At 36.0% G+C, this 144,179-nt stretch overlaps 6 protein-coding genes across 6 annotated transcripts; 1 reads left to right on the top strand and 5 right to left on the bottom strand.

Moving 5' to 3' along the window:
* The first annotated feature begins 47,564 nt into the window (after nucleotides 1-47,564).
* LOC133525904 (histidine-rich glycoprotein-like) lies at nucleotides 47,565-49,092 on the top strand. The gene is made up of 2 exons (XM_061862318.1): nucleotides 47,565-47,632; nucleotides 48,039-49,092. Exons 1-2 carry the CDS (start codon nucleotides 47,621-47,623, stop codon nucleotides 48,600-48,602), a joined length of 576 nt encoding a protein of 191 aa, XP_061718302.1. The 5' UTR covers nucleotides 47,565-47,620; the 3' UTR covers nucleotides 48,603-49,092.
* A 2,185-nt stretch (nucleotides 49,093-51,277) lies between these two features.
* LOC133525872 (alpha-protein kinase 1-like) lies at nucleotides 51,278-52,309 on the bottom strand (the record flags this gene model as incomplete). The annotated part of the gene is made up of 1 exon (XM_061862280.1): nucleotides 51,278-52,309. A coding segment is annotated over one exon (984 nt), but the record flags the coding sequence as incomplete, so codon positions are not given.
* A 6,036-nt stretch (nucleotides 52,310-58,345) lies between these two features.
* On the bottom strand, nucleotides 58,346-59,524 carry LOC133525903 (uncharacterized). Its single transcript, XM_061862317.1, has 2 exons — nucleotides 59,419-59,524; nucleotides 58,346-59,258 (listed from the first exon to the last, which is right to left on the bottom strand). Exons 1-2 carry the CDS (start codon nucleotides 59,428-59,430, stop codon nucleotides 58,458-58,460), a joined length of 813 nt encoding a protein of 270 aa, XP_061718301.1. The 5' UTR covers nucleotides 59,431-59,524; the 3' UTR covers nucleotides 58,346-58,457.
* Nucleotides 59,525-68,394: 8,870 nt separating this feature from the next.
* Nucleotides 68,395-70,292, bottom strand: LOC133525902 (ankyrin repeat and KH domain-containing protein mask-like). Its single transcript, XM_061862316.1, has 2 exons — nucleotides 70,045-70,292; nucleotides 68,395-69,953 (listed from the first exon to the last, which is right to left on the bottom strand). The coding sequence occupies exons 1-2, from the start codon at nucleotides 70,054-70,056 to the stop codon at nucleotides 68,634-68,636; spliced, it is 1,332 nt and encodes a 443-aa protein (XP_061718300.1). The 5' UTR covers nucleotides 70,057-70,292; the 3' UTR covers nucleotides 68,395-68,633.
* A 2,614-nt stretch (nucleotides 70,293-72,906) lies between these two features.
* On the bottom strand, nucleotides 72,907-92,014 carry LOC133525901 (myb-like protein P). The gene is made up of 2 exons (XM_061862315.1): nucleotides 91,255-92,014; nucleotides 72,907-76,587 (listed from the first exon to the last, which is right to left on the bottom strand). The coding sequence occupies exons 1-2, from the start codon at nucleotides 91,273-91,275 to the stop codon at nucleotides 73,276-73,278; spliced, it is 3,333 nt and encodes a 1,110-aa protein (XP_061718299.1). The 5' UTR covers nucleotides 91,276-92,014; the 3' UTR covers nucleotides 72,907-73,275.
* An 11,266-nt stretch (nucleotides 92,015-103,280) lies between these two features.
* On the bottom strand, nucleotides 103,281-116,304 carry LOC133525900 (uncharacterized). The gene is made up of 3 exons (XM_061862314.1): nucleotides 116,058-116,304; nucleotides 115,828-115,868; nucleotides 103,281-106,024 (listed from the first exon to the last, which is right to left on the bottom strand). Exons 2-3 carry the CDS (start codon nucleotides 115,843-115,845, stop codon nucleotides 103,748-103,750), a joined length of 2,295 nt encoding a protein of 764 aa, XP_061718298.1. The 5' UTR covers nucleotides 115,846-115,868; nucleotides 116,058-116,304; the 3' UTR covers nucleotides 103,281-103,747.
* Between the last annotated feature and the right edge of the window lie 27,875 nt (nucleotides 116,305-144,179).

Below are 144,179 nucleotides of genomic sequence, written 5' to 3'. Positions count from 1 at the left end.
CAGTATCACTCCACAATTGATCTTCTTTTCTTAAAAAACAGTCCACATCAGCTACAATGACCATATTTCACTGTGCTACTTGTCTCTAGAAATAAAATACTAAAATCTGTAAAAAGGTTTTTTCAGAAACTCTAACGAACCCTAAAATATGTCCGACAAAATATGTATAATGGCGCTTTGACCGCTAAACTTGCTATATAAGATGCGATTATATAGCTTATAACTGGATAAATGCCGTATAACCGCGGCGTTCAAGAAAATCATCAATATTAATTAAATTTATATTTAATTAACTAAGAATTATAGTGGGGCATTAAATATTTACTATTAAACATAGTTTACTTCATCAATAAACTTACCTTCGCAATACATTTCTACCATACGCCGACGTTATGAGCATTCTTAATAAAAACATGTAACATCATGGCTGACTAATAAAGAAAATACTTACCGTCAACACTCAACTCGCGCGTGTAGTATCGAGTTATATTCTATTGTTTAGTAGCCTAGGATGCGATTACTCCACAAATATGTCATATAAATGGAAGTTACAGATCAGTTCAGTCATATTTAAGTCATGTAATTTGCTAGTATACAGCTAAATTGTCATAAGATAGTCACGTCGGTGGTTATTATAAGATCTATAAGTGGCGGTGGTTGCAGTTAAACAACTTTTATATGACTGAAATGCTGAATAAAATGGGCCCAAATCGCGTCATATAAACGTAATGATTTCGTAATGATGACTAATAGTAAGAGCTAAAAGGATACCGCAGAAACGTTGCCGCAACCATTATATGACGAAATTTTGCTAGTTGGGATGTTTCTCGAGGAGCAGGTAAAAAACAGGGCCGGATTTTCACACAAATATATTTGGGTGGTTTTACGTTCTTTAATTTAAAGAGATAAAACATAACACTATTTAAATAGTAGGTACACATCTTATATTAGATTCTTATATTAGATCTTATAGAGAATTAAATATATTAGACAGTTCACAAGCATTTGCCACGGCTTTGATTGAGGCTGCTAATGAAATAGTGTAGGAAATAAAGGTAGTGGACCCCGCAGTAACTCCTCTGCCAGAAAAAACTTTACAGTATGATAAAGTATCAATAAATAAAAAGTATTGTCTTAATTTCCAAAGAATAATAATAATAGGATTTAAGTAAATACCTAAAGTATTAAATCGTTAATATCTTTTTACGGAAAAATGCTCCGTTCAAACTTTCTTCACTAGACATATTCATGTAACGAATTACAACAATATATGAAATATCCAAAAAAAATATCCCAGCAGAAATACCAATATTAATAAAATATAATTTTTGGACGTGTCTTGGACCGGAAAATTACTCCGTCTAATTTTTTCACTGGAATGCCATTTTATTGCCGTTTTATAGCTACAAAATGAAAATCTAAAAAAAAATCCATGTAACTATACTATTTTCAGAAATTGCCTTTTTACTCGCTATGAAAAATTTCTCTATCCATTTTATTTATTGAATTAAGATCACAGTTTTATTTCCATCCAACTATAAAAACATCCAAAAAAATAACGAGCGTATTAAAAACTTAACATATCGGGAGCAGTGTGTAGGGAGCGGGGTGTACAAGCGGGGTGCGGGAGCGGTACCGGCCGCCGCCAGCGCGCGCGCCGCGCCTACCCGGCGGTGGCAGCTTGCTTCTTCTCTATTCATTCGCGTATCGCCTAGGTGCATAGGTTACTGTTTTAAAAAATATTTCTACTTGTTTCTTTTTTGACCTGCCGTATGCCTGCCTGTCTGTGTAGTACCTACCGTAAGTATAGTCTCTATCGTACCTACAAATGAAGTAGGTAGGTTATGCGATGTGTCTAATTTAAATATTTATATTCTTAAATTCAATTTATTCAATTCGAGTCGTACGTATTAGGCCACCAAACGAACGAAAAAACGGGGAAATAATTCGTGTATAAGCGAATTTTGGCATAGTTGTAGATAAAGGTACCTTACATAACATACTGAAAGTACTGATAGATGGGGGTGGCGCTATTGTGTACGGGGGAGGGAGGGTTTAAATGTCCCTTTTTTAGTTTATCTTAAATAACTCGTGAACGGTGGCCCATATCAAAAAATGATCTATCACGCAAATCATCTATATAACATTTCCTACAAGAAAAATTCAGTACACTTTTTACTAGGATCAATATTTAAAAAGATATTAAAGCGGGAAAATTAATTAAAATCAATTTTCTGGTCCATTTCTCTATATTTTCGTAAACGGTGGCAATTAGCAAAAAACGCTGTAAAATGTAAACAATCTACACAAACCTTCTACAAAAAAGATTCAGTACACTTTGTGAAAGGATCAATATTTAAAAAGATATTAAAAAGGGAAAGTTAATAAAACCAATTCTAAGGTTCCTTTTCTTTAGTTTTCGTAAATAATTTGTAAAGTATGACCCATAGCAAAAAAAGTCTCATACATAAATAAGTAACATAAAATTTTCTATAAGAAATATCTAGCACACTTTTCGCTAGGGTGAATATTTAAAAAGATACTAAAGCGGGAATGTTAATAATAATCAATTTTAAAAACCCTTTTTAGTTTTCGTAAGTAACTCGTAAACGGTAGCCTGTAGCAAAACACGTTCTTACACATAAAGAATGCACATAATATTTCCTACAAAAAATAATTAGATCACTTTTCTCTAGGATCAATATTTAAGAAGATATTATAGGGGGTAAATCAGTTCATAGGTACTTTTTTTAGTTGTTCGTAAATAACTCTTAAACGGTGCTCCAGTGCAATAAGAATGTTAAACATAAATACTTAACCTAAAAATTTTCTGGAAAAAAGATTTTTTAAACTTTTTCTTTAGGATCAATATTATTGAGATATTAAACGGCGAAAGTTAATTTTAATCAATTCTGCACATTATTTGTGTTTCTCGCTTTAAAAGCTTAATAAATATTGATCTTAGGGAAAAGTGTTCCGCATATCTTTTGTAAAAAAAAATATTATAATTGTTTATATACACATATATATTTTTTGCTATAGGTCATACTTTACAAATTATTTACGAAAAACTAAAAAAAGAGACCTGAGGATTCATTGTAAGTAACTTTGCTCCTCTTTGACTAAAAAACCGGACAAGTGCGAGTCGGACTCGCCCACCGAGGGTTCCGTACTTTTTAGTATTTCTTGTTATAGCGGCAACAGAAATACATATAAATATTTCTGTCATAGCATGCCAAACTATAATTCTAAACGTAACCAGCGACAATGATATCGCTTGGAGCGCACGTGAGACAATTGCATCGACGCGGCTGCTAGCTTTAAATGGCCCTTTTTTAGTTTATCTTAAATAACTCGTAAACGGTGGCCCATATCAAAAAATGTTCTGTCACGCAAATCATCTAAATAAAATTTCGTACAAGAAAAATTCAGTCCACTTTTTCACTAGGATCAATATTTAAAAATATATTAAAGCGGGAAAGTTAATTAAAATCAATTTTATGGTCCATTTTTCTATATTTTCGTAAACGGTGGCAATTAGCAAAAAACTCTGTAAAATATAAATGATCTACACAAAACTTTCTACAAAAAAGATTCAGTACCCTTTGTGAAAGGATCAATATTTAAAAAGATATTAAAGAGGGAAAGTTAATAAAACCAATTCTAAGGTTCCTTTTCTTTAGTTTTCGTAAATAATTTCTAAAGTATGACCCATAGCAAAAAAATGTCTCATACATAAATAAGTAACATAAAATTTTCTATAAGAAATATGTAGCACACTTTTCGCTAGGATGAATATTTAAAAAGATACTAAAGCGGGAATGTTAAGTAAGTAAGTAAGTAAGTAAGTGTTTTATTTTTGTAAATATAGGTAGAGTTACATTGGTGGTCAGTTTATATATGTAAAGTTTCACTATATTTTGCCAAACGGCGTACAAAAACATTAAACTTAATACTAGAAACAAAACTATCATGCTCACTTACAGCTATGACAATTCAATAATGAGTATCAGGTACATATGTAGTTTATAAGAATTGAAATTGTCAAAATATAAATTTGTAAATTTGTATCATTACATATAATTCATAAATATTATGTCCATTAGATGTCTATTTAAAAAAAAAAACAAACTGTTGTATACATATCATTCTAAGTCATCATTTAAATAATCAGCAATGGAATAATAACATTTATGAATTAATAGTGTCATTAGCTTATTTTTTAATTCTAATATATTTAGTGACTTAAAGGTAATCGGCAATTTATTATATATTTTACTGGCCAAGTAATACACACTTTTTCGCAACAATGATGTTTTTGCAGGAATTGTGCAAAGATTGTGTATATGCTTAGGTCGCAGATTTCTGTGAGAAATATCGAGATGCTTTTTGAACAAGCTTGTATTGTTTATTACAAATATTATCACTTCAAAAATGAAAAGCGAGGGCACCGTCAAAATTCTTAAGTCTTTGAAATATGGTACGCAACTGTCGAGTGTTTTGAGGCCACACATTGCTCTAATGCACCTCTTTTGTGCCTTAAAAATTAATTCTCTATTTGTGGAATTTCCCCAAAAGATAATACCATACCGCAACTTTGAAGCTACAAGACCATGATATGCTACTAAAACTGCGTGAGAACTTGCTTTTTTGGATAGTATATGTAGGGCGTAGGCATACTGACTAAGTGTTTTGCACATTTCTTCCGTATGGGCTTTCCAAGATAAGTTTTCATCAATTTGTACCCCTAAAAACTTTGTGTCGGTAACAGACTCTATACATTGACCTTCATATTTGCAGCAAATTGGAGGAGGTATTTTTCGTTGGTAGAAATGGATAATTTTAGTCTTATCTAGATTTATCAATAAGTTATTTATATTAAGCCATTTAATTATGTCAACAATTGTATTATTAATTTCGGATTCATAGTGATCAATATCTTTACATTCTATTATAACGGTGCTGTCATCAGCGAACAGGACCATAGGGTATTTGATGTTTCGTGGAAGGTCATTGATATAAAGTAGAAACAGCAAAGGGCCAAGAACGCTTCCTTGGGGCACACCATACTTTATTTTACGTTTATCTGATTGAAAAGACTTCTGCTGCTTAGTCCTCAAACAAATTTGAGTGAGCTCAGTATATTGATCTCTGTTACTTAAGTATGACCTGAATAAGTCCAACACATTCCCACGTATTCCATACGCATTGAGTTTTTTTAAGAGAATCGTATGGTCTACGTAGTCAAAGGCTTTGGTCATGTCCATGAAAACTGCACAAATATAATTACGCCTATCCATAGCATCTATGACGGGCTGTACAAGATCAAATATGGCCATATTTACCGTTTTTTGTTTTCTGAAACCTTTTTGTTCTGTAGCAAAAAGTTTATATTTCTCTAAGTAACTATACAGTGCCTCATATATAACTTTTTCAAAGATTTTTGAGAAAATTGTTGCCAGTGCAATTGGTCTGTAATTTTTTATATTTGTTTTTTCACCTTTCTTATGCAATGGCTTTACAATAACAGACTTTAAGTTATCGGGATACACTCCAGCTGCAATACTTAAATTAATAATATAACTAAGAGGGACAGCAATTATGTGTGCCACTTCCTTTACCACTTTAGTGCATATGTTGTCATGTCCGACGCTGTTAGTGTTTTTCAAAGACTTAATTATTGTGAAGATGTCATGAGGAATAGTTGGTTTCATGTACATAGACTGAATGCAGTTTACATTTATGCCATATTCTATTCGAGCTGTGCCTTCTGATGGTATATGATCAGTAAAAAAGTTATTGAACTCATTTGCTATGTCTGTTGGATCTGTAATAATAGTAGCATCATCTCTAACAATTTTTTTAATCGGTTCCTTAGGGAACTGTTGCTTGGTTTTATTTATTACTTGCCAAGTTGCCTTGGATTTATTACTCGCTGATTTAATGAAGTGATCATTTTGTGAGCGTTGCGTAAGAGTCAAAATTTTCTTAAATCTAGCATTATATAATTTAAACCTATCTCTATTCTGGGCAGTGGGACATAAACGGTACTCCCATAACAATGACCTTCTCTTTTTACTACATATCTTGATGCCATGAGATATCCACTTCGATTTTCGAGTAGATTTAAGTTTTATACTCATCATTGGGAAACAGAGGTTATAAAAACAAGAAAACGTATCCAGAAACGAGTCAAAGGCCATGTTTACATCACTTAATTCCGCTACTTCAGAAAAAGACAGACTGCCAAGACATTTTTTAAACAGTTCTATATTTTCTGAATTTAAATCACGTTTAGGTATACGCCATGTGCTAATGGAGCAAGTTTTCCTTACTGGGCATTTTAGTAATTGAGCAGTATGATCTGACAAACCAAGGTCTATAACTTCTGCCTTACATCCTTTAATATTGCCTGCGAAATTATCAATACATGTGTTACTACATATTCTAGTCGGCTCCCTTATTTTTAATTGAAGATTATAACTAGATAGAAGATTTTCAAGTTCCAGGGAGTTTTTTTTACGACATAAAATATTAATATTTAAATCTCCGCATAATACTACTCTTTTACTTGTACTGTTGCATATTTTCTTAAGTAATTTGTCAAGGTGTTCAAAGAAAAGAGTAACGTTTGACTGCGGAGGTCTATACATACATATTATAATAATTTTATGACGTACCAATTCAATTGCACAACATTCCATTAAACCTGTTACGGATAGTTTTTTTACATCGTTTAATTCATTATACTCGTGTTGCAATCTAACCAGTATACAAGCGCCGCCCCTGCGCTGGTCGCGATAAAAAGATGACGCTAGTTTAAAGTTCGGTATAGTTAGCAGATCCCCTAACTCCTCCATCATAAAGTGTTCAGAAATGCATATTACATCAATAGGTCTTTGTTTCCCTTCAAATTCATCTAAATGAACTGACAACGCATCTGCCTTGTTTATTAAACCCGCTATGTTCTGATGTAATACGTAGATGGAGGTGTAGAAAAAAAATCCTCATTTGTTTTTAATTTCAGGGGGGTTTTGTTAATAATAATCAATTTTAAAAACCCTTTTTAGTTTTCGTAAGTAACTCGTAAACGGTAGCCCGTAGCAAAACACGTTCAAACATTATTTATGTTTGTTGTAGAAATTAGGAAATTAGGTATTTGTAAAAAATAGAGTTAAAAGAGATGTTTATGACATGAGTGTTTTATTCGAAGTAGAGGTAACTAAGCAAATCAAAAATATATCAAAAAATAGAACTAGAAAACTAAATATTTGTCAGCACAAAAGAGGTTACAAACTACAACAGCCGCCCTTAATCGAAGTTGTGCCTGACAAACACAAAAAAAACAAAGAAAAAACTTAAGTTTCTAATCCTAAGTTAAGTATACACCGTTTATGTACTATAGGTCCTAGTGGCTTCGTAAGTACATCGGCAGGCATATCACTACTTTTGATATACTCTAATTTAACAACGTTATTTGACACCTTTTCCCTAATAAAGTGAAACCTGATATCTATATGCTTCGTCCTGTTGTGGTGTACAGGATTTCGAACGAGGTTGATGGCACTCTGACTGTCAGAAGCTAAGTTAACTATATGCAATTTACCTGTTATCTCATAGATAAACCGACGTAAGTAGCATGCTTCCTTCGTGGCAGACGCTAGTGCCATGTATTCCGATTCGGCTGATGATAAGGCCACTGTAGGCTGCTTCTTGGACTCCCAGGATACTGGACCTCCACTTAACTTGAAGGTGTATCCGGTGTACGACCTTCTGTCAATCGGACAATTTGCCCAGTCCGCATCACAAAAGCCTTTTAAAGGTTCTCCACTCTTCCTGTAAACCAAGGAATAGTCTAAAGTACCCTTCAGGTACTGCAGAACCCTTTTGGCAGCATTCCAGTGTTCCTTAGTAAAACACGTATTAAACTGACTTAAATAGCTTGTAGAGTAAGCGATGTCGGGTCGTGAGTTTACCGTCAGATACATGAGACACCCTAATAAGTTCTGATACGGATAAGACTCACCTACTTGACCATCAGTTCTTCTTTCCATATTCTTTTTAACTAAAGGAGTATCCACAGTCTTACAATCCTTCATGTTAAACTTTTCCAATATTGAAAGAATATAATTTCGCTGGTTTACTTTAATACACTCGGAATTACATTCGATTTGCAATCCTAAATAACATTTTAATATTCCGAGATCTTTTAGTGAAAAATATTTCAACAAATCGTTTTTGACAGTGCCAAACGTTGAATCTGATTGAAAAAATACTATAATGTCATCGACAAAGATACCCAATATCACGAGTTCCTTACCAAAAAGTTTCGTATATACGCAAGGCTCGGAAGGAGTTCCTATAAAACCTATTTTTAAAAGCGTTTCGTTTAACTTTTTGTTCCATGCTCGCGGTGCCTGTTTAAGGCCGTAAAGGGATTTCTTCAGCAAACAAACCTTGTTTTCTTTGCCTTTTTCGATGAAACCCAGAGGTTGCTCCATAAAAACTTCTTCTTCTAAATCTCCGTTTAGGAACGCGGTATCAACGTCTAAGTGCTTCATTCTTAATCCCACCTCTGCAGCTATGGCAAATAAAGTGCGGAGGGAAGAATGGCGAATCACTGGTGCAAACGTCTCATCGTAGTCTACTCCCTCGACTTGATGAAAACCTTTTACGACGAGTCTCGCTTTATAGTTTATACTTCGTTATATTACCGTACGCGTCCTTTTTAATCTTGTAAACCCATTTACATGGTATGACCTTTTTATTAGGCTTATCGACTAGGTCCCATGTGTGGAGTTTTTTCAGTGAATTATACTCATCAGCCATAGCATGTTTCCACTTATCTGCATCATCGGCATGAGTAGCTTCATAATATGTCGTAGGTTCGCTAGAATCAACCGTCGACACATTGTAAGTTAGGAAATCTGGTGGTTTCCTATCTCTTGAGGGGTATCTCGGCTCAGGGAGAGATTCCTCTTCCATAGTTGCTGTCTCTTCATCCGCACTAGGTAGCCTTGGTTCACTGAAGGGCTCTCGCTCTTCTGTAGATACTAAATCTTCGGCACTTTCTAGATTTATCGGCGAAGGTGATGGCGCCGCGTCGTTACTTTCATCACAGTCATAAAATTGACAATCTTGACAGTTGTCAGACTCGGTCTCTCTTTTATCTTCAAAAGATAAAATTGAGTCTGACTGTACCTCAGGTTCTGGTGACCTCTGTTTTAGCTCTGTAAAACAATTCTCAAAAAAGGTTGCATCTCTGGACATCAACATTTTTCGTGGGTTAGCAGGATGCCTAAATACGTAAGTACCTGGATTTTTTGAATAGCCGACGAAAATCACTTCCTGTGCCTTGACATCTAATTTCCTTCTGTGAGATGAGGGTATATGGACAAGTGCTCTACATCCGAACACCTTCAGGTGACTAAGATCACTTCTACGACCATACCACCTGTCATAAGGAATTTGTCCACCTAAGGCTCGATGAGGAGACCTATTCTTCAGGTACACTGCAACTTGGAATGCGTCTTCCCAGAATGCTTTCGACAGTGAGCTTTCAGCAAGCAACGTCCGCGCCTTCTCTGTAACTGAACGATGTGTGCGTTCCGCGACTCCAACCTGTTGAGGACTGTAAGGCGTTGTCGTTTGATGGTCAATACCTTTTGAAGCAAGGTGATCAACAAACTCCTTATTAACGAACTCCTTACCTCCGTCAGTCCTAACCGATTTTATTTTCCTATCTAGTTGATTTTCAACAAAAGTTTGAAATAAACCAAATTTATTTTTGACCTCTGTTTTGGAAGAAATAAAATAAGCAAACACCTTTCGCGTATAATCGTCTACTATCGTAAGCATATACCTATTGCCTTGAAAAGAGGTCATAGACACTGGTCCCATGAGATCCATATGGATCAGCTCTAAGGGGGAAGTAGCCCTATTAAACGCTACCTTCTTGAAAGGTTTCCTCGCTTGTTTACCTTCCACACAAGCGATGCAACTATTTTTATCTACTACTGAATATTTTACGCCTACCTCGTGATTCTTCAGTTGGTTCATGCCTATGCGACACAAATGTCCTAGCCTCTTATGCCAAAGTTGATAATTATCCTGACAGTCAGAGTGCACATCCTTTGTCATATAATTATCTGCCACATTCTCGGGAACATTGACAGTACCGTCTAAAACGTACAGTCCACCACAGGGCGAGGCATGAGCAACAGATTCACCTGTAAAACGAAAATTATCAGATTTATAAAAGTTACATCCATTAATATCAAAAACACATACAAAACCCTTCTCAACCGTTTTATGTACAGACAACAAATTAGCTTTTAAATCTGGTACAAAATCAACATCATTAATCTTGTTGACCACGTTCTCGGGTGTGTTTATTGAAATATTTCCAATTCCGCAGCACTTAATTTGTTCGCCATTTGCGACAGTAACGGTACCTTGATTCTGTATCGTAAAATTCTGAAACCAATCTCGTCTAGAAGTCATGTGTCTAGTACAGCCCGAGTCTACATAAAAAATGTCCTTGCTTGAGCTGCCAGAAGTATTAAGTGCTGTAAGTGTCATATTATTAATAGTTACCGCACTGGTCTTTTCCTTCTTGCTTCTTATTGGACAGTCTGGTCGTTTATGTCCAGGCATCTTGCACTCGTAACAAATAATATTCTTCTTCTTTAACTTCGGCTTCTTTTTCGCATGAAAAACGGATTCTGATGGCATAGCCGCATCTTTAGACATTTCATTTAGCAGTTTTGTCTTAACTAAGTCTGTAGTCACGTCGACATTACAGTTTTCTAAACCCATAATGAGAGGTTCGTATTTTGGAGTGAGACCTCCCAAAAGTATTGCAGCAATAGACTTATCCTCTAAGACTACATCTATATCCGCCAGATCCTGTGCGGTTGACATAACTGCGTTAATGTACAGTTCCATATTCGAAAAGTCCGACAGACTCAACCTGTACATTTTTCGCTCTAAAGCTAGCCTTCGTCCCATTCCCTTATCCTCAAAAGCTTTCTGCAAAGATGTCCATGCTTCGGCTGCGGTTTTTGCACATCTAACATGAGTAATTGCCGCACCATCTACTGTCAAACATATTTTTGCTAGTGCTTTCGAATCTTTTCGTACCTTTGTAGGGGCAGGGGTCGTGTCTCCTTCTGGGTAGCCACCGATTGTCTCCCACAGATCCTCGTGCAATAGGTAATTGCGCATCTTGAATTTCCATGCAGGATATCCATCTTTGCTCCGTAAGCAAAAAGATGGAATAGATGCGCTCGAAGGGGAATTTCTAACACTCGCAGTATCTCCCGTTTCATGTGACATTTTTACTTTTTGTATTTTTTTCTTTAAATCACACTAACACTACAACTCAATATTTTACGTAATACACTTTAAACTCAACTTTCCATTATTAATTATAGCATTCGTGCTGATAACGTGTTGTAGAAATTAGGAAATTAGGTATTTGTAAAAAATAGAGTTAAAAGAGATGTTTATGACATGAGTGTTTTATTCGAAGTAGAGGTAACTAAGCAAATCAAAAATATATCAAAAAATAGAACTAGAAAACTAAATATTTGTCAGCACAAAAGAGGTTACAAACTACAACAATGTTTTACATAAAATTTTCTAGAAAAAAGATTTCTATTCTTTTTTCTTTAGGATCAATATTATTGAGATATTAAACCGCGAAAGTTAATTTTAATCAATTCTGCACATTATTTGTGTTTCTCGCTTTAAAACCTTAATAAATATTGATCTTAGGGAAAAATGTTCCGCATGTCTTTTGTAGAAAAACTGAAAAAGAGACCTGAGGATTCATTGTAAGTAACTTTGCCCCTCTGACTAAAAAAACCCAACAAGTGCGAGTCGGACTCGCCCACCGAGGGTTCCGTACTTTTTAGTATTTGTTGTTATAGCGGCAACAGAAATACATCATCTGTGAAAATTTCAACTGTATACCACGGTTCATGAGATACAGCCTGGTGACAGACGGACGGACGGACAGCGGAGTTTTACCCTTTGGGTACGGAACCCTAAAAAGGACCTGGAAACTGATTATAATGAATTTTAATATCTCATTAAATATTGATCCTAGCGAAAAAATTTACGGAACTTTTGTTGTACAAAATTACATTTCTATTATTACTGTATAAAGAACTTTTTGCATTGGGCCACTGTTTACGAGTTATTTACGAAAAACAAAAAAATTAGGGACTTGTAAATTGTTTGTCATTTACTTTCCCCCTTTAATATTGTTTTAAATATTGATCCTGGAGAAAAGTGTTTTGTATGTTTTTTGTAGGAAATATTATGTTAATTATTTATGTATAAGAACCTGTTTTGTTATGAGCTGCCATTTAAGAGTTATTTACGAAAAACTAAGAAGTGACTTTAAAATTGATTAGTATTAATATTCCCGCTTTAGTATCTTTTTAAATGTTGATCCTAGCGAAAAGTTTCATATATCTTTCTTGTAAAAAAAATTATGGTTAATATTTATGTATGAGAGATTTTTTGCTATGGATCATACTTTACAAATTATTTACGAAAAACGAAAGAAAAGGAACCTTAGAATTGATTTTAATTGACTTTCCCCCTTTAATATCTTTTTAAATATTGATACTTTCAAAAAGTTTACTGAATCTTTTTTGTAAAAAAAATGTGTAAATTATTTACGTTTAACAAGGTTTTTGCTATTTACGGGTTATTCACGAAAATATAGTAAAATGGACCATAAAATTGATTTTAATTAACTTTCCCGCTTTAATATTTTTTAAATGTTGATCCTAGCGAAAAAGTGCACTGAATCTTTCGATTAGGCAATTTTATATATATTATTTACGTTAAAGAACATTTTTTGCTATGGGCCACCGTTTACGAGATATTTAAGAAAAACTGAAAAAGGGGACCTTTAAAGTTTTAAGATATCGCAATTTATTAACGATAAGCATACAATAAATAGGTAATCTTTATTACGTGGCAAAAATTCTAGAACCTAGTTGTTTTTGACGTCGGTTGTTATTAACGTCTTTAGCGTGATATTATTCGGTACAAAGAAAACGCAAAAATCACTAAATGTAGTCTAAAGACTCACACATCAGTGACAACGACAACTCCCTTCTTAAGTGTGGACTGCGGGTCACGCGGTCGGGTCGTACTAGTAGCACAAGGACACTAATCTGCACTTAACTGCTAAAGGAAGACGGTACATTATTGCGTAACCGCGGGATGGATTTATCTTCGCTTCAAAAATTTCGGTGTTCTGGATGATATTTCTTTTGGATATTTTCAATTTAAGTGTATACGTGACTACTTAGTATATATTTAAAAAGAATACAGACTGAGAAATTTTCCACTCTCAGTTTTTAATAGTTGTAAAATACATAAATTTGGGTATGTATTTTTTTTGGATATTCTTACCCACTACGCCAAATTATATTCTAAGATCATATAAGAAGAAAAAAATGACAGAGCAATTTTCCGATGAAAATGAGCGTCAAAAAAAGGAATTATCATTAAAAAAAAATCACATGTTTGACAAAATTTTTAGATTTTTTTCTAATATTACATACTGATACAAATAACTTAATTGGTAAAATAATTTTGGACAGAGGAATTACTCGGTTAAAAATAAAAACAGATTTATATTTTTACGTATAAATACCTAACTTAGAAGTGTTTTTTTTTTTGGATATTTTTATGTTAGTTTCGACTCATACTATACAATAACCAAGCAAAATTTCATCGACTGAAAAATTAATGCATGGGTCTCCATACAACAACTTGCTTCATTTCCAACACTAAAACCTTTCCATTAAAAAGCAGCGGTCCAGAATCAATACCATCCCCACCTTGGTGGGATTTAGATTGCACTCTTGCAATTAAGCTAAGAAAGGAGGCAAAAAGGAAGTATTGTCAAGAAATGACTGATAATAACTTTGATAATTACTTAGAAGTTGCTAAATCCACTAAAGAGTTACTTAGAACCAAAAAGTTTGAAGGATGGCATAGGTTTTGCAAATCATTAAGTCCTAGTGTTTCACAATAGTTTGGCAAAACATTAGAAGGTTTAGATCGGCATTTAAAGTCACAGTGAGTAAAATATCTCCACTTTTAGCAGAACAAGTCATGGATCGTTTGGGTCCTCCTTATGTCCCAGAACACCCTATGATTCTAAGGCCACTTTTGCTATGTAATAATAATGCTGAAGATGTTTTAAATTCCCCCTTTTCACTTTTTGAACTGAAAGGAGTACTTTCATCAACTAAAGATTCTGCACCCGGTGAAAACGGGATTCCTTACTCTTTCTTGTCAAAACTTGATGATAACAGTCTTTGCTACTTTCTTTGATTAATAATGTTATGATAACAGGTTCTGTTCCTAAAGAGTGGAGGACTCAAACATTGATTTTAATACAGAAGCCAAATAAACCCAATTCAGATCCCACATCATATAGGCCCATAGCTTTATCAACTGTACTAGCCAAAGTTGCCGAACACTTAGTAAAAATTCGATTGGAATGGTTTATAGAACATAATAAACTTTTATCATTTAATCAATTTGGTTTCAGGAAAGGTAAATGTACTCTTGACAGTTTAAGCATTTTTACCACAGATATCAGAATAAGTTTCTCTAAAAATGACTAGTTGCTGCTTTTCTAGATATAAATTCTGCGTACGACAACGTCAATATTTCAGTTTTAAATAATAAATTAATTCAACTAGATGTTCCTAACTTTTTGATTAATTTTATAATAAATATGTTACATGAAAGGTATATAAAGTATCCATTAGACCAGTCTGGAAATAAAGTCATTAAAAGAACAGTTTGGAAGGGTCTGCCACAAGGATCTGTCTTGAGTCCTTTACTATACAACATTTATACTTATGATTTGGAACTTTCTGTTGAAGGGCAGGTTAATGTTCTTCAATACGCCGATGATTTGCTCTTATATGTTTCTGGGCGATCTTTCGAAAACATTAGTAATGTATTATCAACATCTTTGAGTGCCTTAAATACTTGGTTGAATAATAATGGATTAGATCTTTCGCCGTCTAAAAGTTCTGTTGTAGTTTTTTCACGAATGAAAAATATTCCACCTATTAACGTGCATTATAATGGTATTCCATTGGTAATTAAAGATAGTGTAAAATTTTTGGGAGTTATATTAGACCGTAAACATAACTGGACTTCCTCATTTTAAAAAATATTACAATATTTTTTTAAGATGTGAACGGAATCTGAACATTTTAAGATGTCTGACAGGAGTTTGGTGGGGGCTCATCCTTTTACTATGAGATTGCTGTATAACGCTTTGATTAGAAGTGTTTTAGAATATGGCACTTTCCTTCTACACCCTGGAAATGTTAAAGCAATCAAATAAAATTGATTCTATTCAGTCTAAGGCTTTAAGATTGGTCACAGGTGCAATGAAATCAAGTCCAATAAGTTGCTTACAAGTAGAATGCTGTGATCCACCCCTTGCGTTTAGAAGACAGTTCCTCTGTGATAAATTCTTTTTTCGTACTCTGCAATTAAATTCTCATCCACTACTTTCAAAAGTAAAACAATTAGCAGAACCTGTAATTATTGGGCCCATAAGGATTCTCCTTGTCTTGTTAAGAGCTATAAAAAATATCAAAGTTTAGAAGCACCCACTTACAGAAGCGCGACACTTCCTTTATATCAACACGATTACAACAGTCTCATTACAGATCCAGATATTAGATTTAACATAGGCTTATCTAAAAACGATATTAATCCAAAAATAGAATTTATTAACCTTCTTAACATTGAATGGGCTAATTGGCACTGTTTATACACAGATGCCTCCAAACATGGCGATAGGAGTTGTGTTGGTGTTGGAATTTTCCATTCACAATACAAAGGATTACAACTTATCAAACTGAAAACCTGAAACTTCCGTCTACACTGGTGAATGTTATGGTTTACTTAAAGCTATAGAATATATACTTATGCTGAAGATACCTAAAACCTTAATTTTTTCAGACTCTCGCAGTGCTTTAGAAGCCATAACGATGTTCCCATTTAAGACTCATAAAGAACCTCCAGTTGTCTTTAATATTAGGAATCTTTTATATAAACGTTCACAGAAGAGTTGTGCTGTCGTGCTGGCTTGGATACCAAGCCATGTGGGCATTCCTGGGAATGAAAGAGCAGATCAATTGGCAAATGAGGCTATTCACGTGGGAGACATTGTGACATACCATAATTATTGTCATGACTTAATAAATTTGTCAAAAGTGTATTTGTATGTGGATTGGAATGAGATTTGGAATAAGGAAACCGCAAAAGGTGAACATTATAGGCATATTCAGCTGTCAATTCCACGGAAACCATGGTTTAGCAACATATTTTTTTCGAAAACTGTAACTTCTATTCTGTGCAGAATGCGTCTGGGGCATGTTTGTTCTCCGGCGCATTTACACATAATAAATAAAAAGCCGGATCCTCTTTGTTCTTGTGGTGACTATGGGGCCATGAACCATATTTTTTTGCATGCTCTCTTCATGATCGGTCTGATTTTCTTTCCAGCCTTGAATCATTACGCATCCCATTTCCTACATCCATAATTTGCTTGTTATTTAGTAACTCGTATGATATTTATTATAAAATCTTATCTGTATTTTTAGAAAAGAATGATATTAAAATATAGTATATCTTCTTCTTCCTCGCGTTGTCCCGGCTTTTTGCCACGGCTCATGGGAGCCTGGGGTCCGCTTGACAACTAATCCCAAGATTTGGCGTAGGCACTAATTTTTACGAAAGCGACTGCCATCTGCCCTTCCAACCCAGAGGGTAAACTAGGCCTTGTTGGGATTAGTCCGGTTTCCTCACGATGTTTTCCTTCACCAAAAAGCGGCTGGTAAATATCAAATGATATTTCGTACATAAGTTCCGAAAAACTCATTGGTACGAGCCGGGGTTTGAACCCGCGACCTCCGGATTGCAAGTCGCACGCTCTTACCGCTAGGCCACCAGCGCTTCTTATAATATAGTAGATTAAAATCTTAAAATATAGTATATAATAATTATAATTATATATATTACAGTAAATCCAATCCTTCCCTTTCCAAATTTTCTTCATATCCGTACTTCCTAATTCCTAGTTTCCCTAACTTTTAATCCCATTACAACTTGACATTGGCTAATGTAACAAAAGCCAGAACAAAAAAAAAACAAATTTTCGGTGGAAGTTTGCATGGTAATGCATATGATCGGTCCGGACACCATATCTAGTTTAGTTTATTTGTTATTTTTTTGAGACATTTCATTTCTATATCGTAAAATGGAACACATTAATTAGCGACAGTAGGTAGGGTACTTTTCGAATATTTTTTGACGTTTATAAAAGCCAGTGGAAGGTAGATAGATTTCGATGGCTGCTCGTGGCCGTATACGCAAGCTCGTGCGTCGTGAAAAATAAGAAACACCTAAAACTGTCGATTTGTGTGCTCGAAACCCTCACTGGAGCCACTACAGCATCAGCTCGCAAATGAGGGGTGTCGGTACCGACAAAGCGATTCGTCGTGCAGAGACCGGGTGAGTTGGCTTTCGAGCTATTTGCTTTCACTGGCATAGATTGTTAAATTTATCATTGTCTAAAACAATTTCCCTATTCGAGGGCGATAGTACAGCATATCATATATTTTTTTTAGATTTTTATAATAATATAATAAGTAATAGAACACTTTTAGGCAAAGTGCCGTATTTTTTATCCTGAGCAAAGATTATTTTATACTTAACATGTATTGTGTTTAAATTGAAGGAGTATTCCAACTTGAATGCTTTAAGGATTTGACAAGTGCATTAGACACGTGAGTGGTAGATTTGCTGGGACGTGTCAAATAAGATCTGGAGACCGAGTCTAACATCATTGGAGAAACGAAAGCCGTCAGTTTCCGATGTCTTGGGCACGTCTGCAGTCTAGATGGGTGACGATCTGACGATCGTGCAGTCTGCAGGGCTAAAGAGGATTGCAGGGCGTACTCTGAAGTACCAAATGGCCGAAGACCGTCTGGAAGTCCTAGGTACCGCTGGAGAGACGATACCTATATGTACTATAAGTATGTAGCGATGTTTATCTTCGCCTTCTCGAAAAACAGGCAGCCTCAGAGCAATGTCAGCGATACCACTACGGTACCAGGCTGCGATAGCCGGCAGGGACGCGGGCCTCTGAAATGAGTACCTACCTGGGATGGCGTATTCATTGTTTTCGAATCATGGTTATAAATATTTTTAAGTTAGTTTAAACAAGCTTAGCTTAGCTTTTGTGCATACATTGTTACAAATTGTACTTATTATTATATTATGTTCGTTATTTTGTTTTTATTTTATTTTCGTGATTTTTCTATCGAGCGTAAGTCAAGAAATTAAGGTTTGAATCGATGAAGTTGCTATTCATGTTTTTTGGAAACCGGATTATGATCTAAAAAAGTGACACGATTTTTAGGGTTCCGAACCCAAAGGGTGAAAGGGGACCCTATTATTAAGACTCCGCTGTCCGTCCGTCCATCCGTCTCTCACTAGGCTGTATCTCATGTACCGTGATAGTTGGACAGTTGAAAATTTCACAGATGATGTATTTCTGTTGCCGCTATAACAACAAATACTAAAAAACAGAATAAAATAAATATTTAAGGGGGCTCCCATACAAGAAACGTATTTTTTTGCCGTTTTTATAGATAGTGGTACGAAACCCTTAGTGCGCGACTCCGACTTGCATTTAGCCGGTTTTTTTTAAACTGCTCTCCACACCTTATGTCTTCTAGTGAACGGCTACATCGCATTCCCTCAAAGTCTATTGTTACAGCACGGCTTACGTGGGCGATGACTCGCGATTGCGACGCGACGCGGCGTGGCGCGGAACGGCGTGGCGGCCCAACGGCATTCGGTGATCGCCCACGTAGGACACTTCCATAGGTATCAAAGGATTGAATTCACTCGCGCCGCGCCGCTTCGCGTTCGCGAGTTATTCGCTCAGGTAAGACACTGCCTTAGAGTGCTAGACATTATGACTTATAAATTCATCGGCATGTTCAACACCTAACAGTAACAGTAGCAAGGATATTACACAAACAAAAGCGCGCGACGGCAATTAACAATTAACCAAACTTCCTTAGGAGATGGAAATTGCAAACATTCGCTTCCACTGATGACATCTTTAGGACGTAACCACTTACTGCCAATGTTTGAAGCCAGTAGCAGAAGGCAAGAAATTTTATTACCTACTAAAGATTCTGCTTGTACTGGAAAATAATAAATACATTGGCGATAACCAATCAAGCTCTGTCTTAAAGAAATAACCGTGGAATACTACAATCAAGTCTTCAACCGGCCAGGCAGACCGTACCTCGCTTTAACCTAATCTCCCGTCACGATTAAGCATTTCACTGCTGTTGCGATGAAAGCTACTTGCAAGAAGTTGCAATCTATTTTGCGCCACTTCAATATCTGTTTAGCGTCCGCGTAGGCGAAATTTTATCGCCAAGTACAACGTTGAGTATATCGCACTACAGTCGCCATCAGATAAAACGGAGCGGCCAAAGTGCTCACAAATATCTGAACACGCCTCTATTGTCAAGGCGCTTGAGTGCGGGTTCAGATATTTTTGTGCACCTCGGCCGCTCCGATATATCTGATGGCGAGTGTAGATTGTCACTACTAAATTGATGCAAACGTGTGTAGGCTCTACTTAATCATCCCATCACACATTACCTCGTGTGTTCATAAGTTTTGAGACGCATTTCAAACCTTAAATTTTAAACAAAAAGGTACTGGTAGCTTGCCGTGGCTGTTTCAGAATTTGAAATTGGAACGTTTTAATTAAGAAAAAAAATTTTTTTTTTCTTTTTGTTGTCATTGTTTGTCAAAATGGCGGCGAAGAAACAATTGTGCTGTACATTGATGTACGTAATAGGGGTAGATGAGGTACCAGGCGCTCGATCGTGAGCCACAAAATATAGGTTCCGGGACCTATATTGAATTAGTCGTACGGGTGACGCTGAAGTGTCAACATTGTCATCAAATTCGTTAAAATATTGCCAAAGAATGCCGTGTTGCGCCTTTTTCCAGTGCTTCAATAGCTCCAAGCACATAAACAAAGCTCACGGTATCACTTTTCATTCGATAACATTTGAAAACATATTTTTTTCTAAATAAAATTAAAAATTTCCTTGTTATTGAGTGAGCGCGACAGCTAAATAATGCATTACCCATGTGAGTAACACGTTTATCCGAGTGTCAAATAGGCCTGCCCACTTCATGCATTGTAGAGTCAGCAATTTTATTTATAAATAATGCAACTTTTTAAATCATGTGCTCCTATTCCTTGAAACTATAGAATGTAACCGGTTTTTATTTTAATATACGAATAACCGGTTGTTAACCAAAAATTCAGTTTTTCTGATAGTATTGTTAAAACAATATCTTGCATTAACTTGAAATCCAAATATCGGGAATAGTCCATCAAAAATTACTAAATAGTACTTGTACAACAATAGGAAAACTATGGACAACATTTTTAACGAGAGCTCGATTTACAATTTTAATATGCGAGTTATAGTGTAGTTTTAAGATGTATTTATGTATGTTGAAAACTGTGTAAAAATATTTAGAACAGATATTAGATCAATCAAATTTAACCTTTTATCATAAACAAAAGAAATAAATAATAATCATCTCTATTTGTCAAGTAAAATGTATGATGACTGGTCTGGCCTAGTGGGCAGTGACCCTGCCTATAAAGCCGATGATCCCGTCCCGGGTTCAAAGTTCTAATGATGGAATCCATGAAGAATTGAGGGAACACTTAAAGTCTTATAGGTACACATATAGTGATTTTTGTGGTTTTTGTTTACAAATTAAGCATTTTCATCCAAAAACTGGCAATTAGTGTAGTGGAACTGCTTATTATAAACAGAACGAAACTCCCTAACTACGTATTTACCGTTTGAGTATTTGTTTTAATTTGTCCTCTTTGTAGAGCAACTAAGGTGATGAAAATGAAAACGATGAAAATCAGAACGAATACTTTAAATTGAACATTCTAATGTAAGGGCACGCTGCCGTCTCAAATCGAGAAAAGTGGGACATTGCTAATTTCGCCTTCGATGAGGAATGATTAAAAAAAATATAACTTCAAAATCAGTATTAACGTTAAAAAAATGAAAACTATAATGTTTAGAGAAAAAACTTTCACTTATTTCTATTTTAAAACGAGCTGCAGCTGTGGAAATGCATAGCGATTGAATTGTGAAAATTAAAAATGATGCTCGGTTTCGTTTTTGATACAATTTTTTTTTCTCCATACGTTATAATTTTCCTTTTTATACCGCCCTCTCCGCATATTTTTTTTAATTGTATAGATAAACTATCGGTTTTACATATAAAATACATACAGTTTTACATATTTTATTTGTGTTAGCGAAAAAAAAATGTTAACCATAAAATAAAATAAAGTGCCTATTTATTTTAATTTCGTATATATTTTATAAATATTTGTTTCCTGACGCTACCTAATAAAGACCGCCGTTGAAGGCGCTTATTCCCATGACTTACAACTTGTCCAATATAAGTGAATCCGTATACGTATCGTAACTATGAATAAACAAGGTTCACACTTTTATATTGGTTCTCTTGAGTCGTGCGCTCGGTGAACGATTGGAATATATAAATACCAGGAGTAACTACGAATTACCAGTGATTACAATAATATTGTCTCTTGTCAAGCGTACTTGTCTTTTCCGAAAAACCATCAGAAGTGAAACCTCGAGATCCCTATCAACTGAGATCATATCGTTATACTGGTTTTCTCGAGGCGACACGTTAGTTGAACATAGTGAATAGTCGACCAGGGTTTCAGAAGTAAAAAACGAGGGTCAATTTCATGCTTTAAAAATATGATAGTCAATCATTTGATATTAATCTCAGTGTAACTCGCTCGTTCAGATATTTGCTTGAAGTGAGAGACGGTCTAAGATTAGGTAATATCAAATCATTGTATTTTTTAAAAATCGAAATGACTTAATATCACTTTAAGACGACAATGTAAGAAGTATGTACGTCTCGCCTACACATTTGTATAATGTTATTAGTTTTTCTCTGTTGCACCTCGAGGAATACGCAAAATATAGGAGTCTCGCTTGCGCAGCACTGTTAACTATATTTGGTTATCCCTGTTGCTCGTTGTGCATATGTACATTATAATGGTGTGTAGTATTAGCAAATGAGTGGGTGCTGGACCAGATTTTAGTTTTGTCAACTATTAACGTCACATATCTACCCCTTTTTCTTACATCAATGGTGCTGTACTGTAATTTCATTGTATAAGGCAGGGAAAAAACCAATGGAAATTTTTAACGAATTAAAGAGTATTGGAGCTAGTCGCAATTTTGTATATTATACTATAAAGAGGTACAAGGAGACACAAAAGATTGACGACCGTCCAAGAACTGGCCGTCCGCGATCTGTAAGGACTCCTGCTAACATAAAGATGATCAAAGAACGAATTCGTCGAAATCCATGCCGCACGCAGAAGAAGATGGCTCTTCAGACTGGCATTTCGCGTATATCGGTAAATAGAATACTTAAATATGATCTTAAATTAAAGGCGTATAGTAAGAGAAAAGTGCATTATCTAAATGATCGTCTACGGAAATTGCGGCTCCAACGATGTCGGATGCTGCTTAAGAAGCACGATCCTAGAAAAATTTTGTTCACGGATGAGAAGATATTTGCCGTCGAGGAAAAATTTAACAGGCAGAATGATAAAATCTATGCCAAAAGCTCAAAGGACATTCCGTCTAACGTGCGAAATATCCAACGCACACATCATCCGGCTAGCGTTATGGTATGGTGGGGGGTTTCATATGAAGGCGTTACGCCACTCCACTTTTGTCACTAAGGTGTCAAAGTCAAAGCTCAAAATTATCAGAGTGACATTCTAGAGAACGTTGTAAAACCCCTATCTACCACTCTATTCGCTGGCAAGGATTGGATTTTCCAGCAAGATTCTGCACCATCACATAAAGCGAAATTTACACAAAAGTGGCTAAAAGAAAATTTGCCCAGATTTATTAGTACTGAGGAATGGCCTTCTTCAAGCCCAGACTTAAATCCTTTGGATTACTCTTTGTGGACGGAATTGGAGCTAAGGGCATGTCGAAATTCCCATCCAAACCTTCAGGCCCTGAAACGGGCATTAGTGAGAGAAGCGAAGCGTATCCCTATTGAAAAAGTACGTGAAGCAATTGAAGAGTGGAAACCACGCTTAAGAGCCTGTATTAAAAAAAAAAGGTGGACATTTCGAGTGAATTCAATTTTATATTTTACTAAGACAATGTTGTTTTATTAACCCTATGACTGTATCATAAAAATAAATTCTTTTCATTTATATAATTCGAGTATTCATTTTGTCTCAAAACTTATGAACACACGAGGTAGTTATCAATAGTTACTTACCATGGCCTCTCATGCAGCCGGAGTGCTGGAAGGATACCTCGGCACGCCAGCATCAATGACGTCATCCGTAGGGCTTTTGCCAGTGCCAAGGTGCCGGCGGTCCTCGACCCCAACGGCCTGGTCAGGGATGATGGCAAGAGGCCCGACGGAATGACGTTGGTGCCTTGGAGTATGGGACGACCCCTTATCCGGGAAGCTACTTGCGTAGACACCCTGGCACCGTCCCATATTCCAGGCACCAAAGTTGATGCTGGTGCGGCCGCATCTTCGGCCGAAAGCCTCAAGCGTCGCAAGTATGTCAACCTCGGTAGTTACATATTTGCGGCGTTTGGGGTTGAAACCCTAGGGCCGTGGGGGCCTAGCGCGCGCCGCCTCTATAAGGAATTAGCAAAGCACCTTATAGAGGCTTCGGGTGACCAGAGGGCTGGCCTGCATTTTGCCCAGCGGATAAGTATTGCTATTCAGAGGGGCAATGCATCCAGCCTACTGGGCACCCTACCAAGGGTCTCGACTTGGGTATTTTTATTTATTTATAAGTTTTTAATTTAAGTGTTTCATTGTGTTTCCACCCATTTGTGTTGAAATAAATGTTATATATTCTGTTATCAATTATATGCTTTTAGTAAAAGTTTTTGTTTCCAATATTTTATATGAAGCTTGTCGATTTTTCTTATAAACTAAATAAAGGTGGCCACGTAACTCAGTGTTTACCGTCGTTGCGATGAAAGTCACGTGATGTATGTCGCAATCAGATGCAGGCCATTTCGCTCCACTTCAATACCTACATACTTTCATTAGTAGCCGCATACAATGGTAACTATATCGTGAATCTAAGTTGAAAGAAACATGGTCTTTACAGTCCGAGAGTTAAATTGTCCGTAGCAAAAATGATTTAGTTGATATCTCCGGCTAAAAAAGGATTAAATTACATAAAAATGTCACTTGTGACCGACACTTTCTTCTTTTGGCTTATAATTTTTAGGCATCTTTGTGCACTAGCAGTTTCCATATTTCAAATGCAAAATGATAGAACAAAGCGCTATAAAGTTTTCTTGGATAGAGGCTAAAACGATAAGAAGTGCATGGTCCGTCTGCGTCTGAATGAATTCCATACCATATGGATTATTGCGAGTGTAACGAATTGCCGATTTTTTAATTTTTTTTTTTTTTTTTTTTTTTTTTTTATAAATAAATATTATAGGACATTATTACACAAATTGACTAAGTCCCACAGTAAGCTCAATAAGGCTTGTGTTGAGGGTACTTAGACAACGATATATATAATATATAAATATTTATAAATACTTAAATACATAGAAAACACCCATGACTCAGGAACAAATATCCATGCTCATCACACGAATAAATGCCCTTACCAGGATTTGAACCCGGGACCATCAGCTTCGTAGGCAGGGTCACTACCCACTAGGCCAAACCGGTCGTCATAATAACCCGATAACCCGATAAATAAATTAATAACCCGAAGATAACCCATTTGGCAAGAGCTGCACGGGCAGATTTTCCACGGAATCCATTTTCCTCTGTAAATGTTCTATGCGTTATGAATGAAGTGGGAGAACCAATTCGATAGCCCTATACAGGCTATACAGAGGACCTACACCGCGAGAACCGAAATTCGCTAAGTGCGGGGATCTTTCTCTTTTATTCCAATGAAGGTGTGATTAGAGTGACAGAGAAAGATGACAATTTACCTACTTCTATTTTCACGGTTATAGCTCAGATTAATTAAGTCAGGTTTAAGGGTTTAGGTACAATCGAAATAAGGGAATCTTACACAAATAATTAAACTTAAAATCAAAATTGGAACGTGAAGCATAAACAAGCTGACAATACTCGTAAGTCCAACATAGGCCTACGACCCAATTCGAAAAATGCTTGTAAGATGTCACACCGATCAGATACTGACTTGTCAGTGTCAAAAGTGATATTTCTTCAATCAAAAACTTGACTTTTGACACTCACAGATCACACACTCGGTATCTAATCAGTGTGACATCTTATAAGCATTTTTCGAATTGAGCCGTTAGAGACTTAAAAATTACTCGTCGTTGCCCAATCATGTACGCACTAAACACTTCATTAATTACGTATGTGACCGCCAATTACTAACATTAATTGAGCTTCATCCAACCGAGTCAACCTGTATTACCCCTTTATTGCAGAAGGACGTAAGTCTCAACGGTCTGTTTAACACTTACGCCGTTTCGGGTGCTCGAAAAGTAACATAGTAACATTCTTCGCGGGCTAACCAGTGCCTGAACTTATTAGTATGTACAACTCCAGAATCACGTAACGGATTACGCTTTAATCTGATATATTGAGGGTACTGTGATTGGTGGAAAGGAAAGAATATGAGAATATAGAGGCGTACCTATTACTTTGTATCTTTAGGCATTTCAATAAAAGTAAACCAACAATTTGTACATTTTCGGGTAGTTATATAACATTTATTGGTTAACCAATCGAATCAAGGCAAATACAAAATCGCCTGAATCTGTCAGCGAATGACCTGACTTTAACCTACATTATTTGATCATGTAATGTTTTCATCTACCCTCAATGAGGGTAGATTTTGTTAACTTTTATTTAAATACCTAAAGATACAGAGTATAGTGTAAGAAGTTACTGGGTAATCGTAAAGATTCGATTTTTAAGTGTGGGTATTAGATTGATTTTCAATGTTAGAAACAGTAACTTGACGATAACGGGTGTGTATTAATTAAGATGACTGCGTTATAGTATATAGTTCTTATAGCCCTATACGAAAATCGTGAGTTGATCCTTCCCCCTTATGATATAAATGATCAGAACGACATACTTTGTACAGATATTTTTGCACACCACGCTGTGAAATGAAATTTCATGTTGTTTTCTTGATTTCTATCAAATTTAAGTTAGTGTGTGAATAAATAATGGTCGTTCCCATACCCATACGAATGAAATCCAAACCAACAACCAAGTACTATAAAATAGTACCTATGTGGAAACATTTCGGCATAAATTGTTTAACGACATCAATGCAATGTCGCTTCTATTTCTCATTTATTGGGTACAATACTACAATAAACGTTCAGACCATGTCCGTATTGTCATCGCTTAAGCTAATCAAGTCCACATTTTCCACCAATATACGATGATCTAGAGACTCGTAATAATTACAAGTAATTGGCAAGCGCTCTTATATTGGACACTAAGATATACTTGCCTCCGATTGGCTATTGCAACAACGCCCCAGGTATTATGTCATCTGCTTATCGTCAAGTAAACTGAACCAGATTGGTTAATCATTCAAGCCGCATGCTGGCGGAGAAAGGTGGAAGGACTACATGATATGATTAGAATATAGCTGATTAGTGGTGGTAGTCTTAGGACATTGCAGTTGCGTTTATCACTGGATTGACAAGATAATAAAAGTGAGAACGTTTATTCTAATAGAGATATTAGAATGTCACTTGTCTGTAGAAATGAAATGTCGCATGATAGATGAGATAACACGGTTGTGTTCGTACAGGAACCTAGAGAATGCCTTATGGCATGAAGTTTGCTTTTGTACAGTGCGTTTTACTGTGTGCAATAAAGATTAAATAAGTAACATAAGTTTGTATAGGTAATTTAGCGCCACTAATTAAAAAGTCGATTTTTATGTACATCCAGCAGCAAAAATGCATACCTACCCACTTTATAAATGATTTCGATGGAATTTGTTCGTAAAGTGCGAGTTAAATAGCATACAGTTTATAAAGTGTCAGCGAACTGCAAAAGTGCATGCTCGCTGTACGTAGTATAAAGATAGAGATAGCAGCCACTAAATATTTAAATATAAGTACGTATTTTGTTTTAAGTAAGTTTACATTGTGTTGTAATTACATTATAAAAAAAGTACTCTATTTTTCCTATGGCAAAAATCCCGCCCTTCTTTCCTTATTATTTCATGACAATCAGATAACAATATTCCAAAAAAATATTACTTAAATCGTTTAAAATTATCAACACCCAAATCTCGAACGCACCTTGCAAAAGACATCAACGCGCACCAACCGCAATATGTGAGTTACCAACCTAACGCGTAAAACCAACATAAAACTAATGAATCAAAAGCAAGGTCCATCGTGCAACCGGTTCAAATTCAAGATCAGTACATCAATCATGTGCATTTCTCACAATAATAATCTAATTTGCAACCAGTTGAGACTTTGCCGCAGCAAGCGAATGAGTCGCGACATGTTTTTTGTTACGGATTTCTTCGTTTTCTTTCTGTGACAAGGTCCCATAACGGTTTGAGATACAAAATGGTTTACAGTACGTTTTATTACCATACGTTAGGTTACATAACTGTTGCGTGCAATTGCCGTTGAACGTTTTGTCGTAGTTTTTGTTTTTGGTTTTAGGAATGATTTTACTTTACGATATTAATTATAATTATGGAACTTACAGCCAGAGTTAAGCAATAAGATAGTTTTGATAGGGAAGTGTCATATCGATCGTAATAACTTATTTTTTACTTCTAATCCTTTATTTATTCCAATGTAAAATTAATGGTACATACAATTATATAAAATAGCTACTTATATTAAAATTAAAAACTAGTCTAAATTAAAATATATCTAAATAAGGCCCCCGCGGCATTGTGCCAAAGATGCTGGTAGCATTTCCTGGCTGAATGGCAATACTTATGCGCTGCGAGAGAAAGCTGCCAGCTTTCTGGTCACCGGTAGAATCTATGAGCCTTTTACTTATTTCCTTGCATAGTACCTTGGTGCTTGGACCCCACGGCGCTAGTGTCTTGAGTCCAAATGCCAAAAAGTGGTATTGGGGCCCGAGACCTCGATATTTGTTTTTTTTTTTTGGTTTCAGCCGCCTCGGCAGCTGCCCCAGCCCTGGTCGAAGTTCTTGGTAGATGGGACGGTGTATCGACGCGTGTGCCAGTGTGGCGTCCCAGACTAGCACTCGATCCATCTTCCATGGGACCAGGGTGATACCGTCTCTTGCCATCGTCCCTCGAAATGCGTTTGGTTCAAGGATAGCCGGCGACTCGGGGTTTCGGTATGTACGCCACATATATGCTCTTGTGGCACGGACGTGGACCTGGACATGGATTATCTTGTCAAAAAAGTACAGGTCGTTTTTCAAGACATGCGTCGCTTAATGACATAATCCGTCGATCTCTTGCCACCATCAATGTGCCTGCTCTTCTTGAGCCGATTGGCATTATCAGGGATAATGGCAAGAGACCTGATGGGGTGTCCTTGGTTCCTTGGAGCTTGGGACGGATGTTAGTGTGGGGTGCTACCTGCGTAGATACACTGGCACCGTCCCACCTCCAACGGACTAAGGTAAAAGCGGGCGCAGCGGCGGAAAGCGCCGAAATTTTGAAACGTAATAAATATAAGAGCCTCGGGAAGAGTACCATTTTGTACCATTTGGCGTTGAAACTCTAGGTCCATGGGGTCCCAGCGCGCACAAGTTTTCTGGAGATATCGCGAAACGTCTGGTTGACGTAACTGGTGACCGAAGAGCTGGCGGCTTCCTCGCACAACGTATCAGTATTGCGATACAACGAGGAAATGCCGCCAGCATCCTTGGTACAATGCCTCAAGGGTCTATTTTAGATATATGCTAGTTATAGTAATCATCTGTATATATCCATTATGTATATTGTTATTGTAAATAAATACTTTTAGTTTTAATAAAGATGATATTTTCAGGAGTACCTCACACTGTTCATTGATCAGGCAGGTGCGGAGGGCATGGACAGCGGCTTCGCACCCACCTTTAGTACCGAAACCAAGTTGTACCGGTTGGAATTGTTAGTAATAACTAGGTATTTATTTCATGAAAGTTTATTTCAATTGGAAGTATAAATGGCGAACCTAGTAACTAAAGTAATTCTGTACCAGTCAATCAGGTCAAACATAATGTAGTTAGGTGCAGGCAATAAACAAAAAAATATAGAATAGGTACATAGGTATTGTGTCGTAATGATGACGTATCGTTCTTTGGCATATCATATTCAATGCATTTGGCATATTCATTATTATTCAACGAAATTATTAAATTAAATAGCAATATTTTTTATAATGTTAATATTTAGAGAGGAAAATGGAGACTGCGTTTGTACGGAGAAGCGGTCGCGTGTCCGTAGTACGTCAGACACGTGGTCATAACATATGTACCTTTCTTTGAAATAATACACTCAAGTGCGTGGGTCAGTTTGCATAAAAATGACAATACGAAATAATCCGTTACAATGACTAAGTTTGTATGTACCTATACCTACTCACACGCAGGCACTTAATGTCAATAATTTTCTAAACCGCCATTACCGAATTTCGAAATACATGCTTCTATCAAAAGTGTTCTAAATCAATAACGTAATCATTTTGTATATTTATTCATGGATATAAGGTACAAAAACATGTCAGAAACAATAAATAAAAACTTAAAATTACAATTAATCTAAATACAGACTATACAAAAATAAAACTACACTAAACTAAACTAAATCTAAAAAAGGTCCCTGCGGCAAGGTCCCGATGATGCTGGCTGCGTTACCCCGCTGAACTGCCAGACTGATGCGTTGAGCGAGGTAACTGCCAGCTCTCCGGTCCCCAGTTGCGTCCCTGAGTCTCTTTGAAAGGTCTCTAAGGAGACTCAGAGCGCCAGGACCCCACGGACCCAGGGTCTCGACGCCGAACGGAACAAAACTGTATTCGGCACCGAGACCGCGGTATTTCCCCACCTTTGCGTTTTCAGCCGCCTCGTAATTAAAAAAAAAATAACACCACTTAAGCCTGCAAATTTCAAAACGGCTAAAGTCGTTATGGAATTCATACTGACTTGGGTGTTATTTAATTAACGCTTTCAATTGTTTGATTGATTTGGACGGTGACTCAGCCAGATTACTTAATGTAGTAATCGACCGCTTACTTTAAGTTATTAAGTTCAATATTGTATGATGTCTATAGTAGCCAATCATATATTAAATACAATATCTAGTTCGCCGATTTCATCGCAATAGCCTGTAAAAAACTACGCGCTGGTAATTTCTTCGACTGCGTGATATAATGAATTGCATTAAAAAAATACGGCCAGCCTTCTGGGCACCTTGCCCATTGACGGCGATTTGGGCCAAATTTTTTAACTTTAGTATAAGTACTTAGTAAAGTTCATTATGGTTGTTTATTTTTCTGTTATTGAAATAATAAATGGTCGGTATTATGTAAAATATCACTTGTTCACTATTTAGAGCTGCTGTGGTAAGGTTTTAATTGCTATAATTATTGCCAAAGTGCATTAGCAAACAGCATTCAAAAAAGAAGGATATATCAGAGGGCTAACTGCGAAATGGTATTGCTTAGTTATCTGGTTCTCTATCAGCTATCACTTAAATGTTCGAGCAATAGCAAGGCAGATCATGATTTTCGCGGTTGACGCTCTGTCGCCTTAATGCATAGCATACCTACTACCTACTTTCAATTAAATGATTTTTTTGCAACTTTAGTCGAAATTAGACTCTCTTTGCTTCTAACTGTATGCTAATGGTAATGCTCGAATAGTTAGACAGGAAAGTGTGGTAAACCAACCAACACGTATGTATTTGCATTGATGTAAGGCGTTGAAAGATTCCAATATATGACTGTTTAGCATACTTCTGTATCTACTAAATGTTATAAATATGCGTGCAGCTATGAACCATGAAATGTAAATGAAGCCTTATACTTCAGCACGTTTTCACACATTGCAGTGTCGAGGCGACCATTAACTCGATTCCCACAGGGTATAGTTAGTTTTTCTAGCAAATTACATGTGTCTCATAAAAGTAGGCTACATTAGCTCTGGCTTTGTCACGAAAACGTTGACGCCCCGCCACAGATACTTTGGTAGCTCAAATTATTCCATGCAATCTAAATTCTTGAGTGAAAATAATAATTCAAAATAAAATTATCTGTAGAATATTCATTAAAAACTTTCTGACACCCCTCAAGATAGATATATGTTTTCTCTCCCAGGCATCACGTGAGAAATGCAATCATAATACGCTCTGGACACGATCATATAGCTACTTTATCGCAATGTCATCGGGCAGAATTTTTGATCCGTATTCGATTTACTCTCTCGTTGTGACTTGTGACACTCGGTACCTATTAGCCTATTTCAAAATTTCCAGTTAAAGTTTAACATAAGTCTTATAGAAGTTCTGTGTTCGTAACAACTATATATAACACAACGACATAACTTACGACAGGTTACATGGTGTGTAATTATTATGCAAAAACAATACCGAAACGTTGTAATTTGAGCCAGTATCTGCCGATCTGAACAGCGCAATGGATCCGAATGCATTGCTAAATGCATCTATACGAGGGATTGATGGTGATTTTATCTTTATTTTAAACGATATTTCAACAGGTTTACATTCCGAGTGACATTGGTTGTTACATTGTTTTGATATAAATCATATTAGTATCAGATATGTCGTAGCGAACGTTGCGTTCAGAAATATCTAAACACAAATCTATTGCCAGGGGCTTTAAAGTGCATGTTTACATCATTTAGAGCACTGAATAGTCCACATATTTTCGATGGCTAAGTACAGAGTATACTAGCAGGCGGTATTGTAGTATATTTCTGTAAAAATAAGAATTCTGGACAAGTAACGTACACTTTAAAAGAGGCATATTCAGACTTCAACATTAAGATAAGAACATGATAATGTATCTCGCCTATCTGGCACTATTTAATAAATTGATTTGAGAAACTTTACCGTACAAGCGGCTAAAATATAATTTTAGTATCATAATATCTAAAAATTAACACGTCTCTTAATATTTAGTTTTACCTGTTCCGATGTCCGTGTATCTGTAGGTATGTATAGGTAATCAAATCTCGCAAGTTAAATTTGACCCATTTCCCGGTTTCCGATGAAGCTGGAAATTTGCATACATATGTAATTCGGATGACAATTCAATGTTATGGTACGTACTATTGAGCTGACCTGATGATTGAGACAAGAGGTGGCCATGGTTAGTTAGTGCTTCTGGATATTTTCTGCAAGTCAACAACAATTGTGTCTATTTGGAGGAGGTGGCCACAGGCACTATGTAATAAAACAACGCAACCTAATTGTATTTGGGGTTTTTAGATTTGTCTTGATGAGTATTAGTTACCTGTGGAAAGAAAAGTACAGTCAGCGATAAAAGCATATACTTACCAAAAACATTTTTTTTGCTAAAAACTTATTGAGCCCTTTACAGCCGTTCAAATAATGTTATTTCATTAACCTTTTAACCGTCGTAGTCTGATATATAAGACATACAACATCCAGCTCATTTCGCCGCAGTATCATAAATAAGGCAAAATTTCGTGTACCTCCGTACCGTACAGGCGGCGGCAATACTAGCACGCTCGATGAAAAATTCTAAGCGGTTAAAACGTAGTCACATTGTAGCCAATATTTAATACAATGATTTAAAAAAAAAATACCTTCATAATATAGTACCTACAACGTATTTGGAATTATAAAATTTAAAGTGAAAACTTTTCAGTTCAGTTCAGTTCAAATTACTTACTAAATACTCTATTCTATGAATTAAAATTAAAATTTATTCTATGAATTTATTAATGTAGGCCTAGCAACAAGCACTTATGAATAGTAAGACAGTATTACATAAACAGTATTATCTTAAGCTAATTACCACAGCAAATTATTGATGTAAATACTATTCCATAATACAGGACATTTTTTCACGAAAACATCTAAACTGATCGAAAACATCTTAAGATGCTTCCTAAAAATTCTAAATAGGTACATCCCCAAATTACAGATTACCTTTTTAATTATCTAATTCTGATATCAGTATTTTCTGAAAATACCTGCATTCTCTGCATGAAGATGTTTTAATCTTAGTTACGCCGTTTTTTTTAAATTATTCTTTATGCATGTATTGAAATCGTGTAGACATCGTGATTCCTTTGTGATTAAATGATAGGGCCGCAATACAATATTAAATTGCATGACTTCTTAACCCCGTTTAAAAACACACGGATACGCCGCGCGCTCTCTTCACGCGTATTGATAATTAAATTTGATCGTATCGGTCTGCTTTATTGTCCGCTGTAACAAAAAACGATCTCCCAATCCTAACTTGATTTGGGATTTGAATATTGTTTTGAAATCTGATTGAAATGCTACATTTCATCGTGCATTGAATAAAGGTCGATAGCTCACTTTTTTTTCAATATCAGTAATATATGAGTTATATGACATAAGATATTCCAGCCATGATGACCAGCGCTGACATCTATGTAGTTAGGGATGGAGAGCTTTCAAGATCACAATTTTTCGACTATTATTATTTAAAAAACCAGCTGGCCCTTTTTTAATGCAAGGCACTACCCCTTATCTGGAACGATTTTAATTGACTAAAAGGCAAATCTGATCCTCAGTTGCATGATACTTATTAAAAAAAAAAAAACACGGGAAATTATTTTAAATATTTAAAAGGCCAGATTCCGGTTCTGTACTGGGCCCTTATTCGACATGCTAAAAGTGACGTTTCGTGTTGATTTCCATTTGATGTGAGAAATATTGTGACTTGTCGAATTGCTATTATCACCACCTGTCAGTGAACAATATCCACACTAGAGGCGGGGCGTTGTACCGGAATAGTTTTTGGAACAGGTTATTTGTAATAGACTACTTTTAGCTTGTCGAGTATTTAAAAGTACGGACTTTGATTTCTGAAATAAAACAAATATGAAACTTTTATCACCTCGTACCTCCATTCTTACCGTTACTTTAGGTAAAATAAAATTTTGTTAACAGATGGTTGTCTGGGTGTCTGTTGTATCTAAAAATAATGTAATAATATATAACAAAAATATGACAATAGATTCATAGCCTTCACTCAAAACGTCACCATATTTCCGACCCTTACCGAAATAATAAGTCGATATTTGTATAAATAATCCTTATTTGTAAGACGCCTAAGCACGGCAAATACGTAAACTGCCTATTGGGGGTCATACTCGTAAAACTGGTATTTTAGACGTACTTTTGGTACGAGTAACGGAGACGTACTTTTGGTACGCAGTCCCAGCTCTAGTCAGGATTCTAGTTGTCAAATATAAGCGTGTCGAATACGTATTAGTTAACTGTCAAATGAAATTAGATCAACGGTAGACTTTTTTGTCGATGGGTATGGCTGCCATGTTTGGATTTATGACATTTAAAAGGGGATCCTAAGGCAGAGAGTAGTTTTACCTGTACGATTTTGATTCTTCTACTGGACGCAAGATGGAGTTAGCTGCCAAATTCCGATCAGGCTGACGCAACTAGGAAGAAAAAAGTTTTGTATGGAATTTGTTTCGCAAATCATTGCCAACGAAGAAAAAGAAAACGTCAGTGCTATTTATTCTGTCAAGTTTACATCAAGTCTACTGTCAGCCTAATTGCTTTGTTTGTTTTGAAGGCTTCAATGTTTTGTTCGGGTATTTCGTGTAATTTCTTTATTGTTTAGTGCAAAAATCGAAAATAGTCAACCGTGATCAGAGTAAAGAGCGAGTTTGTTACAATGCCAGCGAGAAAACGGTTTACTAAGTGTGAAATATGTGGCAAGCGAGCCACTCGAGAAAATCACGAAAAAAGGGATTTTATGGCGAAATTTCCCTTGGATGAAGACTGGTAAATTAGATATTTTACATTATTTTTCGTTGTGAACTAGGGATGTACTATAACTATCGATAACTGTAGTTGTATTTGTATATCAGTGTAAATAATTAAATTAAATATGTGAAATTTCCTTAGAACTAGCATGCAATATGACCATAATTAATTCGTCGAAGCTTAATAATGCATAAATTATCTATCACTTATGCATTAATGGTCATTAGTTAACATATTTTTTTTATCTAGTGATTATTAATCACATTTAAAAAATTTTTTTTTTTTATGGTCTAATTTTTAGTCCTGTCTTTGTTTGTAATATGAGTTTTTCTTTAGTAGTGCACAATAAAGAATTTTATTATTATTATTATTTAATATATTAACCTAAAATGTAAGAAAATTAATCTCTGTTTTTATGATAAATAAAGAAATATTATAGGACATTATTACACAAACTGACTTAGTACTAAAGTTTGAATGGCATGTGTTGTGGGTACTTAGACAACGATATATATATATACCCACAACACATGCCATTCATACTTTAGTACTAAGTCAGTTTGTGCAATAATGTATATATATATGTACATAGACCTAATTTAAAAGTATTTATAAATACATAGAAAATACCCATGTCTCAGGAACAAATATTCATGCTCATCACACTAATAAATGCCCGTTCCAGGATTTGAACCTGGGACCATCGGCTTCATAGGCAGGGTCGCTGCCAACAAGGCCAGACCCGTTCTCATGATTAACAGACATATAAATACATAAAAAGTTAAAGCATTGATAAAGGGTTGTTGATAACTGGATGCCGAAAAACATGATTTATAGATGCATATTAGCGCGAAATAATCAGTTGATCATCTCATTAGCAAACACATGGAATATAAACTGTAGATAAAGTCATGTTTTTCCAAGGCTGTATGTTTTCAGATGCAGGCAGTGGGCCAAATTTGTTGGAAACGAAGACCTGATACATCTTCCCATAGAAAAGTTACATTTATTCAAACATGTATGTGCACATCATTATGAAAATCAAGCATTTAATAAAATAAAAAAACACGACTTAAAAACTGTATTAAAATAATTCGGGTCCACATTAAGCCCGACCAGATAGTAGTCCAATTAAGAACTATCCACTTTATAACATGCAACTTAAATGTGGATTCGATGCTAACCTGATTTCGAGTACAAAATTTGTAGACAGGAGCCTATGTTGTTGTTATGTTAGGAGCTTATGTTGTTTATTTTATCGATATCGATAAGAATCGTAAGCGTGTAGCGTACTACACTATTTAAATCGCTTATGTTGCTACTATGGTTCTTTGACAGTTCTTTGTCGTACATTTTGGTAATGATTTGCGAAACAAACTGATTCCACTCGCTAGTATGGAAGTCCCGTCTCTTAAAACGTAGTGATTATATGCTCTTTGACAATGACATGCAGTTGCGTCGATGTAGATCTATCATAAAAACGTACATGTGACGCATGTGACAATTGTCCAGGATGAAAGAAATATCTTGACAATTAACATAAAGCAATACAATACCACAAAATGTCAACAAGAAAACAGATTTATTATAAAAATACAAATTATATACAAAGCTTCATTTTAAAACCAATGGTCGTGGGTTCTAACCCCGGCTCTTAACAATGTGCATCTTGTATCATGTACCGATTGCTTTTCAGTAAAGTAAAATATATTATCATGAGGAAGATGGAGTAGCCCCAATAAGGTATATTTTCCCCTCTGGGTTAGAAGGTCAGATAGTAGTGAGACAGGGAGATATAGTGAAGAATGCGGATAAACAAGCATTTATTGTGTTGTTAGGCTAGTTCTTTTTTTCAAAATTTGAAAACGAACACAACAGCATGCTCAAAACCCCCTGTGAGCATTGATATAAGTAAAAGGGGTAGATATGTGACGTTAATCGTTGACAAAACTAAAATCTGGTCCAGCACCCATACATTTGCAAATACTACACACCATTATAATGTACATGTGCACAACGAGCAACAAGGATAACCAAATATAGTTAACAGTGCTGCGCAAGCGAGACCCCTATATTTTGCGTATTCCTCGAGGTGCAACAGAGAAAAACTAATAACATTATACAAATGTGTAGGCGAGACGTACATACTTCTTACATTGTCGTCTTAAAGTGATATTAAGTCATTTCGATTTTTAAAAAATATCAATGATTTGATATTACCTAATCTTAGACCGTCTCTCTCAAGCAAATATCTGAGCGAGCGAGTTACACTGAGATTAATATCAAATTATTGACTATCATATTTTTAAAGCATGAAATTGACCCTCGTTTTTAGGGTTCCGTAGCCAAATGGCAAAAAACGGAACCCTTATAGATTCGTCATGTCCGTCTGTCTGTCCGATTCTGTCACAGCCACTTTTTTCCGAAACTATAAAAGCTATACTGTTCAAACTTGGTAAGTAGATGTATTCTATGAACCGCATTATGATGTTCACACAAAAATAGAAAAAAAACAATAAATTTTGGGGGTTCCCCATACTTAGAACTGAAACTCAAAAAATCTTTTTTCATCAAACTCATACGTGTGGGGTATCTATGGATAGGTCTTTAAAAATGATATTGAGGTTTCTAATATCATTTTTTTCTAAACTGAAAAGTTTGCGCGAGAGACACTTCCAAAGTGGTAAAAAGTGTGTCCCCCCCCCCGTAACTTCTAAAATAACAGAATGAAAAATCTAAAAAAAATATATGATATACATTGCCATGCAAACTTCCACCGAAAATTGGTTCGAACGAGATCTAGTAAGTAGTTTTTTTTTAATACGTCATAAAAATTAAAAAAAAAAAATTTTTTCATCAAACCCATACGTGTGGGGTATCTATGGATAGGTCTTCAAAAATGATATTTAGGTTTCTAATATCATTTTTTTCTAAACTGAATAGTTTGCGCGAGAGACACTTCCAAAGTGAAAAAATGTGTGTCCCCCCCCCCTGTAACTTCTAAAATAACAGAATGAAAAATCTAAACAAAATATATGATATACATTGCCATGCAAACTTCCACCGACAATTGGTTCGAACGAGATCTAGTAAGTAGTTTTTTTTTAATACGTCATAAAAATTTAAAAAAAAAATTTTTTTCATCAAACCCATACGTGTGGGGTATCTATGGATAGGTCTTCAAAAATGATATTTAGGTTTCTAATATCATTTTTTTCTAAACTGAATAGTTTGCGCGAGAGACACTTCCAAAGTGAAAAAATGTGTGTCCCCCCCCCTGTAACTTCTAAAATAACAGAATGAAAAATCTAAAAAAAATATATGATATACATTACCATGCAAACTTCCACCGAAAATTGGTTTGAACGAGATCTAGTGAATAGTTTTTTTTTAATACGTCAATAAATTAAAAAAAAAATTTTTTCATCAAACCCATACGTGTGGGGTATCTATGGATAGGTCTTCAAAAATGATATTTAGGTTCCTAACATCATTTTTTTTCTAAACTGAATAGTTTGCGCGAGAGACAGTTCCAAAGTGGTAAAATGTTGAACAAGATCTAGCAAGTAGATTTTTTTTAATACGTCTTAAATGGTACGGAACCCTTCATGCGCGAGTCCGACTCGCACTTGGCCGCTTTTTTACTTCTGAAACCCTGGTCGACTATTCACTATGTTCAACTAACGTGTCGCCTCGAGAAAACCAGTATAACGATATGATCTCAGTTGATAGGGATCTCGAGGTTTCAGGGTTTCACTTCTGATGGTTTTTCGGAAAAGACAGGTACGCTTGACAAGAGCCAATATTGTAATCACTGGTAATTCGTAGTTACTCCTGGTATTTATATATTCCAATCGTTCACCGAGCGCACGACTCAAGAGAACCAATATAAAAGTGTGAACCTTGTTTATTCATAGCTACGATACGTATACGGATTCACTTATATTGGACAAGTTGTAAGTCATGGGAATAAGCGCCTTCAACGTCGGTCTTTATTAGGTAGCGTCAGGAAACAAATATTTATAGAATATATACGAAATTAAAATAAATAGGCACTTTATTTATTTTATGGAAAACAATTATTTTTTCGCTAACACACTAAATAAAATATGTAAAACCGTATGTATTTTATATGTAAAACCGATAGTTTATCTATACAATTAAAAAAAAATATGCGTAGAGGGCGGTATAAAAAGGAAAATTATAATGTATGGAGGGAAAAAAATTGTATCAAAAACGAAACCGAACATCATTTTTAATTTTCACAATTCAACGCTAGGCATTTCCACTGCTGCAGCTCGTTTTAAAATAGAAACAAGTTAAAGTTTTTTCTCTAAACATAATAGTTTTAATTTTTTTAACGTTCATACTCATTTTTAGTTTAAAATGAAAATGAAAATGAAAATATTTAATTCAGACACCAAGTATCCATATTTTTGTCTACAAGACTGTGTTAGTAAAATAACAAGAAAAATCTTAAAAATAAAGTTAACATTAATGTTAGTGGAACACATAATGCTCATTGGACCTAACATGCATTGTCATCCAGTGAGTTATAAGAGGGCTATCCACCCTTTCCGCAATCACCCTCAGGAGAGTGTTGGTGCTGCCCCGCACGCGGTCCCACAGGGACGCCACCCTCTTACGCAGCACTGCGTGGAAACCGTCTGTGCTCCACTCAGCGAACATTGCTGACGCGCTGCAGCGCCAGGGCAGCCCCAATAAACCCCTGAAAGCGTTGTTGTACTGGACACGCAGAGCACTAAAGGTTTTTTGGGTGTAGTTGCTCCACAGGTTGCACGTGTACAGGTTTTGGCAGTAGGTTTTAAATAATGTAATTTTTACCTCACGGGAACAGCGAGCAAACCTGCGTGACAACATGTTACCCCTAACCGATAGCGCTCTGCGTTCCCTCTCCAGGTCTTCATTATCTTTTAGAGTGTCATTTAAAAAATTGCAAAAAGTTATATTTTTTTAAATCATTCCCTATCGAAGGCGAAATTAGCAATGTCCCACTTTTCTCGATTTGAGACGGCAGCGTGCCCTTACATTAGAATGTTCAATTTAAAGTATTCGTTCTGATTTTCATCGTTTTCATTTTCATCACCTTAGTTGCTGTACAAAGAGGACAAATTAAAACAAATAGTCAAACGGTAAATACGTAGTTAGGGAGTTTCGTTCTGTTCATCATCAGCAGTTCCACTACACTAATTGCCAGTTTTTGGATGAAAATGCTTAATTTGTAGACAAAAACTACAAAAATCACTATATGTGTATAGTTTCTATTTTTCTCCTTGAGCTTCTGGCTTCTACGGATTCTATCTTTGTTTCGGATCGCAGTGTCACAAGTTAAGCTGGTTTGAGCGTTTAGTCGCCTACCTTAGATGCACCAATAGAGATCAGACAGCTATTCTGTTAGAATTCTGTATTAGTTCATAATGAATCTTATTCCGTGCTCAATAGAGTAGTAATTCAATAAACGCTACCTATGCGGCCTGACCATTTTTTCATAGTCGCACGCGCCTTTGCGATTTTTAAACAATAGATAAGACGATAATCCGTAGAAGCTCACGGAGAAAAATAGAAACTATACCTATAAGATTTTAGGTGTTCCCTCAATTCTTCATGGATTCCATCATCAGAACTTTGAACCCGGGACGGGACCATCGGCTTCATAGGCAGGGTCACTGCCCACTAGGCCAGACCAGTCGTCAAACATTTTACTTGACAAATAGAGATGATTATTATTTATTTCTTTTGTTTATGATAAAAGTAAGTTAAATTTGATTGATTTAATATTTGTTCTAAATATTTTTTACACAGTTTTCAACATACATAAATACATACATACTTAAAACTACACTATAACTCGCATATTAAAATTGTAAATCCAAGCTCTGGTTAAAAATGTTGTCCATAGTTTTCCTATTGTTGTTTGTACAATAGTCCATCAAAAATTACTAAATAGTACTTGTGTACTATTTAGTAATTTTTGATGGACTATTCCCGATGTTCGGGTTTCAAGTTAATGCAAGATATTGTTTTAAAAATACTATCAGAAAAACTGGATTTTTGGTTAACAACCGGTTATTCGTATATTAAAATAAAAACCGGTTACATTCTATAGTTTCAAGGAATAGGAGCACATGATTTAAAAAGTTGCATATTTATAAAAAAATTGCTGACTCTACAATGCATGAAGTGGGAATGCCTACTTGACACTCGGATAAACGTGTTTCTCACATGGGTAATGCATTATTTAGCTGTCGCGCTCACTCATTAACAAGGAAATTTTAAATATTATTTAGTAAAAATTATGTTTTCAAATGTTATAACAGTACTTACGAATGAAAAGTGATACCGTGAGCTTTGTTTTTGTGGTTGGAGCTATTGAAGCACTGGAAAAAGGCGCAACACGGCATTCTTTGGCAATATTTTATCGAATTTGATGACAATGTTGACACTTCAGCGTCACCCGTACGACTAATTCAATATAGGTCCCGGAACCTATATTTTGTGGCTCACGATCGAGCGCCTGGTACCTCATCTACCCCTATTACGTACATCAATGCCTGTGAGTCAGAATCTGTTAAATTCAGGCTTAAGACGAAACAGGAGCTGAGCCCGTACACAAATTTGAGATTTTTAGGTAAAAGGTAAAAAATATCGCCGTCGCGCTGACGAGTGTGGCCCCCGTACCTAGCTAGAGACTATCCCTTGTGTGTGTACCAACAAACCAAATTTTAGACAAATATGATACGTCTTCTTCTTCTTTGTCGTTGTACTCTTTGCAGAGCGTCGTGGTCAACTGCTGATATCAGGCGCAGATGTTGCTTGCCGTACGATTTCTCGCCATTTTTCGCGGTTGGGGGCCATTCTGGCAAATGCGTTCAGGGGACCCTTCATGGCAGATTTGATTTGGTCAGTCCATCGCATAGGTGGCCTTTTGCGCGGTCTTTTTCCGTTTGCTCTACCCTGCACCACTAGACACTCTATGGAGTCGTTGTTCCTCCCCGAGACGTGACCGAAAAAACTGAGTATGCGGGTCTTTACGAGAGTCGAAAGGCGCTGCTTGATACGGAGTTCTTTAAGGATGGAGACATTAGTCCGAAACTCGGTCCAGGATATCCCCAGCATTTTCCTCCAGCACCATATTTCTAGGGCGTCTATCGTCTTCTCCTCTGTCTTTCGTATAGTCCAGGTCTCCGCAGCGTATAAGAATATAGGAAAAACGAGGGCCCGTACAAGCCGAACCTTCGTGGTGTTTGTGACGTTTCGGTGATACGTAGCCTATACGTAAAAACTAGCCAAGACAAATCCTTTATAATTTCAGGATTTTCTACACAGCACAGAACATGGCACCCATATAGATCTCAATTCCGTTGTCGGCGAGTCAACAACGACATATTCTTAATATTGAACTTAATTGGCTCTCATTTCACATTTATGTTTTAAATTAATTATAGGCATAGACATACCATATCCTATTGTAAGTACAAAGTTTCAGAGCAATCTAGCAAGTCATTTTAAAATGAGAGCGTAACTACATTTGTATGGAGAACCGAATTTGCTGCGGACGCACAATGTAGCATAATCGGATTAGGACCAACCTCGAAATCTCTGTAACAGTCATGAAATTTATTATGTATATAAAGTAAAGGCCCCGTTTTCATGCCCAAATCATTTAACATTTGGGGACCTCGAGGAATCCGAACCATCTTGGAAAATGTGTACCATCAACACAACAGTCAACATTAAAACTTATTAAATTCTACACAAAAAAGTCCTCGATATCTTTGCAGAACAATACATCTTGTTATAGAGAATACTTGCTGAATCTAAGTTTAACGCTTATACACTTCCAGGGGACATTCTCTTAAAAGGAAACTCGGAGGAATATGAATTCTATTTTTAACTATACGTTTGTACGTGGTCTACCCCAATATTAACATTTTACTCTACTGTGACTAAACCAGAAAGAAGGGTCGTAAGGGTTATGATGATTCAGTACACCCAGTATCCAGGATACTGGACGGATTTTTTTAAATGACGTATCGTTAGATTCCTCTTGCCATTCACAACCTACTTTTACTTGTTCTATTAAAGAAAAATCAATACAGCCGCCTTGAGAGGACTCCGAATATTAAATCATATTTTTTCTTCTAGCGCCTAAACTATTGAGCGGAGTACAGTAAAACAGACATCAGTAGATCCACAGTTAGTATACAAGTGCTATGCAATACAAAGTTACTAAAATTAACGGAAGAAAAAGGTTTAGGGCTAAATAATACGTCATTTAAAAAATCCGTCCAGTATCCTAAGCTACACGGTGTCCTGAATCCTCAGTACTTATACCCATAACCCTACTTTCTGGTTAAGTTGCAGTCAAGTAAAATATTGATATTGGGGTAGATTATGTACAAATGTATAGTTAAAAGTGGAATTTTCCTATTAAGAGAATGTCCCATGAAAGGGTATAAGGGCTAAATCTGGGTTTAGCAAGTATTTTTTAAAGCAAGATCATTTTTTTTCGCAAATCATCACTATCATCATCATGTCTAAAACTATTTTATGTAGAATTTTATAAGCTTGAATGTTGCCTTACACGATTATTGAATAAAGAACGTAGATTTAAAGTAAAACGCGAATTTCTCCTGGATGGTCCACATTTTCCAAGATGGCTGCGGTTCCTCGAGGTCCCCAAATGTCAAATGGTGTGGGCATGAAAAAGAGGCCTTTAAGGGGCGTATATACATACCAAATTTCATGACTGTTCAGACATTTCGAGTTTGGTCCTAATCCGACTGTGCTAATGCCACTATGTACGTAAACTGTAACTGTACTGCGGACTCAACCTTCACGTTATAATTTTTTAAGTATTAACGTTGACATAGTAACGAAAATAATAAACAAGTCAATTGAAGTAAACAATATTATTATATGCAAGAAAATTTTGCAAAATAGGTACATTAATGATTAATATGTAAAACACCATTAATTATTGAATTATAATTATGATTTTGTGTTAAAAAATATGGGACCAATTATACAGTATACAGCCCGATTACACGGGCTACATATTAAAAATGATTATCATGGACACAGGTGAACAAAGTTATAGTAAAATAGGTGCATAATTTCAGAGCTTGCCTGGCCCACCTGTACCACCTACCATGACCACGGCCGTCTCCTACTATTATTTTTTTCTAATACCTATGGCCTTACTAGCGAATAGTATTCCATGTTCTTGATCCAGAATTTAAACCCTTAACTACATATTTGTGGCACTTGGGGTTGAATTTGAAACTCTAGGGCACTAGCGTGGCTCTATGAGAGCGCCTTATATAGGCTTCTGGTGTCCAGAGGATCAGCATTGTTAACCAGCGCGGAAATGCACCCAGCCTTCTGGGCACCCTACCGAGCGACCAGAATATAGGGCAAATATTTTATGTATACGTTTTTGACTTACTTAAGTGTTTTTATCATGTTTTATATTTAAACTTACAGATGTCGAACTACCAGCAAAGTTTTTGAAGAGGTGTAGTTTTTATATTTCCTGGTACCAAACTGATACAGGAAATTGGAACATCAGTAAATAATCTACACCGAAGACAATGAAATATAGTCACATAATACTTTAATGTTTTATTTTATTAAAGAAATCGGTAAAAAAATGTGTTTACTGAAAAAGATAAATTTTATTTTATTTGTAGTTGAATAACAAAATATGTATTTAATCTCCTTTTAACATAGGAATTCTCTTTGTGTAGGTACATATAAATAATAGGTACTTAGGTCTTGGTAAGTAATATAGACAGTACAGTAGGTCTTATCTTAATAATTTGAGATCTCATACATGCGTTCCGATATATCTGATGGCGACTGTACATACAATGGGGTCACGTATACGAGTACAAAGAGCATTAAAATAGTTGTTGATAGACCAAGTGAGCGAGCTACTATGGTACCTATCTTTATATCAATTTTATGCATTATGTAATAGCGCAATACAGAATTTTTTTTGGACAAATGTAGTATTATTTTTATAGTAATAAAGGTTATTCATGAACCATCTCGTAATTTAAAAAAAACGGACTTTATCTCTAAATCATATGCCTTATATTTACAGATGTGTTAGGTTACAACTTGGTTCGTGAATGTGGTTTAGATTTAGAAGCAACTTGAGACTGGGTGCGGAGTAAATTGCATCAATTTTTTTTACAATTTTGAGCGTTTATAGGAGAATATGTGGAGCGAGCATTATTCGACGTGTAGGTGTGGGTTCAACAAAAAGATCGCATGTCAATAGTTCTTTATTGTCGTTAAAATTCAATTAATAATCGCCTTTATCGACCATCAACTGTGTGGTCACTTTTTAATTGATTGACGTTGTCAGGTACAGTTTCACTACTCGCCGCCGCATTGTTCATAGCGCATTACTTATCTTATCGAATACAAGATGTCGCTGATTCCTGTAAACTTATGTTTTAAAAAAAAGACGCTTTACTCTATGCCATATATTGTAGGAAAGGAAGGGTATTCCCTGTCGTACGTCAAAAAATCCAAGATGGTGCCCAAGCCCATGGACAATAAAGTCTAGCAATAAAATCAACACTTGTCAAAATTTGACATTAGCAATCCACAGTCAGGTGACAATCAAATCAAACCGAACCACTTCGAGTTCAGAGCCATTTCAAACTATATAGTAGTAATAAACAAAGTTGATTTTTGTTTGATTATTTTTTCTATGAATGAGTTTTGATTGTTCCAAATGATAATATCCACAGTTGATAGAATCAACACTTGATACAATCAACATGCGATAGAATCAAGTGTTGATTTGATGTGGACGTGAAATTTGACAGTTGTGCATCTCGAATAAGGCCCCTGTTTGAGAAAGCTAAGAAAAAGTTGCGGTAGTCTGGTGCGGCAGAAAACAATCCTGCAAAATAGGTACTAGCAGTTCTCACATGTTTTTCCACGTGGTTTACTATGTGTCATATCTTCCATATGTTCCCTACTCTCAAGGATAGGATTTAAATTCAGGAAACCTAAATATGATAATATCAGATAGGTAAATCTATTAATCTATAGCTTAAAGTTTTGCGTGCCGAAATTTACAATAATCGGTTTAATAATGAATTCGTGAAAAGGTTAAAAAAGCGGTCAAGTGCGAGTCGGACTCGCCCATGAAGGGTTCTAACCAATTTTCGGTGGAAGTTTGCATGGTAATTAATGTACAGCATATATTTTTTTAGTTTTATCATTCTGTTATTTTAGAAGTTACAGGGGGGGGGGGGGGGGGGACACATTTTACTACTTCGGAAGCGTCTTTCGCGCAAACTATTCAGTTTAGAAAAAAAAAAAATTAGAAACCTCAATATCATTTTTGAAGACCTATCCATAGATACACCACACGTATGGGTTTGATTGGCAATGGCATGGCAAAAAAAAATTTGGGTTTCAGTTCTGAGTATAGGAAACCCCCAAAGTTTATTGCTTTTATTTTTTCAATTTTTGTGTGAAAATCTTAATGCGATTCACAGAATACATCTACTTACCAAGTTACCAATTTTTGTAAATGTGATTCAGTGACGCCAGTAACACACATTTGAAAAAGCTCATAAATGACGTGTCAAAAACACGTCATTTATTAGCTTTCACGATGGTTAATTAATCATAATTCAATAATTGTTAGCAAATCATTGCGCCACTAGTTTCGATTTGAACTCGGCATACAGAGTGAATTTATTAAATAGGGCAGTGACGGAAGCTACCAGAAAGAAAAAGGTCCTTAACTTTTTAATTAATGTACTTATTTAAAGTACAGTCAGCGACAAAATTGTAATTTCTGACGAAAAAGAATTGATCCATTTTAAAAATAGACTCAGTATATAGGTATTAATTGGCCTATGAATACATATGTAGCACCATATATGGTAGCACATAGGAACAAATCGTAGTAATAGCTCATTTGAAATATTTGCAGAAGAATACATATTCTATGAATTTATTTTTTCCACTTTCTAGGATTCTATTGTCTTAGTAGTCATTAGATACCAAACTAACAAAAACTACAAACAAAACAATGCTACAAAGACGCGCAATTATCAAAGTATATTCTAAGTAAATCAATTTGAATAATCGCCATTATGTATGCTAATCAGGTTCTTTCGATTCTATTACGGAACAATTACACTACAAGTGAGACGTTACATGATAATGGAAGCAAACTCCTCCTAAAGTCTTTAATCGACTAGTTTTTCCATAAATCTCTCAACATTTTCTATCTATTGTTTCGCGACGCTTGACAATTCGAGCATACGTAACGATCACTCACACACTGCCGCAGGGAAACCAGGTATATAAGCGATGCAAATTACAAGTGCTGGCATTACCCACCACCCTCTCACACAGTAAGGTCCTCCAACCAGCATGCAGTACCACGTGCGTAACTCAGTGTATTCATTAAAGTGCCAGTGACGGTCGTGTAATCTAAATCGGTTCAACCGTGTTGTGAAACAGCCGAAAAAATCTCGATCACGAGCCTACATCCATACCAATTTGACATAAATTATAGTTAGCATTAGTGACTTTGTATCGAAATTCATTTATGTATGTGTGGATTCCAAGTGGTTAGAATACGATCTTCCTGATCGGCACACATTCGAGTTTATAGGAAGCCTTTCCTTTCTCGTTATGTAACGCTTAGGGTTCCTTGCACTGCACTTCTTAGTGGTGCAAAACTGGTTTCGGTATTATAGCCGCGCTCTGTTTTTAGATGCATCGATTGTAGAGAGAATTCTTGGAATTTACTGATGTCTTTTAATAAATAGTAATTCATTATTTCCAGATTTTCTTGGGATTCCTGGCTGTGGTGGCCGCTTACCCCGGTGTGATCCACGAGGAAGCACCTCAGATCGAGGAGAAGTACGACCACCACGCGCTCATAGGCGAGTCAGAGCACCACCACCATGTGCAGCACGAGCACGCTAAGTCACACCAGTCAATCAAGTTCGAGCATTTCCACCCTGTCCCCGTGTACGTCAAGAAAGAGCACAGTCATCTGCTGAAGCACCCACTCGAAAAGGGCAAGCATGAGTCCACCCTGAAGCAGATCCATCCCGAGACTGAGCACAGCCATGGCCACGGTCTCGTGCTTGAAGACCACAGGTTCGACACTGAGCATCTTGCCGCTGCTCTTGAGCACGGCGGTCTTGAGCATCATGGAGGTTTCGAGCACCACGCCGCTCTTGAAGGTCATGCTGGCCTTGAAGGTGGCTTAGAGCACCATGGCTTTGAGGCCGCCGAAGGTCTGAAGGCCTACGCCGAGGCGCCCGCTTCCCACGAGGGCTACTTCGCCGAACATGCGCACGCCCTTTCTGAAGACAGCGGTCACGGCTACGGCGGATACTAAACTTTAAACCATAGGTGATTCCTTAAGGGCATGTCAAAGTGGAGCATTCCACCGACTGATATATTTAATTCTATCTTGCCTGTTCATTAATAAACTAAGATCGTAGCATTTAGTTGCATCGATTCGGCTTAAGCTTTGATAGTACGGCTTCGAACTCTGAGTGACAAATGTACCTGATGTAGATTTAGTAGTAAAATTATTAAGCGTTCCGTGAATTCTTGAAATGTGATAAACATGACCAGTTGTTTGTAAAGATACTAAAATATTTGCTAGTTGATTTAAAGTGTAAAGGAAAGAATAACTTGTTGACCTGTAAGTTACAATAGACTTTAGAAAGTCCCCGAAACCAGGCTTGATCGTATCGACTGATTGATGTGTCACTGTACTTGTTTCTGCGCTTAATAAATACTCGTTAGTACTTAATTGTATAACTGGATGTGAGCTTTGAGTCTCAGTGAAATTGTGATATTAATAAAATGTTGGTTTTTAATTGCTCTTTTATTTGTCATGAAAATGTTTTAAGACTACTTCTATAACTGAAAAATTAAGTGACGAAATGTAATTTTAGTTTATATCCAATAGTCTCGTAAAACTTACATGGGTTTTTATACAAAACTATACTTTCATACATTTGGGAAATTTTAGATGATTAGGGGCTACATAAAATAAGGGGCTTTTTCGGTCCCCGTTTATTCTATTGGATTAATCTAAAAATTATAGTTCGAGTTTGAATGAATAAGTGAGCTATTAATAAATAACACCACAATCAGGAATACATATAATAAACACCCTAAAACAGCCCATTAAGACCATAATTACTGATTAACAATGTTTACGGTCGGCCAGTCTGCTTAGTATGGACATGACTCGTACGGGAACTCAATCATGTAATACCAGTTCGTTATGTAAATATAAACAAACAATTGAGAGATATACAATATTTATAATGTAAATTGCGTAATTAATGTAATTATCTAGAACTAGATATGTTTACAAATAAAATGACATAACGAGCCCCAGTTTACAATAAGCTTAATGTTTATGAAACTAAAACACTTTAAACGCTCAACATACCTATGATCAAAAGTTACCATGAATAATAAAACAAGTGAATTACATAAGCTAATGAAATGTAATGTTTGTGGAAGAAATAGCCCAATTTGCTTTTTAAACTGTCTCGTTTTGACTGGTAGCATGGAGAGCTTTATTTTGCGCTACTAATGTTACAAGTTCCAAGAAATTTTTACCTTATAATAGAGAAACAGCTACACATAGATTATTACCACGTCTCACTAAATTAAATATTGGAACATAATTTTTTGTTAGTTGAGTGGACCACTCATGACTCAACTCAGGAAAAACTTGGGAATGTATATGTATGATAATTGGTAATAAATATCAAATAGGTAATAGGTATTTATCATACATCGTTCATAGGTCGACCCCTCTAACTCCTCGACACATATAATGACGTGTTATCCAACGCAACAATAATTTGGTACTTATTCTGCCAAGTTTATGACAGGTAGACATTTAGTTACACAATTAAGTTGGTGAGTTAAATCGTTATCGAACATGAAGTGCTTTGTTTCTCCAAATGCAACATCATAGAACACAATGACTATAGTCAGTTGGGTCATCTCGGCCTTCATGCCATCGTCGGATGAGCGCACGAATTGATCCACATATCCAACAGGCAATTATTGTAAAACGCATTTTGCAAAACACATTGTTTACATTACAACAGCTAAGATTTAGTGTCTTAAATGGGTCTTTGAATTCTCTTTCGAAACTTTTTTTTATGTGCATTTGAATATCAATGTGCGATTTCAAAGTTAAACTAGAAGCTCAGTAAGTACTTAAAGTACCTAAATGTGAAAGCGCAATTTTTTATTTGGTTTTTAATATTTTGTCTAGACGCAGCGACACAAAGTAAAATGAACCATTAAATTTATAGAAATATTAATTCAATTTAAAGAAATTGTATCACACTTAAGAAATCAATACAAAATTGCAAGACGCAAGCGAAAATTATAGCACCCGTAATCTGGGTCATTTCATATGCCTCGGACTATTTGCGCAATATACGACTAAATACACGTCTTATATGTTTGTTTTGAGAGACATCACGGCTTCCTTTAAACTACTCGTACTTGTAACGATTTCGTATGCTGCTAGCAATTCGAACCAAATTCGAACTTTCTACACAATAGACTACTAAACGGAATGTATTTAGCCTGCTTAGCAATTCAATCAAACGGAAGGAGGATGAATTGAACTGGCTGTTATTTTGTTGACAATTGATTGATAGGTACGCTATGTGACTGTGAGTTACGAGTATTATGTTATGATGTTGATAAATTAAATATTGTAATATTTACAATGATTTTACCTAGGTATTCAGTATGTAATTTAAATCTATTAGTGATCATAGTAAATGGTGGTTATGTTCAGAAAATAAAATATTGATTGTCACGTGCTAGTGTGGATTGTGACTTTGGCCTGTGTATTTGAATTGTCCATGGAATACCTATCTAAGGTGTTAAGCACAGATCATTAAGTGCCTACAGAAATGAATCGGCACAAGCTGCATGAACAAGGAGTTGGCTAGTTTTTGCGTAGGCGTCAGAAGCTTGGTAAGGCAAACTGCATGAATAATTTTAAGTTTTTTATTAAATCAGCCTCAACAAAACAGTCAACTTAAATACTAGCTTATCTATAAATTAATGTTTCCAGACATGTCGTATAACTGTAAGCTTCTCCGGTTTATGGACGGGGATCGCAACGGGAATCTCTTTTCTAACTTCAACAGGAACAATGCGTTCTACGGTGTAAGGTTTTTCGACAGGGACGAAGACTTTTTTCTCGACTATTTCTGGTACATGTTTCTCCACTTCATATGGCACGGGTTTTTCCACTTCCACTGCTTGAGTCTTCACTATTGGCACAGGAACGTGTCTGACAATTTCTACCGGTACCGCGTAAGGTTGGGGTACCTTGACTTCTACGTGCTTTTGGACGGGCACGAAAAACGGCGCTGGGTATGGAATATTCACGTGCTTGATTACATGAACAGGGCGCCGTTTAATTATGCTAATGTCTTTATGGATAACAATAGGCGGTGACTTGGCAATATTTTCTGCATGGATTTTTGCTGCTTCTCTTTCTAATTGAATTTCCTGAATTATCTTCTCAAGATCAATGTTCTTAGTGGGACTAGTGAATTGTGGAGCATATTGCTGTTGATATTCCTTTTGGGGGTTAATGATGGGGCGCCAAGGTTCTTCGGCAGGAACAAACAGCTGTTGTTGGATTTGCTTTTGGCCCTGCTTGATAAGGTCATCTCGTACTTTCTGCTGAACATTTTGTTCCGCGATATATTCATATGGGATAAGTTTAAATTTCTGACGCAGCAAAGGATCTTGCTGAATTTCTATGTTATTTTCTTTTTGCAGACTTAACTCTTCATCCAGATTCACAGAATGAGGTTCAGGGTGGAATATCTGAATTTTTTGTAGATTATCTGGCTTTTGATTTGAGAAAAAACGAATATAAGCATAGCTTTTTGCATTCTGCTCCTGTTGTTTTTTGGCATATTCTATTAATTTATTTTGTTCTTGTTGCTGCTGCTGCAGCTGTTGTTGTTGTAGCTGTTGTTGTTGCTGTTGTTGATGTTGTTGTTGCTGAAGTTGCTGTTGTTGTTGTTGATGTTGTTGTTGTTGATGTTGTTGTTGTTGCTTCTGCAGAAGCTCAATTTTAATTTGTTCTTCGTTTTCAGCATTTGGCTCTACGATAGGTCGGATATCAGAATCATGATCTTCTTCAGCTCTTGTTTCAAGGTAAGGATTATTTTGTTGCGCAAGATGAAACTGCATTTTATAGGCTTCTAAAATATCAAGGGTGCTTTGTATTATTTGTTCTTCTTCGTTATTAATAGGTGTTCCTGTTGCTGGTTTCTGTTGTCTATAAATAAACATAGGAGCTGGTTGTGCGGTTTGTTCTTGTTCGTATTGGGCCCTTAGAAGTTCTTGTTGTTCATAATTTATTTGTGGAAGGCCATGTCCTGCCTCATAATTCCTAATTTGGGTAGGAGTTAGGTACATTATCACTTCTTTGTACCTCTGGGCATATTGCGGCTGCGATGCCTCAAATGTTTGAGGCCGCTTATCTTGAATACTGGCTTGAGCTGCCCTGAGGCATAATATCGACAGGATCAACTCGATCTGAAAAGTGTCATATAAATATTTTGTGTTTTAGATAGTGTTGCATTAAGAATTGCGACAAAGAATAAATGGTGTGATTACAACCTACGGAGCGACGTTGATTTATTTCCAATATTACAAAACCAAATAGTAGATTATTCACCAAGGGATGAAAGGCATTCATTTCTGTCGAGGTACTTTGGCGCTCGAACATGGTGAAAACGCTAATAGTCCGAGACTTAAATGGTGTATTTCACCCCAGTTAAACATTCTACTTTTCATTTCTAATACGAGGAAAGTAAAATACATGTATATTCATGAAAACTTGCCTAAGTATAATGTTTTATAGTATTTCTTGAGGCTACTTTCAAACCTAATTTTAATCACTTTCGTAAAAAAAGGGAAAAAAGAACCTACTTGGATAGCAAAACGCCCTAAAGCAGAAACGTATAAATTTCTGCACACTTCATGGATAAACAATTACTTACTAACTTTCAGAGCATTAGAAATGAAAACTATTTTCCTGACCTTCATGAAGTACGCCATAAGTATACACTAATTGTCGCCAAGCCAACAATATCAGATTATAGAATTGGAAAATACTTGTAAAATATAATTTTTTATACGGGTTCACACATAATCGTGCAAACTACCCTATCCATTGTACGTTGTATTTGTATACATTATTTGTATTCAACTTATTCAAAAGTAACTGAGTCCCTAACTTTCATGCCTTGATTTAAAAGAGATCTAAGGCATCAAAACATCAAAAAATTGCATAAACTCTTTAACTGATTATCCGGCATAGACTACTTGCTTAAAAAACTACGACTTCTTTCCTAGACTCTGTTTTTTTAATTAAAATTTTTTTTGCAAGGATACTCACGGAGATGTTCATGACTGCAGCGCGGATGATCCTGATGGTCGGGGCGCGGCCGAGCGTCTGTCGGAAGTAAGCCAAAACAACAAATTTTATACACCGCTTGGTATTCGGAAACAGTATAAGACTCGTAACTAGCTCTCCATTTGAGTTATAGTGCCGTGATCGTGTCGATAAAATGACTGAGTGGAATTAAATCGACTGTTTATGGTAATATTTTAACATCAAATATATAAATTAGATTGGCTACAAATACAATATTAGACGTACCTATAATAAAGATTGATGTATAGGTACGGAATTTACACACCTATTCATATCGGCTCTACACCTAAAGTACCTTGAACTTTAAAGTTTAAGTGACCTGAAAGTATCCAAGTAAAATGATATACTAAGTAATCTAAGTATAATGGTATATTTTTATATATTAATTTTACATATACCTAATAGAAAAAAAAAAGATGTGTAAAATTCCTTCCCTATAAGATGAACTACTACTATTGCCTACTTAATTCCACCATTAGTTTTGCCTTTCCTAAATTTTTCAAAATGTCAAATTGCAATTTTGCGGACAATATTCTAAGCTAAACAAAGAGAACTGCAACATCTTAAATGTGCAGTCAAGTGTAAAAATAGGAGTCCACGCAACTTACTCAAAAATAAGTTCCATAGATCTTAATTCGCCGACATAAGAGCTATGGAATATATTTTTGAGCAATTTGCGTGCACCAATATTTTTACACTTAACTGTACCTAATGGATCATATTTTTCATTCTAAGTACATTCGATAAGATATTTGGTTATCGAAAACTATCGATATTTTCCCAGCATATTACTTCATAGATTTTACATAATATACGTAATAAATACATTTATGACGCAATTTTCATTAGTTGACATCATTTCCCACTTCACAAAAATCTAGTTAATATTGATGAGGGTTAACTAAATGAATAATTAAATTGAGGTTATATTTATGGCTAAAGAATCTAGTACAGTATATAATTAAGTTCACTATGTTAGCATAAACTTGTGCCCAAACTCTTCAATTTACAAAAAAAATCGTTAAGTACCTATAGACTGTTGTACCCTGTTTTTTTAGTCTATACCATGGTAGTTGTCATGGTCCTGGGGTGCCCAATCAAAGTTTTGAATAGCGTGTTTCGAGACTAAAATAACGCACAAAGTTGAAAACAACATTTGATTACATTATAGTTATTTTGATTGCAACTCTTAGTGTATAGCTTATAAATACGGACTAAATCTGAGATTAACAAACACAAGTGTTCGAAAATGTTAAGTTTTTCTTAGGCTAACTAGTTCTTATATTCAAATGAAAAATTAATCGAATTACAGAAAAATATCTACTTAAACGTAATATATTATGATATGATCAAAATAGCAATTTGTTTATTTTCAATTAATTAAATATTTGATGATACACCATGCGGCGTCAACTGTTGCAGCCATTTGGTGTGGGCCGTTTTAAATAGGCAGTAGAAAACTACTCTCATTTCTGGGTTATGTACCTATTGATTTGATGCAGTTGTTTCTAACCTAATCCCAAATAGACATTTATGTTCATAAATAAGTTTTGGAAAATATTTCATTTTTGGTACAAGCTTTTATCGTTTACTGCACTTTCTTCCCACAGGTAACATTCTAACAATCCGAAACACAATTAGTTTGCATTGTTTTATCACAAAGTTCCCATGGCTACCCCCTATCTCCATCGTCAGATTAGCTCCATGTCATGATAACATTGCATTGTCATCCGATTTTCATCGTATGAAAAATTTCAGCTCAATCGGAAATCGGGAAATGGGTCATATTTAGCTTCCTAGGTTTGACCTACACTATCGTACATACATACAAACAGGGCAAGTTAAATAAAAGCTTGTAAAAAGAGGATAGATTGATAGGTAACATGAAAAGTGTAGTCAAGATGTGTATTGGTCCGTTAAAGGGTCAGTTGCACCAACCACATTTAGCGAATTCACGTCACTCTCGGCTGTGAACTTAGAATAGGTACAATAAAATTTTGTAAACGCATAAATTTAATGATGACAGTTTGGTGCAACCGATTCGTGCAAAAAAAAAGTAAATAAAATAGGAGACAACTTCTATACAACACCTGTGTTGTATTGTTGCATTTGAGCGTTGTTTTTTTTTATTTTATTTTTATTTATTTTTTATTTATTTTTTTAATACCACGACGGTGGCAAACAAGCATACGGCCCGTGTGGGTGTACCTATGAAAACTGTCACCTTATAACTTCTAACCAGCACCTTCACCTTCTAAACGTAAAATGGGGCTCTCCTAATCGCTGGAAGACACAAAAATACAATGAAAGCATTAAGAAAAAACATTTCGAAATATATTTTTTAGCGCCATCCAGTGAGACTTCTGAGACGTTAAAATTGTTTACAGTAGATGGCTAAGTATATGATAAAGTAAGAAGCCGATATTTGACATGGTAAAGTTTGCCAACTTAGCTTTAAGTTCACAGAAAACAAATATTTTCAGTGTTTAAATTTAACGGTATATAATACAGATATCTGCAGGTTATTAAGGTAGCTGCCATACCTACGTGTTGCATCTCCGACAAAGTAGACCTTTTTGTGGGATATGTATGTGTATTATATGTAATATATGTATAAATATATTATATTTTAGCGCTGTCTAAGTACCCAAAACATAAGTGTTTATGTAATTAATAGACTGTTTGTATAATATAATATTCTTTATTTATTTCACAATATATTTAAAGTTAAATAATAAAATACGTCTAAACATACAAGAAGAGCAACAATAATATAAAGAATCTAACCTAGGTCGCCGCGTAGCAGCGGTAAAGGGTCAAGTTGCCGGTAGTCAGGGCTGTAGAGAGAGGTACCAACGGACTGTTTGCGCCATACCATGCAATTCTGCATCATGATCCAGAGACCAGTAAGTCTCAAATGTTATTTTTATTATATTAGCAAAAACCTAACCTAATAATCCTACCTAGGACGCAACTCGAAAATCGTTTTAGTGACTTATATGCGTACGATATATCTATACAGTGGAATGAGCTCCCTTCCGAGGTTTTCCCGAGGGTACAGGTTTTTAAAGGGTCGGCAACGCGCATGTAACACCTCTGGAGTTGCAGGCGTCCATAGGCTGCGGTGACTGCTTACCATCAGGCGGGCTGTATGCTTGTTTGCCGCCGTCGTGGTATAAAAAAAAAACACGCATCAGAGTATTTTACGTTTACGCTTTTCCCTTTGTAAGAATTAGATATGTTTTCTGAAAGAGCTACTTATTTGTATGATTTGATATGACTTTTTTTTATCAAATTCTATAATGAAAAGTAGCTACTGTGTGTAATTGCATGATTTCTATAGTAATCTAAATTGTATTTTTTCTTATTTGATGCATGTTAACTATAAGATGTAATGTTTTGATAATATATATAATTCGCAACTCGTGTCGATTTAAAACACTCCCTTCGGTCGTGTTTTAATTTATCGCCACTCGTTTCGAATTTCCTATTTTTCGCACTTGTATCGTAATCTACTATTATCTTATCTTTATGTAAATTCTTTAGGGCAGTCAGTTAAAAATATTTTGGCATAATTACATAGCATCGTATTCGTGGTACTCACAAGAAAAAGTTGTAATGTATAGTCATACTATATTACTATAGCTTATCACTCTTATCAGCCTGTAAATGTGTATGCAGGGGTGCGAAGCCAATCGTTTTACTGACTGCATGTCGACTGAAATCTACAAGCAATACATCGGCATTTTGAAATGTCTGTTATCACTTATCACATAATAATAATTGAATTCAGATTTTGTCAATGTGAAGTGAATCTGCCTCCGCGGGTGATGCTGGTGTGGGATGTAGGTAATTTAATTTGGGGCGAGGTGGTTTCCGGTCATTCTGTAAAAATGACAAAAGACATTTCTGGTAGTCATATACTTAGTTAATTCATACCTACCTTTTTTCGTTCTTTGATGATCTGTCTGGCCTAATGGGACCCTGCCTATAAAGCCGATAGTTCCGGGTTTAAATCCTGGTAAGGGCATTTATTCGTGTATTGAGCACGGATATTTGTTCCTGAGTCATGACATCAGAAGTTATTTTCACAACATTTGTGTTAACCCTTCAAGACGATTCTGTCGAGCTAAATTTTAGTTTATCTTTAATTGTAGATAAGACTTGTATTATAATAGACAGCCTGGAGTTATCTGCAGATACATTACGGACAACATAATTCCAACTATAATAACTTTTTGTTCTAAATTAGACTATGTTGACTGAAAAACTCATGTAATTAATTTATGCATTGACATATCATTCACACATATAAATTTCTTTATAAATTCTCATGTGGCGACGGAAAGTTTCCAAAAATGCAAAATTTCCACATGGAATAAATGCAAAAAATTCTCGTAAATGTTTAATATAAAAAAAACGTTATTTTACGGATTTTAATACTTTGTCGAGTGATAAATCTCCTGTTAGAGAATTTTATTACTTCGGCCATGGAAAAATGTACATAGCTGAATATTTTATTTTCGCCCTCCATGTGCTAATTTTTTATAATTATTTGGTACGTTTATCTACATATTTTAAATGACTGAAACTAGATACAAAGAAAAACTATGAGACAATGGAAAAAGGTATCTTTTATTACGTATATGTACATCTTAAAACTATTTATTTACAGGCCTATTGACTATTTGGTATGATCACGACTGTAATATTCTATGGTTGTAGTTTTTACCAACCGCAGCATTTCTTCTTTTGGTAGTGGGTGACGTGTTTGATGATGTGGATGGGGTAGGGCTTCCAGACAGCCACTGGGACATGGACGTGTTTTTCGATCGGTACATGGACCTTCCTGATCACTTCATAAGGCCTATCGACCGGCACTGGCACTTTCCTGATCACTTCAACGGGCACTTGTCTTACAACCTCGTAAGGCACGTGCCTCTCTACCTCGATGTTTTGCGTTTGGTACACATTGTACGGCACTTGTCTGGGGACCTCAACCTGGACTGGGTAGGGCTGGGGCACTGGCACTTTGACTTCCTGACGAACGGGCACGGGCACGGGTTGCGGGACCGCAACTTGGACGTGACGCACTACTTCGACCGGAACGCGACGGATGACGTTTTGCACTACAGACTGGAGCTCGTATCTCGTTGCTGAGGCGACGGGTCTGCCCACTTGCACTGTTGTTCCGATAACGCGGGGCTGACCCAGATTGAGAGATCCACTCGACACTGGTGTTGCCGGGGCCGTCGGAGGACGAGTCTCGTCGAGGATGAGGCTGCCTTCCTGGTCAGACGGCGGGCCGTAAACGGGTAGTGGCGCTGGTGGCAGGTTTTGTCCTAAATTCAAACTGCCTGAAGAAATTGGAGTACCATATGACGTCGAAGGAGGGCCATATGATGTGGATGGTGAACCATAGGAAGCTGACGGGGCGGACAGGGCAGATGCCGTGTAAGAGTCATGTCCTAATAGCCCTGCTTCGCCTCCACTTACATAGACTAATGCTGTGTAGAAGAGAATTCTAACCTGGAATAGAAAAAAAATATAATAAGGTAACATACCTTAAATATGTGATGGGGATCAAAAAATAGAATGATATTTTATCTCTCCGTGACTCGACTTAAAATATCACATTATAAAGATATCATTTTTAAAGTAGTGTCATATATTATTATCATCAACTTACTATAAACGCCATGGCTTTTAGCTAAACGCTTTAAAAGCCAGCCTAAAAAATAAGTTGTTGTCTCTTCTAAGTTTCGGTGGTTTGTGATGCGATAACGTGACCTGTCCTCATATTTATACAACAAGAAGTTCTTGGCGGTGATGCGACATCCATGAATAAATTAATTGGTCGGATATCGTTGCGTCCGATACGCCTTATCCAAAGAGAATTGATTTTAATAGAGAGGTAAAGTCTAAAAAAAACGTTCTCCGTATTTTGACATTCAAAACCGCAAATTATGTTTTGCCGTCACTGAATTGTCAAACTTCAACTTTAGACAATCACAGTTTACTCAAAATGTATGGAGCTGTACAGCGCCATCTCGTTTACCTGTCAAATGTGAAGCACGAAATTGTCTTAGATTTTACGCATCTTACTCATGTATCTTTGGTAATATCAATGTATCTTTGGTAATATCTGATGGCGGGCAAATTATGTCCGGCCGATGCCAAACAGGTGTTCACACTTTTGCACCTTACGCTGTCATAATAAGGCGAAATTTGTATACATATTTCTGGCATCGATTGTTCATAAGTAGGTAAATCTATTCTTAATGGGGTAACCGTTTTCCTAAGGTTATGCAAGTGACTCGATTTAAATATATATCAGACTGCAGATCGGTCGACGTTGCCATCTGCATTTTAGGGAGTGGAAGTTTTTCGGAATATTTAATCTGATTTAAATTACTATTATAGTTTTTCGTAATAAAAGTAAATGTCGTAGAGATCTGCTGACATTTATATAAACCGAATTCTATCAGAAAAATATAAATAGTTTCAAATCTACATTATTCCTCATTGGCATAAAGAGCTTCCACATTTAGCTAATTGGGTTACTAGAAGGTAACTCTTGAGTAAGGATTACAAAGAACAATATCGTATACTTTTTTTGTAACACGACGGTGCAAAAGAAGCAAGCGGACTGCCTGATGATTAGCGCTCCGTATGGGCCCTATGGGGGCGCTAGCAATAGCAACTCTAATAAGGTAATTTGGGGAAAAAGAAACATAGTTTATTTTAATCGGGGCAAGAAAAACAGTACGTGGCTTTTCTACAACTGATAACCATACCTAAATAATTAGACGCTTATGTTATTGGTAATATGACACTTTCCAACGAAAGCTCGAATCGAACCAAGATACCTTAGGTATTTGTTCGGATTAATATGATTATCTATTGTCACGTCTCCAGGTACCGTGGAAGTCCGTGTATATATTTTTGATGTCAGATAAGTAACATATAAGGGGATGTTTTCTAAATATTTGTGATATTGTTCATAATTTGTTTAAATTTATCCCGCTCTATTGTAGGCAAAATGGTAATTGACTGTACATTTTTAGCTTGATCATGATCAGACATACGAGTATATACAGGTCGCGTCGAATAATGAAGACGGAACTTTTAATTGAGTTTGGATTCGTTGAAATCGTTGTACAGTCAGCATCAAAAGTAGCGGATCTAATAACGTTTCATAAGTATCTACTATTCTGTAACAGCTTAAAAAACAGTGATGTATTAAATATAGAGCAACAAAGACTGTAAAAGATATACTTTTGAGCGCGAATTTTAGAAATTTATCTATATTTGGAAAATATATCCGGAATATCAGATACTTTTGGCGCGTTGTTGCATCCGCTACTTTTGATGCTGACTGTACTGTCGCCATCAGATGTATCGGAGGGAGGATGTGTCAAGGCGTTAGAGTGCGTGTTCAGATATTTGTGAACAACTTGGTCGCTGTACACACAGACGCCGTGTCTGTCGTGCCTTGCCTGTACACACAGAAGTCAGTCGGATGTCATCAATTCAGTTCAGAGCAGCAGTCAGTTGTCAACTTGTCCTCGAGTTAATTTGATAACAGGTTTTGAAGTTGCCTATAGAACTCCAGAGGGTTGAGACTCATTAAAAAGCATCTCTAAATAGTTGCCCTAGGAGAGATATTTACACTATGAACTAAAAGAAGTGACCATGTTCACCGGTGGCCGAGGCCGGAATCGAATCGGAATATTTGTTTTGTTCCCTAGTTGGATATTAACACGTTTCACAGGAAACACTGTAATTTGATTGTCACCGCTTTCATTTTGTTTTGGATGAAAGCTCCTTAGTTGAGAAACATACATACATATCAATGTTACTTACGCAAGTGCCGAGTTGCAGAGCGAACATAACAACGCCAAAGACCACTATCTCATCGAGGGACCCTCAGCTGGATAGGATCATGAAATCACTACACCTTATAAAAAAAAGTCCACCGCCGCGTCTGTCTGTGTGTATGTATGTTCGAGATAACTACTGAACGGATTTTAAAGCGGTTTTCACCTATCTATAGACTGATTATTTAGGAAGGTTTAGATGTATAATTTGTTAGGGTTTTGTACAATCCGTCGGAGCTGGGGCGGGTCGCTAGTTTATTGCAAAATTGAGGATATTCGCAAAATGAACAAATTAGGCTTTGTCTGTTCGCATATAAAAGACATCAACGTAATCAATTGCAGCCGTTGAACCAAACTCAACTTCGACTTTTTACCGTATAGTAAACATGGAACAGGCACCAGTAATGGGGTGGTATAGACAAATCCTGTAAAATAAGTATTTACCATCAGGTTTTAAACACTTGTAAATTTTACCATAAACACGAGCCAAAGAGCTGCCTAAGTTTAATTTTTCATTGATAATTGTTAGTTTGAAAATTAACGGCGCCATTGATAGGTACATCCCATGACTGGAGAAAAAAAAACATAGTTTTAAATGGTTAGTAATATTGAAACCAATTGCAGTAGCTTTCATTAAATACAGAGAAAACATAAAGGACGAATTGGACATTCAACTTTTAAAGCATTAAGCGGTAGAAATTTTACAGATATCGGTGAAATCTCAAAAATACTCCAAATTTTCTCTTCAATGTCCCATGATTGGTGCCGTTAACATATTTGCTTCGAACAAGTCTCATGAAGTAGTATGACAGGACATGGGACATGTTGGACGTTTTTTTAGCTAAACTCGTTTACAATTCTGTTGCTTACGAACTCATCATACGTTTCATTATAATCATAAATCTATTATGCGCCTACAAACATTTTTCAACATATGAATATTTGCCTATAGAGCGCATAGAAATGTCTCATAATTAGATTGCGTTTAAAAGGTTTCGAGTCAGTAATGTATACTTATACGCGAAAACTTAAAACAATATAAGGTAGAAGTACTAGTGCTCGACGCTGCACTAGTACTCTACATGGGCACTTTATGTCAAAGTGACAAGGATTATTTTCGATTACAGAAAAAATTTCGTTGTTCAAATTTAACCTATATTTCCATGAAATAAAGTGCCCATGTCGATGACTAGTGCAGCGTTGAGCACTAGTACTTCTACCTTAGTTTTACGAAATCGCAGTAATAGTAAAGCGGAACAATATCATGTACGTACAGATTATTTTGAGCACTTCAGGCGCTTACTTAATTCTGGTGCTCACTAATTACAAGACAATTATCATTGCATCAGTATATATTGTAATAAATTACATTTAATTATTTTCAATTATATGTTTTTGTTAAAATAGTTTATAATATATGTTAATGATGATATCGACGAGTTTACAAACTTGAGAAGTACACACCTAGTAGACCCAGAAATAAATTATATTGAAAAAAAATAAATTGGAAATTGACCCTAACACTCGTCTCAAAATGTCAGGATATGAATGGGACACCCAACATATTATTGACGTCGACTGTACAATACGATCTCCATTTGACCCGAGTAAAATACTACTTTTGATATACAGCGTGAGAAATCGTTGCATCACACCATAATGCCGATTCGGAGGCAGATTATGCAATAATTGTCACTCGCTTATTAATAGGCCTACTTTGTTATTATAATTCTTATTTTTAAAATTTCACCAGCATTAGGTATCTATGCCATTGGCATAAACCTCGAATTGACCGAGTTTGCCGGATAAGATTTCTTCCGTTTTCGTTTGTTTCGTAATAATTACGAGAATGAGCTTTCCATTGATAAGCATCTTGGATCAAATACATTTTAGAAAAAGGTAATTTCTGTGGACAACACGATAAAAGTTAACGACTCTGGTTCATTAAAAAAAGCCTTTTATTTCGAGACCAGGATTATATAACATTAATATTAAGTCAAGTTTATATATATCCTGTTTTTATTATTTGAGTCTCAAGTACTTAGAAAAATGTACAGACGCGATCTGTAAAAGTAAGATTTAGTAGATTCCCTTAGCTTTGAAATGTCTACAGAAGACATTTGAACGATTTAAGCATACTATAAAATGTCAATCAATCAATCAATCAAATCATTTATTTGTTAGAATACAGTCAAGTGGATGTTATGACCCTTTTATTCTACTGACTGTAATATTTGACGATCATGATGAGAAGATAAACATACTTTTGACGAATGTAGCAAATTTATAGTGTAAATTTCATTGTGAAATATAGAAATCTAATCTAATCCATTCTTTAATGTTTTCTTTGGACAGCATGCTAGCTAAGGTTTTATATTTTTTGAAAAAGTAACCATAAATAACACTCAACTAAATTATTACTTATTTACAAATATATTAAATAAGCATGGAGCGGTATATTCTAAAAAAGCCCTTTAGGTTTATCCAATATCTCTCAGGTTTCTAAAATAAAAGCAGCTATATATACATATACACCGTGTTGTTTTTGATTTGCGTTAATTTCGAGGGTGCATTCCTGAGCTTAAAATAAGTAACTTTCTCAAAGACACCGATATTCTAATTAACTCCATTTCGGAGATAATCAATCATTAATTTTTATCTTATAAGGCCCTTACGAGCGTGTATACTTGCCTTAGAGCCTGTTTACTTATTGATTAGTGTTTAATGCGAGTCCATATATTTGCTACTAAACGTAAGTACTATCTCGGACGATCGACGTTCGAAATGACATTGATATGTCACAGTTTTCAATTGTTTGGTTGAGTTAAATGTAATGCCCGTGTTATAACAACGCTATATGCAACATTTAGTTTTTACTTTTTATAAAAATAAAAATAGTAAAAAAAAAACATTTTTTTTTTTTAAATTAACTATGCCATTTAGTTTCCTTAAACGTACTTACCGATACCCCGAAGTTAACAAAATTCAATAAAAACACGGTGTATATACATATACGATCGTCCTCCAGCCGCCCAGAAGCCTATAAAAGGGTCTCCCATTTCATTTTATTTTGAATGTTTGTTTTGAAAAATCAAAATAGCATTTATCTTGATACTCGATAGAGAACCGGGCTCGACTCTTTGGCGATGACCCATCTAGCAAGTCAAAGATACTGAGCTTTGAGAATCGCCGTCGAGTCGCTTGCCTATCAGTATTCTATCGGATACATTCCGGGGAGTGCGCACAGGAACTGAACGAACCGATCCCACCTTTTCCTTTCCATCATTGGACATCCAGGCGCGGGGAGCGTATGCACCCGTGCGTGGTAAACGTTCAACTTGTTCGCACGAAACGGTTTACCTCCTCATTTTTGGTACGGACGGCTAAAGAATAGAACGCGCTCCCGCCATCTGTATTCCCTGATAAGTGATAAATATGAACTCGGTCTCTTTAAAGCAAGAGTGAAATAGGCTACTACTGAACCGTACCTCCTTCTCCTCGTAGCTCCTTCTTACTCCCGGTCTTAACTTTCCATCCGGTGTGACTAGGGCCAATCGCCGATCAATTTATAATGAAAAAAGAGTTTTAATATTTAGGCGACTAGAGGTTATACAAACGGTCCTATTCGATCTTTAGATACCTCAAATATATGGTCTAGATACGATATGGATCGGATATGTCAGTTTAAAAGTGACGTTCGAATCGGGTCGAAAGAATGATTTAACATTCTTCTTTAACAGTCTTTGTTAAAACAATAAATGCAGTTTACTTAAGGCGGTCTTTTTAGGGTTCCGTAGCCAAATGGCAAAAAACGGAACCCTTATAGATTCGTCATGTCCGTCTGTCTGTCCGGTTCTGTCACAGCCACTTTTTTCCGAAACTATAAAAGCTATACTGTTCAAACTTGGTATGTAGATGTATTCTATGAACCGCATTATGATGTTTACACAAAAATAGAAAAAAAAAAACAATAAATTTTGGGGGTTCCCCATACTTAGAACTGAAACTCAAAAAATCTTTTTTCATCAAACCCATACGTGTGGGGTATCTATGGATAGGTCTTTAAAAATGATATTGAGGTTTCTAATATCATTTTTTTCTAAAGTGAATAGTTTGCGCGAGAGACACTTCCAAATTGGTAAAAAGTGTGTCCCTCCCCCCCGTAACTTCTAAAATAACAGAATGAAAAATCTAAAAAAAATATATGATATACATTGCCATGCAAACTTCCACCGAAAAATGGTTCGAACGAGATGTAGTAAGTAGTTTTTTTTTAATACGCCATAAAAATTAAAAAAAAAAATTTTTTGCATCAAACCCATACGTGTGGGGTATCTAAGGATAGGTCTTCAAAAATGATATTTAGGTTTCTAATATCATTTTTTTCTAAACTGAATAGTTTGCGCGAGAGACACTTCCAAAGTGAAAAAAAGTGTGTGTCCCCCCCCCTGGAACTTCTAAAATAACGGAATGAAAAATAAAAAAAAAATATATGATATACATACAAACTTCCAACGAAAATTGGTTTGAACCAGATCTAGTAAGTAGTTTTTTTAATGCGTCATAAATGGTACGGAACCCTTCATGGGCGAGTCCGACTCGCACTTGGCCGCTTTTTTTATTAATCCAGCGCATAAGATAAGTTCGTGCAAGATTTAAATCAAAATAATGTAGCCAATATAGCCAAGAGCAATACATTGATCGCCCGTTGTCAATCTGCTAACCAGCAGTTACATAAAATTTTATGACCTAAGCCCTTATCGTATCATATCTTAAGTGATTTCAAATATTTGCGAACTTGTTTTACGGTTGAATAATTTGGTTCCTGGCTTATTAAAAACGAAAATCTTTTTATAAAAGAAACACTGTAATTTTAAAGGCCTTCTAATATCGGTTTATTGCATCAAATTAAGTGTTTGGTTTGTTGAAGTGTGAGACCATCTGTTATCTTGTCTTTGGTATTTTATTGTGTTTTTACTTGTTAAAACAAAAATATCACTTTGCTAATCCGCGAAAAAATTAGCAAAGGTTTCCACGGAGTTTACGATTTTCGTGGATTAGCAAAGTAATATTTTTGTTTTAATTAATATGGATTTCCGCGAAGTAGCGCCTGTTTCTGTTGATTATTTTTTTACTTGTTACAAATTGTCGTATTTTGGTGAGATGTATAATAAAGTGAATTTGTATTTTATTTATATCTCAGGATCTACACTGTGTTTTTTTAAACTCCGGTAATTTCAAGGGTGTATTCATGGGCTTAAATTTAATTACTTTCTCAAAGATATCGATAAAAATAAAATAAAATACAAAAGGTATATTTAAAATGGAGCTTCATCAATAATTGTTCCTGCCCAGCAAACCCGCACACCTGTTCCGAGCTAGATCTACGGGATGACTACGACAGACAGGGCGTTAAGCGTCGTTACCTTCTGGTCCCGCTTAATATGAATCACGAAACGATCGACACGAGAAGAAGAACAATAATTGATTTTGATCTTATAAGGCCCTAAAGAGCGTGTAAACTTGCGTAAGGGCCTGATTACACATTGATTTGCGTTTAATACTTATACTTTTGCTACAAAACGCAACGCAAATACAATCTCGCACTAACAATATTCAAAATAACATTGATATGTCATACCACACTCATAGTAGGTATTCAATTTGATTTATGAAATTTTTATTTATTTACCTAAAAATGGCATACCATCAGATCCACAGCGCAGGCTTTCTCACATTACAGAAAGCTCATCCACCTCGGGTTTCATCAAAACAGAATGTCTATTTACAAATATGTAAGTCAAAACTAATTAACAAGAAGTGTGTACAATAATAAAAATAATAAAAGAGAAAACCAATATCCTAATCCGGTAAGTACCCGGCACAAACTTCCCCATAACACCAGCGGCGTTCCCACGTTGAACAGACAACGATATACGTTGGACCAGGTGTAATTGTTTGGTTTAGTTAAATATAATGTCAGTTGTTTGTCAGTATTTAATAAATTGTAATTGTCAGTATTTAATACAATCGTGATTTAAGGTACGAGATAGGTACTATTGTATCACGGGCGTAGCTACCGCCGTATCTGCCGTATCAATTATACCCCCCCAACGTGCGTTTTTATGAGAAATCTTTACCCTTCCTAAGGGCCCCCAAGCAAATTTGTATACGGGGCCCCGCCAAGGCACGCTACGCCACTGTATTGTATACAATACTTTTTTACGAACCATCTATAATACTTTTTTACTATAAAACCTAAATAATTTATGAAAATTGGTAAATATATCAGTAGACACAACTTTTGTACAAAAAACCTAAACGCGCGCTTTAGCCACGCCCCGCACCCGTTTAGTCTTTTCTATGGGAGCGCGGCGGCACGTGATTGTTAATTTTTTGTTATAATTGACTACAGCGTATCGAAATTAATATAATAGTTGAGTTGGGATAACACACATGATGATGATACATGATAAGTAAGTGGACCGAAACTTGATAGAGCTAGACCAAGACAAGTCTGCAACGATTTTGATAGTACACGCAGTACATACAAGTGTTATTTTAAACGTCAAACTTCTTATGAAATCATGACGTATTAATAACACTTGCACTTGCACTGCGTGTGCTATCAAAATTGTTGCAGACTTATCTTCGTCTATCTCTCATGTTTATACAAGTAAAACCACTAGGTTGGTACGTAAGATTAGAATCAGTACTCGATAGTTAGGCAATTTAATTATTTTTATGCAATAGGTACTGGGTGTATGGCAAATAATACTAAGATGTCTTTGGGTAAATTGTAGTATTACAGTAATATATCCCTTATATTACTAAATATTTACAAAACTTTGTATTATCCTAATTAATGACTTAGTTATCACCCTAGAGTGCAGCCCCGATGAGCTAACGTTGCAATGATATGAATATTTACAAAACATGTTTAAAAAAAATGAGGCTCTTTAAACTTCAGTCTTCATGCTATGGAGAGACCTCTGTAAACAAATGAAATTCGATATTTTCTATTTTAGTTCCAGCCGTGGTGGTGGTCAATTCCATGGTCGAGTCCGAGGCTGTGGTCGTGCAAGTCGTGCCCATGATCATGGATATCGTCATGGTCATGAAGATCGTGATGGTCGTGGAGATCGTGATGGTCGTGGAGATCGTGATGGTCGTGGAGATCGTGATGGTCGTGAATGTCGTGATGCTCATGAATGTCGTAGTGAGCATGAGCATGAGACGGGGTAGCGTGCCAGCCGTGAGAGTGATGGTGTTCCACCGCTTTGTGGTGCACGGTCTTGAACACAGGGACTGGGTACTTCTTTACCACATGATACGGCACCTTGACCAGCTTAATAACCGGCACTTTCACAATTTTTTCAATAGGAACGCGACGCTCCACAGGCACCTGCACTACCCTCTCTACGGGTACTTTGACAATCTTTTCGACTGGGTAAGGTACTGGCTTGTCAACCTTGACTTGCTGGATTTTTACAACGGGTACTGGAACGTCCTTATACACTGGTACTTGCACGGGGTAGGGCTGTGGGACTGGGACTTGTACAGTTTGTGGCACGGGCACGGGCACTGGCTGGGGCACTTGGTGGATTTGTTCCCTGAAGACTTGGTATGGTTCCTCTCTGACACGGTATCGTGTCGGGGCGCCATTGCCATTAGCCAGTCCGTGAATACTTGTGATAACTGGAGCCTTAGGTCCGGGTGGTGGAGGCTCACCGCCTGGAACGGTGGGAGAGGATCCGTCAACTGCACCTGCGTTTGAAAGAGATCCAGTAGCAGGCAGAGGCAGAGAGGGAGCAAGTGGGGCAGCTAAGTTTGAACCGCCAATTCCAGAGTCAAGAGCAGGTCCGCTAAAAGAGCCGCCGAGTGGTGCTCCTAGCGAGCTACCAATTCCAGATCCGATGGAACCTCCAATGCCGGACGGGATGGAGCTACCGAGACCACTTCCTCCAAGAGATCCAAAATGGCCACTACCAAGTGATCCAGTGTAAGAGGATCCTCCCAGGCCAGAACCTCCGATGATGGATGATCCACCAAGGCCGCTTGTACCGATGCTACCCAAGCCACTGGATCCATGACTGCTAGTTCCCAGACTATGGCTAATATCTCCTATGGATCCGCTCGAGCCGGAATATGTAGCTGAGGGTAGAGATCCAGCGGGGAAGCTGCTTGGCGAGAAGCTCGAAGTAGCAGGCAATGGTGCGGGAGCCAAGTGTCCACTGCTATACGAGCTTCCAGGAGGGTAGTTGTATCCTGAACTGGAACTATGACTGTTCCACCCTCCGGCATGGCAGCTGCCTACTAGGATGGCTAACATAGCCAATTTCTTCTGAAAACAAAATAATAACTTTGTAAGTGCAGTACTTCTCAACTCTTTATTCTATCAAACAGTATTTAGGAATTGATTATTTGATACTTACAAAAGTAGCCATATCGATTAGCTAATCGCTGGCCACCCAAATTGTTGTGTCTTCTACAACAAGCAGAGCTTGTGTGTACAGTTTTGGAGATTTTCATCATATTTATATAAATGTCGCGATAAGGCGCGGGACGGCCCGATATGCAGATCGAGAGCGCAAACTGGTTTTGATCATCTTATTCGTATTGAAATCCATTGATTATCCATTTGAATTAATTCTATGGTTGGTGACTTAACAGATGGGAGCATTAATGCTACTTTGCGCAAATAGGGTAAGATTAAAATGTTACATAGAGATATTTTTAAATAGATTATTTACGTTTAACAGCGTTTTTGCTATTTGCCATCGTTCACGGGTTATTTACGAAAATGTAGAAAAATGGACCATAAAATTGATTTTAATTAACTTTCCCGCTTTAATATCTTTTTAAATGTTGATCCTAGCGAAAAGTTTACTGAATTTCTTGTAGGCAATTTTATGTAGATTATTTGCGTGCAAAAAAACATTTTTTGCTATGGGCCACCGTTTACGAGTTATTTAAGAAAAACTAAAAACAGGGACCTTTAAACCCCCCTCCACCCGTTAGCGCCACCCCCATCCATCAGTACTTCTAGTATGTTATGTAAGATACCTTTATCTCTAACTATGTCAAAATTCGCTTATACACGAATTATTTCCCCGTTTTTTCCTTCGTTTGGTGGCCTAATTCTAACACCAATGAAAAGTGTCATAGTTCTTAATACGAACTCAATTGTGCTGATTTGTCTTAATAAATAATATTATAAACAAACCAAAACAAGGCACTTATTTAAAAAAAAAAGTTTAGTTAATGTATTAATGAAAATAATATTTAAAAAAAGTGATGATTTATTTAACCCACAAAATTTTGCACATTAGTGTAATTTTTATGTCAGATGAATATAATTCTGATTAATTCACAATAAAGTTAAAAATTTTATAAATAGGTACATATCCTTAGCTTTCGATTTACTTTTGTGATTTTTTCCCCATTATTTAATATTGAAGTTCAAGGAAATCGGTAGTTTTATATAATATAGGTACGTAATATCAGGGGACCGAGCTTTGCTCGGAAAACATAAAAAACCTAAAAATGTGCGTTTACCCAGAGATAAGATTTAGCTAGATCGATTTTTCGCCCCCGAAAACCCCCATATAAATTTCATTCAAATCTTTAGAGCCTTTTCCGAGATCTCCGAAATAAATAAATAGATATACACCGTGTTTTTATTGAATTCCGTTAACTTTGGGGTATCGGTAAGTACGTTTAAGGAATCTAAATGGCATAGTTAATTTAAAAAAAAAAAAACTTTTCTTATATTTTATAAATTATTTTTATTTTTGTAAAAAGTAATTAAATGTTGCATATAGCGTTGTTGTAATACGGGCATTACGTTGAACTTAACCATACAATTGAAAACTGTGACATATCAATGTCATTCCGAACATCAATTGTCCGAGATAGTACTTACGTTTTGTAGCAAATGTATTAACTCATACTAAACCTAATCAATATGTAAAAAGGCCCTAAGCCAAGTGTACACGTATAAGAAAAAAAATAATTATTTATTATCTCCGAAATGGAATTAATTACGTAGAATACCGGTGTCTTTGAGAAAGTTACTTAATTTAAGCTCACGGATGCACCCTTGAAATTAACGGAAATAAAAAAACACGGTGTATATACAAGAATTGCTCGTTTAAACGTATAAGATAAATAATTACTTTCGCATTTATAATTTCGGCGTGGCAAATAATTATTGATTAAAACTGTATATCAGTGATTGCATTTTCACGTTGAGAGTACATGTAATCAAATGATGTCGTTCTTAAAAAGCATGCAATAATAACAAACGGCTCTCTTTTATTGGTTCTACTAGGTAATAATGTAATGTTCGCTACCATCTTAATCTATTTTATAACACTAGTCATCGCAGCTTTCAATCCACATTTGCATCACACGCAATAAACATCGCGACAGGTGTTCGAAATCCTCATTAAGAAAAAAGTCGATGCGTTTCATAATTTGATTTGATCGTAAAATCTCGGGCGATTGGTAACAAAAGTATGGGACTCCGTGGGCAGAAAGCGCAACACACGCGATGCACGGACGCAGCGCGAGCTGCGATTGCAGACGTATTCAACAACATAAATTTACTAGCAATATAATACCAATTGAGTATGATTGCTTCGCACTTGCACATACGTGGATGTGTTCTAATGCAAGCAAGAGCTAGCAGCTGACGCATTTTAGATATTTTTCCTGCTACTACAATGCACAATAAGGAATAAGGCCCCATTTCGCCGGACCACGCTAATAGGCCCTCATCAACAAGATTGGTGGGTACATTCAAAACTGACACCTCGTTACTTTAATTATTTACATTTATTGACTTCAATTATTATTCAGTGAAATCTATACGATGCGTGCGAAATACCCAGGTCTACGGTCTATTCATCGATTGCGTAACCTTGAGGACATTCATCTTTGTAATCGATCATTAACGTTACTTAAGTGAAATCAGAGGAAAATTCCTCAGCCTAGTGGATTCTTAACGTGATATGATGTCATCTCATTTCACTATTTAAACTTACGAATCTAATTAACTGCGTTTTTAGTGGACGCGCACGCAATGTTCGATACGCCGTTCTATTTTCTCGCATATCTTTAGTTTAATATTATACTCATCAGATTACTGTTTTTGTTGCTGATTGAAACAAAAAACAATTTTTAACATTAAATTTATTCAACAAAAATGTAAAACTTAATACAACAAGGTACACAACTTATATAATACAAAATACTCATAACAATGACTTATCACAATACAATATTCGTAAAACACTTAGCTTAGATGATATTTACAACTTATTATTTATTTTGTAAATAATTGTTTATTTATAATGTAACAGTCGATTTGGAAAAAAATAGAAAATTATATTTACAATACGTTAATTTCAGTCTTAATGTAGGTAGTTGTTTTAAGCGAGTCCTTAAATTAAATAAATGCCAATCAAAAACCATATATTCCTACGTATTGACATTAAAAAATATCTGAACACTACAAACAAAACAACACATTACGATTATGCATACAATTAAATCCTATAATAAGAAACGAGTAAATTTTTACTGAGTACGTAAAATCTATACGTATACAATTAAGTAAAGCACCAAATGTATTAATTAAGTAAATTATAGGTTTCTAATTTTTACGTACTTTCCTTGTCATTACTGAAATCATCTGATTTAGCTTCTATGACGGAGGCTGGAGGTCTTAGTAAAGTTGACATTGCAGTATCTACTTCCTCTTTCGAGGTTTCAGCTTCAAACAATGGTTCCGTTCTCAATAGTCTCGTAATTTTAGGTTTGTTAATGCGTCGTCTGCGACCGTGCTTACTATGGCTTCCTCTGCCTTTGGAATGTGATGGAGGAGGTGGTTTTAGTAGAGGGTAGGGTTCGTCAATACCTTTAGGATATTTTCTTGATGAATGATGACCAGGTAAAAGCGTATTTGGATGTCTCTGCCGATCTCCTCTCGTTATGTGCGTTAATGGTCGTTTAGGTCTTTCTTCTGTAAAACTATTTGATGTATCAACACTCTGTGCTGTTAAATCAATGGTAGACATGCCCTCGTGACCCTCTTCATCAGTTTCTATGACTGCACCAATTGGGTAGTTATTTGAAGCATCTGCAATAGGTAAACTTTCTTCCTCTTCTTGACTTCGCGAGTATTTCACACCTTGATAAGGAAATCTGCCAGTGTTATAAATATCAAAATAGGGGTTACTGTATGCATTGAGATTGTCACTTACTGCTGATAGGCCACCATAATTATCATTTTTAAGCAGAAGCTGCTGTAGTTGCGACATGTCGAGCTTGATAGGCGCAGGTTTCGAAAACTGATCTCGTAATCCCAACAGATGCGTGTCATCGCCAGGTGATTTCCCTTTTAGCATTTCAGCAACTAATTTAAGATCAACATTAAATGGGTTTGCAACTCTAAAGCCATTTATGGTCGATAATAACCCACCAGTTTGAGAATCAATATCAGGTCTATTTTGATTGTACACTGACTGTTTGGCTATTAGTTTACTGAGTATTTCACTACCCACATCAATTTGGTGACTGCCCACATTCTGATTAAGTCTTCCTGGTAGTGGTGTTGGAAGATTTGTCTGATCATAATTATTATTGTGAAGACGTAAAACATCTGGAGATAGTCCTTGGGTTAATTTGTATGGAATATCATTTAATTTTAAAATACTAGCTATATCTGTGGGAACTTGACTTTGGGGGCGTTGGACATTAGGGATATTTGCGGATGACTGAAGATTGTCTTGGTAATTATTAGATACCTGAGATGCATAATTTATTACTGTTTGTCCATCTATGTATCGCTTGTTGTCATGATTATACGATGGAATTTGCGTCGGTTGTTTACCGTAATAAGGTATGTTTTGATCTAACTGCTTAAGTTCATCTGTGAAATCCTCTGACTTGCTGCTTTTTATGTTGTATCCATAACCAGTATTCTTATCTTTGTAGTATGCGTCAGTTATTTGTTTGTAATATTGTTTCAAATTATGTTCATTTATATCTTTGTTATAGTTTTGTACAGCGTATCTGCTATTGGCGTCTAAATGTTGTGGCGTTTTCATGTTATCGGAATTTGGAACTACATTAGAGACATCAATAGGTACTATATTTTTTAATGCTTTAGCATGGTCAAAGGGTTGTTTCAGTTTAGATTCAACATTATTTTCTCTTCCATTTTGGTTGTAAAATGGTGACGCCGTAATAAGATCTTGTTGGTTATTACCATATGGGTTAGATTGTGAAGATTTTTTATCATTAGCGTTGTAATATGAATTTCCTTGATTATTGTTACTAAACGCCGATTGATAAAATCCATACATTTGTTGTTGTTTTAGTTGTTCGTGCGCTTTAGCAGCGGCTTTTGCAAATTCTTGAGAGTCATAATTATCAGAAGCTGATTTGGAAATCTGATCATAATTGTATGGTTTTCCAGTGTCCATATGAAACGTCATTTGACTGACGGCCTGTTCAGGCTGTAACCCCATAGCTTGCTGCCTCGGGAAATTCCCTGAAGGGTAGTTATCGTGAGAGGAGAGTTGTCTCTTATCCCCCATCTTCCACCCGTAATCACCATGGGAGTAGTAGCCCGGCTGTGCAGTGTCTTGTTCAATATCTCTAGTCCGACTGCGTATATTATTTAATGCCTGGTAGTCAGGTTGTGCGAAGTTCATATACACATTATTTGCTGATGCTAAATTACCGATACGGTGGGTATCACTATTCGTATTCTCGATATTGTCAGGTAAACCATTTTGTTGGTTATTGTATGGTGAATTATTATACTGCGATAGAGAAACTTCTTGTAATGATTTAGTTAGTGAATTGACGCCAGTATTTACAGCATTTTGCCAGTTATCGCGGACTTGGTCCGGGTAAGGAGACGATGATGGCGACGGAGTTGGTGTTTGATATTCATTCTGATACTGTTGTGGGTTAGGGTATCTGATTCCATTTGCAGAGTTATCATAATGATCAATTTGCATTTTTTTATTTAAATCATTGTTTTCATAACTAAATGGATTGCCTATTGTAGATGTCGGCCTGTTATTGTTGTAATCTAGGGAGCTGGATTGAATTGCCATTGGGGATGAAACATATTGCTGTAAATTAGGCTGGCTGGAGAGAAACACTGGCGATGAGCTGGATACATAAGTGTTTGCTGGAGTGCCAACATACTGATTATTAGGTAGAGATGTCGATACGTATGAAGGTAGGGGTGAAGGGGTGCTTTGTATACCATCATATGAATACGAATTTTGATTATTATATTGGAAAGGATTATTGCTGGATTGGTACTGCGAGTGTGATATTTTCGGTTCCAGTTGTGGTACTTGATTGGGGTGGTTATTTTCGTAATTAGAGGGATTGATTGTCGAGTATTGGTATTGGGGTTGCGGAGTTACAGTGTAACCTAGATTGGGAGCGGGAGTAGATACATATTGCTGTTGTTGCTGCTGGTGTTGTTGTTGTTGCTGCTGTTGTTGTTGCTGTTGTAAATATTGGTTCTCTGCCCTCATCTGCTGTAAAAACTCCTCGGGGGGCAAGGAATACTGCATTGCCGCATACTGGTTGCTAGCCCCAGAATCACTGTCCTGTAGAACCTCGTCCTTTTGCCCGTCATCCTGCTCCAACTGACGTTGAAAGGGATTTTTGATGCGATAAACTTTCCTAGATCTTCCACGATCTGCTCTGTTGTAGTCTTCTGTTTTCTGCGCGTCATCTGTCAGGTGATACTGAACACTAACTGAACTCACTGACTGGCTGCTCGGGTCCCTCTGGATGATGTTAGTATTGTAGCTCGTGATAGTCTCAATTTGACCATCGTTGGATGCGAGATGCTGAAGACGAAGTAGGTCCTGATCGCTAAATCCATCCTGACAGCGGACGTTCTCGATGATTAAACTGGTTATGACTAGTATCCGTATCTGGAAAGAAGAAAACAACTATTAAATACTCTGTTCGACGCTTAATGAACTAAAACTTAAACAACTAATCTGACTATGCATAAAAGTGATTTTCACAAGTTCACAGTAAAATATAGTAATGATTATAAAACCCACGGTGTGAACTGAACAGAATCCAGACTAACCAGTATTCTAAATGCACCTAGATCACATAAAAAAGACAATTTAAATGAGTCACCTGACTCCTATGAATAAAATATGATTCCAGGAAAGTTGTAGCAGGTATCAACTATCAAATCAGACAAGTGGCCCGTAGCGGTCCGTGAGTAATTAGTTGTATGTTGGTAGCTTGTTTTGAGATAGTTCACAAGGTTGGGCTACTAAGTTTCTCTTTCTGGTTTTGCCATGCTGGGTGTTGTGAGGTTACGCTAAGGTCCTACGCATCGGAAGATAGCAATTAGGAACTAGTTATATACTTTCGCTTCTTGAATTTACATCTTCGTAATGACGAGTACTATACTAAACGTTTTATATTCGATGATTTAATATGAGTATTCGGTAGGTATAATTTATATGTATCATGTAAATGCCAAACGGTTTATTGGACATTCATAATATTACATTTTACCTAGGGTTATTATTTTTGCAGTTAAGATTTTATATACTATTATATAATTAAACATTTAATACCGTAACATCTACCTACTAATGCCATAAAAATATCTAGCACAGCTGCAACGCTAAAATTTTTTTTATAGCCGATTTGAGTGTCCCACTGCTGGGCCTTTCCCCATAATTTCCACGACTCCCCATTTCGTGTTTCCTCCGGCCAGCTATTAAGGAAGCTGCCTAGGTTATCCTGCCAGTTCCTTCTGGGCCTGCAAGCCACCGCTAACATAACAGTTATAAAAACTATTTTTTACTATAACAAATTAATTTTATTTTCAAGAATAGATCATTCATTAATTACGTCCAAAAATTCGTCTCGGATATGAGACATGAGACAGGATATGAAAAGGAGGAAAATTGTAAAAGTGAGTATAACGGTGAGTGACGCTCTAGAATGTGGGATGGGCATTTTGTAACACGATAGTGACAAGCGCTGTACCCCCTCAGCCGGAACTCCAGTGATCTCATTGCACTGTGATTTATGGCAACACTCACTGTAATTTCGCTAATGAACGTAAATCAAAATGATTTTCATTCTACATTAATTGTAAACGAACATTACTAGATGATTTGTAAGGCGATGCAAGTCCAAACCAAGGTTATCATGGGTCTTAACTTCGGTTCGTATTAATGAGTTTATCGGAACATTGGTGCGAAATTATCATTTGATATTTTTCTACTAGCTGTTCCTTAGTGGAAATAATCTTGATACCAAATCCCGTGACCTAGTTAGGGTTCCGTAGCCAAATGGCAAAAAACGGAACCCTTATAGATTCGTCATGTCCGTCTGTCTGTCCGATTATTTCACAGCCACTTTTTTCCGAAACTATAAGAGCTATACTGTTCAAACTTGGTAAGTAGACGGCTATGAACCGCATTAAGATGTTTACACAAAAATAGAAAAAAAACAATAAAGTTTCAGTTCTAATACTTAGAACTGAAACTCAAAAAATCTTTTTTCATCAAACCCAGCATACGTGTCGGGTATCTATGGATAGGTCTTTAAAAATGATATTGAGGTTTCTAATATCATTTTTTTCTAAACGGAATAGTTTGCGCGAGAGACACTTCCAAAGTGCAAAAATGTGTGTCCCCCCCCCCGTAACTTCTAAAATAACAGAATGAAAAATAAAAAAAATATATATGATATACATTGCCATGCAAACTACCACTGAAAATTGGTTTGAACGAGATCTAGTAAGTAGTTTTTTAATACGTCATAAAATTAAAAAAAAAATTTTTTTTCATCAGAACCATACGTGTGGGGTATCTACGGATAGGTCTTCAAAAATGATGTTTAGGTTTCTAATATCATTTTTTTCAAAACTGAATAGTTTGCGCGAGAGACAATTCCAAAGTGCAAAAAAGTGTCCCCCCCCCCCCCGTAACTTCTAAAATAACAGAATGAAAAATCTAAAAAAAATATATGATATACATTACCATGCAAACTTCCACCGAAACTTGGTTTGAACCAGATCTAGTAAGTAGTTTTTATAATACGTCATAAATGGTACGGAGCCCTTCATGGGCGAGTCCGACTCGCACTTGGCCGCTTTTTTTTTTTAATTTGGGAGGTCGGGTGACTGCCGCTTTCGTTACTAGGATACATATGTGGCAATCTTAGGGTTGAAAGCTGGTTAGACTCCTATAGGTTGCAATCGGTGAAGTGCTAAGATGAAGTATTGATGGTAAACAGGCGTGTGATGATAAACGGACACTGTGGGCCAGTTTATGCCGAACGTTAATTGCAATTGCCGCTGATTCGCGCTAAACGCTACGCATCCAGCTTTATTATGCGAACGGCTAAGGAGTGGAATTCACTTCCTGCAAATCTATTCCCAGTGCACTATAATTTGGATCTTTTTAAATCGAAAGTGAATAGATGTCTTTTAGGTAGGCATGTTCCATCCTAGACAGCATCGGCACTAACGATCAGTTGAGACTGTGGTCAAATGCTTACCTTCTCCTAAAAAAATAAATAAAATAAAACCGGCCAAGAGCATGTCGGGCCACGTTCAGTGTAGGGTTCCGTAGTTACTCTTCCGTCACAATAAGCTAAACTGGAGCTTAAAGTATAGTAAATTGTTAACCAAGGGATGAAACGGTACCTTTCACCCGAGTTAAACAAATAGGCAAATTTGCATAATCAGTACCTAATTAAAGTAAGTCTTTTTACTATGAACGGAAAACTTTTTGCGATAGCTCAAAAACAGCTAAACTGATCATGTCCGCTATAGTTTTCATTTAAAGTCTTTCTTAAGCTCTACTTCCACGATTTTTTTCATATTTTTTGGACCTATGGTTCATAAGTTAGAGGGGGGGACACATTTTTTTTCTTTCGGAGCGATTATCTCCGAATATATTCACTTTATCAAAAAATGTTTCTTGAAAACCCGTATTAGTTTTGAAAGACCTTTCCAACGATACCCCACACTCTAGGGTTGAAGCGAAAAAAAAATGTCACCCCCACTTTACGTGCAGGGGAGGTACCGTAAAAAAAAAATTTTTGGTTTTATTGTACGACTTTGTCGGCTTTATTGATTTATATAATTTCCAAATTTCAGCTTTCTAGCACTAACGACCACGGAGCAAAGCCTCGGACAGACAGACAGACAGACAGACAGACAGACGGACATGGCGAAACTATAAGGGTTCCTAGTTGACTACGGAACCCTAAAAATGATCATTAAACTGTAACCTTCCGTTACGTTTTACGGTTCAATTTGTAATGACGTATTGGTCAAATGCATTAACGTTTCGGCTAACACTGCTGTGGGCTTCACAAGCCTGTGACACCAGGTTCTAATTTTCTGAAGAACCAAAATTTCTGTATAAGGGAAAACTCGTAGTGAGCTCCTTTTACATTCTAAAAGTTTAAGTACATTTTTTACGACAATTGACTGACCTCCACTGGCATATCTATAGTTATATTTCATTGGTTTTGTAATCAGGTCCACAATAAGTAATTGAATTACACTTAAATAAGTTTAATATTTAATAATAGCTTGCCGAACAAATAAAATGAACGCTTTCATTTACTCTGTATTCAATAAAAAGACTTGTTGTTATATATTTAGATGAAAAAAAACCTATAACTTGCCCGTATACGGTTTAAAATAATTCACCATTATCGGTATTCTCTGGTAATAAATTTAAACTAATTGTCTTATTCTACCTCATTAAATTTAATAAACATCGTTCTGTATGAGCATACTCGTAGACTAATGCCCCAAGAAATTTATAATAGAATTGTAGCGATGAATCGTGAACGATTCGCATAATGGGTAGAAAGTGGAATTGAATGTGCAGGGTGCCATCGTGCGGGTCCGAGGTGAAAGGGCAAGTTGCCAAGTTGTCACCTACGCGATTATACCGTGACTCATTATGGCAAGTTGTAGCGTAGGTTATGTAATGGTACATTGATTTTCTCTATGCAACCTATCATCAAACCTGAAACTGAAAGGGCAAGTAAGGTCTCGCCTACGCAGTTGCACTACGGTGACTCATCATAGCGATTGCTAGAGAATAATATTATGCAATGGTGCAACAATGATTTTCACTATTTAGTAACTTGTATAAATCTGAAAACGAACGAGCAGGGTAGGGTTGGCCCCTACGAGATTTTTCTGTGATTTAAGGTTAATACTAGAATACATTAAGTAACAAATATACTGCTGATAAGGGATATAGTAGGAGGGCCACAATTTTCAAAAGAGAAGAATTTACTCTCGCGGTCGCTCCGGCTGTGGACAAGGGTTTACAGTATGGGATTGTTCAAAAAAGGAGCGTATACGTTTTAAAGGATCGGCAACGCACATGTAACACCTCTGAAGTTGCAGGCATCCATAGGCTGCGGTGACTGTTTACCATCAAGTGGGCCGTATGCTTGTTTGCCACCGACGTGGCGCATATATATATATATATATATATATATATATATAAGGGTTTTATTACCGCCTGTTGTTACCTACTTACTTATGTCCTTTTTTTTTGTTTGTAACATGTATTTTTCTTTGTAGTGCACAATAAAGTATTTTATTATTATTATTCAAATTATGCAGCCGAAAAAGGGGAAAGTAGAAGTTAGGGAATAAGTAGAAGAACTTAGGGAATAATAATAGAGACACAAGTTATTACCCAACATAGGTCTCTTCGGTCCAAAAGTTTCTAAAAGATCTAAAAGCTTTCGCTTGTTGAAATGAAATAGAAAATAATGATTGCGAAAGGGTAAGTTTGAGAGACGTGCACAAGCTAACTACTTTGTTTCGCATCATTATCATTACCCATGGTATCTGAATATGATCTTTACGGTGGGTCAAACACATTTTAGAAAAAGGTCACTTCTGTGGACAATACAATCAAAATTAACGACTCGGGTACTAGCACAATCGAAATAGAATAAACCTCGAAATTTCTAGGACAGTCCTGAAATTAGGTATGTAGGTATGTATGTAAACTAAAGGCCCCTTATTCATGTCCATACTATTTGACATTTGGGGACCTCGAGGAAGTAGTCATGTTGGAAAATGTGTACCATCCTGGAGAAATTCGCGTTTTACTCAAAATCTGCGTTATCTAGGAAAATATGGTGTAAGACAACATTAAAGCTTATAAACCTCGGAGGGATATGAATTCCAGTTAATTAATGATGATTCAGTACACCCTGTAGTTAGTATACTGGCTGGATTAAAAAAAAATGACATATCGGTATATTCCTCTTGCCCTTCACAACCTGTTTACACTTGTTTTATTAAAGAAAAATCAGGAGAGCCGCCTTGAGCCGCCTGTTAAATCATTTTTTTTTCTTGCACCTAAATTATTGAACGGATTTCAATAAAACAGACATCAGTAGATCCATAATTGGTACACGAGTGCTACTTTGCAATACACAATTAATAAAAATAAGCAGAGGAAAAATATTTTGGGCTAAATATTGTGATTGCAAAAACAAATTTTAGGTCTTAAATCGGGTTCAAACAATAGTGACAGTAATCAAATTTGACACATACAATCTTTGGAATCCATGTCAACGTTCCTTAAAATTCGAGCTTTGGCGAGCACGAGGACCAGGCGCCATCATGTGAAGTATACGTCTTTTTTTTCTATTTTTTATTATGAGTTTTATCTGAATATTGTGTATAGCGAAACGGAAGATTATTAAGTTCCACACAAAAATGATTTGTACCACTATGTCCCTAAAACGAAACTTTCTTTTAGATTTTTTTTTTAATTTGACCTAAACTCATATAAAATGTTTTCCTTCTTTTGGCCTCAGATTCCCCGTGCCCACCTTGTATAACAACCAACATACAAATCCATGAGTACAAAGTCGCGGGCAACAGCTAGTATGTATCTAATTCTTATGAATAGTTTTTCAATTTTCATTCAATTTCAAATCAGCTTATAAAATCTATTAGCAGTCTTTCTTAATCATATAATATAAGTAAGCATACTCAAAATGTTTTAGAGGTGACAAAAATTCTCCGATGCAAGATTTAAACCCTTTTTTTCACCAACTTAGGGTATACATTTAAAAAAAAACGTTGATATTAGTTTTCGTCTGTTTTAATAAAATGCCCTTCAACCAAATTTCTAGTTCCTAGCTTAGAAGAAACCTTGTGCCTCATACAAACTTGTATCCCCTTTTTAACCCCCTTTGGGTTGAATTATCAAGAACGTTGAAATATTTTTTGTAATTTTATATTAGGTCTTTCTAAAAAGTTTAGTATCAAAGTAATGGATTCAAACTTTCAATAGTTGACCTATTTACCCTTTTAGAGGATGATATTTTAAAAACTTTGAATTTTTTTCTTTTGTTTCTAATAATATGCATTTATACAAAGACTCAAGTCCTGCACTCACAAAAAGGTTGGATCTCCATCTCCATACCAACTTTCAACCCATTTTTCACCACCTTCGGGGATGAATTTTCAAAAACGCTGAAATTAATTTTCTTTTTATTTTAATAAAATACCTTCTTACCCAGTTTCAAGTTCCTACTCGTAGCTTAAAATAAAAATGGAACCCCATACAAACTTTCATGCCCTTTCTGAACCCCCATTGTGGGAGTGAACTCCTCAAAATAGCTTCTTTTACAACATTATAAATGTAATCTGATATACAAAATTCAACTTTCTAACATTTGTAGTTTCGGCCCTGCGTTGACATGACAAGTCAGTCAGGATACGTGCATTATAGATTAACGTCTAACCCTGAGGTCTAGTGCAGACGAGTCAGAGTCATTAAGTTCCTACATGTATGCTAATCAATTTTACATTTGATGTGGTTCAATGTGCATGCAAATTTCAATGGCCTTTAATACTTTAATAGTTCTGAATAATCTGAAATACTCAGACGGCCTAGCATACGATAATAGACCTGTATATTTCCTATCACGAGTAGTGTAGGTACTTATTTAAGAGAAACATAAAGCGTTCAATACTTTAGCGTTCAATTACCAGTTATGTAAATACAAATTTACCTTCAATATTATATCGAAACTTTTAAAATCCATTAGGGTAATAGGTATATTTTTATAACATGTATACTTTCCATTCCAAAACAATTTTCTCTCTTTAATTTTAAAATCTATGGCCAGGTTCCAGTCAGTTGTTCAGGTGGCAGTCCTAGATCCAGATAATATGTATAAGGTACACAGTTTATTTTTATGAGCCATCAAGTGAGATTAGTTGAGTAATATTGTTTTGATTTTTCTCTATTCTAAAAATATGCAATACAACACGCGACCGATTAAGTAAGTCAAGTTATTTGCATAAAGAGCCGAAGGAAGAAAGGCTACGAAATCAACTGGTTTTCGTTGTGACATCTGGCCTAGAGCAACTGGATTGGATGTAACAGTGTTTCTATTAATTTATGACATATGTTTGAATAATGTAAATCAGTTCCGATGTACCAGAAAAGGCGTGTGCTACATCGTAAGTAGGTGTATAGAGGAGCAATTTAATTTTTCTATGGTTTTGTTATAAAAATATTTTTTCTTGCACTTTGGTATTCTACATAGAATCTTGGACAAAAATATATATGTTCCATAGCTCTTATGTCAGCGAATAACAACCTATGAGACATATTTTTCAGTAAGTGGTATGCACCCATTTTTACACTCGGCAATTTTACAAGCTTTTATTTAACTTGCCCCGTTAGTGTATGCATGTATGTATGTTTGTGTGGGTCAAATCTTGGAAGCTAAATTTGACCTACTTCCAGGTTTCCGATTGGGCTGAAATTTTGCATACATATGGAAGTCGGGTGATCATGCAAAATTATGGTACCAACGAGCTGATCTGATGATGGAGACAGGTGGTAGCCATGGGAACTCTGTGATGAAACAACGCAACCTAAATGTGTTTGGGGTTTTTAGAATTGTCTCGATGAGTATTAGTTGCCTGTGGAGAGAAATGGAATTTTTGCCATAAACTTATTTATATTTCACACATTAGGTACCCTTCTTTATCTTGAGCTGTTGGTAAAAATACCTAGGTCTATGCTGTTTCTTTTTTAACTTGGTTGAGTGTAGGTCAACCCAATTAATTACCATTCTTTTGAAAAATCAACATTTTTAAGAAGTATAAAATAAAATATCCTATCCCATTTAATTATGTTTAAAATCACAAACATGACAATATATTTATCTCGATTGGCATACAAAATATAATATTTTGGAGAATATAACAACACTAATTCGAATTTCAGAATGGTTTAACTACCTATATCCTATTACAGTAATCTGATGCAAAATTGCAAAACTATTTAATAAATACCGTCAACTTTCGCTGTCAGTTTATAAATTAGATAAAATAACAAAGCTATCTTCACATCTTCCCTTAAGGGGCGTACCGATTACGAACAGGTTAGCTAACTCATGAAAGCCATAACATCTATTATTCTGCAGTCAGAGGTCGCGCGACAGGGACGCAGGCGCATGCGGGATGTTTCTCTGCCCTTTGCTGGTCACGTTTCATTTCACCCGATGCGCGCGCAGGGAAAGTGGCTTCCGAGCCTTCTCGGTACCTTCCTAGGTCTTTGACATTGATAGAACGTGGGAAGAGGAAAGGGAAACCTATGGGTTTGAGCTTTGTTTTACGTAATCTGATCACCTGGCATTTGCGTTTCCGGTGTGTAATCGTTATTAGCTATGTTGCGCGGATATTGCGATTATTATGGCAATTATTGATATCTAGAACTATAATAAATTTAGCAATTATGTATTAAGTAAAGAGATTAAAGGATATGCTGGCTGTTTAGTGACGAACCTGACGTTTAGTGACGAATAGGACCTGAGTTGGAAATGGCTTTTTACGTAATTTATTAGAAAATTTCTAATCATCAGCTTCAGACTGGTTTGTTAGGATAGATCAGTATTTAAGTAGATATGCAAATTATTCACTGATAACATTCAGCAATTTAAACGAAGTCAATGCATAAATCACAGAGTAAATAATTTATTGTTTAGTAAGATTTGGTTATTTACTTCAATTTATCCACGCTATTTATCACGCTGTTTTCATTATCTGGCGCTCGCTAAATGTATTATCTAGTACGAAATTAGATAATAGAGTTCAGAAATTAATCGGGTATATAAATGTCATAGACTACACAGCCTCCAGACCACGCAATTGACGTAACACAATTACGGTATTGTAATTACAGGTACTATAGGAGTCAATGTTATGACTCATGCGGTAATCGACAACAACGTTGCATGTTACGCACAGTGCTCGGGTCAATTGAGGTGTAGGGTTGTGCAACGTGCGGTAATCTTTTGTAAACCTAAATACTAGAGTACAAAACTCATCATCATTTAAGAGCATGGCTCTTGTCGGTGGAGTAGACGCCAGTTTTCGCGGTCCTCGGCCAAGTTCTTTAGGTCCCTGTAAGACACGACATTTACTTTTCCTTTTAGTTGCTGCGTGTAACTTGCTCGTGGTTTTCCTCTTCCTCTTCTACCTTCGATCTTGCCTTCCAAAATAGTTTTAAAGAAAGTGTCGTGTCTTATCAAGTGACCTATCATTTTTCCTCGTCTATTCTCTATGGTCCTCAGTAGGTTTCTCCTCTCTCCAACAATTCCCAGCACTTCCTCGTTCGTTTTTTTCTCAGTCCAACTTATTCTCTCCATTCTTCTCCACAACCACATCTCAAAAGCCTCCAAGCGTTTCCTATCCTTCTGCCTCATTGTCCACGTCTCACACCCATACAAAGCGATGCTCCAGATGTATATCTTAATTAGGCGTTTTTTTATATTCTTAGATATCTTAGCCTTTAGCAAATGTTTTTTGGCGTTGAAAGCTGTTTTCGCCATTGCTATCCTTGATATTATTTCATCTGTACATCTGGAGTCTTGTGTAATTAAGCTGCCTAAATATCTAAATTTGTTTACTTGTTCTATATGTGTCCCTCTGATGACAATTTGTTCCTTAACCGGGCGAAATTTTGAAGCAATTAGTGTTTTAGTTTTATTAACGTTAATTTTGAGTCCAAATTGTGTAAAAATTAGATCCATCTGTTCCATTACTCTTTTTAATTCTGTTGAACTTGGGGCCAGTGCTGCTATGTCGTCCGCAAATCTAATAAATGATATTCTTTCCCCATTAAATTTGTACAAAACTAGAGGTCTTTAAAGTGACTGCATGTAGGTTCTGTAAGGTTGCAGAGTCAAACTACCCACTTTCAAACTGCCAAGCTTCTAAGTCTACATGCTCTAACTCTACTAGCCCTAACTTCACATACTCTACACCTTACTCAAAATATGTGACTTGGCCATTTCGCAATATGCATGTTATGCAATAGTTCTTGTAGTAACGAAACGGCCAAGCCACATAATTTTGAGTAAGGTGTAGAGTTTGTAAAGTTAGGGCATATACATTTTGCTTCAATCTTGGCTCTACATGAGATCTGATGATTTTTTGACAGTGCCATACTAGGGAGCCATATGTCAACATTTTACATAAAAATGTTTTTGGTGGGATTTCACTTCTTTTAGCAAGTGCCTTATGTATAACAATATACTTTTTATTTTGTGCATTGTTTATTTATTCTTAGGGGTGTATTTCATACACATCAGTGGTGCCTTTTTTCATAGCACATTTACTATCTTTGCATCTCAAATCTATTACTTTATCTAGCATGAAAATAAGTTTGTATAGGTTATTTATTAAAATTCCTAAAATATGTATTTTATAATTTATAACAAGGATTCCCTATATCAATTTTCAGACCTCTAGTACCAAAATTTGCGGAAGTCTTATACAAAAACTTCCATCCCCTAATTAATGGATCTGGGGGTAAGAGTTCCATGTTTTAGGATTTTTTTGATGTTTGTGTACTAAAACTAGCTTACATACTTCAGAAAGTACCCCAATAACTTTGTTGGCAAGTGAGTCAATCAGTGACAAAATCGGGGTTTTTAGATATCAATAAAATCTAAAGTATAAATTTCTGTTTGACCCAATGTTTGACTGTTAGATCACCCTAGTTCATTTGTTAATATTTATACCTAAATTGTAAATAATAACAGAACTATTTTAGACCTATAACAAATAAAATTATTCTTAGTTTAATAGCATATACATTTACTCGCGTGAGGTAAAATTTTGAAAGTAAAATGTATAATTGAGTTGTAAACAAAAACGCGACAATGTTTAATTCTGGAGCAAATAACTGTCACTTGACTGATGTTAACGCAGAGTATTTACTCATGCTGTTAATATTCATGTTTATGCACTAGGCCTGCAATGTCGTGAGTAATGTGTGTAATCCACGAAGGGGAAAGAGGAAGAAAACAAGTGCAATTAACGGATAGGAACTGAGAGCATCCTGTACTTAAATGACGGCCATGATCGTACGGCTAGTTTGTACCTGATTATTTAAATTAATGTTAAGTAATGGGAAAACTTGTTGGCTATCGTAGTTGTAATAGTTATATGGTCGTAAAAAGTTTATATGTTTAGATGAAAATGTGAAGATATCTCTTAGGTGTGTTAGGCTGGCGATGGCGTCTTAGGCTCATAATGAATTTTTAATCAAGTGACATTAAACAGATAATAAATATTAATTTTAATGAATGTTAAGCCAAAAATAAGTATTATTTAACTGAACAGCTTTCGTTATATTTTAAGTAATTTATTTTGTAGCGAATGAAAGGCAGACGCCTGACCGTGCGGCAAGGCAAATATCACTTAAAGGGACCCTCGGATGACCAGTTCGCCGGACGATATCGGCCTGTCAGTTATTCGCAAAAGCTGACAAACGCTAATAAGGACGACATCGTCGGTAATCAGTGGGCCCGTTTAGATATGTCTATTGTCTGATTTGTGTCGTAAAAACACAAACTATCATCTGCTACTTATACGAGTATATATGCATGTGGTGATAAAATACAACTAAAGAGTATTGGTATATTACTGACTGATTTACGGTAGAAGAGCTATATTTAATTTATTGTATAAGCCCACAAAGCATTTCTTTCGGCCCACCATTACATAAAATCGAGAGAAAGCTTATAAAAAAAAAATGTGACTTAAATTCGATTGTATTTCAAACGCATGTCCAATTGTAACATGAGCAGATATCATCAATAAGCAACGATAACACACCTTCATTACGTGTGAAACTGAAGAATAAAATTATAACAAATCAAACGACTTATCGCGCGTTAATAATTCACTGTTTAAAATTACATCTTGGAAGGTTGAGTGTGTATGCGACTGCAACTAAAGCTTTATTTTCATAAACAACCTATGTCTCTTGAAATTATATAAAGCGTTAAGTTGTTTTATAATCAACCGACTCAATAAGGTTCAGTAATGACACTTGATTGATGGTCACATGTGTATTACTAATCGATGAGTTTAATTCAATGTCTGCAGACAGTAAATCATGTGTCGGGTCATTGCTCTGAAGCTAATGACTTTAATAGGTGCTTGTCACTGTAGAGCGATTATTTAGTATTGCCGAGCATTACGCTGCTATTGAGACTGTACGAACTGTCATTTTCTCTTTTGAAAGGTTTAAATTATTAGTGATTACTCTAAACATACTTGGTCCACTGCCGTAAAATTCTTAATTTTTTTAGACAATGTATTTCATGAAAATATATCTTAGACAACACATTGTTGGTCTGTTTTTAATTGTTGCCGCTTTCACATTATTCAGTTGAGTTCCGTATGTAATTTCATGTAACAGATCTTTATTTGACTTCCTGCCGTATTGTCATCGTCGAGTTAATTTTAAAGTACACCATATACAATCCAAGTAAGTGTGTTATTATATTTTGTGGCGCTAATCGACACATCAACAAACCGCTAATGTAATTAACGAACAGTGTACAGAAAATTACAGACAAGGCGTCTCCAGTTGTTAAATTCTCCAAGTAACGATCATGCAAGACTAAAGTGCAACATGCCCTACACTTTGCTGTCATTACAATATAACCGGCAGTGTATGAAACTATTCTTTACAACGTTATTTTATCTTCAGCATTTAGATTTCCGCCAAGTGTACTTCACCTAGTATTACCCTTCAAACTTGGTTACTTTTCAGTGACCCGCTAATTTTTGACTGGCATCCAACGAGTTGGTTTGGTAAAACACGTACAGTTGTAATGTTGGCAATCCAATATACACGAATTATATATTTTAAGAAACATAAAAGATCCAGCTTTTGTTTTATGTAAGATTAAATCATGTAAAAATGAAATATAAATAAATAGGATTTAAAATTACCTTGAACAGGTCGCGTATGTTTTGCATGTTTTTTATAACATTTTCCCGAATATCAATTATGCAAACCTATGATAGTAAATAACGTTAATTATATTGTAAGTAATTCAGCATTAAATTAACTTTCAACCCATATATACGAATAATAAGGAATCTGTACCTATAGCTTCTTTATCAGTCAAATCAAAACCGTTGTGACAGAACGTACGAGTAAGTTATATTATTGTATTGCAATTTATGGTTAATATTAATTTATTTATGGGTCTTGTTATCCAAAATAAATGATTTCATTATTATACGGTACGGTACGGTCATCTCAACACAGCTCATCATAAAGAGATATCTCTCTATCTAGATCAAATTGACGGTACAGATACTTTTGAACTGTACAGATTTATGCGACATTATAGTGGAAAAGCTCTCTTGACACAAGTATTTCGTTACTTAAAAAGATACACCAACCTGCATATTGTAATTTTTTTGTTGTTACTGAATAAAATATTTTTATTTTTTATTTATTTACTAGCCTAGTAGTCGGTGACCCTGCCTTTATGGCTATATTTTTTTTGTTGAAAAATGTATACTAGTTGATACTCCTACAACTGATCTGATTTCCATAACATTATATTCAAATCTGGTAATAGTATCTTTTAAAAGTTACACCTACATCGTGTTTTTTATTTATTTCCGTTAATTAAGTATAATAAAGTTAAGTAATATCTCGGACGATCGATGTTCGAATTGCCATTGATATGTCACCGTTCAATCGTTTGACTCAGTTAAATGTAGTGCCCGTGTTACAACAACGTATATTTTTTTTATATGGAATTTAGTTTCACTGAACGTACTTACCGAAAAAACAAAGTTAACGGAATTCAATAAAAACACGATGTATAGGTAATCCTATACGTAGTTATTGCGGTATTTTTATACCCGTGCATTTGAACTGCTGATGAATATTATGAAAAGATTTTAATATGGTTTCATCATTTATGTTTAATAAAAGTTATATATTGGATCGATAGGCATATAATACCAGCGAATTGTTCCTGCCACTAGAAACACTAAATTTCGTAAGAAATACATAAATAACCTACGATATGTCTAATAAGTATTTCATTGAAGATGATGTGTTAGAAATACCCATACAATTCCATACACTTCAGTTCGATCGGCCATACTTTATTTCTCTATCACCAAATAATATTAAAATTGAAATGCACCAAACTGATTGCAACATTTGATAATAACGTACAGTGCGTGTCATAAAATTAATCATCCTCACCGTTTGCAGTACGGCCTTCATCTTCACATGTAAACAACACTAGCTCCCAAACAGTCCAATCACATGTTCCGCACTTCACGAGTACCGAGGACAAGGAACGTGGTGGCAATGTAAATAAAGTTCAAGGCTAGTTTGCGACGGCCTTATATACGGGGGTAGCGGACCGTGCGGGCGCGGCTGTGTGCAGTGGGTGCATGTGCATTGCACACTTGCAAGCGGGCTGGTGATGCTCAAAGTGTAGGGGCGAGGCAATTTGTTTATTTATAATATTTTACATTGGAGCGACCCAGGTGCTCAAAAATATCTGAACTCACACTCCAGCGCGTTAACAATAGTGACGTGTTCATATATTTGTGAGCCTTGGCCGCTCCGATATATGTGATGGCGACTGTAAACGTCAAGATATGCAATTGTGTTTAGCACCCACGGCTGTGAGTAGTCGTCAATGGGCATTAGGTTTTTATTATTATTATAACTTCAGTTATTCAATCCCAGTATATTTTCCATTTAAGATAACTTTATTACAAGGGCTGTGTTCAAGACGTACCCATTCTGATTGATTTTTTACGTATAGTGTTACCGCTATTTCTACCGTATTCTCACTTAAAACTCGATAACTTTTATCCCATGCAATACTTTCTGTTATGAACTCGCATTTTTAGAACAGTCGCATTCGATTTGTGAACAGCTGAAACCATTTTTTCTGGTTGAAATTCTTTTTTTATGATGAATCCATCGAATTTCCCATGAAATATCCTCTATGTCCTTAACCATGAGAGTGGTGCGTTGTTGCGAGAGGATCTACTTCTGAGGTAGTTCCTACTAATTGTAAGTCAGACGAGGCATGCTTTGCCAGATTAAGGAGCATATCAAAAATCTGCAATCGTTAAACACATTTTGGAGATTGGAAGAATTTGATTGAGTCGCATAACCCTAAACTATTGAAACCAAGATTGCTTTCCATTTTATATGATTTTATTACTTTTTGAGATAAATTGTATGGTGTCACGGTAGACCTCGTCGGAGATGGCGGGACAAGCTTGACGCCTTTGACAGAGACTGGTGGGAGACTTCCGAGGATAGGGACACGTGAAAGAATAAGAGGGAGGCCTTTGCCCAGCAATGAGATAATATGGGCTCATAATAAATAAAGTTCCCTTAGTTCCCTCATGATATTTTCACTAACCTTTGGTAAATATCTACTACTACCTAAACTACTGCCTAATTAAGTCAGGCCGTGACCCAAAATATTTCTTTTCATTTATGTTCAATACACGACAATAAAAAAATACTATTACATACAAAATATTTCGCAATCTAAATGAGAGATACTGTGTAACGTTGACAAACATACTTATAGCTCTTTTCCAAAGTTTGACAACAACAGCATATCAGACAGACAGTGTGAGTTACCCCCGAGCCAAAGCAATCGCTATGTAACCCTACCCGTTTATACCCCTAACACTCTCTCTCTCTTTCTTACTGCTTTTCCACGTTACTTACGTGAAGACAAGTACTAGTAATGGTAGTACTACTGGTAGTCTAAACACCATACTCCGGGGCTTTGAGCGAGAGTGTTTTACACTAGTAAAAAATAGGGAAAAACTGTAAAAGCAACCTTATGGTTTTGAAGTACATTTGGAGCTTAATACTCGTTTTAAATTCATAGATTGGTAACTATTTTACAATAAACAAAGTATAAATACACGAAATTATTCCCGCACCTTCAATCCCGGTATACTAGGTTTGCTAAATACACAGCTACGGTCATTTTTGTTGTAAGGCTTTATATTCACTAACATCTTTGTACCATTTATTTTTAAATGTTTGCGGTTACTAGATCGTAAAAAATAGGTATTTAAGTTCGCTAAGTAATATATGCCGGCATTATTAATTTACACCTAATATTAGCCGTTCCTGAAATATCATTTGGTATTTACAGGTAAAGGATCACGGGGAAACAAGACTATTTCCAGTAAGACCTAGTTTTATTTCTAGGTTGGCAGGGCAGATGAAAGTGGCTTTCGTCCCTGTGAATTTTTTTCAAAATATTGCTTTTAATAACAGCCAAATATGTACTTACGACGAGGAGGAAGTAATCATAAACAAAAATTAAATAGAAGAAACGCAAAATTACAATGTACATTTTTTTTTCATGGACAAACTTTATTATTTGTCAATTTATTTTATTGTCAGTCTTTATTTTGACAGATACAAGCGCTTCTGTTATGACATCTTTTAGAAGCCAACGTAAGGTCAAAGATCGGCAGAGTCGTGACCGGTATCGGTAGTATTATTTCATTTACGTTCGTTGGACTTTTATGAAAGAGCATTGACTTTATTGATAATTCTAACACTTAATATACATATATACAAGCAAACTTTCATTCGGGAAACAGATAATTTCGACCCTTCCTCTACAAAAATCTGAGAAGGTTTGGAAATTTTTCAATGTGAAAATTTCGCAATTTTTGAAGTTTTTCGTGGGCACATTAAAATCCAAATTGAGCCTCATTCATACATATTTCTGGTTGTGACTTATAAACTGCTATAAAACTATAAAGCCGCGCGAGCATAATTTGTTTTTAGCGTTAGTCTCACCAAAATCTTTTACATTCTGGAATAGACGAGCAAAAAAAAACATTAATTTCTACATGAGTCATATCGAAGACACTATGATCTCAGCTGGCATGTAAGTCAGTTTTGTGTAATTATTTATTATTTTTTAATTCCATTGATATACTAATCTTAAATTTGAATCGCTGACCGGTGAGAGATTAATTACCTATTTAAACCTTAACGACATGTACTAGTTAAGAATTTTTACACTAAAGGGTAAATGGAAAAATCAACTCGCGACATTTCGGAACATTTCTTCAAATAAAAAAAAAAAATTGTATTGGTCGTAGACATATATTCTTGTTAAAAACTTAGTTTACATATGTACTTACTTCAGTACACTATAGTACTACTTATAACTCATCGTTAACAACGTATTCAGGAATAACCTCAAGCTTTGATCCTTGTTTTGCGATAATCGGTCTCTAACTCTCAGTAACGGCTTCTTATGGCTTGTTTATGTTGCAGGAAACAACTATAAACAATCGGACAATGATATCATAGCCGCTCCCTTAAATTTTGAGCTGTAAAGTTCAAATTTGCACCAACATTTTCCTGTAAAACTAATGGGAAATACATATATCTGACATCTGTTTTATTTGTAAAAGATGTAAGCGCCATTAGAATACCAGTGATGTTTACCTTTTTAGAATAGTATGGCGTAAATAGAAAGGGAAATTTGCACTCCATCACGATGTAACGCATTTTGCATTATTGTTATATTATAAAACCATTGTCATAGTTATTGATGGGCAAAGTGTGACTTTTTAAATTCATATGGAATGCCTATGTCAAAAGTTATAAGTATATTTTGTTCTTTTTCTCACATAATAATAATATCTGCAATGGATTCAGATCAAAAGTATACGAGTTGGAACTTCTATAGGAGCTTTATAGCCTGGGAAATCTTAAGGAAATATGTAATAAGAATTCATAAAAGGTACATATCTAATCTATCTATGTAGAATTATAAAATCATATTGAGAAAATAATAAAAGATTTATGGATATGGTTCCTTACGTCACTCCGTACGTAAATGCTAGGTTTAAATTTATATAGAATGCTAGATTTGTCAGTATCGGTCGAGACCGATGGAGACAGAAATCGCAGGAACTGCAAACTGCAAAACCAATTGGTCATGGTCCTCAGTAATGATAATGAGGGGCCGCCAAAAAAGATGAGATAATAGCAGACAATATTTATTTATTTATATTATTATTATTTATAAGCTCTCATAAAGTTGTACATACTTACTAATGAAATAATAAAATGGAACTAGTGTGAATTTAATTTACAATATTCACGCTACAATCTATTTCTATTTATTACCTATAAATTACAGTGACAAAAACACTGACAATCATTTAATAACATTTTTTGATACGATGTCGAAAGATAGGTGCTTTTAATAAAATTGAGTTTAATTAGATGTCGGGATCGGGACAGTATCGATATACGAGACCTACACAAGGACGTAACTTTTTTGTCAAAATTAATGAAATGTCCAAGCTGCAATTTTGTAACGAGCTTATCTAAATAGGTTCAATCTTTGACGACCTGTCTTGCCTAGTGGGTATAGTGACCCTGCCTATGAAGCTGATGGTCCCGGATTGAAATCCTGGTATTTATGGACATTTATTCTCGTGATGGGCACGCATATTTGTTCCTGAGTCATGGGTGTTTTCTATGTATTTAAGTATTTTTCTTGAATGGCATTTTCATAATTATCGTCTGAAGCTACGGAATCCACCATGCGTGGCCCGACACTCACTTGACCGGTTTTTGATATATTGGGGCATTTGATCGATCGATTTAGTTTGTTGCAGGTAGTTACTTAGTTATAGTCAACAATGTATGTAAAATGACATGCGACTTGTTCTATGTAAGGTCTGTGGAGCCGTTAAACGTGGCTGTTTGTAAGAGATATTCGTTGCAGAAAAAAACCTTCAATTGTCTCCTCCTGTCCTTAAAAACCTTCATTTTGTGCTTTTTGTTCAAAAATAATTTTCATAATTCAATATTTCAGCGTTATCCGATATATGTATAAACGTTGTAATCACATCCTATAATAACTTAGCAATATACCTAAGTACGCATCAATTTAAAAAAAACGATGCGAGTTCAATCAATTACTATAAATCCATACCTAATCGCAATCGACACTACCATAAGAACTCTCGTTAAATCTTACCATTAAATGTTGATGGGATTAAACAGGAAGGCTTGCCCAGAGTTATAATGACGGCATACCGCAAAAACTTGCTCATGTGTTGTACCTCATGCCTTGCAGCTCTAAAACCCTTTCAATTTTACTCTTTATTCTCATGGCAGAAGGTCGCAATTAATGTTAATAATCTTATGGTGCCGACAATCCCTAGAGTGTTTAATATAGATAATAGGCCTATGTGTTCTAAACTTCCCGTATACTTACGTCTTTAAAACGTATGCGCGGTAGAGGTACCGAGGGGCTGGCTTAGTGTCAGCATTTTCACTCTCATTTCCCAGCTCATTTTCCGGTATTCCGGTATAAGTGACCGGTTGTGAGGAATCAGGAAAAGGCGCGTCTAAAGTCTAGTGGAAGTTCTTATTAAAGTGAGGACACACGGGCTGTTTGTGACGAGGACATTTTTAGTGAAAGATATTTTTGACTAATATGGTAGTAAGAAATTAGTACGCCGAATCTACAGGGTGATTCATGAGACGTGAGCAGGACTAAGCCTACACAATCAGTAAATGTTAATGAACCGTTCATCATCATATTTAAGTAAAACAATCTCGCTTTATTTCTGTTATTTAACTTTTTGGGAAGGACAAATTTGATAATCTACAATCATGGACACCCTACAGCACTTAATTAAGAAAGATAAAACCTCTTTAACCGTTATGACAGCAGTTTGATTATGAAGAAAACAAAATGTCACACTTGGGTGAGATACGATTTTTCAAAAGTAACCAGACTCCGATGACATTCAATTTGTCACTTGTTATGGATAAAACAAATAGGGTGACCATACATGGCGTAAATAAATTATAACATTTTTTTTTGAACAGTAAAAAATAAAATAACGTTAATCTCACAAATACTGGTACGAAACAGTTGCTTATAACTTACTGAACGCTCAAGCTTGATCCTGCTCACGTCTCCTGAATCACCCTGTATATAAACATATAATAAGTTGCTTTTTGTGACAGTGAAAAGTATATCTCAACTTTACAATGAAGCAATGAAGAAAACTTCATCATGATTTGTTAGGTGTCAAATAGACATGTGTAAGTAATGCGCGTAACATCACAAATGAGATATCACTCAAACGCGTAATGTTGCATTACGCATCACTCCGAGAAACCAAGCATTACTTCAAACATCACTCGAGCATATGACTGGCCGAAGCGCGCGTAAACTCGTAAAGCATCAATATAGATTGACGCGCCGGTAGTCGGTACGAAAGGTCCGTTCAAGTACAATCCGCGTAATGTATAATGAGCAATGAGACGTGATGGTGTGATGTGTGATGTTTGTTTGCCATGCTATCATTACTTTGCTATCCCGCTCGCACCCGCACTCACTGCTCGCTCGCTCTCATTCCGCAATGCTTTCGGAACACTTCGGATCGGTCCGCTCGGCCGGTCGGTAGCAGTCGCATTTGAGTTATTGCGAATTTCATTAAATTGATACGATAACGGATTTTTGCACCTGCAATCGATTTAAAACTGTAATGCGTTACCATAGAGCTTACAATGTTTTTAGTATTTTACCTATAAGGATGCGGCTAAATGATAATTCGCTTGCGAGTTTGAATTTGACGAACAAAAACGTATTTACTGTTTATTATTGTTGTGAAATGTTTGATTTGGTTGACTTTCGCGGCAAACTAAATTAAGCACGAGTGAAGTTACTTATTTATCTTTAATTTAATAGTGAGCTAGTGTTTACAGTACATTCTCGTATCAGTATCATATCATAATTTTATTGATATACTCAAATAAAAATACTACCTAGTGACTCTCGATGGCGTTATCTCATTAATTAACAGATATTTTCTTTTATTTTTTATCTATGATGCATATTTTACGACTATAAAAATAAAAACATTAACAAAAACGATCTATCACATGGCGGTGACAAAACGCAATGCGTAATAGATCGACGCGCCGATATGATACGCCCTAGAGTCCTAACACTCGCTGCGTAATGTAGTTAGTACTGTGATGACTGTGATGAGTGTGATGTTGCCATCACGCGCGCGCCCGCGCGCTGTATTCGTTCGGGTAAATGTTTCGTTTCGAGTGATAAGTGATGTGATATCTCAGTGTAACATTACGTTTTCGAAAAAGTGATGTGATATAGCATTACTTTTTGAAGCACTGTTTCGCGCATGTCTAGTGTCAAACATTGGGTTTGTTAGATGGTTCAACTTCTGCACCTACGAAGTAAATTACGTATAAAGTTTACTTTAAGTATATTGTATCCATTATGGTCCTTTGTTCTCTAAAATCCCGAAATTATTACCAAAAATGTATGTGATATGTTCATAAGTTCCCTCGCACTCTAATGCTTTTAAGACTTTTAAGGTTAGCCATAGTGACCAATGGAGTTCAATGGACTTCCTCCTGCTGACTAGTTGACAGACTTGTCGTAAGACGTAATGCTCACCCGTGTGTTTACAAAGCTTAGAGGGAAACAACAGGAAATGACACGCTTTGGTCAATTACGCAATCACCGATCGGACAGGAGTCGATAGACATGGCTAAGTCACTAATTATGTTCCTGAAATAAGTCAACCGTATGCGACATGTGTTTAAGTACTTAGGTACCTATGTATATATCCATTACGCATTGCAGTGTTAATTTCTCATTTAAGTACCTATTCTAAATATGATAATAATTTAAAGCAGGGATTGGAACCGGTTTTTTGCAAAAACTTTGAAATAAACATATATTTCGGTTTATTTTATACTCCAAATGTAGGACTCAGTTGTGTTTTTATTTAAATAACTACTTCGTATTATTAGATTGCACAATTAGAAATTATTAATTAACAAAGAACGAAGAAATACCGTTTTTGTTCCCATAAAAAAAATATCGGTTTCCGATCCCTGATTTAAAGACAATCCTGATTGAAAGGAGATTTGACTTGATTTGAATTTTTTGTATATTTTTACAATTTAGGTATTATATTGATCCGTAATTAGTGTCATATATATGTATTATATGTAGTAATGATAGTCGTTTATGACCTACTTTAGATAGGTATAATGTAATATGTCTAATGATTCGACACAAAGTCGAAAAAACTAAATGTTGTTCGGATAATTTTAGGGATTGTGTAGCCTAAAGTTCTTAGGTAGTCACTTATTTGGGTTGATTACCTCCCCGTTGACGATTTGACATAATAACCATTCAATAATCCTTACATACTGAAGTTTTTAGAGTTTCTCGAAAAATACATGGAGCTCGGGGTAACCAAGTAACTCAGAAAACTGCCACAATATATATTATGTGTCGGAAATTTCGGGATTCGAACCCAAGCACTATCTATCTCCCGTTCCCGTTTAGAAACCGCATTTACGGATCGCCAAATATCAACGCTCGCAATCGATGTCTATCCCTAAGGTTTGGACGTTTCAGATATGGAAAATTTACCTCTCGCTGGCGGGCGGAAGAATGGAACTAATTATTGAAATAGTAAGTACTTTTGCCATATTTTTTTGCTAATCGCATGTGTAAGAAAACGCATGCATTAGCAATGAACGCATATCTTCATACTAATTGTGCAAGTAATCACTCTACATTTGAGATAAATAGACAGAGACATGCTAACGGTACTTGACCACTAATTTAATCTTTATGATTGTCATGACAATCGAATGCATGCACATTTTATGGTAATTGCGTGCTGTTTGCCGCTTTAAAATATGTTATAGCTAAATTGGGTGATGTAAAATAATTTTGCTTTATACCTTTTTTATTACGCAACTTTTTTAATAAGACAAAATTTTGGCGACCCTCTATTTTCCACTGTTTGTAACTACTATTCGACATGTGCTGCCATCTGTTTCACAAGGTGCGAACTTCCCACAAGAAATTCTTACTCAAACAGTTCGCATGCCGGCATTAAGTCGCGCCATCTGTCCATTAATCTAAGCATCATTTGACTTTGTATCAATATTTTTTGAATCTCCGACGGGAAAACTATCCACTAACGCCTGTACCGAAAAAAACTGTAAATTTCAAGCGGCTGTAATTTTGTTTTTAGGCAAGATGACTATGGCATTCTTACCGCGATAAAAAGTCTTAATAAAATAATTTTGAGTCCAATATAAATAATTTTGGATTTACGCTGTTCGACTTTACACCGGTAAATAGAAGTGATCACTGAAAATTGGTATTTTCCAAATAGCATGAAAATTTGCAAATTTCCTACATGACTGATTTCGAAACACAAAATTACCTCTATTACTTTCGTGCATTTCATAATAAACGACTAATTTAGTATGCTGTTTCTTGAACAGAGGCCCCGAAGCGGCAGATCTCTAGGGGCAAGTGACCCTGAGCCCATCACAAAGATTGCTAATAGAATTTGCGAAAACGAAGCATACCTGTCATAATTATCGTAAAACTGGGGTACATATACGGCTAAAGTGGAACGAACTACGATGAAAGTCAGTTCAGTTCTTCGTACGAAGGTTAGGGTAACTAAAGTTACAGAAAGTTTGTGTTACTTAATTCTAGGCCTAAGTCCAAAAATCATACAATTTCCTTCGTACAAAAATCGCATTTGGTAGTTGACATAGAATAGAGAAAGAGCTCGAAACGTCCTATAGTTCCACCCTCGGGAGATACAAACTGCCTTGGAGCTATTGAATCAGGATCTTGATCGTATCGATGTTTGGTCTGAACAATGTGACTTAGTCCTTAACCCCAACAAGTCAAAGTTTCTAGTGCTCGGCACTAAAGGCCAAGTTGACAAACTCGCCAGCTTTGATATCAATGTTGTGCTCGGAAGGGATCGCCTCGAACGAGTCTCGGCGGCCCGTAACCTTGGCCTAATCTTAGACGAGCGCTTGCGTTTTGAACAACATGTACTCGATGTCGCTAAAAACTGCTACTATAGATTGAGAGTACTATACCAGGTTCGTCAATATCTCAGTGTCGACCTTAGAATAAAATTATGCGACACCTTAATATTATCCAAACTCAACTATGTCGATACTGTGATTAACGGTTGCTTGCTGGCTCGTTCAAAGGCGCTCCTACAACGCATCCAGAATGCTTGTGCTCGTTTCTGTTTTCCCATCCCTCCACGTGCTCATGTCACCCCTTATCTTAACAGTGGTAAGATGTTGAAAATGGAAGCACGTCGATCATTGCACTTTGCGACCTTACTTTTCGGTGTGGTAAATTTTCAACAACCCCAATACCTTTTTAACAAGTTGTCGTTCTCCTCTCGTCCAATGAGAGATGGCATTCGACTTCTCTGTCCGAGACACGGCAGTTCAGCAGCATTTCGTGGCAGTTTTCGCTACTCTGCTACGAAATGCTGGAACAACATACCCCCTCCAATACGTAACTCTAAAACATTACTCACTTTTAAACTTAAATTTAAACAATATCTTTTCAGCTTCCAACTGCCGTGTTCTTCGCGTTCCATGCACCTTAGTTAGATTATGATTATTTTATGTTATAAATTGAATTATTTATCTATTTTTAACGAGTTGCCTTTTTATGTATATATGCTCTACTATATATTAAACTAAATACATGTCTGACTTTACCTGTTTATATTTTTAGATATTCCCAACCCACTCACTTCCGCTTTGAAATTTTTCCGTGCAGTAGTTTCTAACTTGTGTTAAATATTAATACTTGCTAAATCACTGTCTGACACTGCCTTTACTGTTCCGAGCTATCTTCTTGCCCTGGGCTCCACGGAAGACCAGCGCTGTAGCATATATATGTTAGAGCATATGCTGAGTGGTGTCCAATTGTAGCCTCTATTACAGAATCATCACTGTAACTATTGCATGTTAGTATAAGTTACAAGTAGTTATAACTGTTTAGTGTATTAGATCTTCTTTCTTACTTTTTTGTTTTCTAATGTGGTGCTGTTTGTAGATGGTTTTGCAATAAACGTTTTTCTATTCTATTCTATTCTTCTATAGTGCCGTTCTCTCAACTATTAGTGGGCTCAAATCATAAGTGTATTAAAAGAAAAGTATAAAACAGTCAAAAAACATTAACAATTCCAGCAGGTGACCGGCTGATGCAGCCAAATATAAAAAACGGGTCCGTAAAAAGCAGCCACCCACTGAATGCGCTCGGAATAAGCTGCCTACCTATCACTTCTACAAAAAAAACAATAAAAAAAAAAATTACAACTATCTAAATTAAAAGTCGCTTTTTATTGTAGTTATTCTAAACCTACCTTACCTTAGTTTGTGCTCAATCGCATCAGCTTTTTTCATTTGAAGTTTACAGTTTTATTTTCGTACACCCCTTAGTTAAACCTTCTAACTTCTAGTAAAATCTTCTAACGTTTTGTCGATTGCATCCTAGTCCAAAATAGTACATAGTTTTGACTAAAGATTGATTTTTCGTAGATATGATCGTGATCTGCCCTTCCAACTCGGTGTCAAAACTAGGTACTCTGTCTGTATTGTATTTGGGAAGTATGTACCTTGATTGATAATTTCAAAGTTAGTATGGGGCACGGAACGCTATTTTCCAATTGGGAACTTTCTTTATTTCTTATGATTTTTTCCTAAAATTTCCGAAACATTTTCCAACTTTTTGGGAACCGTCCGCCTTGTTAGTTTTCGCTGTGAAATAATAAGGGGTATTAAACTTTAATCTTTAATAAAGATAATCGCGCAAATTTTAATACAGATGTTACTGTAACTATCGGCCCGATTCGAAGAATGACATACGGTAACGATAAGTTCTGGTTTAGATAAGTCCTCATTCAAATATCGTTTGTATGTCGTATGATTGACAGAAGCAGCTTGATTCGGGTAACCAATGTCACTTTGACGTTAGAAATATCGTAGATAGATCTTATTGGGATTACAGCAGAATCGAAATAAACGTCAATTTTGACATGTCGTTTAGTTATCGATCGTTTAAAGATCTTTCCAAATTCTTAATCGTGTCTTAATCATTCTTCGAATCGGCCCGTATGTTAGGAACAAACATGTATTTAGATCAGGGTGGATCTAGGGACAGTGACCTGCCTACGAAGCCGAAGGTCCCGTGTTCGAATCCTGGTAAAGGCGTTTATTTGTGTGTCTATCACAAACACTTGTTCTAGAGTTATGAATGTTTTCTATGTATATTCATATATACATTATATACATACTTCTCTAGACGTTACGTACACGTCTAGACGATTAGAGAACAATAAGGCACATTATTAATTGGAATATTTTATTGAACTCTTATTTCAATATATTGCACTATGAAACAGCCATTACAATTTTGTCTGGTAGTAATAAAATAAATAACACTGATGAAAACCCAACAATTTTCTCAAATTGCATTTCTCTTATCCAGTTTGCTTGTAAATATTGCTGGGCTTTGCCGCTCCCGGAATCCTACATTATAACCAAATATTTATTCACTTCACTTTCATATACTCGTACTAGTGTGATGCAGTTAACTTCTCAGCAACAGATTTTGGATGACTACCCATGCAAATATGGTTATTAGGCATGCCATCTACTAATTGCTGTATCACATTTTTCAATCCCTTAAAAATAATTGTTTAATTTTTTTAGTATCTACCTATTCTCAACCTAACTGTTAAAAACATATTATGTTTAACGCTATATTTACAGGAGTATTTATAAATTTTAAATAGACATGAGACTTGCTACTCTACGATGATTTCCTTTTGTCGTTTTTGTCATTTCGTTTCCTCGGAGATGATGACGGTGAGCTCTCTGGTTTATCCTCTTGTTTTACCATCCGCTTCGGTTGACTGTGATAGTTTCTTGGGAAGGAGGGAGCCTTTTGTGAACTCCTAGCAGGTACGTGACGGAGCCCGGTTGTGTACTCCTCTTCAAGGTTTAATGGTGACCCACTTTGAATGTAGTGCGCGGGTAACGAGTGAGAGTTGACGTAGGATACTTTCTCATTGGATGCAGTTGCACCTCCAAGGATTGTTTTTGGAACCATTATGTTATATCTTGACTGGTATTTTGAAGAAAATGGCTCAGGAGTAACGTAGTTCACTGATTGCATTGATTTGCTTGGTTTTGGCGTCGTTTTGTGGAAGGGTAGAACGGTAGCAATTGTGTGTGCTTGGCTGGGATAATTCTCCGAGATGACGATAGTTTTGCTGGCAGAATCATCGCCAACTTGTTTTTGATAATAGTAGTTTTGTGAATGACCTGATTGAGGATCGAATTGGTATCTTTGTATCGTTTGACTTTTGGGAGATGACGGATAAATTGCAATAGTTTCCTTTTGAACGGGTTCTTTAGAAGAATAATATTGCTGCTGTTCTTGAGAAGCTCCATATCGCGGTTTAGGCGTACTGTAGGAACTTACGGATACTTTTGTAGGAGCATCATCTTTAGGATTTTCTTTAGGCAACTCATACTCCGCTTCCGTTTCATATTGCTGTGACTGCAGCTGTTGTCTGTAATGAGGAGTCTGGGGGACTTCATGTGCTTGCTGTTGGGTAGGCGCCTGCAATTCTTCGTACTGTACATGAGCAGGAGCATGTTGAACGGTAGATTCTTGATCTACTGCTGCTGCCGCTTGACCATGAGTTTGACTTGAAATTTGCTGATATTCAGGATCAACATTATCAACGTAATATTGTTGATATGATTCGGGTTGGGATGGAACGTACTGGTATTGGTACTCATACTGCTGGTTTTGCACAGGCTGCTGATGGTAAACCGCTTGAGCTGGCGCCATATAATACTGAGGAAAGGAATACTTTGAAGGATATTTAGCCATGACAGGCTGAACTGCGGAATATTGGACTCCGGAGTAATCTGCTTGCGTATAAGCTGGTCGGACATACGGGTTCGCATAGTGCTGGGGTTCGTATTGAGACGCTGGAGACGAAATTGGCGCAGCGATCGCTGGTGCAGAGACAGGCGCTGATAAAGGTGAATGGTTATAAGACATAATTTGAGGTGCCATTGAATATCCAATCTTAGCAAAATACTGATTGACTAACTCTTGCAAATTAACATTGTTCAAATACTGCGATATCGGATAGTTTTGTGGTAAGTTAGCATACAGTTCAGCGGATGGATTCTTAAGATACGAGCTTGGGATTCTCAAAACTAGCACAGGAACTACTTTTTGTTCTAGTTGAGGTCCATGTGATCGAATATAATCTGAAGTTAAGCCAGCACTCTGGTACTGAGGGCTTTTAAGGAGTTGAGATGAATCTACGAAGAAGTTAGGCATAACGGAAGGAAATTGACCACTCAATCCGGAAAAATGATCTCCATTGTATGTTGTGTATAAAGTCGAGGGTGCTGACTGCGATGGTTTATAGGGCGGCGGTGGAGGAGATTCTAATCCCTTCACGTTCTCATAGTTAGATTTTAACTCAGTCGAGGGTTTTTTGTATTCATAAGAGTTCGTTTGTTCTTCTTTAACTGGCACGAGTTCATAAGCCTGTGACGGCTGGATCTCTACATTCGGTGAAGCTGTTGTATAACCTCCTTTTGTATATTCGTTCTCCTGGCCACTAGGATGCGCTGGAGGAATATCTTCTTGTGAATATGGGTATAATACGAATTTTCCTTTTTCTTGTGGCTTTCCAAAATAGGAGTAACTATAACCAGTGTTGGTTCTGTACCCATATCCCAAATTAGCATCGATGGTCCTTTTTCCTTTTCCCTTCGAGTCCGTATCGTTTACTATTTCAATAGCAATAACTGCAGGGAACGGAAATTTAGGTAAGTCTCCTTTGGGTGGCAGTTTCGTTGTTTCTTTGTCAGACTTATTTTTCTCTTCGTCTACAGGCACATCGGATTTGATTCCAAACTTTGCTTCTACCTCCCTCAAGAATTTCCTTTCTTCATTAGTAAGACTTGAATTTGTTTTAGATTCCTTAACTTCGGGTTTGTACTTCTTGGGTTCGGGGGCCGGGCTCGCTGTTGATAACGTAGCGAGCACCAGAATCTGAAATAATGCAAAGATAATCTTTAAACATACTTTTTCTAGTGCTTAATGCGATTTTAATAGAATATCTCACGTTATGATAATGAGTATAGTGAATAATAAATTACACTAATTTATTACGGCTAGATAACAAATTATTTTCGATCACGCTAATATATATCATGTTGCATCTCATCATTTTCTTTTACTAGGTAAATATAAGTATGTATAGTATGACTCAGTTATGATGCAAGCTAACTAATAAATACCTGTCTTATCATATTTATTGCGGTTGTTACGTAAATGCGAAAATAAAATACCCTGGCCAAATACAGAAAGTCGCTACAGTGCGGGTAATATCGTAATGTCGCTTCCGTTTAAATCCCTTCAGTTAATATTGTAATCTTTTTGTTGCAAAAGTTTAGTAAGATAAGTGAGACCAATGCAATGACACTTCCATCAAAACATCGGTATCACCGTTCTATTTTTAGGGCGGGTGCCTTTTTTTTGCTACCCTTACTGGGTAGTAAGGGTGAAAAAAAAAATACCTACATAAAAATAATGTTTAGTTTATTTTTATGTTTCTAATTATACCTATAAGGGGTTTATATTCTAAATATATCACAAGTGCCAAATAAGAAAATAATAGGGCCAAATAAGAAAGGGCTGTCAATATAATAAAAAGTGTCATCATCGACGTATGAAACACGCGTGAAACAAGTGCAATTCAAATAAAAATAAATAAATAAATAAATATTATAGGACATTATTACACAAATTGACTAAGTCCCACAGTAAGCTCAATAAGGCTTGTGTTGAGGGTACTTAGACAACGATATATATTCCGTGGAGGATGGGACGTGTGCTCGTGTGGGACGCAACTTGTGTTGACACGCTGGCACCTTCCCACCTCCACGGTACTACACACAAAGCCGGCGCGGCGGCGGAAGCGGCAGAGGCCCTCAAAAAGCGCAAATATGGGAGTCTCGACACCAACTACAACTTTGTTGCATTTGGAGTCGAGACTCTTGGTCCGTGGGGCCCCGCAGCGCAGGGCCTATACCGGCAATTGGCGAAACGGCTGGTGGATGGGACCGGGGATAAGAGAGCTGGCAGCTTCCTCGCCCAACGCTTGAGCATAGCGATACAGCGAGGAAATGCTGCCAGCATCCTCGGTACCTTGCCACGGGGGCCCATTTTAGATTTAGATTTTTAGTTTTATATAGTAGTTTTAGTTTAGTTAATTGTATTACTTATATAATTTTTTTTATTAACTTGTCAATAAATTAATTTTAGTCGTTAATCTAGGCAACCATAGACTAAAGCTGGACCAACTTACCAACTAGACTAGACTAGTTAGTATAATATATAAATATTTATAAATACTTAAATACATGGAAAACACCCATGACTCAGAAACAAAAAATATCCATGCTCATCACACGAATAAATGCCCTTACCAGGATTTGAACCCGGGACCATCGGCTTCATAGGCAGGGTCACTACCCACGAGGCCAGACCGGTCGTCACAATAAAAAAATCTTCGTCGATAAATTAACCTAATCAGAAGGAAATTTTCTGTAACCTTAATTTAAAAATTCATTGACACGAACTTTAGTATAATTGCTTAGACTATAATAACATTGTTGGGAGATCCTTGCTTCAAAGCCTTGCAGCCTCAATAAACATAGTTCACTCTTTGCAAAAAAAATGTCAATATTAAAATTACACCAAAACAGCAAGTTTATTTTAAATATAATAATGTGTTAAAAAGAAACTCTTGTTATAACACTATACAAATTATAAACCAACAGTCTAAAAGCAAAGAGTCATTAAAAATTGCAGGCGGGTCATAATTATTTTGGTCGTCTTGTTTCTGACCACTCTGTCACGCTTGTTTTTCTGTATTTTATCAACTAAATTGCAAAAGACAAATAATTGCTATGTCTTTTTAGCTGTAGAATACATTTTACATTAAGAAAATGAAAAACAAAATTTTATCTCATACAAAAAACTCTACTCCGTCATTTTTTTTTGGGGACAAAAAATAAGACAATGAACTGAATTTTGACCAGGTGATCATATGGGAAGGTCACATAACCTCAGTTAATGTGAAAAGGCCCTTAGTTTTTAAATAGATATGTTGACAGCAAAATCCACGGATTTTATAAAATGCCTAATCGATTCAAACCTTAAAATATTTTTAGCGTATTTCTTTTTTTTTTTATACTACTTCGGTGGCAAACCAGCATACGGCCTGCCTGATGGTAAGCAGTCTCCGTAGCCTATGTACACCTGCAACTCCAGAGGAGTTACATGCGCGTTGCCGACCCTAACCCCACCCCCCTCGTTGAGCTCTGGCAACCTTACTCACCAGCAGGAACACAACACTATGAGTAGGGTCAAGTGTTATTTGGCTGCGGTTTTTACTACTTCCCCAGTTGGTTATAAAAAATAAATGTTCAAAATACTACACGTATTTGTTTGTATTTGTTTTTCGGCAAACTGTACTTTGCCATGAAAATTGAATGTTAATACGAAATTCATAATTAATACAAATATAACGATACCGAATACGTATTAGGTATCGTAAGTCGTAACGTTACGATACTGCAAATCATAATAACTGACTACAGAACGTGCAAAATAAACAGGTTAATTCGCATACACTCATACCTAAATATATTGATACAAAAAAAAATCTTACGACGCCTTAATATTCGATTGAAGAATCCACGGTGCTCCTATGATGAGCTCTTAAATAAATACAACATGCTAAGATTGCGGGACCGCCGTTGCGTCGCCGACGCAGTCATGCTACGTGACGTATGTGCAGGTGACTTAGACTGTCCAAGTCTCCTATACAAAATATACTTTCGAGCTCCTCTCAAACTAACGCGGTCTACACACCTCTTCAGTCTACCGAAGACAAAGACTAACGCCGAAAAACGTGCACCTGTATACAGAATGTGCGACCACTACAATAAGTCTCTTCTCGAGATCGATCTATTCTCAAAATCCCGCGCCCAGTTCAAGTCGGCAGTCACAAATTTATAGATCTAAGATCATATATACCTAGAAATAAGATATAGAAATAAGATCATATATACCTAGGTAACTTTTTCCTTCCTATTTAGTTACATATATACAAAGTCTAAGTAATTAGTTTATGTGCATACGTATATACACTTAATCTCTCTAAACACTTGTAATGTTGTAAACCGCATGTTAGTCTTAAGTATTAAGTGGTATTAGGTATATGTTCTTCGTGAGATACGTATATGGAAGCATCTGTATTTAAGGACATTTATGCTATTTAAGTCTTTTTTGTTCATGCCATGTATGTTTTCTGTGTTATCTCCTCAATAAATAAATATGTCACGGTTATAGTTTCCATCACCTAATGAATAACAATCATTTTTGCAATACATCTGTTTTAAGAGCTCATAAACTAACATAATCGACGTTCTCGCGATGCGCATGCGATTATCTCCAGGCAACCCGACAATTCCTCATCAAATGCTAAATAGTCGAACGCTCAAGTCAACCATTGTAACTGTGGCCCCGTTATCCATAAATTTATACGTGATCGGAAAGCGTATTTATGGTGATTCACATGAGCGTTCCATTCGCCAGCGCTCAGCAACCGACTTGAATAGCGTCCCAGCTGTTACGCAATCGCCATTTTCTCAGCGCGAGTCGCGACCCTCGCTTTCCACGACCTCAGGATCTCGTGATAAACTACTTCACTAAAACATTGCTATACGTGTTACATAAATGTTACATAATTATTTTGCGGTTATAATTAGGGTTTCTAGCGACATGTAAATAAGATCGAGATTCTGCATCATTACGTCTGTTATGGAATGTTTTTTATGTTATCTTATTTTTATGGTATTCAAAAGCATGTTAACCGCTCGATTAATCTGCGTTCAACGTAAAGTATAGTTATGTGCTAATGTCATGGAGATTTATTTTTATATCATCTTATAAAATGCTCTTACGTATACAATGCGTCCGAGTTACGAATTATACTCAAATTGCCTCATCTTTTAGAATCTGTAATTCTGCGTGTAGAGTTACCCCACAAAGGCCAAGTCAGGCGTAATACAATGCGACTTCCTCAATAAATTCGAGTCGGCTTTTATTGGGCAGGTTAGAATTAATCTAGAGAAAGTTAAACGTTGGTGCCAACCCGTTCGGGGTTGCGAAACTTCCTGGCTGAATCCCACCTAGTGTGTGTAAGGAATATTAGGAGTCCTCATCTTTAAAACTGATATCACCTTTTTTCAGACCTTAGAAACTAGAGATTTCGTAGAGACTCGAGCTAATTTTATGTTATTTTAAGGACGCGTTGTTTTTTGATATAATTTAAATATCTAAAGATCCTTACACTTTTTCTTCAATCTACATTGTTTTCTTATACCTATTCTTCAGAATTGTAATGGAGTCTTAATTTAATACGGCCCCAGTCACAAGTAAAGGAAAAGTTAGGCAAGGTTAAGGGATACCATCAAAATCACTGATGACACAAATTGCTTTGAGAATTGGGTAAGTAAGTACGATGCGAAACTAAATGCGAATTAATGAGCGAGATGCATTGCGAAACGGACATTTTGCGGAAACGTGTGGCTGTTAGTCTTTTGTTTTGTTGGAAATAACGAGATATTGTGTGCGTGTTCGCCGTGTCCCAATCTTGCTTTCCTTACGAGTATATATTTTATGATGAGCACATTCGGACATAATCTGAAAGGTTATCTATAGCAACTTCGAACGTGTTTTTTTAAAAGGTCTATAATCTTAATCTAAAAGTGTAAATCTAATCTTACCTTAACTAATTTGACTATTGATTATATCGGGGTCATAAACGGACACTGTAGCAGAAGGCTTCCAACGCTTTTGTGTCGATGCCCCCTTTTGGTGCAAGAATTATACTTTTATGCCCCCTAATCTATAATACAAGGCATTCTGTACCCTCTTTTCGCCTCACAAGGCCCCCAGAGAGAGGCGTACCTGGTTAATAAATAATTTATTTGTAGCGATATCATCAAAATGGCAGCTATTTATCGCAAACTAAACGGTCCAATTGTCCAACAAGACTGCATAGAGATGTTTGGATTCTCAGATAAGAAGAAAAAAATAAAAGATAGAGATTAATTCCATATAAACCACAAAATTAATTGCATTAATTTCTATTTTAAGTAACTTGAGATTTTTTATTGGTTTTGCCTTTATAAATTCCAAAATTAAAAATGTTTAATTTATCAACTAACTAACTAACAACTAACTAACGAACTAGATCACACTAATGTAATCTGAAAGGTTACCTATAGCAACTTCGAACGTGTTTTTTTAAAAGGTCTATAATCTTAATCTAAAAGTGTAAATCTAATCTTACCTTAACTAATTTGACTATTGATTATATCGGGGTCATAAACGGACACTGTAGCAGAAGGCTTCCAACGCTTTTGTGTCGATGCCCCCTTTTGGTGCAAGAATTATACTTTTATGCCCCCTATTCTATAATACAAGGCATTCTGTACCCTCTTTTCGCCTCACAAGGCCCCCAGAGAGAGGCGTACCTGGTTAATAAATAATTTATTTGTAGCGATATCATCAAAATGGCAGCTATTTATCGCAAACTAAACGGTCCAATTGTCCAACAAGACTGCATAGAGATGTTTGGATTCTCAGATAAGAAGAAAAAAATATAAGATAGAGATTAATTCCATATAAACCACAAAATTAATTGCATTAATTTCTATTTTAAATAACTTGAGATTTTTTATTGGTTTTGCCTTTATAAATTCCAAAATTAAAAATGTTTAATTTATCAACATTATTTTTGCCGTTTTACTGACGTACTTCATGTCAATACGAGATGCTTGATTATTAAAAAATATGTCACCGTTAATTATGTATGTATGTATATACTTTATTGTATATAGAAATAAAAACACAAAAAACACAGTTACAGAGTAAATTAAATACAACAAAGGCGAACTTATCCCTGTATGGGATCTCTTCCAGTTAACCTTTGAGGAAATGAGTAAAACAGAAGGAACGGTGAATGAATGACAAACACAAACAAAAGTGTACAATCACTGAAATTAATGAAATGCACGTTTTGAATATACATTGATACAAATATACATAGATAGAAAAATTATAAAACTTTATTGTATAATGCACGTCAAATCTAGCCCGTCTTTAACAATGACAGTGTCATTTCAATGTAAAACTCCTAATAACGATGACTCGCAATCTAAGAATAAGAATTTTTAACTATAGATATTAATCGTACAGTGAACCATAATCAAAAGAGAGACATGAAAATTAAAGACTGTCAATCTCTGCAACCGTATGCGTTACAATACATTTGAGTGTACCGAAGTCCATAAGGACGGCTATGTATAAAAGCACGAGTTTGAATACTAAGATAAACTTGGCAACCGGCTAGGCTATTATTTTAAGTTGTTGGTACTAAAACTAGGGTTAATATAAGTTTGTTTTGGTAACAAGACTTTTGGTACAAGAGCGTAGAATTGACACTGCCGAATCGAGGTAATAGATCTACTAATATAGAACTCAAACAGTTAAACAGAGGTTATAAAATAGACGGAACTAGATCACACTAATGTAATGCGATTTATAATCAAGGAAATAATGAATAACTGCTTTCCGATACAAATGTATTCGTCATTTTTCTCTCTGGATATTGACACTATGTTTACGCAATTCGATCTACATTAACCATAGCTATGCCCCTTCGTTAGCTTTTATTATTTTTTCATTATTATAATTCCAGGAAAAAACACGTACAAATATTTGAAAGCACTTATTAAATAATAATTAAATAACGGTAAAATTTAACGAAGGAGCATAGCTGTAGCAAATATACATCAAATTATGTGAAAATATTTTTCGAGCATTAAATTAAATAAAAGCATTCGTCCAATATCATCTTAAGGTAAGAAACGTCAATTCACATAGATATACCAATCCTTATTATTCACTACTCTCCCGTGCGGGCCATTACGAATCGCGCTTTGAGTGCGAGATAGTTTCAAAACAAGGAACTTATAGTTCATTAAACATAATCTCGCATGGCATTTGTAGTGAAGTAATAGTTGTGTTGGATGTTACTAGTGGTGCAACTGGTTACTGCTTAGTAGTTAGGGTTATGCCGTCGTTTAGTCGGTAGGAAATATGTTTCAAGTAATTATAGGTACTTGCAGCTTACAGATTGCTACAGAGTAATCGAGCCCATTTGATAATAAAACCATACAGAATGTGATAAGTCAAATAAAAATAAGTAAGTATAGAGAAAAGATATATATAACTCTTGATGGCAATATACCGCTGGCCTATACTCAAGTTGATTGTCGAGCCTATACAGATTGTCAACCATCTGTTTACGCAGAATTTTTGAGCTTTTCGGCCACACTTTCACTTTCGGAAAGAAGGCCACAACCTTGAACAACTCATCGTTACTGGCAAGGCTGATGGCAAACGACCAAGAGGCGCAGTCCAACAAGATGGGCAGATCAGATCCGTTCCACCCTAGACACCACTGCACGTCGCACTACACGAGGCCAAGAACCGAAACAGATGGCGTGATACCGTCAGAAGAAAGTTGATTCCACTGGGACTTCACGACCCTCAGCAATGAGGATACCGACGCGAGGACACCGTTTGATATTTAACACATATCAGTTTTAGTCCTGTGTCGAAAGATGGCAATAAATTTAGTGACTGCAAAATTTACTTTGACAATACGTCTCTATACTAAATTCTGTTTGGTATAGAGTGCTCACTCTATACATAGATAAAAACAAACTTAAGCGAGTTTTTTAATGAGCTCTGAATTTGAGACGAAAACTTACCTGTTTGTAATAAAATGTAAGCTTAATAAGTAAGTCGTTTTAAGCACGTTTTAATCTAAGTACAGATCGTGTCATTCACGACGCCGCGTGCCTTGACTCGTATTGTCATGTTATTAAAGGTTAGATTTGACAAATCTGCGCGTCATCGTGGATGACACGAACTATAACAATGCGTTTTACCATATCTCCCATACAACTTATTCTTATTTTATTTAGTAAGGAAACTGATGTGTGGAATTAGCACTTTAAGCTATTAATTTCTTTATGGTTTACTTAACTTCTGACTATACTCCAAGCAAGCAGAAATAACTGAGTATTCAGATCAGGGGTCGGAAAACCGCGAGATCTACGAGTGGCTTATAGCCATTTTGATATAGATACAATTAGGGTTCTTGTCGTTACAAAAAACATAACATTTAGACACATTAAATCAACATTGGAAGTAGAGCTTAAGAAAGACATTAAATGAAAACTATAGCGGACATGATCAGTTTAGCTGTTTTTGAGTTATCGCAAAAAGTTTTCCCTTCATAGTAAAAAGACTTACTTTAATTAGGTACTGATTATGCAAATTTGCCTATTTGTTTAACTCGGGTGAAAGGTACCGTTTCATCCCTTGGTTAACAATTTACTATACTTTAAGCTCCAGTTTAGCTTATTGTGACGGAAGAGTAACTACGGAACCCTACACTGAGCGTGGCCCGACATGCTCTTGGCCGGTTATTTATAGGTACTTTAAAATAAAATACTGTATATTGGTTTCATGCGATTAGGATATTGCTAAGCTAATGGCTGTTTTATGTAGATGTAGATAATTTGATTAAATTAAAATAAAACTAGAAAGTTTATTAAAAGATTCCTTTTGACACCTTGTATTGCCGAGATCTAATTGCGCTGGTTATCGATCTTTCGTATGAGTTTATGTAATCTGATAAAATTCTAATCAATGATACATGCAGTATTTTTACACTATGTACTGTGTAGTATCAATGTGCTCATAAATAGCAGAACGTGGACCAAATATTGTCCACAATATTATTGATAATCAATTGTGACCCCTTTTGTAATAAATACATACTTGTGATAGGTATGAATTGAAAACTATGAGTACCATATTAATATATTTAAAAATAGGCCATATTTATACGATATAGGTATTTTACATGACTATCTGTTAATAATCAAACCTACACCGGTTCAACCTCTTACTAAATTTTAGAAAATCGATCCTGACTGATTCAAAATATTCGTTATCAAAATTTAAATTAACCAAAATTAAATTAATGATGTATAAAAATTAAGATGATAAACGAAACGTCTATAACGGATAAGAACATTAAAAAAACACAAAATATATGTTATAGTAATTAGCCTGTCCGTAACTATGTACGTCTGCAAAGAATGATGATCCGTGATTTAAAAAAACTATCCTAAATATATCCTTCTCGGGAACTCAAACTATCTCCATGCCAAATTTTATCTGAATCGATTCAGCAGTTTAAGCGTGAAGAGGTATAACAGACAGACAGAGATACTTTTGAGTTGAATAATATTGGTCAGGATAAATGTCTGAATGATTGGACGAATTAATGGTTAAAGTACAGCCAGGAGTAGACAAAGCTTATTATAAGGTTATCTGTTATTTTACCATAATCTACAAGACCAGGGGGCCTAGTCAAGATGACAAACGCCAAACAAATAGAAGAAAATGTATTGTGATGACAAATGCTAATGCTACAAAAATTCACATGACTATTTCCATTCATTATTTAAGTTTGAATTGGCGTTTTCAAGCAACGATTATCTTGGCTACGCCCCCAAATCACTCTTCCTTAGGTAAGTAAATAAGGCAAAACAAATCAGAGTAGCCAGAGGTCACTATAACAACATTAACCCAGTTACATGTGCTTGCAATGTTTACAAAATAAAAGTATTTACCAGCGCAAACCACCGCATCCTGCGTCGACGTCACTCGCCTTCTGTCAAAAGAAAACAAACCGTTTAGTCTGTCATCCATCACGTCACAAATCACAACACTATCACGTCACTACACAAGGTCTCATGTTGTGCCTTAATTTTGTAAGTTTCATCTGTATTTGTAACAACCTGAATGCAATAAAGATAATTATGATTTGGATTATTTTGATAATGATAAACGTTTCACATACATGCACTGTGGGGTCAGGTATAAGGCCGGTGTACCGGTGGGCAAAGCAATGGATCCGCGTAAGACTATGTTCGCTTCTTTTATACCTCGGAAATGTTCACGAGATGCGCCCGCGATCGCCGGCCAGAAGCACTCACACAGGCAGAGCCGCGGAGGATGTACGGCTGATTATGGTGCACACTTTCACTGGCAATTTCTTAGCAGTTTTATGTTTTTACGACAGCAAAATAATTGAATTACACGTCGTATATTAGTCGTTAAAACGTTGAATAGTGTTTCAGTGATGTACAAACTACAGTAGATTTACGCAGGAAATGGATAGGTTTATACAAAGTTAGACTAATACCTTTGATACAAACAATTTTTTATTAAAATTTCCACACAAAATAACCTTATTAAAATTTAGGTGTATGGACATAATATAATTAGAATTAAAGGTACTTACTAAGTCTTGAATCTTCACAATAATTATTACCTACTTAATTCTAACAAATTCATTTATTCACTTTTAGCTACTACTTCACATTATATGTATAAGAATACGATATTTACGCGCATTAAATAAGAATAAGAATATATTTATTTGGCATTACATGAGAAGCAGTACATTGATCCCCACACTAGGCTCAGCCATTAACGTGGGAATCTCAGAGAAGTATCGGAATGGTGCGGTTCTTATTTTAACAGAATATATTATTGTTAAAGCGAAATTACATATGAATAAGATTTTTTTTATTATATGACTAACTATCTAACTTAGTACAAAGACTATATAATATATTGAATATTTATTTATTTTTATTTATATATATATATATATTATATATATATATGTATGCATTATTTTATGGTTATTTTTCTATCTATGTATATTTGTATCAATGTGTATTCAAAACGTTTGTGTTTGTCATTCATTCACCGTTACTTCTGTTTTACTCATTTCCTCAAAGGTTAACTGGAAGAGATCCCATACAGGGATAAGTTCGCCTTTGTTGTATTTAATTTACTCTGTAACTTTGTTTTTCGTGTTTTTATTTCTATGTACAATAAAGTATATACATACATACATACATACATACTTTAGTCAGTTAAAAAGGTCTCAGTAAGTTGTATGTAAGTGAAATGTCTTTAACTTTGACTAAAACAATATGAGTAGGTATGGCAAAAACAAGGTAGGTATTGTTATTTTTTTTATGAAAACTGGGATTTTTTTGAAGTTATGGACATGTCATGAACGTGACCGTTTTTATAACTCAAAACAAGAATGTTACTCGATTTCTTTGATCACTGTGACCGATTACTAAAATCGTTTAAAGAACATATAAAAAAAACAGCCTATATATTTCCCTCTGCTGGGCACAGGCTTCTCATGCGCGAGAGGAGAGAGTGGATTGGGGATTTCACATACACCCTTGAATATCTTCGCAGATGTATGAAGGTTTCCTCATGATGATTTCCCTTCACCGAACAGCTAGTGATAAATATCAAATGACATTCTATACAAAAATTCCGAAAAACTCATTAGTACGAGCCAGGATTTGAACCCGCGACCCCCGAATTGAAAGTCAAAATGTCATATCCACTCGGCTATCACCGTTTGGACAATGAAAGATCATGTACTCATTATGATGATTGATGAAAGAGTTATTTAAACTGATAAATTTATTAATACAGTTTGTCGATTCCTGAGAGCTTTCATGAGCTATTTTGAAAACTGTAATCTGTAAATATATATATAGGTATATATATATATATACACACTGTGGGCCAATTAAACCCGACAGATTTTACCCACGCATTCCGGAGGTGATAAGGAGCCAAAAATTGTAAGTATATGAGTTTTAGCCAAATTGAACAAAAAAACCTTTATTTGTTGAAAAAAAAATATTTTTTTAATTTTCTGCACACGATACAACTAATTTTTATACCTTGGTGAAAAAAAAATCATTACAACGAATAAGTAAAGTTATTTTTAAAAGAGTTTAATAATAGCTATCGATGTTAAAGAATAACGACGCACCATATTTCGTCGAACAGGCTATAACGTACTCAGTGGCTTTCGATTTATTTGCATAAAGTTGGGCCAGACGTCGTCGGCTTGCTTTACCGACTGTTCAGACGATGTTAATGTGTTTAGTAACGAGCTTATAATTATCTGTCGCCACTGAGTAATTGTACTAAATATAGGTCACATGGAGAGTATCATCAATATAAACTAGAGATGTCACGAATATTCGGCAACTATTCGGTATTCGGCCTATTCGGACACTTCGCCCAATATACGGTATTTGGAAGAATATTGCGTAGTATTGGGCCGAATATCGAATAGCTAATACACCCACTTATGAAGAAAATTTGCACAAATATATTGTATCGCAAACCATTATATTTAATATTTAACATGTACTCGTATTATTATTAAGCTGTTGTTACAATTATTTATTAATGAAGAATTGTTTTGAGCATTTATTGCTTGTAAATAAATGATTTTGTTTTTAACATTGACTAGATCTGACTCTAACTACTACATAAACAACTAATGAGCAGCAAAACTGAAATCATAGCAAATTTTTTCCTTTGTATTTTGCAGGCGACTAGTTTTCATTAGTGTTGGTTAAGACTCGAATCCTTTGAGTCCTCTGCTTTAAGATTCGACTCAGTTTTTCAGACTCTTATAATTAAGACGAAACTCGAATTCTTTTCGACTTATTAGAGTCCCGAGTCGTTTGTAGAGACTTGAGTCCTTTTCGGAGATCTTGTAATTTTTTTTACAAATAACTTCGTAATGCGTTGTCGTTATGTAAAATTCATGGATGTACATAACATAAATCATATAATAACGCCTATTTCCTTTACTGTAGTTTAGGCAAAACCTATAAAATTGTTGACTGAGTCTATTCAGAGATCGAGTCCTTTTGAGTGACGCTTAAAAAAGACTCAATAAAGGACTCGACTCGGGACTTAAAAGACTCAGGAGTTTTTTAAGCTCCGAGTCTCGTAAATAGAAGTCGAGTTCTTCAATTTAGACTCAAAAGACTTGAGTTCCTACCAATACTAGTTTTCATACTAAATGTGTTGAAAAATGTACACGTGTTCTGCCGAACTTCGGTATTCGATCAGACCACTATTTATGGCACCTCTAATATAAAACGGGACACCTTAAGAGCATTCCATGAAATTGTCTACCGTTGTCCCTTAAAAACGCGAAAAAAATAGAGAACGGGTGCATCAACTGTTCCATGTTGTTACTCTGTGCAGTTATCCAGGGGAGCACCGTTTGTAAGCAGAAATATATCACGTTCTATTAACATGCGTAGTAAATGACCCTTGTGGAAAGGGCTCTATACCATATAAATGCTTGTTCGGTAAATTTGAACACCATAAAATCTGGATTTTTAGGAGTTGCCAATAGGAAAGTCACCACGGCAACGAGTTACAAGTCACCCGGGTACAGTCGCCATCAGATATATCAGAGCGGCCGACGTGCTCAAAAATATCTGAACACGTACTCTAACGCCTTGACAATAGAGGCGTGTTCAGATATTTGAGAGCACCTTGCCCGCTCCGATATATCTGATGGCGACTACTATAGCAATTTCATTTTAAAAGTAACCTTTCTTCGTCAAGCTCGCCGTACATAATTTTCCTATTTTTAATTTGAACTTCGTTTTTGTATGACATATAAGTGAGATGTATTTATGTTTGACATAAAATGAGTTGTACATTAACAATAAATCAACTCAAATCGGTTTTATGGTAAATTGGGATAAATTTCGTTTGTTACTTTATTTAGTTTATAAAAGGTTATTTCATAATTAATTAAAACGGAATGTACATTGTAATGCACATTGGGCTTTACGAGGTGAAGGCACACCTACTGACCATAACACCCTGCACCGCCAAGCACTTGACCGGTTTTTTAAATTGCTTATTATGTAACTATCCTTGCGAAGTTTCCCTTGCCAAAATGATGTTTTACAGCTTTTAATGAGTTTACTATGCAAAAGCTTGTTTCGACTCAAGAAATACGTACCTTTTCAATATGGTATTTCTAAAACACTTCGTAATTACAAGCTTTTTTATTCTTAATATTATTGTATCTCCTTGGATTTCACGGGCCTATAAATCCCGGTCTTTTGTCCGTACCTGTTTCACAAACAAAAATTCTGATTTTGATTCTGATTCTGAATGATGAGTAAATTAATTCAAAATCGTCGGAAAAAAACACAGAGATAAAATATAAATATTTTTTAATATTAAAAAACTTTTTTGAATTATGTACTTCTTCATTTTTTGTAAGAAAATTCTGATTTGCAATATTTATTTTTAATATGCTGTTTTTGATTTTCTCCATAACTTTAATAGTACTTTGCGAAAAGTAGGCTCGACTACTTATACTCGCTCCCCTGTATCGTAAAGTACTATTTCCGCCAAATCACCAGGGCATTGCATTAGTCTTGGTTCGCTAATGAATAGTTATTAGGGTAACGGCGGCTATTAACGCGGGTATCAAAATCGACGTCTAACACCGCGGTGTTTACAAATACGAATTTTGCAAGCAAACAGATCTATTCTCTAAGAAATAAAGCATACACAAAACAAGCTCATTCATTGGTCTATCGTGCCCATTAGTGTGCATTTGTGTGAGTGTAACAAAAAACTCGCGATTCGTCAGTTTGTGCGACGGCGGCGCAAGAACCGGTTGTTCCATACAGACGCGTGACTCCACAGGTAAGTGCACTCCAATCTTACTTAGTGTTTTACGTAATAGTTATGGCAAATAAACTAGTGCAATGCCTTTTAAGAGGTTGTGTATTGTTTTCTACACGATTTTGAATTACTTTTAACTTAGTTTTTGACCAGGAAATACGTTTAAAATTGAAAATAAAATACAGCGGTGATAGGCGCCAATTACTTCTGTGGTAAGTAATTCCGTGGTATGCCTCGTTAATAGAAAAAGTGGTAGTTTTGTTATTTACTCTTTAGTTTTGGTACAAATTATCAATTTTATAATTTCTTTTATTTATTCCAATCTTGATCTATTCACGCTATTAAAGAGCTATTTCCGTGGTGTGGAAAGTATTCAACTAACCCTTAATTTTTAACAAAAACTTCAGCACCGATTTCCTTGTTTCTATGGGAACCCTTAATCTGTCAACTTTTTTTTATTTTGAGTTAAAACCTAAAATTTACTTGCCAGTTATGTGATTTTGTCTTTACAAGAAGCTTGTAATATACGTGTTTAATTTGATTTGAAAAAACATTTGTGTTTTATTCTTTTTAAGGGTCGGAATTAGGTTTAATTAAACTCCAAATTAAGCCTATTACCGATGGTATGATCAGATTACCCTCGGTAATAGAATGTATAGAAATCTATTACCGACCCAGAGAAATATCGAATGGGTCGGTAATAGGCTCTTAAAGAGTTATCTATTTGGTATTGTATTGAAATATCGCATTTAGGGTACCGCAAGTACAGATTTCGTTGATAAAATTTAGACTTCAGTTATCATTATCAGATTTAAATTCTTCTGTTTTCTGATTCAGTTATTACTCTGACAGACAAGGAAGGGTACCCAACTGCCGGACAATTCCGATTAGATTTTTTTTTATATAATTTTATTTATACAGTAGTCCAAAATCTCAGACATGTTTTTTTTTAGCTATAAGAATCAGCAATACGAAAAGTACTGTGATTTGTTAGTTATAAACGGGTAAATTATAACACATAATATGTGAGAGACTTTATTTAACTTAATTACCTTATCAAAAATATTAGAATTAAAAATTTTCATGTTTTTATATATAGTCGAAATTTTATAATGTGGACGTTTACCATTTCACTGTGGTAAACTTTCACTCAGGTGGTAAACGTCCAGCTTATAAAATTTCGACTATAATTTACGCTGTGCCTTATGAGAAAATGTTACTTACTTGTTTTTTTTGTGCAGCTAATTATGTCAGTAAGACAAACTCTTATCAATCTTTATAGCATTTAAAAATTGCTTTATTTAATAACAGGCAGGCCTATTTATCATATACGTCCTTAGTAAAACTTTACTAACAATAATTTTTGTTGTTTTACATGTAAAACATTCAACTTATAACTTGTTATACAGGTACTCGTGGGTACTTGGTAAGTTAACTATTTAATAGTATTTGATTGTGCCAAAGTGTAATTATAATCTCTTCGAATACATCTCTTATTTTTAAACATACTCCTATAGTTTTATTTTTTATTTTTGTGTCATTATTAAACTTAATGACACAAAAATAATATACAGAACCCACGTCGTTATTATTGTTTTAACCCTCGGTATTAGGTTTCGAATTTTGAGTTTGGTTTCTGTTAACGAGTGCAGAAAAATCATGCCAATTGTACCCTCGGTAATGAAAGCTCAATTCGCGATAATAGAATCACAGCCTGTCCCTTGCCACGGTAATAGAAGATTTGGTCATTTTGGCTTCAAAAAATATTTTAATACATATAATAACCCAAAATGAATCCAAAAACGTGTGAAACGGAAAGTTCATTAAATACTCTGATGAAAAAAAAATCCTGGCTGTTAGACAGCATTGATACCCTTAATTTTTGGATCTCTTTTGAAAAGTTCCTTAACTACCACGGTAATAGGTGCCTTTACCCTACAATCACGATTTTCTCCGACTACTTGTTGCTCATTTTGAAAACCGACTTCTAAAAGACACCTTCACGTTATGAAACAGTTAGAGAACTTAGAATTACCTTAATAATATGTGTGATTATGCGTTCTGACAATTAACTGGTGGGTAAGGTGTAGCTATTAAGACTAAAAATATATATATGTATGCAATAATTAGTTGATTGGAATTTGAACAGTCGGTTGCACTTTATAATTATGTGAGTAATTAAATCTTTATTATAATATGGGTGTTAAAAATATGATGTAATCATAAAGGGAGTGAAGATATATAGAGATGGTGCTGTATTCCGCGTAGCTAAGGAAAGGTGTTGTCACAAACATATTGGATTGAGATTTATACACCGATAATCAAGTAAAATGGTAAAATATTATGTTTTACGTGTATTTTCTAAATCTGGTTATATTTTGGAAAAGGACTTATATAGAGGATTTTTTATTCGGCATCAGTTTTAAGAAAAAAATCATAACTTTTAACTTTAGAATCCGATCACGAACATAACTCTCTACTTGCCCAAGTATCATCATATATATTTAGTCATCTATTACTCCATTGCTCTTCTAAACATTGCGTATAATGTAATGTATCTACAGTACCTACAATAAATACATACCCACTCTGCATTTTTGCCTCTTCACCAAGCACTTGTGCAATCGGGTCATTTGCTTATGTGCCTAACTTTTTATAACGACCTGAAAGTAATTAAGTTAGTTATTTTTCACTTGCCCGATGAAAAATGGAGGGTGGAGAGCAATATTTGGAGGATACATCTTTAATGGCAGTTTTGAATGATTCACGGTTAGATTCACTACTTAGACTTAATCGACCGGGACATGGACCATGATTACCTCCGATTGTTTTCGGGAGCTCGAAAACAATACAAAAGATAATCACAGTCCATATCCCGGTCAATTTGAGCCTAGTCTTAATGGGTTTTAATTTTATAGCAATTCTCAAGCCTGGGAAAAAGGAGAACGACTCTTCTAGCTACCGCCCTATTGCTTTGTTAAGCAACTGCTATAAACTGCTTGAAAGACTCCTTTATCGTAGGAGAGCTCCCCTGATTGATAGTGTAGTCCCAGTAGAGCAAGCGGGCTTTCGATCTGGTCGAAGCTGTACAGACCAGGTCCTGGCTCTTACGACACACCTAGAAAACGGGTTCCAGAAGGGACTGAAGTCCGGAGCGGTGTTCTTCGATCTTACTGCAGCTTACGATACCGTCTGGAGGGAGGGGTTAATCTTCAAGCTTCTTTCGGTTGCCCAAGCTTCACCGTTGCTAACCTGATTTCCAACATGCTCTGTCAGCGAAGATTTAGTGTTTACTTGGGTTCTAATGTTAGTGATGTCAGAAAGCTGAATTATGGACTCCCCCAGGGATCCGTGCTGGCACCGATACTGTTCAATATGTACATATCTGACCTCCCAAGCACCAGCGCTAGAAAGTTCATATACGCCGACGACATCTGCCTAGTACCTCAACACAAAAACTTTGACAACCTGGAACTTACACTATCCAGTGACTTGGCACGGTTGGAAGACTACTTCAGAATTTGGCGATTGACTCCTAGCACTAGTAAGATAGAGGTCTGCTGCTTCCATCTGCACAACCTATTAGCCAAGCGTGAACTTAAGGTGTCCCTGAATGGATCGTTGGTTAGACACAATTTCTTCCCCAAGTATCTCGGAGTCACCCTTGACCGCTCCATGACGTTCAAACAACACCTCTTCAACACCGCTCGCAAACTCCAGAGTCGCAACAACATCGTGCAAAAACTAAGTGGCACCTCTTGGGTAGCAAGTGCCGAAGTGTTGCGAACATCAGCGCTATCTCTGGTATTTTCAACAGCCGAATACTGTGCAGCAGCATGGCTGGGCAGTGCTCATACCTCTAAAGTAGATTTCGAACTGAACAAAGCCATGCGAGTCGTATCCGGGACGCTCCAATGTACCCCTTGCCACTGGCTCCCTGTGCTGTCACGAATTGCCCCGCCAGCACTCAGGAGGAAGGACGCCTTGCTTCGGGAAGTGTCCAAGATCCAAAACAACCCTAACCTACCATGTTTCGTAGAGTTTTTAGAGCCAAACAAGCAACGCCTCAAATCTAGAAATCCCTCGTGTAGTATCGCCAAACACCTAACAGATACTCAATTTAATCTAAAACGCGAGTGGGCTAAATCGTGGTATTTGTCAATGGCGGGAAAACTAGGCTCTGAAATTACGCCTGGCTCCAGAATAATGGGTTCGGACCTCCCTAGAAGAGACTGGTGTAGACTTAATAGACTTCGTACTGGTCACGGGCGGTGCGCCTACTACAAACACCGCTGTGGGTAGGTGGATTCTCCGGCCTGCAGCTACGGTGCGGAAGCCCAAACTATCCAGTACATAATTCAAGACTGCCCTATAACGCGTTATATCGCCGGTCCTCCCGAAGACCTGATCACCCTGAGCGACGAAGCCATGAAGTGGTTGACTGGTCTATGTGTAGACATTTAATTAATTATATTGTCTCTATTTTTACGATATGTATGCCATACGATTAAATAAAAATCTTTAAAATTATTAATTCGTAATGTCTACTTAAGTTTTTCGGAATAAAGTGAAACAAACTAATCTTGAGAAAAATAAAGTTGTAGCAATAACTTACTTTAAACACATCTAAGTTCACATAACAAGAAAATACACATCTCCATCTCAGTAGGTCAAGTCGTTGAATGCCATCATGGGTGCCTGACTTGCAAAATTATATTTAACTTATGGACTAATTCATTAACACATGTATGTACTGTTTGATTTCAACCGACTGTTGACTAAGCCAAAACTTACATATCTTGCGAACGCTCCTACTAGTTTTGTTAGTACATAAAGATAGTAAAAACTAGCTCATATGACATCTTTTTAAATTGAATGATCCCATAAATACTGTTTTAATTACTAACATCTCATATACTAATTATATCAGGAAATATGCTACGTAAGATCATGGAAAACAAGTTTGTTTTGATTAGATAAAACGTCCTATGTTAACAATTAATTTAAGTCAGTATCATGAATAACTATTTTAAATTGCATTATACCTAATTAACTGACGCAACTAATAATTTCTTAATATTTACTTTCGTTGTAGGATTGTAACCTTTGCAATGTATGTTTTTAAATTAAGATTTTGAAAGTCTTTTATAACTAGTAAACAAAGTAACTTGAATAATTCTATATTTTTTTAATAACGTTTAAAAATGGCGGGTGAGTGTTATGCCAAATTTCATCGGCAATTTAAATTAATGTTAATAACTTCCTCGATGTAAGAGTGCACAGCCGGAAAATTATCTTATGAATATTGAAACATATCAGTGATGTGTGTAACTTACGAGCAGTATATTCAAATCTTCTCGAAATTTGACTGTCAATATTTAACCGTTGCTAAGTGGATATGTAATACAAACACTCGTGTTACACTAGCTATAGTAAATACATATTTTGGTTTACTGCCAGAACCAGTTATATCAGATCTTGATACGATATGGATCAGATATATAAGTGTCAAAAGTGATGTTTTCGTTTAAAGATACGTCACTTTTGACACATATATATCCAATCCATATGGTATCTAGACCTAATATTTGACGCATCTTAAAGTTCGAATCGGGCCGATAATTGGTTTATTTTATACCCAATTCAATGCAATCGCCTGTCTATTTGTTAAGCGACTTCAAGATATCAAAAGGAGGAGATTTTCAATTTGGTTGTATGTTTTCTTATGCTTGTTACTCCATAACTCCGTCATTTCTGGACCGGATTGAAAATTCTTTTTTTTTATTGTAAGCATATCAGAAAAGATCAAAGTAAATTTAATACAGGGTACCAATTTAATAATACTATGTAAATGGATCATATGGTATCTCACTAAATTAGTTTTAGTGAGAGCGTTTAAGGAAGTAAGTTTTCATCTCAATAATATATGTGCCTAACAATGTAACCTATTATCCTGTCGCATACTTCTGTGGTTTCTCCAATAAATAAATAAAAAACATTGTGTGTGCCACGGGCGTACAAGAATTACGACCTCGTGTTAATTAAGCCCTAGCCTTCGGGCTTAATTAACACTTGTTCGTAAATTCTTGTTTATCGCTCTTAATACACAATGTACTATAAAATACATCCCGACTTTTTAAACATTTTACAGCGTCCGTGTCAATGGGAGACTGATAAAAAAATGATCTCCCTTTGTCGAAAATACATACATACAAAAATGAACAAAAACCATACATTTTAAGGCTAAGCTAGGCACATGCAAAATGGGCATCTAAATAGTACATTATTATACAAGTGTACTAAGTTGGTCATTACACACGAGGCGATATTGTGCGTGCGAGCTGCAAGCGAGCGCGCAATAAGAAAGCCGATGTGTGTAATGACCATAGCACACGCGTCTCATACGTTTTTCAACACACTTCCGAGGAAAAAACAAAACTTATAACTTAGATTTATTTTGTCAAAACAGTAAAAGTACGTACAATTTTCAAAATGGTGGCTTACAGTTTTAACATCAAATAATAGCATCAAAGCGAGCTGGGCTTGTAAGCACTTATACACCAGTTCATTGAAGTAAGCTACCAACACGTTTTCCAAGAAAGACTAGGCGTTTTTGCTGATTTTCCATTGAACAAAAGTTTCATATGCCGCCAATTATTTTTCAACCGATTTTGATGGTAAAAGGCTATCATCGTTCTCGGCTCTTGCCTCTATTAGTATTACTGGCAGCGTCAATTTTATGTGTTCTTCATTTTCAATGCTTGAAAATGACATTTTCGTCAATATATAAACTAAAAACATGCAAAATTATTCAAATTTTATGACAAATACGGAAAATGGGTGGCGCGTTATTTTTTTTTACGCACGATTACAATGCGCGCGCCAGGCAAAGGCGCGAACGAAATCGACAAACAGCCAATTGAAAAAATGTAAAAAAGCTAATATTTTCGTATTTCTATTCGACCGATGGAGATCAAATTGATAAAATGTTATGTTTATTCATTAATGAAATTTACGAGATAATTTTATCTATAAATTATGTTTGGTGTGATAAAACCTCTTTGAACTAAGATTTGAAAAACCTAATAATTGGTTAGAAATAAATGTATTACTCGACCAAATTAAGAAGGCTCCATTTCCATGCATACTATTAGCAATCAGTTACCTTCTTAACTCAGTCGGATAGTATAATGAAAAAGCACGAGTGTTATAATATACTGAAAAAGCACGCGTGTTTAATATCTAGGATTATGAGCCAAAAATCGGTGGAATAAAAACGTCGTTTTGAGCAAGTGTGTTGAAAAGATAGTTATACATCACAACTATTTTAACTACTACCTATAATTAAATGTAAAAAGTATACGCTGTACTTAAAAAATGTCAACACCATTCAATACTATGAATAACTATCGTGATAACCGAAGACAATATTAGGGTACCAATGAAGGTACATAAACTTGTGTTACGGATTGAAATTTTAAAATTATTATGTTTACTTATGCTCGAAAGTTCTTCACTGTCGACACATTGGATTCTAGCAGAAACAAAATGTCATACATAGTAATAAAAATATACAGTGTGATTTTGCATTCAAAACTCGAATGATACAGAGATGTGCCAATCATTGAGCTAAACGATACATGATATACTGATTCCAATTTAATTTATATGTGCTCTCATATCATTTGGAAATAGCAACACCATTCGTGATCATCGCGAAGATGATTTGCTACGATGTAACCGTGATCCATCAAACTCATTTTTATTGTTGTTGTTTTTTAATAACGTAATGGCGTCCGCGTCTGGCACATTTCGAACATATAATTAATACGCATTTCGACAACCATCGGTTGATCAACATTCCTTCTCCATGGCTTTGGCATCATTATGTATTAAATGATTGCGTAATTTATAGTACTCTTGTGCTTCTAATAATATAGAGTTAACTAAATGATCAGATTTAATCCGCAAGAATGAAGACGTTGCGTAAGCATGAACAATAGCTTGCACATTTGGCGCCAAAACAATTGAATGATGATAATAAAGATGCAATTGTTCTCTTTCTAATTTTACTGATTTTCGGTCCAGTCGAATGCAGTCCCCACGACGTTTCTAAAATAAGTAAATATATTATGTAAGAAGCGCTGTTCTGAAATTCTAATCTACTAATATTGACTTCGAAAAAATATGTCTAGTTTTACTAGTTTTTAAAATTAACTCAGATAATTTTAATAAATTCCTTTAATGGTACCTTGATTGAATAACAAATTTCTAAATGATCAAAACTTTCGCACTTATTTTTTGCACAGGAATATTCAACGCATAATACCAACTGCCTACGTTGTTATGCGTATTGACGGCTGTATGCATATATAAATCTAACTTACATCACCAAATATGCTAATTATAGATTAGGTATTCTACCATTCGAAAATGTTATTACTCTGTTCGGAAATTATCTCGCCACGTTTGTTTCATCTAATTAATTTCCAGTGTTTAAAATTGCATAACTTCTTTTGTTTCACGAACGCGCGGCAATTTCACCGTCCGCGTCCGGCGCCGCGCAACGATATGAGAATTCCCGTCATTGTTTTTGGATTTCGATTAACTCTGACAAGTTGGGGGCCTTTGTAATATTTGTTTTATTATGATTAAATGACCCAGTAAATGATCACTCTAGGCAAATCTGTTTTGGGATTCCTTAGGGAAAATACAAGACTTTTTCCTTAAAGAAATTAATTGTTTATTTCGGACCATCCATAGAAATTAATTATTCTACACTGATCTAATAAGTATCTGAGGTTTTTAAACGTCTGACGAAACCTTGCAACTTATTCATCTGCTTGGTAAATTTGTAAATTGGTTGGGTATTTTGTTGGTCGGTGTTTGGTATTCACCTGAGTTGATCCAGTTAGAAGGTTGAACCATACTGTTCCACGTTAGAGATATAAGCTTTCAGTAAGAAATGCATATAGGAAAAAGTCGACCTTTGCCGCCGTGACCCCAGTAGCCGAGTGGCTCAGGCACCTGCCGCGATAGCAGAGGACGATGGTTCGATTCCAGGCTGGGGCACTGGAGGCCTTGGTCACTTTTTCTTAGTATATGACATTTATTTCAGTTTATAATTTGTATGTTTATATGTTAAATACTATCAGTAAATTAGTATATTTTGATATATATTAGTATTTTTTGATAAAGTGTTGATTTCCGTCACATGTCATTCTACTAGGTTGTATAAAAATCCTCTACGGCACTGGTAATTTTTCAGATTTCTTATGGCTCCTCTACATGATGGCCCAGCGTAGGCCAGTCCTGGACGCATTTATGCGTTAGAGGGAGCAAGTGATGTTGCTATCTCATTTCACCGCATAGCTGCGTCCCTTGGACTGGCCTACGCTGGGCCATCGTGTAGAGGAGCCCTTAAATGTATTTGTATATAAAAAATAAATGCTCTTGACAAAACTGTGCACTTTTTTCCCTAAAACCTATTAACCAGTGTTACTTGTCACTTTTTGACATCTATCAATAAGGATATTTAGACTAGGTACCAAAAGGCGTTTTGCACTAAGTAACAATAAAAAAATGTTTTTATTGCTATTAACTCTTGAAATTAGGCAAATCGCGAAAAAAAAAAGGTTTTTTTACTCTTTAAATATGATCAGGAAGCGCTGGTGGCCTAGCGGTAAGAGCGTGCGACTTGCAATCCGGAGGTCGCGGGTTCAAACCCCGGCTCGTACCAATGAGTTTTTCGGAACTTATGTACGAAATATCATTTGATATTTACCAGTCGCTTTTCGGTGAAGGAAAACATCTTGAGGAAACCGGACTAATCCCAACAAGGCCTAGTTTATCCTCTGGGTTGGAAGGTCAGATGGCAGTCGCTTTCGTAAAAACTAGTGCCTACGCCACATCTTGGGATTAGTTGTCAAGCGGACCCCAGGCTCCCATGAGCCGTGGCAAAATGCCGGGACAACGCGAGGAACAAGAAGAAGAAGAAATATGATCAGGAATACTCTGTTACTAAAATCTTTCTTGAGCGCCGTGTAAGTATTTCAAATTTTTGATTGTGATAAAATATCAACAATTTGATACGGAACCCTCAAGTAAAAATTCGAATCGTATTCAGATTAGACCGGTTTCGTTTTTATATAGAGTCATTCATTTATTCATGACAGGTGAGTTACTGTCGAGAGCTTGTGCAAATTATGTAATTGATTTGAAAAACAACAACCATACATTGATATTGAAAAAATTAAATGATTTTAGTCAACATAAATAAAATGAAACTTAGATAATAGCTGAGCGGCATACTTATAGTATGTGGTACCAAATCATATGTCATAGGGTCAACAATGATATTTTCGGGACCTAGCTATGTACCAATTAACATTTGGTATTTGTTGTCGTCTTTTGTGTGTTGTCTGTGTTGTGTTGTGACAGCATAAGCCTTATTACTGAGCTTACTGTGGGACTCCGTAAATTTGTTTAATAATGTCTTCAGCCCATCACTGCATGGTCACGAAGAATCGTAACACTTTTCTAGGTCGAGAAGTTGGTATCATCATTGCTCGTCTCATTCGTCTTGTTCGTTTTCTGTCATTATCTTCTTCGGTCAAAATTTGTAATTTGTCTGTCACTTAATAAATCTTAATATATTTTTCGTCACGATCTTCCTTGGTCTCATCCGTCGCTTTCTTACCGAGAAGTTACATCTCGCTAATGTTACTAGAAATCAGGTAGGAATAAAAATATAATAAAATAAAATAAGGAGATTATTACACAATTTATTATAGGACTTTTATTATGACACCAACCCCAAAAGCACGAAAAAAAAATTGGCATTTGAGCCGAGTGTTGGTCGGAATTAAACATGGCGACCTACGACCCGGTTATGATCGTATTTGGCCCACAACTCTCCAGTATGCGTTGTCCTACACTTGGCCGGTTTTTATAAGCTACAAAATAACCGTATGGTTTTTATATAATCATATCGAAAACTTATATACCCACCCTTACCGTACCCAAACTTGACCATGAGGAGAAAAAACTTCAACGCGTCGCCAAACCTGAGATTTTTGATATGGCGTTTACAAACTTCACGATATTTTTCCGGTACCTAGTATTAGTGTTGCGTCTCTTTATTTTTATTATGTTACATGAATATAGAAAGTTATATATACCGGGTGTTTCGTGTAACACGAGCAAATAATTAAACCATATCGTACTCCTAACACTTTTGATTAACAACTCTTAAAAATTATGAAATCTTTATATTTTATCTTTTTCATACAAATTTTAATATTATTTTCAATGTACGCTGACATCAGTGTGTTTGGCGTTGCTTGTCCACGCTTTAAACGTGACAAAATTTGCAATACATTGCGTCTTAGAATTAACTTCAATGTGTAATCAAAATTAAAACAAGTTATTTTTAAAAGTTGCTGAACTAATGCTGGTAAGTTTGAGGAGTACAGATTACAGTTTAATTTATTGCTCCTGTTACAGGAAACATCCGGTATAAGTCTTAAATTGAACGAATTATAATCCCATTAAAATGCACCTATTGATGTCAGTTTGCCTTTGTTAGTTATTAAAGATAAAAGGACGAAAAGCATTTGGGTATGAGGTACAGTCAAAAGATTTAATTTCTGACCCATTTCACAAATTAATTATTTGGGTCACAAATTAAGTCATTTGACTGTACTTGCGCCTAAGAAGGCTTGGTTCTTAAGCTCATGTGTTTTCAATATTTCTTTTATACCTAAATTAATGGTTCAAACTTTGCGTCCATATTCGCTCGTCGATAGACCATAGACAAAACTGCAAGTCCATATAAAAAATAAAAATAACTAAGGGCCATCTTAGGCACAATTACCTAACTTAGTCCTATCTTATGGTATGTACTTTCCTAGACAATGTTTACTAGGTATCTTTACTTAGGATACAGTATAGAATAGAGGAGGAGACTAGCATACACATATTAGCCGAATGTATTATGTAAATATGCGGCACCGCAATATAATACATTCGGTAGAGACACACTAAAAGAAAGCGAACTAAAGGACGTCGAACTTAAAGATGTCCTCCTGTTCTGCAGAAAAAGGAAAACAAGAAGATTCGAGGAGAATAGTATGGGAATGCCGCCGGGCAGTAACTAACCTGCAGCTCCAAATCCAGGGAACTGGACTGAATTAACGCAACAAGCGATCGACAGCCTATCTGTTTCCGGCCGGGTGTTCCTACACTACATTTACATCTAGGATACATACAAAACAAATTAAAATGATAAAAGTCATTAATCGAAAATAAAATAAGTTTTTGTCAAAAATTTAATTTTTGGTACAAGCTTTTATCGCTGACTGTACTTTTATATCCCACAGGCAACTAATACTCATCGGGACAATTCTAAAACCCCAAACACAAGTAGGTTGCGTTGTTTTATAAAAGAGTTTCTATGGTTACCTCCTGTCTCCATCATCAGACCAGTTCGATGGTACCATAATATTGCATTGTCACCCGACCCGAAAACCGGAAAGTGGGTCAAATTTTACTTGCAAGATTTGACCCCACATACATAGGTACATTGCAAGTTAATAAAATAAAACAGGGCAGCTCGTGGCGAGCTGTTGGGGAGTAAAGACCCCACGGACCCGAATGCTCCAGAGAATCGTTCAGGGTCTCCGTCTCCGGCGTGTTTTCGTCGGTCGGAGTGGACCCCAAGGAGACCCGCAGGACTCTCAGCTCTGGCTTGCCTTAATTGGCCGTCCAGAGGGGAGTCGTTCGAGCTATAAGCTCCAGGGGTGGAAGTGTTAAAGGGCATATCGCCGTAAGTAACTTCGGAAAAAGCGCAGCACATCTCTTGACACCCCTGAGACGCTCAACCCAGTGATGCGCCTGGCCGTCTTTACGATGACCCATCAGGTGCCCATCTAGCGAGTGGTGAGTCACCGTCTGCCTCGATAACACTGTATATCACAATATTATGGCAGGTGTCCGGAACTCTTAGCAATAGCGTAGTCTTATTTTCCACCCAAATTTAAACCATAGACCAGGACTATTTTAATTTTTTTATAATAATAGTTCCCAATGCCTGTTGAAACCGGTTTACGGGCATCTATGTGTGTACCCGTGAATGGGTTCCAGCAGGCGTTCTACATTACATCAAAGCTCTCCAACGGCCTCTACGTGTTGAATCTATATCCCCACGCACGCCTTTTAAATGACCGGGCTTGAAAACCCGACAGTTTGTTACGAAGATACAAATAATAATATGAAAACATTGTTATGGCAGGTATCCGGACGTCTTTGCAATAACCCAGTCTCATTGTCCACCCAAACTTCAATCTATAGACCGGTACACTGTTCACTTTTTCTACAATAGTCCCGTCCCAATGCCTGCTGCGACCGGTTTATGGGTGTCGATTGTTCCGCCTGTGAACAGGTTCCAGCAGGCATTCTACATGTCATTAAAGTTCTCCAAGGGGCCTCTACGTGTTGGATCTATATCCCCACATAAGCCGGAGGCCAATTCGAACTAACATTTTGATATCAAAATTATATCTAAATGCTGTCATTATGTTCTCATTCACTCATACGTCTCGCTCGCGCCAATACATGAACCCACAGACAAGTGCAAGAAATGCACGGGCAAATGTTGAATAATATTTTAGACATCAGTTTTATGTCAAAGTGCACGTTCGATTTGGCCTCCAGGTGTAAAATTATGTACAGAGTATACTCTCCATTGTGTCATACCTATCTGAAATCAACGCCGAATGCTCATGGCAGTCATGGTCTCAGAGTTCATTGAGTAAAGCAATATTGCAACATCAATATCTTCTAGCTGAGCTTATTCGTCAGTAGATCAAGAAACTCATGTACTTAAAATAGTGGGTACTACAGTTAGCTAGGGATATATATATACATACATACGTATGTAGGTATCCGTCAGATCTGTCTGGTAAACAAACATGACATTTAAGTGGAAATTAGTGGTAATGTTACCATACAAAGGTTTTCGACCTTTTCCTGTCTAGATTTTGGCCCTAGATGAATATTTTTTTTATGAGTACAATATAACCTGTCAACTGTCCTTATCGCACTAATTTTAGGAGCCGCCCGCGTCAACGCGACGGAGATATTTACTTAAAGTTCTGAAATTTGAGAAGGGACTCAGCTGGTATTTACTCCGCAGCTGCATTAGGTACTGTTGCTCTGCTGCCACCTTGACGTGGGCGCTGTTTCGGTCAAGTACCTATATAAAATGAGAGACGGATTGAACGTCATAATCGTGGCAGTAGTGCGGTGGTGAACGTCACTCATTTTATCAAGAAAATTGATAGATAGGGCTATATCAATGCTACTGCAGTAATGTCGCAATGCAGCTGCAGTTGACATCAGAAATTCACCTTATCACTAGGTGCTAGATTATGTCATGATAGATTCATAAATCATATACTCTAAAAAGTTAAAAACAACTCATGGTACTTGGGTCAAAATTCATTTCGTTGTCTTGTTTCTAACCACGTTTGTATTTGTGTTTTCTATCAAATAAATAAATAAAAAACGCAGGTTATGCAAAATTACATATTTAAGTAGGCATCTTATACACTCGAGAATTTCCGTTCTCACCATTTCACAGAACACAATTGTTAATTATAAAAAATGTGAAGAGAGACAAACGCTAAAATTATATCTAGACAGGTAAAATGGGCAGGTGGGCAGATTTCCATTGTATCTAAATGACTAATGTTTTATGCTTATAACTTCTTTCAATACGCGTTTATCTAAAATAAATACGGAACGGATTTTATTACAGAAAATGAAATAAAACGCACATCCGTGTCATAAGAGACGAGTAAATTGTAGACTCTTAACTTAATTGTATACATTGACGGCCTCCTAGCTTAGTTGGTAGTGACCCTGCCTAGTCTGCGTGTCCCAGGGTTGAATCCTGGTGAAGGCATTTAATTGTGTGTTTATCACAAAAATTTGCTATCTTAGCTATGGATGTTTCCTATAATATGGTATAAGTATTCACATAACCCTAACTATTATTAAATATATCGTCGTCTAGTATCCACAATAACTCTTACTGAGCTGACCGTGGGACTAGGTCCGTTTGTATAAGTATGTTCTATTAATATAAATAGTAGATTGTTAACCAAGGGATGAAAGGCACTCATTTCTGTTGACCTAGTTTGGCGCGGCATCGCAATGAGAGCGCCAATGGTCCGAGACTGAAATGGTGCCTTTCATCTGAGTTAAACACTATTTTCATTTTTATTACGAGGAAAGTAAAATACACGTGCATTCAATAAAACATTACTGAATATAAACTTTTATAGTATTCCTTGAGGGGATTTTCATTTAACAGTATATCGTGATTTAATCAGAATGGAAATTGTACTACAAATCCATTATAATCAAATTTTAATTGCTTATCGTAATATAAAAGAAAAAAAATTACTCGGAAAGTAAAATGCTCTAGTGTGGAAACGTATCAATTTGTGCACACTTTTTAGAACAACAACGACCCACTTTCAGAGCATAGCATGAGAAATGAAAAAAATATTTGCTTTTTGCATTTTCTCTCTCAAAGTGTATGTGCAGAAGGAAGGCTCGGGTTTTTGGTGGGGGAATTTTTGCACTAGCCAAAAAATAGGTAAAAACTCTAAAACCCGATACTAAGTATTTTAACATTTCTACGCACATTTGGAGCTTGCTAACTATTTTTAATTTATAGTTTAGTAATTATTTTACAGTAAACAAAGTTATACATACACGGGATACACGAAATCATTCCCGCACCAAAAACCCCGATGTAAGATCATCACATTCATCACAACACTTCAACGATGACCTATGCGCTCTTCCAGGCCTATGTAGGTTGACATTAGTTATAATTAACTCGTCTGTATTGTCATAAAACATATAAACAGGGTGCCGGAAGTGTCAGTAAATGGTCTCTACAATAGTTTTTTGCTATTTTAATAAGATTCTGCAGCTGCATCATTTTCACAATGTTACGTAAGTAAGTAAGTAAGAAGTAACGAGAGCATTCATATGAAAATAATATCTATGTAACTATAGGCCGTGTTTTGCTCGAAACACATAAAAATGTAGTTATATATTTAGGATTATATTAGGTAGATTTCAAACAATACGTAAGTAGATAGCTATATTCATCTATCTCTAGGTAAAGTTAAGCCAACTTTACCTCGCCAAACCTCGTAAGGTAGAAAATAAGAGACGCGTATAGTTTTTCGTTTTCGAAGAGGTCGAATACTTAAATTCAAAATGATTGTCTAGAATTAAATAAATAAATATTATAGGGACAATCTTACACAAATTGACTAAGTCCTACGGTAAGCCAAGAAGGCTTGTGTTGAGGGAACTCAGGCAACGATATATATACTTAATATAAAAATACATAAATATATATAAAACATCCATGACTCAGGAACCAATATTTGTGCTCATCACACAAATAAATGCCCTTACCTGGATTCGCACCCACGACCATCGGCTTCATCGGCAGGGTCACCCACTCGGCCACACCGGTCTTCAAAATCAGAATCGTCAGAATTTTCTGAGAACACTAAAAATAATAATTACATTTAATCAATTCGCATGGGTTACACAAACAAATTATACACCTAAACTTTCCTCAAGAATCACTCTATTGATAGGTGAAAACCGAATGAAAATCCTTGCAGGAGTTTTTGAGTTTATCACGGACGTACATACACACAGACAGATGCGGCGGGAGACTTTTTTTATACCTAAGGTTGTAGTGATTTTCTTAAATTACGATATTAGCTATTCATGTCAGACGTTTTAATTAAACGTACTGTACTAGGAAAGATGCCAGAAAGTGGTGTTGAAAATTTTCATTTTACTTTCATTTTAACTGTAACGCCTAGCAACGATTCTTTTAAGGATCTAATCAACCAAAACCAGAACATGCAAAAATACATTCAAAAGACGTAATATTTAGCGATAATCGAGATTGATAAAATAACAAAGACTGGCCTCATCATTATTATAGATGCAAATAGCGATAACCACACCACGGCTCCAAATATTTTGTATATTTGATACAATACTGAATGTAACCGCAAGCGAATGAAAAGTATATTGAAACATCTTGTATAGACACTCGCAGTTTTAACAATTGATGTGTATCCAATTATCCATAGAAATCTAAGCTAACTCACTTTCGATTCAAGCTAGCTCAGAGCAACGACCGCCGCTGCTCCGATGACCAACAAAAAGTGCAACGCTATGCATCTATCCGACCAACCGTTACCTCGATGGGCCCTAAATCTATCACTTTAAGGTCGAGCTTAGAATAAATTAATACAAATTGATAGTTGACATTCTGCGGGCGAAGCATTGTCACTGCCAAGTGAAAGGCTTATCTCACCGACATTTGGTGCTATACATTTGTTCAAATTAGGTTGTTCGATAAAAAACTAAGGAAATGCTAGTTAAATGATCTGAGGGTCTAGCGAAAATGGTCGCTGACAAAAAACGCCAAATCAAAACTTAAATAATTTAAAGTCACGTGACTTTTCGTAGCATCTGTCAATCTGATGTCATTTTTTTTTGGTTCCGTACCCAATGGAGACACACGGGACCCTATTACTAAGACTCCGCTGTCTGTCTGTCTGTCCGTCTGTCACCAGGCTGTATCTCATGAACCGTGATACCTAGACAGTCGAAATTTTCACAGGTGTTTTTCTGTTGCCGCTATAAAAACAAATGCTAAAAATTACGGAACCCTCGGTGGGCGAGCCCGACTCCCACTTGTCCGGTTTTTTTCGCTTGACTTTTGTCGGTGTACAATTGTTATCTTGGCTAGGCCCCATAAATATAGACATATTAATATAACTTGCATTTGTTCTATTTCGTTTGTTTTATAAACTGGAGCTATATAAACTAATTACACGACTAGATAAACCTCATGTCACAGTTTTATTACAATCCAACACGTAATTTTAAAATGAGAATGAAACTCCGTTTGTATGGGAAGGTGAAATACGGCCGAGCTTGCAGGGGACTCTTAAAAGGTCAATTATATTGAAATGGGTCTACGGATAGTTTAGCAAACTAACTGTTCAAGTTTCGTTGCTCTCTTTATCTTTTACATTTTTCTGGGGAGCCCTTAGTTTATTATAAATTATGATCATACTTTGTCGCACCGCCTAGCTACGTGACAAACATAAACCTACAATAAATCGATACGATACAACTATTAATTATAAATAAGTATTAATTGTTACATAATACGTTATTCTCATTGACTTACTTTGATTTCAACTATGAGTGCATGTGTACGTAGTTAAATACCTACCCGGTTTAATCGGAGAGCAAAGTACTATGTTTATGCTACTAAGAAGTCAAATCGATACCATTTCTTTAATCAACAAATGTCACTTTTGACACTGACAGATCGGTATCGTATTGCTGTGACTTCTTAGAAGCATTTGTTCGAATCGGGCCGTGAGCCTACAACTCGCTCCTGCTTGGAAAGCAATGGAAATGACACGCACTGTATCGTCGGCAAATTTTCACTTTTCTCAGCGTTGTCATCCATCATGTATTCGGGTGTAATAACCGATGACGCGCTTCATGCATTATTTATGAGCCTATGTTGTTGTCATGTCAGATCTCACGAAATTTTCAAATCGTAACCTCCTTATGTAATGTGATCTCTAATAAGTGTTAACTAATGAACCGATAGATTTGAGATAAGTATGCCGACGTAATCGTAACAATCATGAGTTAAGTTTAAAGAGGTTCAAACTAGTCATTGTAACTTAATTGAGGTATACGATTGACCGGACTGATAGCCCTTTGTTAAAGTGTAGACATTAAAATAAAACAAATACACAAGTGAAATAACGTTGGGTGACGTTGCTTGATGTGAGAAAGCATAACGAATTAGGAACTAAAACTGCCTGATTTCTTACTTTCAGTGGAGAACGATAAAATGGGCCTTTAAACCAACTGATCAATAAATTTGAGTAGGTAGTAGATAATGCCTTTTGACATTTAGTCCGCTTTTTGTACAATAAGTTTTTGTTTAGTGTTTCAAATATGAAATAAATAAATCGATTTATGAAAACTTAACATAAGGAGGATTCAACAAACTGGAAAATGATATACCGAGGAGTAATGGAAATGGATTAGGAAAAATCACTACTTTGGAACAGCCAATAGTTAATTCACAGAATAATTTCTCAAGTCTTATAAACCATATGAACTCCGTTATCATATTTATTAACGTGTTTATATATCCTTAAATGGCAGTAGACTAGGTATGGAACTATGGACCCTATGACCATTGGGGAATCACACAAGAAGCTAAAATGGGACAGAGACCAGCGGTTGTGGAAATCCTTGGGAATGAAGCTTAATACTAAGACTTAATTCATTCTATGACGTACAAATATTCTTAAAAAACTGATTTATATGTCAATATAAGATATGTATCAATCTGCAATAAGGTGGCCACAAACTTGTTTGATAATATTTTCCATTGCCTTCAAAAATGTCAATATGGTATGGTCTGCTTATAAGCCTCTCTCGCCAATTTATTATTAACTGCCATCTGTTGTCCATACTTCGAACTAACCAGAGAGTATACGAAGAAAAACTTGTTAGGTACCTAACAAGTACGTGTAGTATGCTTTGAAAGTTGAAACATCTCCTGCGGATACTGCGCCATCTGTGATGCGGGCACGGGATTTCAAGTGAAAGGTTGCCAATATATCGTTTTAGTCTAGGTAGAAAAGAAATTGCTTAGTTTGCTTTGTAGCTCATAGAGTGCGCATGACTTGCCCAACATTGAAAAAAATTATGTAACCTAGGTTTACTTGTATTTTTAACCGAAATGTTTAGTAGGATCTCCTAGTAGGAAATTACATGACATTACGGCAATATCGCAAAATTATCTATAAGTACTGGGATCTGTGACTAGCCACATAAGACTTTTAACAAACTTCATCCCAGTGTGGATTTTCAGAAAGTTCGTGTTTTGTCCTATTAAAGGCTAAGTTAATTATGGTTTAAGTTTTACATAGGTATGACTAAACAATTTTCAACTAATATTTGCACATGAATCCATTCGTAAAGGAACAAACCTTGCATGTAAACCCTATGCAACAGAATTAATACCGAAAATAAGGAACTTATGTTTAGAAAAAGGGTATATGGTATAGTAGTGTTCAAGGACGACCCGGTTGGGTTCCATGGTTTGATGGTACCAGACTTGCTAGGAGGACGGTAACGTATGCCATACGTCTGCGTTCAGGACATACTTATTCCGTGTAATAAATTTTATCACCTCATGAAAAAAAGAGATACAAACCTGTGCGAACATTGTAACAGAATAAAAGACCTAGTCCACATACTTATAGAATGCACTAGAGGCCAAGTCGAGCGGATAAACATTTTAGGAAATATTTTGGATACTGCATTATCCTTGAATATTTCAACTATTTCGTCAACCGCTATCAGATCAGAAGGCGCTGAGAAAATGTTTACATATTATAAAAAATATCTCGAACTTAGGTCTAAGGGTTAGTTGCACACGTGAGCTCTCCTATTAGGCTGGCATCGTCACCACGAGTGTACGGAAGCCTAAAATTTAGATTAAAAAAACTAATATTACAAGCAGAAGCATTTTAATAAACAATTTACTTTATAGTTGTTAAATCTGACTTTTTAAATATTTTATTAGGAATCGTTTTTACCCACCTAAATGAGTAAATACGGGTATTTATCGGGTGCTTTGAGTAAATACTCAGTATTTACTCACCCCTACCCATCTCTACTTAGAAAGATTTACTTACTCATAGATGAGGGGAGAATGAGTTAATGTTAATAGCAGTCAGTGCGTAACAATGGTCATCAATTCATCACATTACAGCCAAATAAAATCATGTATATGAACGAATAATCATATTACACATTAAATATACCCAAGGTCACGGGCACTTATTTTGTGGGTCAGTTTAATTAATCACAAAAACTTCAGCAGGTGGAGCCACGAACTCAACTAGTAAAAGTATGTACCTACACATAACCTCTGGTTTTAGATACATATATTTCAATAAGGCTTGTACTAGTTTGTTATTTAGTTATATTATAAGATTGCTGCTCCCTTGCAGGGTACCTACATATTATGTCATTTTATGTAATATTATTGCAACAAATGCTTTGTCTTGTGTTGTCTTGTCTAACTTCTTTATTTCTATTCTCCTTTAAAATTTATTTGTAGTTTTACATGTAAAATGTATTATTATCGGTGCAATATTAAATTGTTCTGACGGTCGTTACATTCATTTTGTACAAATTTTGATTTAACTTGCAATGTTCCTTTTTATGTACTATGATGTACTTATGCAAGTTCTTTAAAATTTGTCATATACATTTTCTTACTTACTTATTTGAAAAACCGGATGATTTTTTTTTCAGATATCATATCAGTTTTGCCCCTTTTAAGTTTATAATGATGCTAACAAATGCATATGTAAGTAGATTGCAAACGCGGACCATGGCGTTTCATTTCCCACATATCCAGAAGCTGGCAAAGGCATAAACCTTGGCTGCTTTAGATCGATTTAGATAATATTAATTTATTTGTTACATATTGACACACAACTATCATTATACAGGATATCGTAACAGGAAACTATGGAGTTTGACAAGGAAACGTAGACATGTTGAAGGTAATGTAGTAGATTATAAATATAATAATAATATATTTTAGTGTGCTCGGAAAACATATAAAACCTCAAAATTTCAAAAATGCGCGTTTTCTCAGAGATAAGACGTTAGATGATTTTTCGCCTCCGAAACCCCCAAAATAGCAAATTTAATCGAAATCGTTCAAGCCGTTATACATATATTTTTTTCATATTTCGGGAATTGCCAAGAATTGCTCGTTAATAGATATAAGAATGGGGACCCCAGACCATCCCGCGTAGCCAACGTGTCAATTGTTAATGCTCCGTAGCGAACGAAATGCAACTGTCACTGTCGCACTAATATGGAAAAGAGAGAGAGATAACTACGATGCGGATACGCTACGGAACGTTAACGATTGGCACGTTGGCTACGCGGCCTGCTAGCATGAGTTGCGTTCTCGCGCGCGAGAATTAACACCCAACAGGTTTACACCCAACAGAGCAGCATATAATCGATCGATAGATCGGCATAGTATATAAATTAACACCTTACTCGTATGGAAATCTGCGGATACCTTGGCAAATAAATTAATGTTAAACACATACGGACCGCCTTCCTTCCACAGGTAAAGGTACCTTATGACGAGTTGGCGCTTACATCCCTTAGGACAGCATTATTATTGGAGCGTCGTTAATGATGGCGTAAGCGCCAATAGCTATAAGCTACCAGGTACCTATTGACGGTTGGCCATCACTTATATGTGACGTTTCACGGGTAAAGGTCCTTCACCCGTGGAACGTCACCTATAAGTGATGAGCTTATATATACTTACAGAAGTTAACAATTATGTCAAAGACAATGAATGGGTATTTCTTTTTTACTATAAATCTTCTAGTACTAGTGGGTCCTGCCTATAAAGTCGATGGTCTGGGTTCGAATCCCGGTAAGGGCATTTATTTACGTGATGAGCACAGATATTTGTTCTTGTGTCATGGTTGTTTTCTATGTACCGTATGTACCTATTTAAGTATTTGTATATCGTTGTCTGAGTACCCACAACACAAGCCTTCTTGAGCTTACCGTAGGACTTAGTCAATTTGTGTAAGAATGTCTGTATAATATTTATTTATTTATTAATTTTTATTTTTTTTAAAGAAATTTTTACACTCTTTCACATATGACACCCACTTGACCAGACCTAAGCACCTTGAAGTAGACTTAGAATCTTTAACGAAGGATGCGAGTATCAGAGTTGTAAAGCACATTCGGCATTATGAATCATTTTTCAAAACAACAAATAAGAAAATCTTATTGAGGGTAATCCGAGATCACCGTCGGAATATTTCGTAAATCAGGGTCAAGTTATGCACGTGTTTTAGTGGAAACTGCGAGTGTCACGTATCTCATACAACTTAAGGGGCCCACTGATTAACAGTTCTCCGGACGATATCGGCCTGTCAGTTATTCGAGAAAGCTGACAATTGCGAATAACTGACAGATATAATATTCCTAAAGATGGAGTTTAAGTTTAAGCCAGCTGTCACTGTAGCCAAACACACACACACACACACAGCCATATGTTATGTACGATTAACAATGAGTAAACAAAAGCTGTGACCATATCGATAAACTAATATCGGCATTTTTTTAAATTTTAATTTTACTTGAAAAGATTTCAATTACCTACAATGAACAGATATCCATTATAACACAA

This window comes from Cydia pomonella, chromosome 15 (assembly GCF_033807575.1).
Source record: "Cydia pomonella isolate Wapato2018A chromosome 15, ilCydPomo1, whole genome shotgun sequence".
In the NCBI taxonomy this organism is placed as follows: Eukaryota; Metazoa; Arthropoda; class Insecta; order Lepidoptera; family Tortricidae; genus Cydia; species Cydia pomonella.
Note: the sequence above shows the minus strand (reverse complement) of the source record. Positions and strands in the feature narration are given on the sequence as shown.

Coding starts and splice junctions, on each gene's coding strand:
- LOC133525901 (XM_061862315.1), bottom strand. CDS start 91,275: ATGAAGGCCGTACTGCAAACG. Junction 76,588..91,254: donor TGAAGGCCGTACTGCAAACG/GTGAGGATGATT, acceptor TCTTCTTTCCAG/ATACGGATACTAGTCATAAC.